General features: G+C 41.7%; 3 protein-coding genes across 6 annotated transcripts; 1 reads left to right on the top strand and 2 right to left on the bottom strand.

The window, feature by feature from the left end:
- Window positions 1–21977: 21977 nt before the first annotated feature.
- Window positions 21978–26453, bottom strand: BAMBI (BMP and activin membrane bound inhibitor). Its single transcript, XM_083879398.1, has 3 exons — window positions 26337–26453; window positions 23213–23503; window positions 21978–22765 (listed from the first exon to the last, which is right to left on the bottom strand). The coding sequence occupies exons 1-3, from the start codon at window positions 26410–26412 to the stop codon at window positions 22347–22349; spliced, it is 786 nt and encodes a 261-aa protein (XP_083735524.1). The 5' UTR covers window positions 26413–26453; the 3' UTR covers window positions 21978–22346.
- A 29259-nt stretch (window positions 26454–55712) lies between these two features.
- On the bottom strand, window positions 55713–111677 carry WAC (WW domain containing adaptor with coiled-coil). 3 transcript variants are annotated; one of them, XM_083875926.1, is made up of 14 exons: window positions 111081–111677; window positions 110913–110949; window positions 109311–109506; window positions 91236–91342; window positions 90360–90475; window positions 89671–89783; window positions 87939–88247; window positions 73386–73631; window positions 71342–71464; window positions 70375–70523; window positions 66890–67008; window positions 61894–62077; window positions 58643–58770; window positions 55713–56271 (listed from the first exon to the last, which is right to left on the bottom strand). In XM_083875926.1, the coding sequence occupies exons 1-14, from the start codon at window positions 111119–111121 to the stop codon at window positions 56202–56204; spliced, it is 1938 nt and encodes a 645-aa protein (XP_083732052.1). In that variant the 5' UTR covers window positions 111122–111677; the 3' UTR covers window positions 55713–56201. The 3 variants fall into 3 exon arrangements, with proteins under 3 accessions (XP_083732052.1, XP_083732051.1, XP_083732053.1); XM_083875925.1 differs by having other exon boundaries at window positions 61894–62080; window positions 111081–111676; XM_083875927.1 differs by lacking the exon at window positions 73386–73631 and having other exon boundaries at window positions 61894–62080; window positions 111081–111675.
- A 103-nt stretch (window positions 111678–111780) lies between these two features.
- On the top strand, window positions 111781–118526 carry LOC310917864 (microtubule nucleation factor SSNA1-like). 2 transcript variants are annotated; one of them, XM_083876463.1, is made up of 2 exons: window positions 111781–111898; window positions 112856–118526. In XM_083876463.1, the coding sequence occupies exon 2, from the start codon at window positions 112897–112899 to the stop codon at window positions 113239–113241; it is 345 nt and encodes a 114-aa protein (XP_083732589.1). In that variant the 5' UTR covers window positions 111781–111898; window positions 112856–112896; the 3' UTR covers window positions 113242–118526. The 2 variants fall into 2 exon arrangements, with proteins under 2 accessions (XP_083732589.1, XP_083732590.1); XM_083876464.1 differs by having other exon boundaries at window positions 111785–111894.
- The last annotated feature ends 16092 nt before the right edge of the window (window positions 118527–134618 follow it).

Below are 134618 nucleotides of genomic sequence, written 5' to 3' on the forward strand. Positions count from 1 at the left end.
CCCAGACTTGCCAAAGTTGCCGCACAGTGGGCTTTGCACACGTCTGTCCGTGGGGGTTGTGTATCTACAGGTGCATGTGTCTATAGGCATGTTTGTATAGGCTCCTGTGTCTGTAGGGGTGTGTGCATAGGCACATGCATTTATTGCCAGCCCTCCCTGGCCCTCTCTACAAGGTGTGAATTTCACCTCAGGTGAATTATTTCTCGGGGGATTACATAACAAAGTGATTGTGAAAATACCATCATCTGTGTTGTAGAAACTTAACAGAGCCCCTGGAGTCTTTAAATTAAAACATTGCACTCAAGTGCTTTTTTTGCCATGTATCTCCTCCTACACACAGCTCATTCTAGTCTGAAAAATAAAAAGGCAGGACAGCTTCCTACAGGCTTTCAAAGAGAAGATCCTACCCTAATTAACTATAATCTTGTTCAGACGGCATTTTGCTTCAAGATTCAAAGACTAGCAGGGGGCTGGGGCTAGGCAGAAAAGGAGATTATTAAAACTTTAATAACATGAGCCTTTGAACCTTTCAAATTCTTTACAATTTTCTCACATCTCTAACCCAGATGTCTGCATTTAAAAACTGTGCCAACAAACATGAACTTTTTGTTTATACTTTTATATCTTTCAATGAACAGCCCCTTTTAAAATGATAGGAGACATCATGCCTGCAGTTCACAAAGCCGGATGACAGGGCTGAAGATTAAAAAAAAAAAAAAAAAAAAAAGGAAAAAAAGAGGGTTTCACAGGCGCTGTTTCCAGAAGGTGAAGTTGTTCCAGGAGGCACAGGCAATGCCTCCACAGAGCTCCAGGCAGAGTTGGAACTGGGTAAGAAATGGTTTTCCTGTTCAGTAAACAATTCTAAGAGTTCAAAAATGTTCTCATGGAGCATCAGAGCATAGCTAAAACCTTGGGAATTTTTTTTTTTTAAAGGGAAAAAACCAAACCAAAACAACAAGAACAAAAAAAACCACAGAAACTAAACTTCTACACATGCCTGTAAAAAAGGTGCACATAGATGTTAGCCCAGTGCAATGAGGGCTGCAGTGACTGAGATACTTCTCCAGAGTAACGATAAGGTCTGAGACGTGATACGAGCAAGTTTCCTTTTCTGGGAGATTTTTATTGCTTATTAAGGGAAGAACAGCCTCAATGTCAGAGCCATGGAAAGGCACCTCCAGCAGCCCTGGCAAGAAGGACCAGGGTTGCAGCCCCATTCCACCAGGAAGCCATCAGACCCACCCGATCAGCAGCGTTTCTGCAGCGTGCCTTTGGCATGCTGCCATCCAAAAGCCTCTGATAAAAGGAATAAAAAGGCTCTTCTGTCCAATGCTCCCTGACAGCTCCAATTGCAGTTCAAGGGAAGGACCAAAACCTCACTAGCTATAAGGTCCTAAACATGACCTAACCCTGCAAGATCTCACCAAACAGGAGAGCAAAAATGGCAACTATCCTGACATGTACTGAACTGCCAGCTTCTCCAGAATCCTAAGAGCGAAAAAAAAAAAAAAATTTCCTTTTTACAGTGATGGCCCTGGGATCCACTAGTCAACAACTTCAAATCATCACAATTGCTCCAGCTTTTGAAAACAAGAGGTTGTTCAAACACAGGTATTTGTTATGACTTGCTTCCTGATCCCACAGTAAGAGCCAGGGAATGAGCTATTCACCAGTCAAAAGCTCAAGTAAGCCTCTTAAAACTGCTAGAGCCCTGCTGTCAGTACCAGCTGCTGGTCTGGCTTCAGGTGGGCAGGGTCTGCAGAGGGCTTTGCTGAAAATGTAGCTAACAACCTCAGACCTGGAAAGTGCCTTTTCTTTGGGCCAGGGATCAGAAATTCACGTGAGGATCCTGAAACAGGCTCTTAGAACACATCAGGCTGTAAATCCTTCCTGGTTAGCCAGGCCTGCAGTGGGAGGAGCACAGACAGGCACCCAAACTCCCAACTGGTCACCATGCTGCTTCTGTCAGAAACACTTACTGCTTCACATTTGATTTCTGTTTCTTCTTGCTTAAGGAACAATGATTTTAAAATTCAATTAGTCCCTGAGAAAAGGGTTCTTTGCAAAGCACATGTCCTGTAGTCACAGGGCAGTTTGGAAACTGCCAGGGAAAGCTGGAAATGGCAGAAGTCATCAATGTCCCCAAGTAAAAGAATCTCCAAATAGGTTTCAAAAAGGCCACGCTCACATCCAGACAAACTGTTCATGTGTCTCCAATTTGATGGTATTTAATCTTTCCTCCCTAGTGATCATTTTCCAGTTGTGTCTCTAAGCTTAAATAATAATAATAATAAATTATTTAACTGTTTCTTTCAGAATATGATTGGTAAAATACACTGGCCAGTTATGTGAAAAAATACTCTTTTGTGGTTTCTGTGCAGATAAACCAAACCTGCTCAGGTTAATCAATGAGCACAAGCAGACTGAAAAGGGGAGTAGAGGCTGAGGTGCATGTTCCCTAAGCAAGTGCTCTTGAAATTCACACATATCAGCATCCAGTGCTGCAGCAGCGTTTTAAAAAAATATGTTGTGACTTACATCTCTATGTTTGGAGTTTTCTGAGTTCAAATTCCTACCTGCAATGGAGTAACTCACAGTTGCTCCCACCCTTTCCTTTTCACCCACCCTACAGCTCCACCTAAGCCAAAGGAAGGAGAAAATACCTCTTTGCTTGGATCAGGGATTCCTGGTCCTGCTGTCAGCAAGAGAGCAGATGGGCTGGGAAAGTCACAAGAGGATGTGACTGAGAGCAGGAGCAGAGTGATGCAGCAGCTCCTTGTGAAACCCATCTAGCGACACATCATGGGTGATCCAACAGCCCAGGAACCTGTGAGCACCCTCTGGACCCTCATCCCACAGGGCAGGAAAGACAGAATTGGGCAAAACCCTGCAGAGGAGTGAGAGCTTCTCATGCACTCATTCAGACTGCAGAAGCACTGACAGGCCTTAAAGTATGTGGATTTTATTCTGGATTTACTGAAGACAAGCAACTGCCCAGAAAGCATTGCTCAAAACATGTCACTTGGCTCCTCAGCCAGGTTCTTAAACCAGAGAATGGTCAAATGCTGGAACAGGCTCCCCTGGGAAGTGGTCACAGCACCAAGCCTGACAGCATTCAAGAAGTCTTTGGACAGTGGTCTCAGGCACATGGTGTGATTCTTGGGGTTGTCCTGTGCTGGGCCAGGAGCTGGAGTTGGTGATCCTTGTGGGTCCTTTCCAACTCAGGATATTCATGGCTGATGGAGAAAGAAAAGTTGGGGGGTTTGGAGGTGTTTTGGGTTTTTTTAATATGTTGCTATTGGATATTACATATCTTGGTCTTGAATTCCTTGGGCTTTCACTTTAAGTGGCTCTTTCAGGCAACTTCCCAGAAAAAGGAAAGCTCATTTCTCAGATAAAATGCATGACACGCTCACACCAGCCTACCCCATTTCATACCATAACCCCCTAAGTGCAAGACATTAAGGCAGGGACAGGCAATCCAGTCCAAGATTTATTCTGCTCTAATCAGCTCAGGCTTTGAGAATCTCCTTGTGGATTTGAGCTTGTGTTCAGTAGCTCATTGACTGCTGTTTTAATACTGAAGCCTTTCCAACTCAGCTGCAGTAATTACCCCCACGGAGAATGAGGAATCTCAGTTATAAGCTAGCTGGCAGTCTTGCAAGAATATGTCTCCTAGAGGACTTCAGGATATTTCTCTCCGAAGTTAACCCTGTTAAATCATTCCTAAGCTGTCTTCAAATAAAGAATGAACCTTCAGAATAACCCTTGCTTTGGTTTTAAATACTCTCTTTTCCCTTTGTAAGTCAGCTGATCTTCGAAGCCCTCAAATCCATTAAAGCTATTTCAGTTAAATAATCCCTATTTCTCCTGAAATGGTGCAAACATTCAACAGAAAAGCTTAGGAGAGACATTAAGAGCTGTTAGACTCTAAGTCAAAGCTTAACACAGCTTGTGCAGAGAATATGTCCAGTTACACTCAGCCAGACAGGATACTTTCACTAAGTTCATATCAGAGGAGTTTTTTTGCAGAGCAAACATCACATCAAAGCCTTGGCCAGCAGATCCAAATTCAGCTCTTGGTGTTCATGTTCTGCTAAACTTTGTGCAGATCTGAGCAGAAATGGCACTGGACTGTGGAGCTTCTCTTCTTCACCCTCATAAATCCAGTCTGGCTCAGACATGACTGTGACCCATTTCATGACACCCCCAAAGTAGCTATGGAAAAGTGTGATGCCTAAAGAGCAAGCAGCCAGGGGGCTAAAGCCATGATAATGCTAAAGCTAATACCCTTCTTGTCCCTCAGAGGGGAGAAGAGATGGGTGAGAAAGACAAACCTGTGATAATCCAAGTCCTGCAGTCCTAGAGGCAGCTCTGCTCAGGTAAGCTCTGAAACCTCCCTGGCTAGCAAGAGGTGATGCCACCCAAACCCGTGTTGTGGTTTCTTCACAGAAGCAGAGCTCTTGGAGCAAGTAGTATCTCATTTCTGAGGTACTACTCAGAAATGTTCACCTGGCCAATTTGCTGAGGAGATGCAGATCATGAAAGGCAGCTAGTGCAGACATTCCTTATGCAATGATACATACTAATGACTTTTAAAAGCCTTTTAGCTTTGAACAAGTAACTGAAAATTAAACAGTGTGTCACCTAATCCCCTTGCTAGGTCCTTGGGTGTATGAACTTGACTAGGCTGGGAAAGACCCCTAAGCACTCTGGGCAGCCTTCACCTGGAAACATTGGGGACTCCAGAAATACCCAGGGAGAGGAAGGCCGCACAACAGAGGGTTTCACTCCCACAGGTGCCCATTAAGAAAGAGTTGGAGATAAAATGGCTTCTTACTTCTCAGGCTGCTTTTAAATCCAGTCATGATGAGTTTGACCATTATGTTCTCAGATCGCCATACAAAAAAATAGAAACAATTTTAAATTGTTCTTTTCATATTTCTTTGAGTGGAAAAAAAATTTCAAAACATATTGTTTAGTCACTGCTAGGGCAAATTCAGTAATATTTAGGCCAGGTAACTTTACTGTGTAATGGGGAGATAATGCTATTTTCTTTCCCAACACACTTTCTCAAGCTCAGTCCCACAGCATCCTCCACAGCTGCCCTCTCTGAATTTGGGCACTCTTGTACAGACTTGTTTGTTTTTCCCACCAGTGGACTCCACAGGGAGCCAAGGATGGGATGAGCAAGCAACTGGGGCATTTGCACTACTTGTGGGGCAGCTCAGGGATGAGGGGCCTCAGGGCCACCCATGCTTTTCATAGACTAAATTCAGACCTGTCAGGAAGTCTGAAGACTTTTCCAAAGCAACAAAACTTATCAAACTGCAGAGAAGTGGTTGATAGAAAAACTTCCTGAAAGACAATTGAACTCCTGCTTTGTGGGGCGTCCAGCAGCAGTTATCAAAGCTCTGTAGCAGGCAGTGCTCCTGAGACTGAACTAGGGAGATAAGTCACCAAATCAGCCCCTGTTAATTATCTTGGCCCTGCAGTTGCTCTTTGCCGAAGTCAGGAAGGTTTAATTCAACATGCCAAAATACCCTTTCTATTTCTAACAACATCTATCCTGACCTGAAGGGATGGTCGGAAGAGAAAGATATTCTTCAATTAAAAAAAAAAAAAAATCATATACACAAAGCAAAATACCTTCTGCATGAATCGAGCAGTTCCTAAGAGACATCTTGGAGTAGCAAAGGAGCTGGGCAAACTTCAATAAGGGAATTCTTCAGAGACTAGAACTTTGCTTTAGTTGCTGGCTGCCTCCTGAGAAGAGACAACACTACAGAAATTAAATATGACCTTGCACCGTTGTGGCAGAGCATTTCCAGTTCCTTCCCTTCCTATGTGAGTAACCGTTCCTTGTGTAAGGAATTGCATTTCATGGTTACCTGCATGGCAGTGCTTCACCACAGGTGACATTGCTGCGCTATTTTACCGAGCATGCAGCACTTGGAAGCTCTAATCAAACTACTTATTCTTACCTAAGATTTGAAGGATGTAACTAACTCGCAGCACTTGCTCATGGCATTAGAAATTTCATGTAAGTCTGAGTTTTGAGACAAGGCTCTGCACCCTCTCCCTGCTCACAGGTGTGCTTTGCAGGCACTCCTGCATGGCATGTCCTCCCAGAGCCAGCATGCACCAGGAGAAGGGTGTCACCCCAGCCAGCCCAGGCCCATGCAGAGCTCCCCCATCAATGCAGACTGTTCCTGCCTGTCCCCTGCCAGGGCAGAACTGGGACCAAAGCACCCAGCCATGAGGAACAGCTTGGTGTGGATAGAAATCCCCACCAGCCCATCTCCCCCAGCCTTCCTCCTGAAACAGTAATCTCCAGCAATCTGGCTTTCTTTTTTACTTTTTTAATCATCTTGTCTAAAATAATTAAAGGGGAAAAGCATTCCCCAAATAAAAATATCAACATCCGAGCTTCCCCGCTTTAATCTGTGCTCCTCTGACAGCTGTGACCCTCCTATTTACACTGTGCCAGTGTGTGATTTCGTTACCTGAGTAGCTGATTATAGAGTAATTACAACCTTCCCTGCGCTAATGACTTTTTCTGTTTGTTTCAATTTCAACTTCCACAAATGGTGGGAAGCCCCTTTTTTTTGCTCCTGCCTTACTCTGCTGTGGTCTGTATGTTCCCAATCTCAGATTTTTCCCCCCGGTGAAGGGAGGGCTGGATAACACTTATGTGTAATTCCTGCCCCCATCACATGTAATTTTGTACTGAATGAGTAAATGTTCCTGTAATTTCACCGAGCAGCTGTCTCCCGTCTGGATGGCGGCACCGTGATACCGTTACCTGTTTATCTCCTGGAGGTAGAAGCACTGCTGGCAAGCCCCTGCCCATCGCTGTTTGTGTGCAAGGAGTTAATACCCCAGCACTGCAGTGCCCCTTGGTGAAACTATAATTAGGCAACGGTTTTATTTTACTGCCTGCAAACACTCCCTGACAGCACAGCCACTGGGTGCTTTCCAAACTGCTGTAGTTTCAGGTCCCAACCTGAAGTTCTCATTTAGAGGAGGACTTTTACTGCAGCTAATCCCTCAAGTACCTCTCCGAGGCCCTAAATTGCATGAAGGTGCTGGGGCGTGGGGCTGGACTGGGAAGGGTTGACAAACAGCAGGGTGAGCTTCCTGCTCTGTCCTTTGTAATGGCAGGACAAAGCACTGGAGGGACACGGTGATGCTGCTGGGCTGAACAGGCAGGGCAGGGGCTGCAGTGCCCCAGCAGCAGAGGTCTGAGCAGGCCCTGGGAGTCAGAAGGCTGTCTGTGAGTGTTGATATGCACACAGCAGCTCCATGACCAGCAGCACTGCTGCCCACAGGAGCAAAGGAGGAGCAGCTGAACAGCAATGCTCTTTTTGTCAGGGGAGCTATTTTAAACCATCTGCTTTGTGGGTAGCCCTTTTGGCTCCCAAGTCTGTCTGAGGCAGAGGTGTAGAACATGTTGGAGGGCAGAACATCAGAGCAGCACTACAGGAGGACAAAGACAGTCTGTCTGCTAAAGCACAGGCTTGCACAGGACTGAAAGGCACACACACACTGGCTCATCTGGGACTAAGGGAACAAACACACCCAAGGCTTCCGTAGTTACCTCAGAGCTACTGTTATTAAGGCACTTATTTGGGGTTTTTCTTCTCCTTCCAACTCCAAATACCCCTCTTCTTCCACAATCTCCACGCAAACCATGGAAACATGCATGACCCTGGAGGACACCAGCTCACAAGGACCTAATAAAACAAAAACTTCAAACCACTGCTTTTAGGACTACTCATGATAGGCAAAGGAGCAGAGTATAAGCAACTAGGGCAAAGATTCATTGGCAAGAAGAGTCACTAAATCTTTTGTCTACAGTGATAGAGAAGAGGAAAGCCAAGAACAAGGCAGGGACAGACCATGAACTGCAGGCAACCCTGTAGTCACAAGAGTTGCCCAACCTTGTTGAAGCACCTCAACCTCCTTAGTGGGAGTCATGTCACCAGCTAGGCACCTACTAGCCCCTGGCCAAGGCCTGGAAGTCTGTCATGGCAGGGAACAATGGCTGGAAAGTTTGAGGGGAAGGGTGGAAGTGAGCCCCTGAGTGCCGGGTGGCTGCTGTGCCACAGCACTGCCTGAAGAGCCCAGTAGCCTCTGCCAGGGGATGCCCATGCTGTGGGACATCTGCTTTCTCAGGGCACACTGGGCACTGTAAGTCCTGCCATACATGGCAGGTGGCTTGGAACTAGATGATCCTTAAAGCCTCTTCCCAAACCATTCTACAATTCTTTTGCAGACAAGCTTCAGATACATCAAGCAATTAGAGAGTGTCCAAAGGAGGGCAACCAGGACAGTGAAGGGCCTTGAGGGGAAGCCGTGAGAGAAGTGCTTGAGGTCACTTGGTTTGTTCAGTTCAGAGAAGAGGAGACTGAGCAGAGACCTCACTGCAGTTACAACTTCTTTGTGAAGGAAAGAGGAGGGGCAAGCACTGATCTCTTCTCTGGGGTGACCAGTGACAGGACAAGAAGGAATGGCCTGAAGATGTGTCAGGGAAGGTTTAGGTTGGTTATTAGGAAAAGATCCTTCACCAATCAGAGGGTGATTTGGGCACTAGAACAGACTCTCCAGGGAAGTGGCCACAGCACCAAACCTGACAGAGTTTAAGAAGCTTTTGGACAATGCTCTCAGGCACAAGGTGTGACTCTTGGGGCTGTCCTGTGCAGGGCTGGGAGCTGGACTCGATGGTCATTGTGGGCCCCTTCCAACTCAGCTTATTCTGTGATTCTGTGACCTCATGGCAAGCAAATTCCCAGCTTTCAAAAGCCTCTCATATTGTGTTTCCTTCACACATTCTCTCACAGCAGTGACTTATATTTCTGACACATGGACAACATGCTTGCCCGTCCCAATAAAAGTATGTCTATGCCTTCCCATCTTCAGCAGAGACTGCAGGCATTTTCAGTGCAAGGCAGAGCTGCAGCAACTTCTGCCTAAACTAACATTTCATTTCCTTGCTACAGCTCACTTCTATTGTCATCACTTCCATGCCTCCAATTAACTTGCATCTGTTTCGTGTTTGAAGTTTGTAACACTTGCCCACTTTGGCTACAGTAGTTTATAACCCAATGCTAAACATATGTTTATGTTTACTGCACACTAGCTCTGAATCCTTTGACTGAGCGTTGTATCAGTTCATTATACCACTAATGGAGAACCTCTAAGACAGGGCTGAGGCTTAAGTGGCAATATATCAGGGAATCATTTGGAGGTGGTTGAAGAGAGGTGGCCAGTGAGGACATGCCTGGCCTGACATCCAAAAATGTTGAGCACTTGCCACCCACACTGTAACCACTGGGATTTTTAGCACCTCCAAACATGAAACCACAACAGCTTTCAGCAAAACTGTCATCTGGATCTTAAAGAAAAGACTAAAATCCTTTGTCATCTTTGTTACAGAGGCCTTCAGCACATCCCAACTACCTATAATCTACATGCCCATTGTCGTTGCAATAGGGCTAATGTGATCTTCAAAAGAATTTCAGAAGGTCGGGAGGTAGAGGAGGCTGTATAGCGTACCATATTACACATATAATATATAGCATATTGCTAAGTGGTACTTATCACCTGCCCTAGCTGTTAGGTGAAAGGTTGGTGTTCTGGCACTGGCTGAGGAGAATACTAAGGTCAAGTTGGCCATTCAGACCAGTTTTACATCCATTAGCATCAGTGAAGCTTCTTCTGTTTTCCATTAGACATGGTAATGATGCCAACATCTGGGTGAAGTAAGCACACCACCTCTCATAGTCAGAGCCATGGTGGTGGTGCCTAGATAAGTGTGGTGCTTAGATAAATGTGTTTATTTTTCATACAGATAACAGGATGCTCCTTAGGGCTAATAAGTATTTACTTTTCCTTGCATTACTATTATTCCCCTCATTGAGAACTGTAATTAACATCATTGATCATTTGTGTAGTTTGCCTTCTAATCTTTTCCTTTTTTGGGCTATGGTGGAACTGAAACTGCAATGTGCATTATGTCAATACAGAAAAAGTTATGTTTGATCTCTGCCTTTACACTGGTCTGATCTATCTGGGAGCTGCACTGCTCCTGTGATGCACCACAATATTTTACACGGTACCTCCAATTTAAAAGGGAAAACCATGTATTTTCCATGCAACAAAAGTACCCTTGCTCATAACACTATCACCAAACACTTCAGTTAGTTGCTTCCACTTTGCTCATTGCTTCTTGATGGGGATGGACAGCCAAACCCTGAGGTTCTTCTTGGAGCAAGTTTCTATACCAAACCACAGAGCACATGGCATGCAAATACTACTGGGGACCCAGAGGTAGGACCTTCTCTTGCGCAGGAACCACTCTCAAGAGGTTGTTTCAGACAGGACATTTTCTGCAAGAATGTGATCCCCATCTGACAATTGAAAATGTCAAGAGTCTTCCTGTTATTGACTGCATACAGTGAGGATTAAATAAAGCCACAGCCATGATGTATACAGACATGCTCTCTCATAGAGCCTGAGATGCAGAAATCAGTGCTGTCTTGCTGGTCAATGCCACAAAGCTGGTTTGCAGCAACAGATATCTGCCCAAGCATCTCCAGGGCTGCTGTTCTTCCTGTTCAGGAGAAAGCATCAGCTAACAGCCATCTATGGCCATTTGTTTCATTCAGACAGCAAGAGCTACACAAATAATAGATTAACAATCATAAAATTTGTGCAGTAAATTGGCCTGGAAAGTAAAATCTTCTGCACAGCTTTTTAATTTTTTTTTTCTGACTTCCATATACTCACATAAGTGTGACCACACACTGAGAGGCACACTCTGAAGAACCTCTGCTTTCCAAAGAGTCTCTGAGGAGAAAAGCCACCCCAGGCATGAGAACCATTGCAGGACCTCAGCACCTTGGAAGTGTGGCTGGAAAGGGTGTTACCTCCCTCAACATCCCCCTGCAGAAAGGGCCATCATTAGAGTCCAGCCAAGCCACCCACGGCATCACCTAATCAAGGACAATTCATCCTAAAGCCACTAAGCTTTGCTTCCCCCTGGTACCTGCTGTATGTTCCTTACACCTGGGCTGTTTTCCAGTAAAAAGCAAGCTAGAAGAGAGTCATCCCAGTTTCTATTACATTGACCTGCATTGCTTCCTAACCTGTTAGAAATCTGGACGGGGGAAAATTCTTATTTCTTTTGGTTTGCTTTTCTCTCATCTTGTTGTCTAGGAAATGCCCAGACTCTTCCCTAATTTGGCATAAATTCAATGCACCTATTCTCAAACCTTCAGAGCAGAGAAGAATCCATTAAGCACATTTCCATTTGTTCTAGCAACAAATCAGTATATGGAGACATGAAGAAAATAATTTTAAACTACTTTTTCCATTATCTAGCTCTCACTTCCTGCCATTTCCCGCTTGCCTCGCCTGGCTTCTTTATTCTCCTTGCGTCTAGCCCATAGCAATTATCTCAATATCTAGGAAAAAGCATTAGGTTTTAAGATCTCAGGCTCCCTTTTGACAAAGGCTTTACAATCCAGAGACACTAAGGGGAGAGGATTAAACTTCCATCTGTTTGCCTTGAGGGGGCAAAGCAGAGAAATCAGAGAGAGGTTTCAAGAGATGCTTGTGTGATAACATTTCACACTCACTAGGCAGGAAAGTCTCAGGTAAGACTATTTGCTTGGAGTCATCCCAGTCACCAACAGGAACAGGTTCTTAAAAATTTGCTTTATGCATGGCAGATTAGAAAGATCCTTCTGGTCCCTTCTCCAGAATGTCTGATTGCCTCTCTAGTCCTGTGCCATCTGCAGCTGCAATTTTCTGAACAGCAGGGAGGAAGTGGTTTGTTCCTGCACTCTGCTGAAGCTGGAACAGAAACACCAGTGTGACTACACCCAGAGGGTGCAGAGAAATCCCACAGAGGAGCTGCAATCCTGTCCCTTTGTAGGGGTGATAATCCCTGGCACAGATAGGGCAGTAGGTCCTAGCTGTCTCTGCAGCACCCCAATCCTGGGGTCACTGCCCTTAAGGAAAGAGGGTGCAGGAGCCATTGCAGTCTGGCTCCTCCACCCTGAGCTGACCTTTCTGGGGAGAGAGTTGATTGTGGCTGTGACTCAGCAGCATCCTCTCCCTCACCAGTGGCTGGTGACTAATTGTGTTTAGTCCCATTCTTCATTCTTGTTTTGGGGAGAACAAACATAAACAGACTCAGCAGTAATTGTTGCTATGTCTCTACTCTTTCCTCCTCTGGCTGAGTCGGGGTTTTCCCACACATAATTTTAGAGCAGCATTTTAAGTACTTTTTCTTATTTTTAAGAAATAGCGTGAACATTTCTTGACTGATGGGAAAAGAAGGATGGAAACTTCAAAGAATAATTTACAATTTTGTGCAGACTCTGGGGGGAAAGTTTCTCTAACCTGTCTACAGAAGAGGGCTGGTCTGCTCTGGGCAGAGAGTTTTGCCACAACACAAACAGACTGCTTACCAGCACACAGGAGAAGTCTACATCAGCCCTGGAAAGATCAGTTGTAAGGACAACTTCTCTAAGGACATGGCCCGGAAACATGGTGCCCCTGGAAGCAGGTCTCCTGGGAGGAACACTGATCATCCCAAAGGCTGATCTGAAGAATTGTGGCTGCTGCCACACATCCTAGCCTGGGAAGGTCATACTTGCAGACCTATGGCTTCTCACACATCCTTGCGCATATACAGGTATCACTGTACATGGTGATCCTATATTTGGGATCCCATTCCCACATCCCATATTTGGTGGGAATCTGTAGCTCATTTCTGGAATGGACCTGAAAAGTTCCTGAGAGCTGAAGTCTTCTTCCTAGCTGGAGAACATATAGATTGGCCAGAGGAAGTAGGGAGAAGAGCAAAGAATGAGTGTGTGGTCAGCTGGACAGGGCACTCCACTCAGGTTCTATTGGATATGTTGTTAATTATACAAAAACCTTACACAATTATAAAATCATTTGTTTACTAACAATATAAAGATTAATTACATAATCCTCATCCTCAGCCAGAAGACTAAGATGATTTTATGTATAAATTTCATAAACACAATTTTTAATGTATTTTAGAATATGTTTAACCCAAAGCTCACTGAGTCAGACACTTTCCTGAGAGACAGGAGAGCTTTGGTCCAGGTTCACTTATGCAATACCCAGAGGACTGTTAAGTGACAGCAATGGCAGTGACAGTGACGGTGCCCCTGCAAGGCAATCCAACCCAGGCTGGCCCCAGCCACAGTCTGCCAGACTTTGCAGCCTGCAGTTAGGTGTTAAATTCAAGGTATGGGGTTATATCTGTGCTCTCTCTGCAAGCTAACCTGTTTAAGGAGCTGATATCTTAATGCCAGACACCTGCCTGTGCTGTGCACCCAACAGCTCCCACTGCTGCTGGCTCTGCTGAAGGATTTACCCCTCTCTGGGAGTTGTGAGCTTTGGGGACAATGCCTGGTGCAATGTCCAGGAAACACAGCACCCCAAGGCCCAAATTCACCTGATCCACATGCTGTGTAATACAGGATCAGCAAAGCGTTGTATGCAATTGAGTTCAACCCCATATGCTTCCTCATGATGGCTGCAGCCATCCCATCAGATCCTTGCCCAGTGCAGTCATCCACAGGCTGCAAAAGCCTCCATATGCCATGGCAGCACTGAAGGCTAAAAGCCAACTCGTTCATGTTGTATTACAGTGCTGAGATACGTTCATTTGTTGCTATTTCTGTTAATTTTTTTATAGCATACATGGATAATTTCAGGGGAGGAAATAGGTTTTTGCATGTTCTGATCTTCTCTTTGTGCCAAATTCTTCTACCTTGGTCTAGGCAAAAACTCTGTACTCCACCATCCTGTTCTGAAACCCCATATTTCACTGCTGCTTCTGCTGTTCAACTGTACCAAACTTATAGAAAGTTGTTGGCAAAACACTAGCAAAAATCAAGGAAAAATGGATTTCGTACCTGTGAGTCCAGGTGGGCAACTGAGGAAAATGTCTGGCTGTGGAAGAAACCAGTGAGATAAGACACTCAAGTGAACACTGAAAATTACAGCTATATATTGTACTTCTGATTAATTTTCACTCAAAAATATATGTAGCAGATCCCTGTAATCTTGCTGTTGAGTGTTTTTATCCACTGTGACAGAAAACCACTGACAGCATCCCCAGCTGTGATCAAGCAGATACCAATCCATCTGTCCTGCAGCAGCACTTTCCTCAGGAGCAGACAACTCAGGAATCTCAATACTGGCAACTACATACTTACAAATTTGTCATATGTAATGAAATACTCTGGAAACTATTTGTGAGCAAACAGTTCCCAGGATATTTCATTACTCATTACAAATTTGCAAATTGCTCATGAATGATCAAATATTAATATGTAGATAGGGTGCAGTCCCAGCAGGGATCCACCGCTTTGATAAGAGATTAGCCGAGTTCAGCTCACTGCTGTACTCAGGACTCCTGTAGACTCATCGATTGCCACTGTAAAACAGGGAATGTCACTGAATGTTTGGCCATGTACTGAAGATTACTGAGGCACTATAACCTGCTTGCTCAGACACTCATAGGGAGAAAGTCGAATGCTTCCCACGTGTGGATTCACTCCTACAATACAAAGGGCTGCTGGAGTCCACGGGTCGGCGGGTGCGCTGGCTCCAGCACGTGTGCAGCCCCGAGGTGGAGCAGACTGTTTTTCTGATACCATGTACATAACACTCCACCCAAGCCTCACTGTGTAAATAAAAAATAAAGTCAAATTATGCTAGTAAAGAGTGGATTACTCTGGTCACTGGGAGTGCTTGTGTATGCTCAGTCATAACCTATGATAAGATGCTTGCCATAAAATTCCTCCTGGAGCCTGCAGCTCTCCTGGAAGCTGCAAGATGCCAGCAGAACCACCAGTGTTTTGGTTCACACAGTGGGGGCAGCAAGGGGGGCACTGAGGATTGGGTCAGAGACACAGAAGGCTGCACAAGTCCCTGGGGCCATGGGGGTCCCTCTCCCTTGCAGGAAAAAGACAGGAGTGCCAACTGCTACCAGCAGATATAGGGAGACAAAGTTCAGTTCAAAGAGCTAAAGGGTGACAACCTTTCTACAGACAAAATTATCCCGCAGTCAGTAAAGCACAGCAGCAATGGGGACAGATAACAGAGCAAGTAATGAAGGCAGAGATTACAAAACTCCACAACCAATTCATCCCATAGCAAAAAGCTGCTGCAAAGCAATTTTAACCCAGCCTACAAACACAAATAGAAATGTTATGCTTCGGTACAAGATTAAAAAAAAAAAAGGCAAGTTTTATTTGCATTATGATAAAATGAACGTCCAAGCAGATCCAAAATTTGGTGCATTTTTTATAACAACAACAAAAAAATATTTCTGTCATCTGTTGATACAGAAAAAAGAAGCGTTTCCAGCTTGATATAAAAGTTTCACTGAAAACAATCACTACAAGAGAGTGTTTTGTATTTTTTATTATGAAGAGGAGGACCCCCACATTTGGGCCTGTCCCATTCCAAGGAGAGACTGCTAGTCAGTGGAGGCTGGCAGAGCCTGGCTCTGCTCACCCACCTGGGAGTCTGTCATGAGGGAAACACTCTCCTTTCTGCTCTCCCACTGCTGAATAGTCAGGTGGAATTGGGTTGGAAGAAACATAATTGTGGCTGTCCCCTAGAGTCCCCCAGGGAAAAAAAAAAATCAAATAAGGGAAAGGTTATTGCGGACTGATAACAGCTAGGGAGGCTGGGAACAGTACCTGTTGCCAGGGAGAGTTTGCTCCAGAGCAGGCAGGGCACCCTGCACCCCTGGCTCTTTGAGAAGAGCAGAGAAAGGCATCCAGGGGAGGGAGAGCCAGAGCAAGGACGTGAGATGAAGAGCTGCAGAGAGATTGCAGCCAGACAGACCAGGACCCAGATGGTTGGGAGGGAGATTCAATAAGGAGTTTTTAGTGAAAAAATCATTGCATACATTCACATAATTAAAACCCTGACCATCACACACTGTGTGACAGAGGCAGATGATGGCTGAGAGCACAGCTTTGGGCACTGGGTAGACGTAGAGAGCTGATCTTCCGCAGGCTCGGCAGCCGTGATTTCTTGTGTGCAAAAGCATAAAAGGTTTTAGGCCATGGAACCTGTCAGGGTGCTCCTCCCTACACTGCCTGCAAAAAATGCCAGCTGCAGCCTAGGACAAGGCTCTCAAGCCAGGTGAGATGCTGCCCTGACAAACACACATCCACACTAATTTGGCCCCTGACTTGTATCCAGCATGGGCTTTTGCTCTCCCATCACCAGCCACAGCCAAGGCAGCCAGGTCACTGCTCAAAGGAAAACATGGACTCGATGGCCACCAGTGGTGTGACTGTGACAGAATGCTGGCATTAACTCTCAATTCCCCTCCATGCTTTAATAAAGAAAATGTCATGGCCAGCAAGGACTCTCCCAGAGCCTGCTGCAGCTCCTCAACAACGAGAGAGAGCAGGTACCCAGCATAGAGCTCAGCAAAGCCCTGCCAGCAGCAGGGACAAAACAGCCCCTGGGACCAGAATGAATTATGTACATCCTTAAGTATTTGTAGGATAGAGGCCTTAGCTCACTGGGTTAAAATGCCAGAGCAATATAAAACACCTCTACCTCTGGAACCCACTGCACTTCATAAAAATGCCTGGGACCCTGCTGGAGCTAAGCCATTGTCGATAGCCATAAAAAATTGGTTAATAAATCTTCCACTGATGAAATAGCTACTTCACAGCCAGAACTCAACAAATTGAGCATTTCAAAGCAACCTGCCTGACACAAGCCCTGATTTGCACACCAATACAAGCATCCTCAGCCTGCGCAGGAGCCTGAGCCTGTACTGTTCCTCCCTCTCCATTGTCGCAGCCAAGTGCCAAGAGGAGATTTAGTGCACCAATATTTTCCTTCCGAGTAACAAGAAGGGGATTTACATCTGCAACCCGCAGGCCTTTGGAGTGAAAAGATCCCAAAAACAGACTAGCCTGGCACTCAGCAGCCACACTGGCTACACCACAGGCACTGCCAGGGTGATTGTCCCCAGCCCCCCAGAGTCTCTCCCAGACAGATGCTAGTTCATCACAGTGCCACTTCTACCTTTTTTTTGGCTGGAAAACAGGTAAAAAATAACCTTAAGAGAAAGGAAAATGCTCATCACCTTGCTGCTCCACAGACACTGTCCTGAAATTTTAATCTAATAGGTAAAAAAGCAATTACAGGAAAGGCTCCATTCTTAACACGCTGTCACAAGTCAGTACTTTTAAAACACAGCCCACAGCCAAGGGGAGTGAAACAATACATTTCACTCACTTCTCTCAACTGCATGGCCGTTGATATATTTAAGTAGTGTGATAACTAGAAAGAGAAAAACATTCTAATATTTCAGTTTTAATAAAAAACTTCTTTAAAAACCGAGTCACCCTATATTCATGCCAGTGTGTTTTTTTTATGAAGTCTGGGCTGACTTGTTCTCTTCCTTTCTGCCTAAAGGGAAAAGATCAGGCCTCAGCTGGGAGGCAGGAGCCGCTTCCAGGCAGAAATATTTATTCAGTGAAAAGTTGTATTTAAATATTGATGTTTCAACAGAACTTACTATTTGCTTAACCAAATGTTATAGATTTGCCTAGATAATCACAATGGGGAATAAAAAGCACATTTTTAGGCCATTTTAGCAACACTGGATTATTTAGAAACAGTGATGAGCAATTCCTAAATTTTTCAAATCCATGCGATTTGTGGCTCAAATTTCATGATAAGTTGTTAGGATTTGGGTTTGCAAGACAGGTGTTTGGCATTTCTAACTCCCTGCTCCCTTTAGGAGACATCAAACCGAGCACTAAACTCCTGCGGTCTTGAAAGTTCAAGTCAAGGTGGTTTTTGTTTTGCTTTTCCCCCTCAAGGTCAGTTCAGGATTGAATCCTTTTGTCAAGGTTGGCTGGAGAGCAGAAAGCTCTGTTAATCTACAGGCACTGTGGCTCCCTCCTGGCTTCCTTCCCTTGCAGTTTGTTTTACTTCAGGATTCACCCCCTGGGATTGCAAAGGATGCAGATGAGGGGTTAGAGGTGAAACAAAGAAAATGAGGTTGGGTGTTTATTTAGAGGGAGACAGAATTTATAATGTTGGAGACACCGGGCCCCTCCCAAGAGATAATCATACTTTACCAGCACCTTTCTACGACTTGTTTTTCACCAGAAATAAAACACAGTGACAGATCCAAAATACTACTTCCCCAAGGAGCTGCTAGAACCAAAACAAGGAAGTATTTTTTTCTGCCAAGTGACCAGACACTGGAACAATACAAATATGCTTCCAGTGATCTCCATGTGGGAAACTAACTGAAAAAAGACATAAAGGAAACTTTGCCTCCTTCAGAGACTTCCTTTTTTTATTCACTCAACTTGTGCCTTCTTATGGTAGGGTTGGCTTTTTTTTGACCATAGATTCTTTTTCTTGGTAGACTGCCTTCTTATCCCTCTCCCTTTTCAAAGAGAAGGCCAAATTTTGCTTTCATTTATTCACTGTGGAACCCCACTGACTGGTAGCTAAGAGGCACATCCCATCTCACACAGGCAGCCTGGCGATATATTTTCCCTTCTTCATACCTTGTTTTATTTATGCCAAGAGCAGCAAGTGAAGGTGCAGATGCATCCATTACACCTAAGAAAAAGCCTTGCTCTTTTCCCAGGCTTTTTTTTTTTGGTGTTTGGCCTCTAGGGCATCATCCATTTGCAATGAGATCCCTGGATTTACAACAGAGCGAGTGGTTGTACAACAAAAACTGGATTCCGGGGTTCTGATAAGAGAAGACAAGCGTCCTGCGACCAGAGCCTGACCAGTCTCCCCACCGCTAATCGGCTGAATCAGCTGACGTCAGTGGTTTTATGCTAAACACACACCGGGGTGAAAAATGAGAGCGGCGCTCAGCCCCGGCAGCCCAGCTCCGCGCTCTGCTACCAGAAGTGGCTGCTTACTTTCAAGCTCTCCACACAGCCTGTAATCACTCAATATTGAAACCAGATTTACAAGCTCTTTAGAGGAGAAGTTTGTGATTTCCAAAGCAGACGCATTTGGTATTTCAGAAAAAGGTCAAGCCCCCTGTGGAGTAAGGGGTTTTTAATAGAATCAGTTCAGCAGGAGTTAAGAGGAGACATACCAACCCAGCGGCTCGCAAAGCCAGCAGCGGCAGGGACGTAAGAAAAGCTACAACCATTATTGTTTTGAGGAAAGAATCAGAGAGAGGCACGGGGTATGCTAAATTAAATCTTGGACATTTGATTTCATTTATTACAATCCGAGAGACTTTCTCGGTTGGAAATAGACGGCTGTCCTTTTTACGCTCCCAGGCTTGCAGGGGTTTCAAAGAAAGGAGTGTTTGTTATTGTCTGCAGGGGAAACCTGAGAGTGCTTAGCACAATGGCAAATCCAGGCTCTTAACTCAGATGCATTTAAAAGGATAGCCTTCGATTACTGTCTCACCTCTTCAGCCTCCAGCCAGGCTCTTCAGCTATTAATATGTGTTGCCTGCCTCAGTAGGTTGGGTGAAGTGGTTGTCTAGGACCGCTTTGTTTCACGCTGGTACAGCACCCAGCAGCCGGGAACCCCAGGGAACATCACAAGGACCCTCCTTGTCACAGGAGTAAGTTTTCTAAATAGCGCCGAGGCCTGCAGGCTATATAAGCAGCCACTACAGAAATCCTAGCGATGAAGCCGGCTACTGCTCACTCCAACGCCCTTTGGACTCTGCAGTCAGTGGCTTCAGTGAAAAGATTTTGGGCTCATTCCATAACTCACATAGCTGCTGCCAGACAGACACCAGAGCTCGTAACACCATTTCCTGAATATAAAGGCTTTAAAATAAATTGGAAATCCAGATTTCATACCGTCCTGATTTTGGCTGGGATAGAGTTAATTTTCTTCTTAGAGGACTCATAGCCCAGAAACTCCTAGGCCATATCAGCTGCCACACCTAAACTCTAAGTACCACACCAGGTAACAGAAGCCCAGGAGATGGCAGCTGCTAACCCAAGCCCCAGCGCTCGGTAGCCCTGCTGCCCTGACTGCAGGGGATGGCAAACAAGCTCTTTTCTTCTTTAGAACATCCCCACAGCAAGGGGCCAATTAGAGCATCCTGGTCTTACTAGCCTTTTAATGGCAAGCATAAATAGGCCCTTATGTATTCAAATCAGTGGCAAATGAGTGGTGAAGGTCACAGGATGCTTAAATGACTATACAGCATACTCGCTCTGATTGCCGGAGAAGACACTTAAAAGGTTTAGCCATCAGATTTTCTAACTCGTCTAGTCACGGTAACTACTGGTGCAGCTACAGACGGTATTTCAGGTTTGTCTCTTTCAGCATCAAGTTTTTAATCAGCCATTCCCAAAAAATAATATACTTGGCAGAGCAGACAACTGCCCTAGATTTTCAGATCAGTGCAAAGGAAGGGCAGAGCTTTTATAGGAAAGCAGCACTTTGAAAGGTCAGCCAGAAGACCATAGGCCAGATTCCAAGAGAAGCCGTGGCCACGTAATTTCTTAAACTTCAGCAGCAGAAAGAGGTGGAAATCAGATATAACTATCTGCATTAAAAGCAACTCTCCAGGCACATTGAAGTAGTAAGAATGGTCAGCAGCTTAAAGTAGCGATGAAACTAATCTTTCTAAACTGCACTTTAATATTGGAAACATGGGCATAGTGGGACCCTTGCATTCCCAAGGCTCTCACTGCACTCGGCCCAGATGACCGTAGGGCTAAGTTTGCAATATCAGTCCCTCTGTTTGCACAGCCAATGACCAACTTAATCTCCAACAACAACCCTAGCACATGGTTTAAGTGTACTTTCAGGAACGTGAGCCTGTGGACTTAGAGGGGCGGGTTTTCTTTGCTTACAGCCCTTTGCATTTCAGCCTGCACATCCCAAAGCAATCTACCACAGCAAACAGCACACGGGATCAGAGCATTGCTGCAAGGCTGTTGTAACCCTGTGTGTGCCATCCCCTTCTCACTGTTGGCAACAGTAGGACCTCAGCTTCACTGCCAAAACAGGGGGCAGAAGCACTTCTAAAGCTTAAAACATAGACGAATACTAGACTCTTGCCAGGTCTTATCTTCTGAAGCAGCATTTTGGATGCTTCTTTCACCATGATGTGGCTTCAGCCTTTTAAGCAAGTATACTTTAATTATTGCACAGTCTAATATAGCAAGAAAAATAAATACATTAAATTCCTTGAATAGTCCAGAGGCTGGTTGTTTTTAGCAACTAAGCATTGAATAAATGAAATGATCAAGTGCAGCCAACTAGCAGGAGTAAGAAACAACTAAGTGCACAAATACTGGCCAGGAAGAAAAGCTACTTATGCAAGAATAGCATAAAGGAGGAGGCAGAGATTAAAGTACAATGTTGTTTCTTCTGTCCCACAAAAACCTAGGAGCATATGATACTTAGTTACATGATAGAAGAGCAAGGCAGATGCTTTCCACTGTGCCCAGAGGGGTTATAAACAGAAAAAAAAAAAACCAACCAAACTTAACAGGCAGTGTGGTTTTGGGGTTTCCCTCTCCTCTCCCAAAAAAACATCTGGGTGTAAAAGGAAAAGAAGGAAAATCAGAAGATCATAGAAACAAGAATTGTGAAACAAGGGAGGAAAACATTTTGCACAAAGTCTTTCTTCATTAACAGAAGAAAAAGTGATCACATAAAGCTTTGGAAGAGTTCATTGAGGTTACAAAATTTGCTACAGCCAAGAATCGAGGATGTGGGTTCGCTGCTACTTGAAGTGTAAGAAAAAGCTGCCACCTTCGTTCTCAAATAACCACCTAAATTTCTTTGCAGAGTAGGAAAAGAGCCTGCTTTCAGAATCTGTTACGCATGGCATTACCATGCACACCTTGATTTGTTTTCCACTATCACCCACAAGAAAATCCACTTTCCAAAACAAAAGTCACAAGCAAGTTTCAGACAAAATATATATATATTTAAAAATCTTTACAATACGTCAGGAAACATAGGAGCTTGCATACAGTTTATTATAATAACTCACTTCTCAGCTCCCTACAGTTCAGATAACCCTGGTGACAGTGTTTACAACTTCTAACTTTTGCTTTCACAACTCTGAAGCAAACAATACATTTGAGTGTATTTTACTCTGTGCAAATAAGACAACTTTTGGAATCCTTCAGAAGAAATATCCAAGATTCTGTTTGCAGAGGTCCTTTGTTTCTCAAAGATGATTTATGAGAGTTTTTAAGATAAAGTGCTCCTGTCCAGTAGAACCCAAAGGCCTTCAAGAGTTCAGAGAGTAAGTTTAGCTCAAATTAAAAAATAATTGGTCATACAAATTCCAGCTTCCCATGTCCGCTGTACATTCCCCAGTGGACTAGTGAAAGAATTTTATCATTGCTGAGGTCTGAATGTCTCATTTTATCACAGGTCATGCAGCAGTTCTCGTGACCAGTCACAGGCACCATGCATTCCAAGTCCAATTTTGCCACCTGCCCTTTTTTTGAATGATGTCCATGAAAACTGTAGTGCAAACGAGAGAGCATTTGCTGTCGCTGATCTTGCAGTCTCTTGTTTTCACTCCTGAGCATCCTCAAGGCCAGCATGATAAGGAGCACCAAGATTAGCCCACCAGCTATTGGAACAGCAATTACAGCTGCCCTGAACCATAATTCTTTCGAAGAAGTCAATTCTTGCACTTTGGTGATGAGATTCCTGCTGCTGTCATGTTGATATCTGCTCCCTTGTCCTGCAAAGGGGAAAGATGTGAAGCTTATTTCAGGATTTATATATACACTGATTTACACATAAGCAAATCCTTTAAGTCCCACACTGACAAGTTTAAGGAGCAACTGCTACACTCTGAAGTATCTACAGACAATACCCCTGTAAAGAAAAAAGTTAGTTTCTAAGTCTGCTTATAACATGGAATTTCTTACCCCAGTAGCCAGTTTAACTAGGAACACCACTGCCACTGATTCTTAGAAGTCAAGATGGCAAGAGAAACTTCCAATATTAAAGTAGACAAAAAAGCTAATTGGCTAAGATGTTTCCCTGCATCCAGCCACCCACTTCTCCCTCTGGTGTCTCCACTTACATTAACAACTAAATCAATAACAGCAGATACACAAGGTTTTAACTGCTGCTGGTCTGATGGCTAGAACAGGGGTTTCACTGAAGCTTTTTATTGCCCTACCTGAAGCATCGCCCCTAGAAGGAGACAAAACATCATGTAGTCCTCTATAATTGCACATATCTTCATGACAGCATTCCAATGTGGACATGGTAGTGGTGCCAGAGTGGTTTTGTGCTTGTTTGGCTTGGCAGATCTCAGCTGTGCTTGCAATAGAGTCCAAGCAGCCGTGAGTAAGTGGGGAATGTGTATTCTGAGGATCCAGCAGTCTGGAGAAGCAGGCACTAAGCTCAGATTTGCACATGTAGCCAGTTGCAACACAGTGTGCAGCATCACAGTAGCATCTGATTTCACCTAAAAAACAAAAATCGTGCAAGAAAGGTAAGATTTTGGTCCTCTAAGGACACCTCACCATACATCCTTATTAGCCACACGGATCACACAACCAAACGTGGTGCCAGATTTGATGTACTTCCTTGGACTGTAGAGCCACAAGAGCTGGGGTTGTTTCCTTCCCATCACTGTACAGCACCCACCTCGCTGTAACCCCAATCCCTGTAAAGGCCCTGGAGCACTTGCTTTAATGACCAGTACTGTAGTCCTTTGAAATAAAGCAAGAGCATTTCGCTATAACAGGGACTGGGGGAGGAAGATCACAGTGGCTTTTTTTTCCCCAAGGTAAATAACTAACAAGACCATTTTATAGCTACTTCCACTCGCTGTCAGCAGTTGCATTTAACCACCTTTAAAGTGAAATACCAGTTCTAAAAGCAAGACACTTTCAGTCCTAGAAGAAAGTCACATCTATGTTTTAACCATTACTCCAGGAACAGCATTCTATTTTCATAAAAGTAATATTTCTTTTAACTGCACATAAGCACACAACAAAAATACCAGGCTTAAGTATTTATGTGACAAATGAAAGAGGAAAAAATGGAACTGTTGAATTGTTTATTACCTCTCAATACTGCGCCAAAATTTAAAAGGTTTAACTAACACCTTATAAAGCTATTAGCTAGAACCATTACCATCTAAGTCTCTCAGTCAGGAAGGTTTTATTGTGTGAAACTGAGCAACTATTTTTAATTTCTACAGAAAGAGAAAATCTAACTAGTTATTCATTCAAAAAGACTTTTTAATCAATATTATAAAACAAAAAGAGCTCCAGTTTATAATTATTCTGTTCACCAGAGACAATGACTCTCAATTCAAATGTGAAGTTTTTTAATGGAGTGAAACTGCACGGCTAAAGGCTCCCCCTTGTCTCTCCCCAGTTTCACATGCAATCCAACGTGCAGGAGAGAAAAGAGGAAACACTTAAGATTGAAAATCCTCTACCGGCTCTATGAAAAATCTCAGGAAACCTCAAAAATTTCTGAAGGAAGCGATAAAAAAGTTCCCTTCATAAAATTCTTCATCTTGGGCTCTCTAAACTGCTCTGGTATGAATTAAACATGTCCTGTGCTGTAGTGAAAACTTACTCTTTCTAGGCAAGCTGCAACTCAAACATAACTCAAAGTGCCCATCGAGCCAAGGTTTAAGAGGAAGCCAGATTTTGGAGACATCCTCGGAAGAATGGACTTAAAACTACCTCTGGTGTGCCTACTGTACTTGCCACCACAGCAGCACCAAGGTTTTCGAAGCTGACTGAATAGTCGGATGTCTTCCTCCGACAGTCTGAGCTTCAAAAATCAATCTACTGGCTTCCCTGCTGCCATCCCCTCTTATGATGTTACCTACTACCTATAGCTAAAAAAACTGTTCTGCAAGACGTTAAAAATCATCCCAAACAAGTTAGCTTCCCCCTGTCGGGCTACCTTAATACTTTCCCTAAAATGCTACTGCAGGCTCCAGGCCTTGAAGTTCCCGCTGCTCTTTAATAACTCTGCTTAATAGAAGCCAAATGATGGAGTGTCTCACTGTCTCCAGTCCAATTCCCTTGGGCTTTCAGACCAAGTAATCTAATTTTTCATTAATTCACACTCACTGTCATCCAGCATGTTACAGAAAAACGACTCAATCGTTTTCTAAGCATTTTATATGAGGTCTCCCCCTAACCCCCTGAAAAAAAATAGCTTTCATAATTTTTGCACTGTTAAATATAAGACGCAAACATGGCACACATTATCAGAGCTGACAGTTCTTTCAGGAGTCTCAGCACACTACAGGAATGAAGTGAAACAATACACATACTTTCATTTTAACTGCTTATACATTAACGTTCAAAAATCTAAGTTTTATTGCTCTAAGACAATCTTACAAACAAAATTTCCCAGGCTAGTCATCAGGTTAATTCAACTGCTTTTTAATTAAAGCCACGTTTTCAGTGAAACAGAATGGACTTTGTATTACTGTATTTCTGTCAATTCATAAAGTTTCTTCCTGTGCTATGCAAAAGGCCAGAAAGGGTATTTAGTATTTTGAAACACTGAACAATGCCCTTCTGTTCCCTCCTCTTTCTTGTTACTGTATGTAGCTATTAAAGAAAAATGTCTGCTTTTAGTCAAGATGGCTACAGGAGAGACTGCAGGCTTCTCTTAAAGCTTTTGAAGTCAACAGCAGCCAGAAGTCTGTGATCCCCTAATTATATCATTATCAGGCACATAGTTTCAGTATCTGCGACTTCACATCACTCAGTCACTCCCTGTTCTGCCCGCTTTGATGGGGCCAGCAGGCTCCCCCCTGCACGCTGCAAGGCTGTTATTTAGGGTTAATTACAGCCTTCCTTCCAAAATAAATAAATACCGTCGCACATCACCCCCACGCTAACTTATACTTTACCCTCCTCCCCGGAGCAGGACGATTACGGGCAGCCAGCGGGTCGCCTCTGCCCCGGAGGGCGCTCCCCGGGCGGCCAGACCACGGCCCACGGCCCACAGCCCATGGCCCAGAGCCCCCACAGACCATGGCCCCAAGGCCCCCACAGCCCCAGAGCCCCCACCGGGCAGGGACAGGCCGCCCCCGCCCGGACACCCGCGAGGCCAGGCCCGGCACCGGCGGCCAGGTGTGAGGGGAGGGACGGAGGGGCGGGAGGCACAGAGCAGGCGGCCCGGCCGCCAACGCCGCGGGGCGCGGGGCCGAGACAGCGCCGGGCCCGGCTGCCCTGGAGCGGCAGCGCGGACACTCCGCTCCCGCCGGCGCGGCCCCGCAGACCGCGATCCCTCAGTGTCCCGCCGCGGCCCCTCACCTTTGGTGAGCAGGACGGCCATGGCGCACAGCTCCAGTTGCAGCCAGATGAAGATGTAGCTGGAATGGCGATCCATTTACCCGGCGCCGCTCGCCACAGCCCGCAGCGCAGGCACGGCCGAGCCGCCGCCGCCCGCCCGCCCCCGCCCCGCCGGAGCGCCCAAGAGCCGCTCGCCCGCGGGCAGAGCCGTGGTGTGGCCACCGCTGCGCCGGGGAGACGGCCGCGGCTCTCTGCCTTTCCCTCGCTGCTCCGCCGCGGCCGCAGGAGCGGCACCGAGAACGGCAGCGGCGCAGTACTGGGCCCCGGCGAGCGCCGCCTCACTGACACAACCCCGCCGCCGCCCGCCCTGTAAATACGGCCGGCGCCGGGCGCGGACCGCACCGCCCCGGCCGCCCCCTGCCCTGCCCCGCCCCTTCCCCGCCCCGCCTCTCCATTGGCTGTGCCTGCCGAGGGTGGGCGGGGACTCGTTCCGCCCCGCCCCTCCCGGCCCCGCGGCGCGACCCGAGCCCCGCCCGCGGCGCCCCCGGGCGGTGACGGCGGCGCCGGGCGGGCGGGAACGCGCCCGGTTCGGCCGCGGGCTCTGAGCGCCGGGACGGAGTGCCGCCCGCAGCCCGGAGTGCCGCCCGCAGCCCCGAGTGCCGCCCGCAGCCCCGGAGTGCTCTCCGCAGCCCGGAGTGCCGCCCGCAGCCCCGAGTGCCCTCCGCAGCCCCGAGTGCCCTCCGCAGCCCCGGAGTGCCGCCCGCAGCCCCGAGTGCCCTCCGCAGCCCCGGAGTGCCGCCCGCAGCCCCGAGTGCCGCCCGCAGCCCCGAGTGCCGCCCGCAGCCCCGAGTGCCGCCGGGAGAGCGGCCGCTGGCGGCACCGAGCGCCCTCGGTCGCTGCCTGAGGTTCGGGGCTCTCCGGGGACGGGGGAACGGGTTTTGCCGGCTCCCCGAGATAATTCCCTACGGAGGCAGCAGCGCGGGTTTCCACTAAAAAACATCATGTTCTGACTGCGAGTTCGGTGGACCCTGGATGGATGGATGGATGGATGGATGGATGGATGGATGGATGGGTGGATGGATGGATGGATGGGTGGATGGATGGACGGATGGATGGGTGGATGGATGGATGGATGGGTGGATGGATGGACGGACGGACGGACGGACCAGCCCCGGGTGGCGGTGACGGGCAGGGCCGGAGCGGAACGAGCCCTCCCGCCGGCGGGCGCTGTCCCGGCCCGTGTGTCCGGGGCTGCGCGGGGGTGCAGAGGTGTTGCCCCAGCGGGAGCAGCGGCAGTTTCACTCAGCCGGGGCTTTCCCCGAGGTTATGGGAATCCTGCGCTCCGGCCGGAGCCGCGGGTGCCCATCCCCGCCCCATCCCGTGTCCCGGCCCGGGGTCCCCCCGCCGCTCGGGGCTCTGCTCCCCGCACTCGGCCCCGCAGGGTCTCACCCGCTGCTGTCACATCCTCGCAGCAAGGGCAGCCCGTGGTACAGAGCTAGCATCAAATATATCCTGCAGGAACTATTCTCCTTCCAATATTTCCTTTCCCAGAGCAGCTGTCGGGGATGGAAGCACAAGCTGCTGTTCCAGCACTGAGCTCCGATACACCTTCTGTGGGTCCTCTTTAGCTTGGACAGTTTTCCTTCACGTGTTCGTCCTGAAAAAAAAGTGCTCCTTAATTAACATTTCTTTGCTAACTTAAGTTTTCTTCTTTCTTTGCTCATTACATTTTATAAGCCTTGATTTCTACAGCACAGACTGTTACCCATTTATGGGCAAAATGCTTTACATATTTGGGTCCACTACTAGTATTAAAGCTGATGGATGCTGTGTAGATAATAATAAAAAAATTACTTGAGAATTTTAATTTGAATTTTTTTTGTGAGTCTTTAAAGACATTTTCAATAGGGGACATAGTACCTCATGTCAGAGACATTCCTCCTGAAAGAGAAAGGAGGAAATATGAAATCTGAGATTGAGATAACTCCAGTTTACTTTGGCACAGAGGAACAGACTGGATCTCCGGCTAATTAGTGCTGATGCCATCACATGTTATAATGGTTTTACTGTGAGTCTTGTTATTTGCATATGTATAAGACAGGTACACGTGTGCTGTGCCGCAGTCTTTACACTTATGTTAGCTATATTTGCACTCCACCACAAAGTAATTTTCTAATTCTTGTTTCTGTTTAGAAATTACAAAAACAGCAAGAACAGCCAAGTCATATCTCCCAGTCTGGCACCAGCTATCACATACTCATTTGCAAACACACGAAATATCATTCATTATAACTTAGAATCATTACAGCAACATGTGCAATTCTGCTTCTCCTGTTCCTATCAAAGGTGACAAGCGCATTTAGCAGATCTCATTTGTTACATGCAGTAGCGACAGACTGGAAATGGCTTTTATTCATGGAGCCACATTACTGCACTAAGTAACATGAGAGACTCCCTGAGTATTATAAACATCCTGGCCAAGGGAGCACAGACAGACTAACCAGAGGGCAATGTGCTTGAGATCAGTTTTGAACAGCAAATTTCATTGACAGATGTCAAATTTGAATTGTGAGGTACACTTTACTGTAAAAAAAATTCTAATTCTGTATGCTACAAGCATGCGTGAAATACTGAAACTGAGGGAGGGACAGCTTGGATCACTGCCAAGCCTTAGTTTCCCCAAAGCATCTCAAGATCCTTTTGGAAACCTGTGGATCGAGTCAGTCTCAGGAAGGTTTGACCGACTTATTGTGTCTCTTCACTCTCTGGTGCACTGCTCAGAGAGACATGGAACAATTGTGTGGGGTCCTCTGACAGACTATAACATAAACAAGATAATTCAGCTTCTGCAGTGCTAATTTGCTTTTGTTTTAGAGACAGGAGCTAACAGGGCCAGATTGGCCTCAAAAAAAGGGACAGGAGACAGATCCAGCACAAAGCAATAATAACAACATGTTCTGCAACCAGAAGGAATGTGGGGTAATGACTACGAGGAACCATCAAGGAAAGCGTCAGGAGCCTGGGGCCGCATTACATGTCTCCAGCAGCCATGGGAGAGCAGCCTAAAGCCTCCACTTGCAGGGACTACAGAGCCTGCAGTGAGAGCCTGCAGAGCACAGAGCTGCTCCCTCCCACCAGATACGTGAAAGCCTTTGAAGCCAACATGAACAGAAGGACCTGGTTGCAAAATCAGCCTCTGGGCACCTCAGAGAAAGGGACTGCTTTGGGCAGCATCTACAGGAGTACATCCTCTGCATCAGCTGAAACTCTGTCACAGATGCAAAATCTTGTCTTTAAGAAGAAATTGCCAACTAAAACAAGAGATCCATCCAACGAGTCTTTGCAGGCCACACAAATGCTGGTTTGACTCTTTTACTTCATTTCACAAGCCAATAGTTGCAGTGCCAAGTTTCTGGCAGGAGGACTTTAGAACTGACAAGTCCTTCTAAAAGACCAATTCAGATGAGCACCCAGTGCCTGAACTGTTCCAGACCAGGATTTCTCCTATCAGGCAAGAAACAGCTCAGGACAGTACCTGCTCTCCTCTACAATCACAATCCGAAAGAGGCTCACTATTTTCCACCAGGAGTGAGCAGTGCAGCCATCCAAGAGTCTTCTTCCAAATGTCAGGGTGAAATCACTCCAATAAGATGCCAAATCACATCCATCACCTTCTCCAGAATCTCCACTGCCTGAGAGTCCCAGCATAGGCATGAGATGATGGCTGCCATGAGGGGTTTAGGCCTTTCCTGTGTCAAGGAAGGAAATAAAACAAGCCAAGACAGAAGCCAACCATGCAGCAATTTCTAAGTACAGAACTTTGAACAAGAGAAAAGCTCTTCTCTACTTATAGGAGCACAGCTTCAGAAAATTCAACTTCCTCCCATTGTTTTGCTTCTTTCAAAACCTCTCTTTCTCTTTTTCACATGAATTGGCATTAATACCTGTCCCTGCTGCTACTGTGTACTGTTTATGTGCCACCACACCAGCCTGTCCGCAAAACAAAGTTAGAACTTCAGCCTGCAGACGCCCCTGATTTAGGTAACTCACCCCAGAAAAACAGTTTGGAATCAAAAGTAATTCTTTCATCTGGCAGCTTTGAACACTATCATGAATTCCCCACCCTTCTATAAATTTTCATGCATGCTGGCAACTCACCACCATTTCCCCCAAATGATTGGATGTAACCCTTCTGTCGATTTCTAGCAAAAACCCCTGTGTTTTCACAGTATTTTTCACTTGTTTGAACCTTCAAAAACGAATGCATCCCTGCCCCCTCCCCCCCCAAAAAAATTAAGCAAAAATAAAAATTGTTTAGAGCTGCAATTTGGAAATACTTTTTGCAATCACCTCTCTAGTCGAGGCATTACTGCAGCCATGTCCTGGGGAGACCCACATTCCTCAGGGAGATGAGGATTTGCATACTGCTGGATCTGCATGCACACCCCAGCAATTGTCAGTACTGCCACATCAGATGCTCATTGCACTAGCAAGGAAAGGTTAGTACTGCTGCTTTGGAGTAATTTCAAATTGGTGTCAAGAGCAACATTTGCACACATATCCATTCCTTTTTGCACCTTGCAATTATGATTCAGCTGGGAATTTCTCATTTGGAAATTATGTGAAGTTAAAAGCATCAGGACTGTTTAAAGCATCTTTGGAGCAACATTAATCAGGGTGGTTTGGGGTTTTTTTGTTAACTGCTTAACACTAGCCAACAAACAACCATTGTTTTTTGAGTTACTTTGCTAGCATTCGGGATATGAGACACACAAGCTAATTCTACTGAATTACATTTATTTATGCTGATTATTGCCTTTAAAAAATAATTAAGGCTTAAGCTAGCTTAGATTGGCATAAAGCCCAGGGGACAGGGAACATAATGTGACTGTGCAATTCTTCTGGCTTCCCACTTCTGGGTCTGTCCATGGATTTATTGAAGCAAGTAGCCATTTCAGGATCTAAGGCTATGCAGAGCCCAAAGGCTGGCTCCTCCAGCCGCTCCCCTGTGACAGACAGGCTGCTGAGCAGGTTCCCTCAAGGTTAATAACTCCCAAGGAGCTTTATCCCTGTAACTGCGGCAGTTCAAGGAGGTGCACATTAATCCCTGCTCATTTTCAGCAGCAATTAGTGTGTCCCCAGTGAAACCCAGTTACCTTCAAACTGGAGGAGGGGAGCCGCGTTCCAGGGATGATCAGTGATACACGTTCACCTAAAGTAAGTGGGAAACCAGACTAGTGTCTGTGTCGCAGGATCCACCTCTCCATGCACATGATACATTATCCAGATGGCACGAATCTGCATCCCCCTCAGACACAGGACATGATAAAGAGGCACTACTTAAGAGGCCCAGAAAGTAAAGCATTTCCTGCCATGCTCATCACTTTACTTTTTTTTTTTTTTTTTTTTTTTTTTTTTTTTTTTTTTTTTTTTTTTTTTTCATTTAAAACTAATCCTCCCTCCTCCAAACGAGCTGCACTCCTACTCCTCCCAATCAATAGGGCGATTTGCATTTATCCTCCTGGAGGCATCGCTCCTGGAATCGGGGCCAGAGCGATCCAATCGATAGGAGAAAGCTGGAGCAAGTCTGGAAAAGAAGCAGCAGAGAGATTTCCCCCAGGGAGAAATGCAAAACACTGGAGAGAGGCAACAATTATTGTAATTGAAGGTAATGAGGCCGAGGCGCCAGCTCCAGCCCTGCTTAGCATCATTCAATACCGAGTGAGACACGCACGGAGGAGGCGGCCCAGCCCGGCCCCCCCCGGCACAGCTCCGTGCCCCCGACAGGCCTGTCTCCTGTGCTGGGGCACAGCGGGGAGTCACCCCGGATCTGACTGCTGCCAGGGTCCCAGAGGCTTCCTTTCCCTTTCCCTGGGAGCCTCCCGTGTCTGTGAAATTCCCGGTGTGTTCGTTGTCGCGGTGCGCTGAGCCCCAGGTCCCTCGGGCAGGGCAAACGCCGTCCTGTCCCGAGGCAGGACAAGCTCAGCCCCAGACCCTCGGCCTTCCGCCCACCCCTGCCGACACCCCCTCCCCGCAGCCTGTTCCCCGCAGCCTGTTCCCCGGTGCGGGGGCGACTCCCCGGGGGGAGAGAGGGGATGCTGGGGAGGAGCTCCCCCTGCCCTGGGGCTCTGCCGGGGCTCTGCCGGGGCACGGTGCAGGTGGTTGGGTATCTCTGTCCTGTGCCCGGCCGGCACGTTCGCTGATCCCGGAGCAGAGCCCACACCGGCTTGAGGCGAGGGGTCTGCACTGGACCCGCTCAGCTGCGCCTTCGCCTTGGGTTCCTTGGGCACAGAGCCCCCCTCGGCCGCCGGGGGGTCAGGGAGCCACCAGCACCGGGGCTGGTTTATTGAGCCCTCCCTCAGCTCAGGGCAGCTCAGGGCGCGGGGCGGGAGCCGCAGAGGCGGCCGCAGCCCCGGCGGGGACGGGCGGGCGGCGCTCCCCGGGCCGGCGGCTCAGCGCGGGCACCTCTTGCCCTCTGCCGGCAGAGCCGGCCCTAGCAGGGACAGCGAGGAACCTGCCCCCTGCCCCGTCAGGGCGAAGGAGGTACGGGGAGATGCGGCTGCCTGCAGGCGTAGGGATGAGTAGTAATCCCATCCCCAGAGCGGTGCGGGTACACCGGGGCTCGCATCAGCATCTACCCCCAGCCACATCCTGCACGCAGGAATTAGCATCCAGTATTCAGCCATCACCTTCTGAAACATCCATGTAAAGGTGTTACGTGTCAGAATTTATAAACGGTACCTTAAAAGTCAAGCACCACCTATCAGATCTGAGTTATCAGGTGTCTAGAGACAAGGTATGGCAAATATTAGGAATTTGCTTTTGATCCCAAGCAGGAGAAACCATTAGATACACCCTGTCACAGCAAAATGTGCTCATGGGGGAGGAAAGCTGACACTGGACGTGGCCAAAAAGCCCTGAAATAGAGCATCACTGCAGGAGGACAGAACATACAGATCAAGTAACATTTCTTACAGAAAGCTATAGTTTGGATGTAGGACATGTAGCAAAACAGTCATGTTTGCTAGTGAAACCAGAGCCTTCTGAATAAGAGCTTATTGCCTAAGCAAGAGTCTCCGGCTTATATTTGCACATACAAGACAGACTGTCCTGAGTCTGAACACAAACACCCATTCCTTGGAGGACTCAGCCTAATCCTTGGAAGACTCACATCCAGCATCAGACCCTGGGTGCTCTGCAGGGCCTGAGGGCAATGCGAGACTGTTCTACACTCTTGCAAATCTATTGTCAACACCCCCTTCACAACAGCAGCTTTAAAACTTTTGATGCAGATAAAGAAACTCTCCAGAGATACATTACTTCATGTTAGTCAATATTTATTGCTCAAGCTCTATTTTCTGAGTCGCATATTTCAGAGCCAAGTACCAGAGACAAGGCAGTCAATGCAAGTCAGGAAAGCCTTTACACATTGTAACAGACTGGAGTCTCAGCTACTTAAGTAGGCAGCACTCTGCCAGACCACACCAAGCTCCAGTTTTGACAGACATTTGCAAATACAGTTGAAAAAACTGAAGGCAGAGCTAGATCTCAGAACAAGGACTAGCAGTTTCAAGAAGATGGATATGTATCTTAATAAGATTTTAATAGTTCAGCCCCACAAAGCTGCTGTTTGAAATAGAAGGGAGCAGGACATCTAAGTGCAGATGTGCAATAAGAACAAAACCTTAATTCTCACTTTACCATGAAAACGAGAAGGGAAAAAAGTATTTGTGAGAGGGGACATGAAGACCTAAGTCAATAAAGGCTGTGGACCCACTTAAATTCTAGCAGCATGTGATGGTGTGCTCCAAAGGGGGAGAGTGTGGACACTTCCCTGCTCTGACGGTAGGGCAGGATCAGTAAGTTCATCAGACACCGCTTGTAATTCTGATAACTCTGAGTCAGAATAGTTGTAAAAAGGACAAATCATAAGGCAAGGGGAGCTGCAGTGAGTTTTGGAGAACATGTAAGCAACTGAAGGCATTCAATATCTGGGAATGCCAGGCAGGGCTGCATCTGAAGACCCATGCCCACCACCTCTGGTGGGTTTAACCAGGAAAGGTGAAGGTAGTATACCCTCAGCTTTCTAGCTAGCCCTCCTTGAGGGACTCACACCCTTGTGAAAGGCACTGCAGATGGGATCACCCATCCCTATCATCTGCAGCCTGGTGCTGAAGCACCCAAGGAACAGGTTTGAGCACCCTCTGACTGAGAGCATAATCTCAGGCAGGGGAGGAGGATATGCAGCTTGTTGCCAGTAACACCTCAAGAAGCCGCAAGGGTTCATCTGTAGGAGCACTGTGAGATCAAAGGCAGATCAGGCAAAGGAAGGGATGGGTGGAGAGAGCAGTGTTGGCAGAAAGTAGATACCAAGTGCAACAGTCATTCAGATTATTCACAGTCCAGGCCTCAGAGGCAGTGAGGGGGCAAGAATACTGAGTTCAGAGAGCTGAGAGTTCTGGAAGGGGGCAGAAGTGTGGCCCCTATGTTTTCATAACCACAAGTGCAAGACATTAAAGTTACACAGGACTAGAACAAAATTAAGAAGCCTCAGAAAGAGAAAGCTGTCCTGACTATTCTCAAAGCACCTTTTGTAATGAAGAGTATTGTATAGCAGAGTAGGATATTAAACCAAGATCTTCTCCACAGGTTGCAAGGCAGTAGTGAAATATGAGTTGAACACACTGGAGGGAGCAGGACGGTGCTGCCCAGAGCCCCAGAGTCAGAGCTGCTGGGCAGCCACCCCCAAGCCTTGCCCCCAGCCCCCACATTCACGTCTCTGCACTGCAGAACAGAACTGGTTCTGCCTCCACCAGGCTGCCATCCTCTTCCTCTGCCATACCTCCAGCATGCTGCCCTTTACTTTTGTATGTTCAATACTGTTACATGTTTATGAAGGAATATTTTTCCTTCACTTTGACAGAAAGAAGTTAAAAAAGGAAGCAGTGAGTGTTGCTGTCTGAGACCCAAAGGGAGCTTCAGAGATGGAATATCAAAAGTAATGAAGGGACTAAATTATGGCCTTCAGCAAATACACCAGTCTGCCCATAGGCTGTGAACAGGCTGGCCAACTGCTTTGCCTTATCTTTGTTGCCTTTGATACTCATGGCAGCGCCGTGCTGCCTGTGGCTGCTGCAGCCCTGTCTGGCACAGCCCCCTCTCCCAACAGCCCATCTGTGACCACCTCCTCTTTTGATCAATTCAATAATAACGTAGTTTTCACTTTCATCTTCACTATTGAGTCCTAATGAAACAGAATTCTATCAATCTCTCTAAAGACACGTTCAGGACTGATATTAAGTGTGTCTCTTTAGGTCCCCATGGAGAGCCTGCCAGGAAGGTTGATGAAGCACAGAATATCCTTTTTCCTCCTAAGGGCAGATTTTAAACTCATCCTGTTCTAACCATGAGAATAACATAAGGGCTGACATTAGGAGCCCAATTAAGGGAAACTGCTGCTGAACACTTAACAACTGAATGGCTATTAGCATGATAGAAATCAGACACAGCAATCTGCATTAATTAGTATCCCTGTTGTTAACCATAGATACATGCATTTCTAAATAAATACAGGTAATATTCATCTGAATTGCATTCCCATGAATAAAGCTGGACTCAAGCTCTGTGCCAAAGAAAGGAGGACCCTGTGGGATGCTGTTTTCAGGGCAGGGCTGGCAGAGGGGGACACTGGCAGCAACTCTGTCCTTGTGCTGTGTCCAGCCAGGTCCATTTCATTTAACCAAATCTCTTTGCCTTTCCCGAAACCCTCAGGTTAAAACAACATTGGCTAATTCATGACACAAACGCCAACTGAAACACTTCTATTTCCAGTAGCAGGAGGTAACACTTGATTCAGCTCTGAGGAGGCTGGTGCAGGGTTTCTCTGTCTATCCACTGGCAGCTCTGGCTGTCCAAATGGCAAGGAGCTGAGAATAACCATCCACCAGCTTTGTAGGGCTGCTGGGCACCCATGGAAATCTCTGCTCTTCACATATGGTCAGAACCAAAGTTGCTCAAGGTCATCCCTACTGACATGCTCTTCAAGCCTCTCCCCAAAAACCTGAACTTCCTCTGCTGCTCACACTTCTTTTTTTCTGTTGTATTTACACGTGAAGCTAGAAAATAGCAACAGCAAGAACAACTAAGCTGTTGAACAAAGTGGAGTGAAAGCTGGCCAAAATGGAGAGGAGTCCAAAAAGCTAGCAGGGAAGAAGGATGAGGAATGAGCCACACGAGTGAAAAGCAGTGAGTGGATCTGAGCACAAACCCTGCAGTGAGAAAAGCTGGTCCTGGCACTCAGCTGGGGGAACAAGGGGTGATGTGCCAGGAAAAATGAATGTGGTAATGAAGGCTAAGGACATAATGACTGACAGGCACTGGCACTGCCAAACACTGATGTGTGAAAAATTGTCCTCACTGTCCCCTTTACTGGTTTGCAACTTGACAAACCTGGAGCCCAGCTGGCATTGAGGAGGTGCTTGGAAGGGCTGGGGACAAGGAGTAGGTACAGAGAGAGCACGGAGATGAGGTGCACCTGAAGTTTGAGGAGCAGATATTTGGCAGGAGGAGAGAAACATTCAGGGACACTGTGTAGGACAGTGCTGCCACGATCCCTCTCTCAGCTGAGAGGGCCCCTCTACATCCATCTTGGCAAATCTTTCATTCCTAAAATCTAGTACCATGCTTCAGAAACAGATCATTATTTCCAGCCTGCCAAGCTCAGAATTTTTCACTGTGCCCAGAAAACAAGCATTCCCATGGCCTACTCCATCCCTGATGGTCTTGCAGGAACACTTGGGTGAGGAATATCTCACCATGGCTGACTGAGTTTTTCCTTTCAGATTTCAGTGACATAATTAGGAAAGCACAAATGACGTGGCTTTTTGAGAAGGCACACTCCTTCCCTCTTTGCTGGCACATCTGTAGCAGTCCTTCTCACTACATTTGTGTCAGAGATTTACTTCATTTGTGTTGAAAGAAGGGGTTGTCAGAAATCTGAAAATGGAAACTGAGCCAGGGTCCTACCTTAATCCTTAAAACTACACAGCTGCCTCAGACTCCCTCACACAGATTGCTTAAAAATGTGGTGGTATGCAATGACTTACCATCATCAACCAGCAGGAACTGGCAGATAGTGTGTCAGGAGATACCTTCAGCTTATAAAGCATGTTTTTTCTAGAAGGTCCCTAAAGCCCAGTATTAAAAACAGTCAGCAAAAATGATTAATTCTCATGATATTTGATTAAAAGACCTGCGTTTTCTCAACTGTGGTACAGGTGATGATCCTAAATAAAAATGCACATGCCAATTCTGAAGCAAGAGAAATAAATGTTAATTGAGTCACTATAAATTGGGAAACATGTAATTCTGTCACCAGCCCCCATGGCTCTTATCACAATATTAAACTTCACTGGACCATTACCAAAAGCAATCCTGAATCCAAACAACCTGATTTAGAAAGCACAGTAACTCATTCAAGAGCTTCTTATTTCCTCCAAACTCAATGATTAAGAGTGGGATCCTTCAGGGGAATTTAAGGGTGCTGAGCTCCCATTTGGCACAGAAACACTCATACATTACCACAGTATGGTGGTTACAAACCAGGTCTGAATGTGGCGGACACAGGAAGCAGAGCAAGTTGTCAGTAAGAGCTGTGCAGCACCTACAGCCAGAATGAGTGGGTGAATTTGCACACTCAGCAGTAAACACCCATTCAAGTGTCCCCACTGGAAAACATCACACTTGCTTCAACAGATAGTTTTCCCTCAGCAGAAAGCAGTGTCCTGTATCCAGTCGACCTCCATACAAAAGACCTTCTCTTCACCTGGCTTTCCCTCCACCTAACTTTCCCTTGAACAGTGCCCTTACAGAAAAACTTTAGAAAATACTAGGCATATCCCAGCAGAAATCATCAGAGACCATCCTGCATGACCCTTTAAGAATAGATGAGAGGAACAGAAATGAACTATATTTCTCCGTTGATCAGCAGAAATAATTAAGTTATGCAAAGTGCTGCCCTACTCCATGCTCCAGTACATAAAATAATGTGTGAGATTTGTTCAGCATCCAAAATTGAAGTCATCAAGTTCTACAGATGTTGAAAATTCATCTACAATCATCCAGAAATGTCAAGGAAAGAGCTGCAAGCAGCTACAAAGTATCATGGCATACATAATCACTTCAGAACCAAAATAAAATAAAAGTAGCAGTTGACTAAAAAAAAAAATCCAACATAGTGCAGTCAGAGCTGCTTATTCCTTGTCCTACCTGCCAAGGACCAGAAAAACTTATGCTTCTTGCAGCAAGTTGTATATATTTGAAGATTTACATATTGCATTTTCGCCTCTTTCACACTTAGGCTCTCCCAGGCTGAGCTACCCGTGTTTATTCTGCCCTCTCTGTCATGTTGTGTTTTGGAGATCATTGTCCTCATTCTCATCCAGATTCTTTCCAAAGTGCAGTCTACAAATACAGACTCCACCCTACACCTCAGACCCTCCTTGCCTGATTTTGCAGACTAGAATATGGCATATACCTCTGAATTTGCTGCTTTTATGCAACAGCAACACACTGAGACATATGCTATACTGATCTCCAAAAGAAAGAAGTCAATCTCCCTGTTGCAAATTTTAAGTCTACTCCAGAGGATATTCCTGAAGAGTTGTCTAGCTAAGGCAGTCCAAATTTCAGTGTAGGAGGTAACTGCTGGCTAGTAAGGGAGTTTGGGAAAGCTGGCATCAGCCGAGGTGTGTCTGACAGCCAGTGCCACATTCAGCTTGTGAGACACAGATGGACTCTCAGACACCTCCCAAAGGGCTGCTCCCCAGCAGCAGCTGCTCCCCAGCCGTGTTCCTGTGGTGGGCTCTCCTCTGTGCACAGATCTCTTCACCAAGGAGTTTCATTCCATGTTATTTCAGAAAAAATACTTTTCACTTTTTGTACACTCCTACCTTGTGAAAGAAGAGATCACGTTGTAGCCAGTGTCAGCACTTACTGCTTTTTCTTTCCTTGGTCCATGCTGGAACAACTTCTTTTGGCATTCTTGGGACTAATATTTTAATTATTATTTAAAAGAATTGCCAGTTCTGGTTAACTCCCTTTTCCTTCAGGCTTCCTCCCTGAAATCACCTACTAATTCTGATTTTACTCAAGACTTTTGTCTATAGTTTGCTCTTCTCTCACTTTGTATTCCTGGACAGTAAATACGCTTTATCTTCATAGTTAACCTGTTTTGTTTTACTGGTTAGACTCAAACCTAGAATTTACCTTTTCTAATTACTTCTTATATATATAAAAAGGTGAAAAAAATAATTTTCCATCTCATTCATGTGTGTAGGAATAGGCACATATATTTATGAAACACATTATGGCAACAAGTGCTGGAATTTCTTGCCAGGCTGCATCCCACTCATCCTTTCCCAGCAGATGTGCAGATGATTATAGCCCTCCCTGACTGCCCACCACAGTCTGTGCTTTGGATGACATTGCTGGGTGCTGAAAAGCAGCCTGGTCCACCTGATTTTCCTACTACAGAAGCCTGCAGGAACATGTGCAGCCATAGTGCTCCTTCTTTCCTTGTCATCCTCACTGACAGAGCCAGTAACTCCTGTGAAAGCCTTCACATCTTCTCTGATGCAGCAGCCACAGATCTTGCAGCCATTGAGGCACATGGTGTTTCCTTCTGTACTGATGGTGTTCAGTCTCCACTTCGTGTTTGGGCAAGGATCTTTCCTGCTAAGGAACAAGTTCCGACTTCCCTTTGCAGAAAAGCATTTTCCCTCTCTCATTAACAATGCTGCTGCAAACCCTCAGCTTCCCAGCCACTGCATTTTCAGCATCCACTCTGTCTGGGTCTGTGGAATGATGATCTTTTCTCTACCTGACATTTTCTCACCCAGCTCTTGCAGTCTGCTCCTGCAGAAGTTTCCCCAGAACTATTCTCCACACTGGACAATGTTGATCTCTTCACCCTCACCAGGAGAAAAAAGTGGAGTTTGGTCCTTGGTAACTCAGCCCAGGATCCAGGCTGAAACACAGTGTGCTTGTGGTGACCATGTGGGCCTGGCCCTCAGAGAGTCAGTCAAGGTAGGTCTGAGCTCCAGCAGTGCTGTGCTCTACCATTCCTGCCTTTCAGGCTGTGTCCCAGCCCACCTGTTAGCCCTGTGAAATTCTCATTTGCTAACCCTATTCACTCACAGATGCTGGTGCTGGGGGTTCATAGGCTCTCTCCTAGCCCAGCTGCCTCCTGCTCTCTTATTAGGTTGCAAAAAGAGGGCAGAGATGCTCCTTCTCATTAAACTGATGTAGCTGGGGAAGCTGCACCAGATGGCTGTGGCTGGAGGGATTATGTGGCTGTGCTGGGATTCCCCATAATTCATCTCAGTCAGAACCAGTTTTCCCATAATCTGAAAAGGCTAAATGAGAGAGTCTCATAAAGCAGGAGGAGTAGGAGCAGCATTAGAGCCACAACAAATCCCCTTCATTAGCTTCTGAACAAGGGCATTGCTTCTGGCTGCCAGTGCAGCTTGTCTCACAACAGCAGAAATGGGGCTGGTTGCACCAATTCTAGACATCAGCTCTTTTCACTACAAGGTTACCTTGTTGGAAGGAGAGCCAAGATTCACTTAGGTGAGCTGCTGTCTCCTTTAAGTTGGTACCTGCATTATGTAAGAGAAACTTGTGACAGACCTGTTTTTTCCTCAGTGTGCAGAGGTACCATTCGCTTTGTTAGAGGTCAGTATGTGTGTTAGGCATTAAAAACCTAAATATTCAAAAGGAGTCATGTGAAAGTTTTCAGCTGTGTTATTTAACCTATTTTTTCTCACCATTTATCTTCAATATCTCTGAAAACATAATGAGGTTGGTTCTTTCTGTGTTGAACATTATGAAAGAGATGGTAACTGTCCCCCTACTGTTTTTTCTCAGTCTATTCTCTCAATAGGTTATGTTTTAACCTACTACAGGCCACCAAGTTTCTTCAGACTCAGAAGGATTGGGTTAAGATCAAGGTTATACCTCTCTAGCCCAAATGTGGACAGGTGGCTACCAAAACAGGGCCGTTTCCAAACTGTTCATGAGCTAATGCCTTCTATTCTTTTCCAAAGAATCAGGAATAAATAACTCAAGTTTGTGTCTCCTCTCAATGTTGAAAGAAGTGTTCCTATGTATTTAAGTCAAGAGATTTCTGCAAGCCTACGTATTTTTTGATGTCTCCAGAAACACTTAAGGGTTTGGATATTTTGGGGGGTTTTTTGACTCGTAACACTTTGCAGTGGGCATCTGCACCATGGTACCTTAACTACAGGATGTGGGAAAGGCTGAGCTCTCAGAGGCAGAGACTGCTGGGGAGTGGGGATGTGATAGGAAAGGGAAGCAAGCTTGTAGAGTTCTAACTGATGGATAACTTACATAAAGCAGTGTAGGAATGGGGGGATAATAATGCCTAGGTTAGAAAATCTATCCCAAAATTCATTACTTAGATGTGTGCAAGTGTTAGAGAGAATTTTAGACATGCTAATTCACCTAATATGCTAAACTGTTGCATATAGGGGTTCAGATTTACTAATAATCAAGCTAAGATATGCAGCTTCCTCTTTCTTTTCTCAGTACTTTTAGTGGCTGTCATTGCATCTTGTTTTAAAACCTACTGTCTGTGTAGTGTGAGGGTTATTTCCTAGTTTCTGAAATGCTCCAAATCCTTTTTGGGACTCAGAAGCAACTATTTCCTATCCTCAACTGAAATTATTAGGGCCATTCCCATAATTTCTCCCAAATCTAGGCAAGCTTCAAGTCAGCCTGAATACTGATCAACTATTGGCACAACCCAAACCCACAGAAGATATTGTGACCCTTTCAGTTGCAAGGCTACATTTGACCCATGAATGAGCAAGTAAGGGACAGGATCTCCACCCAGGTCACTCCCGGGAAATGTATTCTTAATCTGAGATATGGCTTTGTGGTACAAAGGAGGTATTTTGGCTGAGAAACCAGCCTGTGTCCAAGCATATTTGGGAAGTCAAATATACAGGAGCCAAGTCTCAGTTCTCACATTAAAATCAATCAATTAGGTTCGTAATCATGTCATTGCAACATTCTGTTTATGCTGCCAAGCTGGGCTGGTCAACAGAATTTGTTTTGTCTCCAGTATACCCCAGGAAGAGCATAACAGGCTAGAAAATCCCACATCTTGTGGGAGCTGCCAGGGCCTCTTCCTTTGTGAAAGCAGAAAGACGACAAATCAGGGCAGAGAGCAGAGCAAAGAGAAAGGGCAGTCACACCATTCCCAGTCTCTTGTCCAAATTGTCTGCCTCATAGATTGCAAAAGCCAGAAACAAAATGATTTTATAAGGACCATATAAGAAGCAAGGGACACTTAGGCGGAAATGCAGAGGAGAGCTGATGTCATGGAGCAACAAGCTGTGCTAAAAGAGAAGATGCATCTAGGAAAACAAAGCTGCCTGGCAAGGTCCAGGGGGATTTTCTTGCTTTGTACCAATATGGATATTAACAACAACAACAAAAAAAAAACTTTCAAATGCACATATTAACCTTCCTTCAAGAAAAAAGGAATCTCCACATAATGGCTCTCCTCCATGAACAGAAGCATCTGGTGAAAATGTGTCTGGGAGTCACAGCCTGAAGTCCTCCTCTCTCACCAGCTTTGCACTGGAAATGCACCTCCAGCAAGTGCCAGCAGGAGCCAGAGCCTCCCCATCAGAGGCTGAACACTGCCACACCCTGCTTCCAAGTTCTAGGTTCTAAGCACCTAAGAGTTCAAGTTCTGAATGCACAGAATGTTTTTGGCACAGGCTTTTTGTCAAGCCATAGCCTTAGTAAATGGAACTTTGATCAAAAACTATTCCTCTGTCTCTAGATACCCCCAATCCCCTGGTACATTCTCTCATGGTCAGAAACTATTAGCTTCACATCACAGATTTTTGGCGTGGCACCTCTGTAAAGAAACAGGCTGCAGCTGTGCCCAGGCATTTGGCTTAGCTCAGCACAGCAGGAGATGCTGGAAGCAGGGGGTTAACATGTTGGAGTAACCACAGCCCTTCAACTTCCCCTTGCAGCCAAACTCAGAACCTGCCAAGTGCTGCGTTCCAATAAAACGCAACTCACACAATCTGTAAGTGCAATAAAATAGCTGTTAACAATTCTGTAACTCTCTCTCTCTTAGCTTGTAAAAGCCTGAAGGTCAACTGGAAGTCAAGCTGCATTTCTTTGGAAAGAGGGCAGGCCAGTCCCGGGTGACCGGTTCCTGTCCTTTTGCCTCCTCCTCTGGGGTTTCTGAAGGGCAAGCCCCGTGCCTGGAGGGGTCTTCTGCCTTATTCCCACCACAGGGGAGCAAACAGAGCACAAGAGTGTGTGGCCAAAGGGGAGCAGGTACCAAAGGACCTTGCCCATTCCAGGTCAGCTCAGCACTACCTTTCATCAGCAGTGACTCAGAGTGAACATCTCAGTTTGGACATTTGTGGCAAACAAGCTGATGTTTCCCCTTCTCTAGACTTGACACTGCCAGGACCATAGAGTGAAAAGAGAAGCAATTTCAAACCCTGTCCCTCTAGGAAGGAGCAAGTCTTAAAATCACCTGGCGACTTCCAGGCTGACTGAGGGTTGAGGCCAGGTATACACACCCAAACATAGTGCTCCTGTATGTTGAAATTTAGCATCACCCATCAAGGGACTGAAGCAGCTCTGCTACGTATGAGAGTGGGGAAGTAGGATGGGTGCAAAGGGGAAGAACAAGGATAACAGAGGCAGAAAAACAAATGTCACCACTCCCTCGTCAGAAGACACTTCATTTCTAGTTTGGCAAATCAAGTGAATTTCATTGTCATCTCCAGGGTCAAAAGCCTCCTCATTTAATCACTGAGATTTGGAGGGACAGAATGTGCCAACACTAAGAATAAAAAACAACCAGCATGAAAGTAATGTTTTCTCCAGTAATTTCCCAGTTGTGTTCCCAAGCATATAAAATTCTTGAAAGAAAGAACATCCAGACAGGCCAGACAGAGGGCTGAGCCACACCACTGGAGCAGCCCTGGTGAAAGCTGCAGTTGTTGCAAAATGGCATAATCCATTTCAGTTAATTACCAGTTGAGAGAGCAAAGCCTTCATGGCTGGATCCTTTTATTGTTTTAGCAAATGCTATGTTAATAAACTTACATTTTACAATAAAACTCTGATGATTTCAGCTAGGAAAGGAGGGACTCAAAGGAGAAAACCAAAGAAGTGCACTAACCTGCAAAACCAGTTCAAACACAGGCTTTGAAATCAAGCATTTTTTTCCAGGATGACATAGGACTACTCAAACCCTGCTCTTCCTAACAGTCTTTTGCTTGCCATTACTTTACAGTAATGGCAAGCCAGAGTCTTCAGGGGCAGATTTGGATGAGCATTTTGAGGGAGGAGGACGGGTGAGGCTGAACACCATCAGCAGGCTGTGTATTGCCCTCCCCTCCAGGTGCTGCAAGCCCCTGTGCACAGAGGAGATCTCAAGGTTTAGACAGACCTGTAACACTCACACAGACCAAATGCCAGCCTTTAAAATTCTTTCTTTTCCTTTAGAATTTCCCTAACACCTTTGGCATAATGCTACAACGGCAGCTTAGGTAACAGTAAGATGCACCAAAATAACGATGAAACACCTTCTGTCTTTCACCCAGCCTTGTGTCTTCAGTTCATCTTTAATCTGGGAACCTTTTCTTTTTCTTTTAAGGGAAAAATCTGGGTCCCTTAGGGGTTTGATTACAGGAAACAAGCTGTAGCAGTGGAAGAAGGCAGAGCTTTTCCAGAGGGACCTGGTGGGATTTGGGCCTCGTGACGTACTACAAAAGTTCAGATTGGCTTCAAATGGAGCTCTGTTCTGCACTCTCTTCTGGGAAACACCACGGGACACGGTGAAGGTGTGGGTGGTCAAGAGCTGGGGAAATAGCACCTGAGTACGGAAAGCAGCCCCAGGATGTGCCACACGAGGCTGGCATCCCGTCACCTTCATCCGCCAGTGTGTGCCTCCCCTCCGCGCTGCTGCCGCCACTTTGGGGAAAACCGCTGGATGAGGCGAGTTTTGTCCCGAGCCCGGAGGGATCCCCGCAGCCCAATCTCGCCTTGCTGGGGCGGAGGGAAGCGGGGCGGGGGGTGGGAGCGATGGGGGCGACGGATGCGGTGGAGCCAGAGGAAAGCGATGGATGCGGTGGATGCAATTGATGTGATGGATGCGGTAGATGCAGTCGGTGCGATGGATGCAGTGGAAGCGGTGGATGAGATGGATACGATGGATGCGGGACGATGGATGCGATGGATACGGTGGATACGATGGATGCGATGGATACGGTGGATGCGGTGGATACAGTGGAAGCGGTGGATGCGATGGATGCGGGACGATGGATACGGTGGATGCGGTCGGTGGACCCGGGCGGGCGCGGACGGAGCCCGGGCACACAGCGCCACCAAGCGGCGGCGGGCGGGTCCGCGCACGGGGATGTCCCGGAGCGCTCCTGGGGATCGGCTCGCAGCTGCAGCCAAAGGAGTTCCCGGGTCTCCGCTGCGTGCGGGGCGAAACAAAGCCATGTTTGGGATGAGAAAAAGTCTGAGCTACTTAACGCCCTACTGGCGTGGGTTTCCATAGAGCAGTTGTTGTCTTGCTACTCAGCCCCTGAGATGGAAGACAAGGATGGGGAGCAGAATGAGGCCCTCATAATCCAAGAGGAAACTGACCTGTTGCACTATTTGGCCAAGAAGGCCAATGGCATTTTGGCTTGTACCAGCGATAGTGCAGCCAACAGGGCTCGGGCAGTGGTTGTCCCCTGCACTTGGCACTGGTGAGGTTGCACCTCCAGTACTGGGCTCGGTTTTGGGCTCCTCAGCATGAGAACAACAGTGCATGTCCAGAGAAGGACAATGAAGCTGAAGAAGGGTCCAGAGCATAAGGATGATGAGAAATGGTGGAAGGAGCTGAGGCTGTTTAGCCTGGAGTAAAGTAGGCTCGGGGAGACCTGACCCCTCTCTACAACTGCCTGAGAGGAGGCTGTGGCAAGGTGGAGGTCAGTCTCTCCTCACACACAGGAAATGACAGGATGAGAAGAAATCATGTCAGGTTGCACCAGGAGAGGTTTAGATTGGACATTAGGGGAAAAATTCTTCATGAAAAGGGTGGTCCAGCACTGGAACAGAAATCACCATCCTGAAAGTGTCCAAAAGATGGGTAGATGGGGCACCTGGGGACATGGTTCAGTGGCAAACATGGCAGTGCTCAGTTAACAGCTGGACGCAGTGATCCTGGAAGTCTTTTCCCTTATGATTCTGTATTTCTACATGTTCTGTCGACTGAGGATTCTGTGGGAGGGATAAGGGAATTGCCCTTTTGCAGTAGAAGATTGTCAAAAGGAGGTGAAGAGCAGCAGGAAGACTGAACTAGGCAGAGGAAGAAGAGGCCATGATAGTCAAAACTTCAGCATCAAGATCATAAAAATGCAATGGAGGATAAAATCCTACCTAGAAAAAGAGAAACTGCCTGACTGAAATATCCCAGAATATTTTGGTGCAGGCATGAAGAGGGAACACAATCCCTGACCAAAAATAAGATCACTGACAGAATGTAGCAAGCAATTTAAGAGACATAAAAATGTGCTGAGAAGAAAAACAAGCCTCAAATAATTAAAAGGAAGAGTAACATTTCAAATAAAATGGCCCTGATGGCTCAAAATGGAAAAAAAAATCAAGCTGATTTCTCTAAAGCCACTATAGCCTACTGCATTGATTAAAATGTATTAATAATCTCTGAGTTTTAGATTAATATTGAAAAGCAGATTCAGTTAAAAGTATTTCCCATAGTTCACAAAAGTCCTGTCACTCATCCCAGGAAATTCCACAAAACATAAAAGCACAAAGAAAAGGGATTTAATGATATTGAATACAACTTCACTGAAAATTTCCAATCTGTGCAGAACTCAAGTGTGTAACAAAATGAACAGGCAAATCTGATTTAACTTTTACCTTTTTCCTCCTCTTAGCAAAGTACTAGGCTGTCACAGCTTTTTTTTTTAAATTCAGAGTTTTTAGGGTACACTGTTTATGACAACACTTTTCATTTATGTACAATTTGCTTGGAAAAGAAATTATTAAGGTATTTTAAAAGCACATCAAAAGCATCACAACTCTGCTAGATTCCCAGGTAGAAATTCTGTCTCTTGAATAACTCTGTGTAAGTGAATTAATCCCTCCAGCTCTAAAGAGAAAATCTTATAAACTCTACTATGAAGAGGTACAAAATATGAGGTTATTTCAATATTTCTACTTGTCAACCTGGAATGCCATTGCTGAAAAAATGTGATGAACAAAATTTCCTTGTGAAAACTCTTGCAATAATCCAAATCCCACTGGATTTGAATAAGGCAGTAAAAAGAACAATGTCATTAGATATATGAGATTTTTTTTTTTAAACAACAATGTAAAAGTTAACAGCAGGTTTCTTTTAGGTGGTCCCCATCTAAAACTATATATCATCACAACAGCCTGAGGCAGCTCAATGTTTTCACACTAGATCTTACAAAATCTAATGCCCATGGGCCGGCACACAGGATGTGAGCAGAAGTTAATCTTGTGATAGGAGAAGCTTACCTAAAAATAGTAGCAGCTATTTGGGTCAATGCATGATAATGAAAATTTGTTTTCAGACTACTAAATGTTGAATAATCAATCTATAGCATGCCTGAAGGAAAGTCTCTTACTAAGTACTATCCAGGGATGATGTGTACCATTCCCACTCCCGACTGCAAAAGGCAGAGTCTTGTGAAACTCAGACCAATGTTATGTTTACCAATGCCATGGAGGGCAGTCACATGAAACTGCAAAAGCATGGAACAAATTCCCATGAACCACCTATCAAAATGTTGCCTCCTGATCAATAAACTATTCTAAATTGAACTTTTAATCTCAAGTAGCTTGAAACAATTGCTGACATTTCAGATTAAAATAAGGCAGTCACAAAACTACACCTTAACATAGAAACTCCACTTAATCTTATATTGATCAGGGACAATTAGTACTGACTCTGGGTACTAGAGAATGTAAACAAATTCAAATATATTAACAATTAGGAGAGAAAGCCACGAATATTATCTAGGAGAGAAATACAAAGATTATACCAAAGATTATTCTAGGAGAGGTATCAGACCCCCAAAATTGGCGACACTGATTTTTAAGCAAAAGGAAACCAGTTTCCAGAGGAACAGTGGTCTGGCCTAGCATTACCAAAATTAGATCTGAGTTGGCCATAATAGCTCAATGCAGTTCAGGCGAGTGCTGACCCTGATGTGGTTTTCTGAACCCTCATTTTGGTGGTTCTCCTGCTCCAACCCTCCAGAGTTGGATGCCTTGCATGTGCCAGATTCCCACACTTTGGAGTTTCCTGAGCTACTACTGCACTAAGAACTCCAGTTAGGTAAAGAAACGCCAGCTGAAGCAGAGGCTTTTTATCAGGCCATGCACTAGGTCTGTCTGTTGAGCCAGGGGCAGCACTGGACCAGCTCAGATACCTTGTTTTGCTCACCCCCTCACACCCCAACCTGGCACCAGTTTCATCTGCCACAGAAGTGAGGCAGATTGTCTGGAGAGTGAGAGAAAACACATGCAGAGACAGTGCCTGTGTCTCTCCAGGTAGCAGCACAAGGGCAGAGGTCTGCCAAGCACCCGAGCTGGGCCAGGCACCGTGGCAGATCCCCAGGCTGGGCTGGCTGCTCAGGACCTGCAGTCAGGGCACGTGCTTGCTCACAAGGCTCCCGCAGGGGAGTCTGCAAGATCCTCACACAACAACTAAGGAGTTCAGGAAATGCTCCAAACTCATCAGATGGCAGGTAAGGATAGCCAAGCAGATTTTCTCTCTCTTGAGAGAGGTTTGGTATCTGATGAGACAACCCAGGGCAAGAGTAGCAGTTCAGTGTAAGTTTAACAAGGAGTAGTAGTTGAAGATGAATAGCATTTCCTTGGAGACATTGCTCCCTTTATGTACCAAACCTATTGAAGATGCACTGTTTACTTTGGGATGGTTGCTTTGCTTAAAATGTATTAAGAACATGCTTGATAATTAGACCTTGATTTATGCTTACCTGAAAGCTCATATTAATAGAGCAGTTTGATTATTAGAACTTTGTTCAGATGCAGAGTAAGTACAAATTCAGGGATGAAATTTTCCAATAAAAGCATACACACATCCAAACCCCAGAAAAACATGCTTGACTTGGAACAGTCTCCATGTCCCAAGTCCCTGCTCTCTGCACATGTAGCTCAGAGTTTTAAGAGCATTTGCAATTTGAGCTTACAGCTGACTCCAAGCATTACTCTGACCTGCCCTTCAATGCCAGAAGGTGCCAGCCCTGCCCTTGCTTGGCTCCTTGGTGGGAGCCCTGTCAGCCTCTGAAGTCAGTGGCAGATTAACCAGGCAGATTTCTGCTGGGGCTTTACTACTTGGACCACTTCAGGCCTGGCAAAAAGGATTCCGCAGGAGCACATCACCAGGAGCAGGGAAGCAGTAAGCAAGAGTCTCTTCTTTCTGCAGGGAGCTGGGTGTCAGATGAGCTGTGTGAAAGCCTCACCCTCACTGAGCAATTCTTTCAGTGAAACAACCTGTGAGGCAAACCAGAGTCCTGAAAGATATTGTCCTATCAATGTGATACATATATTCCACTCTACACACACCCCCACACCCCTGTCTCTTAATTGCTCAGGTGAGGAGGTGCCAGGGGATGTAAGAATAAAATACACAACAAATTAACCCTCCTCTTTTAATTAAATGAAAATCAGACACCACCCTAGGTCAAAGTGAACTCTGGGAATTTTTACCGGAAAACCAGAGCAGTATCAAGAGGTTCAGTTATCCATGCTTCTACTGGAAACGTTACTGCAAGCAGAAAGAGTTTTTAGCAAGTGAAGACAGGGACATGCTGTTACTGGTTTAATAGCTTTTCCATTTAAAAAAAATATAGAAGACTTGCTGTGAAATTGAGTCTCCAGCATGAACAAAAAGTTTAATAAACCTTCCAAAACGTGGAAGAAAGCAAAAGCTTTTACTCTGAGGATGCAGAGCAGCAGCTAAAGAAACCTGTGTGGAACTGATGGACATCAGAGCCCCTTGGCACCATCATGTAGTCCAAACTTGCTGACATCACATTCACCTTCTGTAGCACCATCTGCCATGGGCTTTGGTCATTTTACCAAATACCTCTTCCCAGGACAAGTTTTCTGCTACTAACGAAGATGCAGCCAGCAGAACAGGAATCCCAACCTAATTCTGACAGCATCCCAATTACACTGAAAAAAAGAACCAATCATAGATTTTTCTCCAAAGAAGTATGTCAGTAAATCTGCCTGGCCAGGCAGAAAAAAGCTGTCAAGGCTGTTCAGAACTCTGAGGCAGGCAACACACTGACCTCCATGTGCCAACTTTAGAAATTTGGGAGAATGAGAAGAATCAATTTGTGACATGCACTTAAATTCTAGCTGCTGATACAGAGGACTGTAACAGTATTTTCCATGAATGGTTTTCCTGTAATATACAGTGAAAACAAAGATGAGCCTAACTAAACACTTTGAGCATCACTGTATTAACAGACTTAGCTCAGATTCTGAGATTTCAAACTGGAGCAGAGAGATTAGTCTTTGAGCAGGGTGCTGCATGCAGCAGTAGGTAGCATCCCTTTGCAAATGCTCTCTGGCACATGTGACTAACAGAAGGTGATAAAATACTGTCACACATACTGAGTAACTGCTGGAGAGATCGGGTTGTTCAAGCCATGTTTGCAAACCTGCTGTGCTCTGGTAAGTGGAGCTGTGCAGTACAGCTGCACACCCATCAGCTCCAGCTAGGACCCATCCAGGATGCAACATGACTTCCTAGGATGTTCTAGTTCCCAAGGGAGACAAAATCTGACAGTTCATTCTCTAGAAAGTGGGTTCATTCTCTAGATCAGGTGGGTTACGGCCTTTATTAGGGAGGAGAAAAGTGCTTTGTGACTTCCAGATTCTCAGTTAGTTGGAGCCCCAAGTGGTATCTGCATCACTCCTTTCCCTCAGACAGGCTCCCCAGACAAAAAAGCCATAGTTGGAAAATGCAGAAATCTGTATCAAGGAACATCTAGGAAACAGTTCCAGATGGGGTAGTACAGCAGCAGCATCCATGGAGCTTAGGATAAAGCTGATACCTACAGCTATGAAAGACTGAATCTTTTTGGGCATCTGTTGTAGACCAGAGGCAAAGATAAACTTAACAGATACCTAAGATGTTTAACTGGAATCCAAAACCAACAATGCTGAAAATATTTTCTTTGCAGCAGTCAACATCTATACGGATCTCAGTTGGAAATGAAAGCTTTCGCTCAACTGACTACAGGAAAACAACTGCCAAAAAAAAAAAAGGTGGGGTTTTTTTCCCTTTTGCTAGGCAACAAAAGAGATTCTTCCCACATCAAAAGCTCCAGTTCCTAAGAAATAATATAAAACAAATAAGAAAACCAGAACAAAAGAAAGCTCCACATATCATTAATCAGCAATGATGGGCAGAAGACCTTTGCTGATGTCAATGAGATGGCACTTTAACTCAGAACATTTCTCTACTGGAAACTTCCAAAAGTTAAGGCATTATTTTTAAAACATCCAGATTTGCCTCATTATCATCTTGTACCTGTAAATGAGACTGATTTGGTGAAGATAGAATATTATTTCAGGATCAGTAAGGATGATGTATTCACAGAAACATCCAGCTAATTCCAAGAATGGACTTGATATTTAACTATATATAAAACAGTTGTGTGTTAATAGAGTTGAAGTGATTGCCCCTTACACACAGCTGACTCACAAGTACCCTGAGGGACCATGGCAGTGATGCTCAGGGTACATCAATCCTTCCTCCTTGCAGCAGAATACATAGTACTGACCATGGCAGCCAAACTCACAGCAACAAAGAGCTCTGCTTTGCTAAGTGCTCAGGTTGTCATCACAGGCAAGGTGACACTGGAATAAAAGGGTGATAGTAAGATACAGCCTTCTTTGACTCACTGACTTAGGAGACACGGCACAACTAAACAGTATTTTCTCATGTATCTTTGGGGATAGTCCTGCAATGAGGCTGCTCCAAAGAACAGGTATTTTAAAAATCCTTCCAGGCATCCATTATATGCTATTTCTGAATGTATTTTTAATTGCAACAGTAAAGACAGCACCACTATCCACCAAAAGATAAGATGCTCCTACCAAAAGGGATGCAACTAATAGAATGATTCTGAAAAGAAACCTACAGATCAGTGTAGGCAGGGGAAGTTGATGCAAATTGAGCAGTTGACCACAGCACCTTCAGATCAGGGTCAGTGAAAAGAATACATTCACCTGCAGAATTATTAGAGTGCCTTAACGATAAAGTAAAAATATGATTTTACTATTTTACTTTTTTTTTCCTTTGATCAGTCATGTCATTTTATAATCATGTTAAGCTGCTCCTGCTGCAGTCCTTGAGCATCTGATAAAGTACTACCCCAATGGCACTGCTTGCAGTATGACTGTACCAGCTCAGACAATCTCCTATTCTAAAGGCTGTTTCTCTATTACACTAAATAGTTGCTTAGCAAATGCATAACAAGCAAATCAAGAGCAACATATGCAACAACAGTCCTTTCCCCAGTTTCTCATCACTTTTCCTTGACCATCTCTATTAAGTAATTAATACAGAAAACACATCCCACAGCTCCAACCAACACCTTCTGAACAGCTGCCTAGGAAAAATACAAGGTTTGATCCAGGGGAATTTCACTTGATTTGCCTTACAGGTGTAGAGCAATTCAATAAAGACCCTTTAATTAACCAGTGTGAAGGACAGCATCCATTTCAGGACAGATAATTAATGAAAAAGCTGCTAATCTAGTAATAGGTCTCAGCACACCTGCTCATTTTTGTCCAGCTTCAGATACAAGATCTGATAGGGAGGAGAAAAATTTGGTTTTTCCCCAAGGCGTGTACAGAATGCTGGCTTTGGCACACCACTACAGAAGCTGAAGAGGGTCTCCAGATCACACAGTAAGGCCAGGATCGTATTTGCATCTTAGTGAAGCCATTGTGAAGGACCTTAACCTAATCTACTCTTTGGTTAGTGCTGACTTTAAAGCAGTGCCTGCAATCCTCTTTCCCAGCTTGTCTAATACTACTCGACGTTTGGCAGGCTGCCCCTCCTCAGCTAACAGCTCCAGGTCATGGAAGGGTGTGGAGGATGGGGAGGAAAGCTATTGCATGGTGTGCAAATACAGAACCCAACAAGGTGAGGACATGCCATCAGATGGTGACAAAGCAGTCACCTTTATTGCAGTTAAGGAGGGCATCACCTGAAGAGCATGTCTCTGTGATGAGTACTGATGCAGGTGGTTTGAAGGGGTTAAAGTGGCACATTAATCTTTGTGACTCTCAAATTACCTGTGACCATTTGTACTTCATGCAAGTTTTCAAGTGATGAACAGACTAGCATTTTTTAGGCTGGAAAGGATACTATTCTGCAAAACTGCAAGATCAACAGGCAGTAGTTAAACATAAGAAAATTGATTCAAAACAGAGATATAAAAAAAATTATGCAAAGTAATTTTCTACAAAAAAATTAACTTCTGAAGCTCCTTGATACAGGATGTTATAGAGGGCAATATAACAAGCAAAAGGAAACAAAATAAGCTCATGGAAAATAGACCCAGCAGATCTATTAAGATAGAAGCCACCTTCATCTCAGCAAGTAACAAAACAGCAAAACACCTAAACTAAGGACACTGACTGGTGAGAGATCTCTTGTATACCCATGCACTTCATAGGTTATCTCCCTGCACTTGGGCAACTTCCAAAAATAGGATGCAAGGCAAATATGAAAGTCTCACGAAGAATTTTGTCACTCAGCCTTGGATCTCTAAAAATGCAGAAACAATGTATGATCCAAATAATTCATTCAAGATTACTCTGATTTTCTGAGAAAAATCAAACATTTGCATGATATGAAACACAACAAAACATACTGGGCTAAAAAGTGAGGAAAAATTACAAGTTCATCTGCCCCACATCCCCATTGTTGTTGTTAGTTAGGTACTTCAACTTGCTCCATCTGCAATGTTTTGTTATGTCAGAGCATTCAGCTTCACTGATGAAAACCTGGTTTTAAAAATCAGTCCAAGCTCACTCAACACAAAAATCAAGTACTATTTCTGGTGCTGAACGTATTTTTTAGGAAGAAAACACGAAACATCACATGTTCACATGTCAACACCTGTATCATTAAGTTCTTTTTTTTATTCATCTCCTACCATCTTTCCTACTTAACAGACTGCTGTGACATACACGCCTCTATAAATATTAAACTAGTACTGCCATCACGATTTCTGTCATTTTTAAGCAAAGAAAAAGTCACATTTATTTTGTAGTAGCAATAGTTTCTTTTTTATTTTTAATATACTTTAGGAAACAATATACAAAGCTGAGCTCTTCCACCATTTTCAAACGGTGAGTTGCTCCAATTACACAAATTCAGCGTTTTGTGATGGTTAAGAACAGCAGTCAGCACCAGACTTAAACAGTTAGCTACAACACAAACATCCTTCGAAATGAAATGTCATAATATCAAGACAGGTAAACCAGGAGTTAACATATGACAACTGTTGGGGAGGTGTCTTAAATCATCCTTGTTGAATTTTATATTTCCTTAAATATTTTATACATATTTTCCTGTTTACAAGTTTTAAACAAAACCTCCCTTGAGGAATTATTTAAGTACAAAAATGTTCAACAAGAACAGTTCTAATAAAGAATCCCCAGAAAGACCAAATTTTAATGTGTTGACCAAAGGAAATGAAAACCAGTGTTTCTTTGCTTTAACATGTTTATTACAACAGATACAATTCACATCTGACTAGCTTTTTTTTTTCCTCTTTCCCCTCCCACAACCATGTTAACATGTTCATTGGGCTATTTCCTTATATTTGAGCAAGTAATGTACTTTCAGCACACATGCCCAGCAGTACTCTAAGTCCATTCTTACAGGGTGCAAATGGAAATACGTTTCAATAATTTATACAAACAAGTGGGTTATGCTCAATCACTGCAATTTTAAGCTACTGTACACAGGAATGAAAAGATTATAGAAAAAGTGCCATAGCAACAGTGCCTTAAGAAAAGAGAAAATTAGAAGCATTAAAAAGCTGATAAAATCAGATTTAGGTTTTCACAGGGAAATGGAACACAGAAGATGAAAAACATTTCTCTGTAAAACAGAAATGGAGAAGCACTGCTCTCGACTCGGTGCAAGTGTGGAAACGGTTGTTTCGTGGTATTTTGTACATTGCCCAAACTGTTGCAGCCTTAGACACAAATCGCCTGGCGCTTGCATTGAATTTTAGGAAATGAAAATTTTCTGAATGATAAATTAACTAAAAAAAAAAAAAAGAAAAAAAAAAAGAGGGAAAAAAAAAGAAAAAAAAAGGAAGGAAGGAAAAAAAAAAAAAAAAAAGAAAAAAAGAAAGCTAATTTTGCAGACAGGTTTACATGTAAGAGGCTAGGTATTTAGCCACCTCAGCATTGATTAGTTTTGGATGTCTAAGCTCTGATACACATGGCTTCCCATGGCTTCACTCTACAAAATATATTTACAACGTGAAGAATACATCTACAAGAAATCTACATTTCAAGGGTTTTACAAATCATTCTTGTATCTTTCCCCTGAATTTGACTCCCTCCTGTCCCCTTCCCCATGTCAACTTTTTTTTCTGCCCAGCTCAACGGTCCAAAGTCTACTCAAATGCAGCTCAAAAGTGTTAAGACTGGGCATCAGTTTAATAGTTCTTGTACTCAAAACCATGTGCAATTGTTTAAAACTTTTCACACCATGAAGGAATTCTGATTCTTTAGCTTTTCAAGTTCTTTAATTTGTTGCCTCAAAAATAGTATCCTGCAAGAGAAAAGAAACAAATTAGTATAAACACTTCCATTATACAGACGTATTACATAAGTACATGAGTACTTCTACAATTTCAGACAAAGATACCAAGTTCCTTAGCCCCATTTAAAAATTCAGATATCAAGTTAATTCCCAATCTGCCCAATAACCTACAGCCATATGCAGATGCACAAAGGCTTGGTGTGATTGCCACTTTAGTTCAAAAAACCAAATTCCAAGTTGCTCTATTCCTATTATGCTTGATACACAGTCATGCTTAGGTCTGCTCTTCACTTGAATGTGGCTCCCAGAAAAAGCAGGACACTGGCAAGCAAGCCAAGTAACTGACTAATCTGGAGAACAGCATTATGTCTGTGTCACACAGTTTTCCAGACTGTAAAGCAACCTGAAGTGCTAATTTTTTTTTTTTTTAAAGGTGTGTTTCCTTCTCACTCACTTTAAGTATTTGGCTCTGTGGCTAGTGGTAGTCTCTAGTTATGGTAAGCTCCAACCTCAAAAACATTTAAGGCATCATTTAAGGGCATCTCAGAAAAAGAAGTTGGAACTATACCTTGCTTAGAAATAAATTATATTGCTCAAAACTTTTTTATACATTTTTTCTTCTTTTTCTGAACTGGCATAAGCAATTACTGTAACTAAAAAACATCACGGGACTGTTTCCCAGAATTTTTAATGAACATTCTGAAACCACTTCTCATGATGCTGAAGTGTAATGCAAACATGTCAGTGAAATACAAAAATACTCAGGGAGAGTTTAGGTTTTATATAAATAGTCTATGAAGTCTTAAGCAACTTTAATAAATGCAGAAAAAAGCATCAATTCAGCACTTTTGTGGAACACTTTACAAATATGTGCCCAGTTCATTAAAAATGAATGCTCTACTGAAAAGTAGATGGAAAATAATGTATTAATATAGACACACCAAAAAGGTAACATTTACCTTCAAGACACAGGCATATAAAATAAAATAAATAAATTGATAAAATAAATTGATAAAATATATCAGTCAATGAAAAGTGCCCTTTCACATGCTGTCAGTTATGATTCAAACAATGTATGCTTTGTCCAGTGATGAAGTTCCTTCTTAGAAGAAACTTAAGTAGTACTCTTCTGTGCAGAAGTACAGAAATAGTATTATCATTTAAATGTATTGATTTTCATAAACCCATCCTTTGCAAAAGCCTCCCCCATCAACTTGGTTACTTATGCCTTGTATTCCACATCTTTGGGATTGCAGCAAAAATAAAAGATACATGTTACTATACACTCAAAGTCATAATAGTAATTATCCATTGACAGTTTAAGGATACAAAGTGTACAAGAAAGAAGGTGCTATTTAATGAGCTGAACAATGACATTTGACATGTTATGTCAGATCAAATGTGCAGTCAGAGACAAATGACACCTTAGGAAATTAAAACTGTAAGAAACCAAGCAGTTCATTAAATATACTACAGAAAGCATAATTCATGTAGTCAAGTTATGAAATAAAGCTTCGGAAAGAATGGGTAATTTCAATTCTTTATCAGGAAAGTTTATAAATATATTATAGCTTGCTTCTAAAGGATTGTTTCACAAACTGCCAAAATGCAAGAGCTTCTAGTATAAATGGAGCTATTTTAACAGCATGCAACACAATTAGGGTGGCTTTAAACAGTAAATTAGAAGCACTGTATTCATTCTGTAGTGTGACTTAATAGCTGGGATAACATCATTGAAAGATGAAACTGAGTATGAAAACATAAACAAAATCATGACCACCAGTGAATATTTTGAGGATGTATTTTATGATTACAGTTTCCTATCTTGCACAAAAGTATTCAAAAGCCTGGTTGTGTATCATTTCAGTGATAGAGATGACACCTGCTACCACTGACTTGAGAAGCAAAATCTACTTTCCTATAAGCAAACATTATTTTTTCCTTAGCTTATGATGTATATTACACCTGTTGAAACTTGCTCTGGCTTTCGACCTATTGAACCTCTCACATAAACTGTAGTGTTTCAGATCAGGATAAACTGTGCAGATGTGTACCTATGTGATCTATGCATTATGTATGGGCTGATACTCCAGAAGCATGCTGCAATACTGTGAGCTTATCATTTTTTTGTAATGCACTAAGATTTCCACAAAGATATTTTCTTTTCTATCCAAGTAGTAATAGATATAGAAATAGCATACCTGGTTCTATTTAGTGTAGAGAGAAACAGGCAGAATGTACACAGGGAAGACAGCTTGCAAACATGGCAAGTACTGGTGTACTTACAAAGTCATCAGTAAACAGAACTCATGGAAAATGTCAGAATGGAAGTTCTAATAATACCCTGAGAACTGAAGATAAGTACAGAGCACACACTTACCTTTGCTCACGCAAAGTTGCTTGAATTTCACATACTCGAACTAAAGACCTTAAATTCTTTAATTCAGTACAAATTTCTGACATATGCACACTTCCCATGTTATGGGCTTCCTCACGTAATCTTGATGCCTGCAGTAGTTAAACATAAAGGTTAGGATTTTGAATCATGCATCGGAAACAACCGGTAATACTCAGAGAATTGCTGGATGAGTGTCTCTTGAAACAGCAAAGCACTCTGATTTCAAAAGGGAGTATTAAATCAGAAGCACATTAAGTTCTCTACAAAAGCTTATTCTGAATCACAAACAAACAATACTGCTGCCCAGAAACTGTCTAACCCATGCCTATGCTAAAGCAGGGATAATTTAGACTTTCTTGATCCTAACAAATGTTTACCCAACCATCTTGAAAGACAGTATGAGACAGGGCTTGCAGTTTCTAAAATGATTTTTTCAACTAGTTCAAAGTCTCCAAACAGTATTCCAATGGCAGACTTAAATTTCCCATCTAATTATGTCTTAGTGACAAAAATAACTGAATGCCATCTTCCTTCCAGCTACCTTCTACCTGACAAAAACACTTCACAACCCTCTTCAGGTGCTCTCAGAGCAACTCCATTACTTTAATATTCCCACTTAGTCAGCTGGAGACAAGCAGAAGAGTAAATTCAAAGAGTATGACCTCTCCAATTCCCAATTTGGGCATTTCTTGAAATGTCATCACTGAACTGAATATGACTCCAGAGAACTCCTCAACAGCACCAAGGGGACCAGTAGAATTACTTGGAGGCCCTGTGTACTACACTGCAATAAGGAACAGGACTTCTTTCAAGTGGCACATGGAAAAATTGGTTCAAAATACAGCCTTCCCTGCAACATTACTGTTTAGCAATGTTATCTTCCAATGTTATCCTCCATCCTCCAAACTGGGTCTGGCTGGGATGGAACTAATTCTCTTCACAGCAGTCCAGGTGGTGCCATGTTCTAAATCTGTGACCAAGCAGCACTGACAACACAATCACGTTTTAGCTATTTCTAAGCAGACCCTATACAGCATCAAGGGTTTCTCCCTTTCTCTCTCTGACCCCCTCACCACCCAGCAAATACACTGTGGGTGGGCAATAGGCAGAGAGAGAACAAAACTGGGACAGCTGACCCCAACTGACCTCAGAGATACTCCACACCATACAATGTGTCATGCTCAGCAGTAAAACTGGGGGACAGTGTTTCAGGGCTGCCCAGGCTCAGGGACTGGCTGTGCACTGGCTGGCTGGTAGTGACTGCTTTTGCATCACTTTCCTGCACCCTGTTCTACTCTTTAATCTGCTTTTACTTCAACTCCTGAGTTTTCTCACTTTTGCCTAATTGTTTCCCCTATCCAACTATGGCAGAGCAAGCAAGTGGCTGTGTGGTGCTTAGCTGCCAACTGGGATTCATCCACATCTGCTTCGGCACTCATATGCTTAATTTTCCTTCCCAAAATTAATGTTATTTAGCAGAGGTCTTCATCAACTTTTGGCATTTCTCCAGTTCAAAGCAGCATTTTGTGTTCTAATTCCCTACATTAAAAGTTTTCTATTCTGGAGTTTGTTAACATCCAGGAGTACCTGGTCTCCAGTAGGATACAACTGCCCATGTCTTCTCTGCACAACTCCAGTTACTGAATTGTTTTTCAGTTTTCCATGTTAAGTGTTTTCTATGAGTTCTGTGAGGTAACTGCTCTACTTCAAGAATGTTTTAACTATTAGCTACTGCACAGCACATTTCCTCCGGTCTAACTGCTTTAGCACATACCTATCCTGACTCTTCTAATTTATTATTTGTTTTTCAGTTTACTCTGGCATGTGCTCTTCTGCTCCAAGTTCAAATTACATCATCTATCTGGCAGCTATCTGAAGAAACCAAGCCACTGCATTTTTAGTCTCTCCACTTTGATGAATCATATCTTCTTCACTACGTACTGCACCTATACTTTCATTCACTTTTGTATCAAATATCTCATTTAAGTGCCTCAAGTGTCAGTATTCAAAACTGGTCCATAAAGAACACTACCATGTGAAATCATCTGAAATAGTGGACAGTACAACACAGCATGTAGCACAAAGGGACAAGTACCCAACTGAGTACATGACCGCCTGGCATTAGCTGAATTTTTTGATCTCTTTATTACCAACAAGGGAAAAAGACCCCAAAACCTATGCACTGCATAGGTCTGTTTTCTATATTAAGATACTCACTAATTCAGTACACAGTGAAAATAATACTTTCAAAACTAAAGACCAAGGCCATAGGTAAGCGCCTATGCTACAACACTTCCTTAAAGACACTCCACAGCAATGGCTCAGTGTCTGACTCAGTACAGGTTGGTAATGTCTTAAAACAGATTTAAAAAAAAAAATCAATGTGAAGAAGCAAGAATCCTAACAGGGTCTCAGTTTAGACTATACTTGTAAGAGTCATCTTGCAAGCTACTACCCAAAGGTCTCCAGTGCAGACTTGTGCCAGCATGCAACAACTCTTCAAAAGACCACAGTAAACTGGGCTAGGTAAGATTATTACCCCGAACAGACTGCATCAGAGAGGGCTGCCTGTGGAAAGAACTGAACTAGATTCGATAACCAATATGGTTCCTTTGAGAAATACATTCCAAGTGACTGACATGCATCCAGTTGCCCTGTATTACTACAACAGAACAGGTTTCATGCAATTAGCTTAAATATATGGATGGCAGTCCTACTGGATTTCCCATTATAAAAATAGCCCAAATTCAGTCTGAGTACTCCACATCAATTAAAAACAGGTAGAGTCTCTGTTTCACTGTGCAGAACTAACAAGTCAGTAACTAAAACTGTGGAGTAGTCTCAAATAGTTCAACTCTGTACCAAATTTATAACATTTTCCACATAACCAAATCATTACCATTATGAAAAAATATGTTGAACTCTATGTTCTCTGCAAATTTCAACAGAACTTCAGCAGTAAGAAAACAGTTGTAAGGATAGCTACTCATCTGAGGGAATTTCAAAAGCACTGACACTTCAAGTGAGACTGAAAATATCCAACCACTGAAAGGCAAACATATGTAAAACCTGTGTGTCTGGCCTACTCTCTTTCCTCTCCTCTATTCTGGCTAAGGACAAGCATAAGGGTTTTAATTCTTTTAATTTCTAGAAAAAGCAACCTGAGTAAGAACCCCAAATTTCAAGCTACACATTATGCACTCTCACAGGTAACAAAGCAAAGGAGTACTCACCTGCTTTTCTGCATGATCTGCAGGCCAGCCCTGAACATGCTTTATAAGGTTTTCATTGAAGTGTGCTGCTAGCGTAGGTGTTAATGAACATGTGGGTCGTACAGATGTATTTTGTGGTGCAGGTGTTGAGTTTGATGCACTACTGCTAGAGGTATGATTTGGACCTGGTGATGGACTTCTTTGACTACTAGAAGAAAGAAAAAAAAACAAGTGAGCATTTAAAAACATATGTGAATCTACAGAGAAATGAACACTGAAAATTCATTGCTTCCAGGCACAAAAATCCATTAAGTGTTCAAACCACAAGTAAATACTTCTGGTAGACCAAACCTGTCCCACCTTTCTACAAACATCTAACTTTTATTGGAACTTGAGTGCTACGATGTAACAGGAGGTTTTTGTTGTTTGGCAGGGTTTTATGTTTGTCTGGTTATTTAACTCTGAGAACTGTTCAAGAGATCTAAGCTGTGCCTAGATGGTGCTGGATAGAAAATATATACACGGATTTTCTTTCTTCAAACAGCTGCAAACTTAAGATTTTCAAAAATTATGTGTCAGATGGGAGTCAAACAGGTTTATTAATGGAGGTTTGCCACAATAATCATGAAGAATTGATGTCCTGATGTCCTGATCTGAAAATGAATCCATATGGGATTTGTGGAGTTTACTACTCATGTCAAAAAAACAACATACATGGTTTTGTGACATTGTACATCTTCATTTAGTGCACTCAGGATAACAGAAGTATCACAGGAGCAGTGTGTTTGTAGCCACCAAACTTGACTGCTTTACTGCAACATACTCAGCATATGAGCTGAGCATACTCAGTGATGGTACCTCACAGTTAAATGTTCTTTGGCACTATATATACTGAGAAATAGTAGCACTAATTATGTAAGTACAACTCTACCACTGGCAGAAGCTTTTCAACACATAATTTCAGTCTATTTCTTAAAACTTTACATCACTTGCAGGCAAGCAGAAAGTATTATGAAGGAGAACCAAATTTTGAAGGACTTTTGATCCATCACCTAACTTGTCAGTCCCCTTGAAGACTGAAAACATCATTACAAAACACAACTATCTTTCTAGTCCAATGCCCAGACATTTATCCTAATCAACACACACTTGCAAAGAATTACAGTATTAAGAATTACAGCCAACACATTGGATGTCTGACATGGACCTGCTGGAACAAAGCCAGAGAGTCACCAAGTCGACAAGAGGGATGAAGAACTTCCCCTATAAAAAAAGCAATTCCTCCCCTCTTCTCAGAGCTTATGACATTCATAGTATCTGGACCACTGTGTAGTGGGAAGCCTAAAACCAGACAAGACTTAAACTGTTATTATCAAAGGAATGTGGCAGAAGACCACACAGATGACTAAGGGGCTGAAACACACAATGTACCAGGAGAAGGTTAAAGTTCATTCAGTCTGGAAAACAGAAGGCTGGGGAGAAGGGGATTGAGGGATCTTTTTACAGATTTTTACTACTTTTGGGGAGAACAGACTCTCTTCAGAGATGCAGTGTGATAGCACAAGAGGCAGCGACAAGTTGCAACAAGGGAAATTCTAATTAGACATGAGAAAAAAAAAAATTGCCATAAGGGCAGTCAAACATCAGAAGAAGATATTCTGAGATATTAGAAATAATCACCTAAATAATGCCCTTAGCAATTTGAACTTGCCAGTCCTACTCTAAGTTGGGACCCAAGTAGATTGTGACTAGACTTCTGTTCCAAAGTAAATTATTTCAAGTTTCATTGTATTCATTTAGCATCAGCATAGTGATGGTGCAGAGAAAGGCTACTTTTATTAACTAAGTAGAATCAGGCATAACCTTCTTTAGTCCTAAGTTCTACCAGAATTGGAGCTCCCCTTATGACTTGCCTCCTCTTCATTCATCAGCTTGTCTTCTCCTACTCCTACTTCATCAGTAAAAATCACTCTAACACATCAGAAATTATTAAAGAAAATAAATAAATAAATTCATTTTATTATCTTATTTTTACTTATTTTATTATTTGTTTTATTTATTAATGTAGGCTTCTCAAAAATGAAGCTGCATCTTAATTATGAGTAAAACATACTGTCACAAAATATCCTAGGCACTGCTATGTTAGCAGCAGGGGGAGCTACGAATGCAGCAATGACTGTTCCAAACTACCAAAGTATTTTTAAATGCTTCACTAAAGGAAAATACTTGCCTTAGCTGAGTTAAAGACTGACTATGCCACAAGTAACAGAATGCCTCCAGAGAGGCAATAATATCTGTAACAAGGGTAAGCGAACATGATGGTTCTGAAATAGACCACTACGAACATCAGAATTTTACAATCTACAAAAAACTGAATGAAATATCTCCCTTCACAGCACTTTCCCAATGTAAAAGAAAAGTCTTCTCAGTTCTTTCTGAAAACAAAAAGAAACTACCAATCTGATGAAACTATTAATTATGGAAGCACTCATTTAGCTTCATTTTTAAAGCAGCCATAATTCACGCTGTGTCTTTGGAATAATCTCTAACAGACAGACTCACTGTATGCCTGCATTGCATTTATCTCCCAACTTAAATGGCTGAAATGTCCACTTCTTTAAAGTCAGTAACAGCTACTCATGTTTTCTTACACAGTGTTTCCACCACAAGAAAAAATAATTTTACCTCCATTCACTTAAAACTTCTAATAAGACAAGGAAATGTAGTTGTGATTAACTTCTGCTCAATTAATCAGTATTTAAGCTGGAGGAAAATTCAACCTTAATTCACAGAGCTAAAAAGATTTTGGACCATCTGTCCACAGTTCAGTTTGTTAAATTGTTGTTCACTCCTATAAAAGTAAAGGACATTAGCTCCCAAGAGCAATTCCCAATCCAACCAACTGTTTTCACCTACAAAGGAAATCATCTGCTCTGTATCAATTCAGACATACTGCCTGGATGCAGCATATCTTTTGCAGGTAAGTAAAGCAGTATCTGAGCTGGTCCATTTTCATTCAAGTCCACTGCACTCAACAGAAGAAAATACAGGTTTTTCCTGTATTTGGATTTGTGACTTGGAAAAACTACACAGGTTTTTCCAAGTCACCTATTCCTTAATCTTCCACTTGTTGTGAATGAGACACTTCCAAAGCAAACATGAATCACATGAAGTCACAATACACAATACAGCAGAATCACAAACGTGTATTAATGTGAGATACAGGACACTGAACTATACTAACACTGTCTCAGTATCCTTCATCCTGGCCTGCACATGCCTCCTGCACTGCCTCCCCCTCAACCCCAGGACTGCACTACCTGCACAATGCCCCTGCTTCAGCAGTGCTGGGGCAAACTCAGCTTCCTCCACCAAAACACTGATGCCAAATGGAGCAATGGTTTGCAGAGGGACAGCAGATCCTAAACTCACTGTAGGTAACGGTCATGCCAGAGTACAGTCATGTAACCCAAAGGGAGGGTGAGGTATGGACTAGCAGGCCGAATGCCCACCAGTATCAACTCACACACTCTCCAAGCCATGGTAAAGGTTCTCAAGAGTAAGACTATCTTTCTTAAGACTTCCTGTGGGGAAAGGATGATGAGCAAAGAACAGAAGGACCTGTGACTGAGAGCTGTCTCCTAGAACCTCATCAACTCCTCATAAAAAAGCTTAGCTTGCTGCAAAATGTAATTTTATCTTTGGTACTGTAATTCAAAAAGATTTAAATAGCACCAGTCATAATTACTAGGGACTGGAGCTGGACACTTTGCCTTTATTCTCCTGAAAGAGATAAATGAGTTACAGGCTTGTAATCTGACAAAGATTAGAATCAAGTGTCTGTAAAATACCCTACCACTGAAAATTCAAAATTTCTGTTTGTACCCTCACACTGGTCAATACTTCAGAGTCCCCAGTAAAGCTAGCTTCTGGGACAGGACTGCCAAGCACACACAGATAACCCAGTCCCCCAAAAAACCTCAAACCACAAAATAATCCCTTCTCCCCACAAAAACAGCCAAAACCAACAAAGGAAACAAAGGTCCCCTTTGTTATTAGTCTCAGAAGGGCAGATAACAGACCTCAGTATTTTATGATCTGGAAAGCACCAGGATGTGTAGTTTCAGGTATGCCGACAATGCAAGAGTACTGGGTTTTGGTTTTTTGCTTCTTTTTTTAATACCATACCATACCATACCATACCATACCATACCATACCATACCATACCATACCATACCATACCCATTATTCAACCACTCTAAAAATTCAGCTATTAAGAACTACAGATTTACAGAACTTCTAAAAAAGTCAACCTCTTCCTGCCACAGTTAAATGCCATGACTATATCACAAAAGGATCTCAGCTTTGAGAGTGAGACGACATCTTTGTTTATAGCCCCTGGAACCAATGCAGAGCATCTGACACTCTGAAGAGTCCATCTTCCCAAAAGAAAAACTTCAAACAAGATACACATTCTAAACCCACCTTGTAAATCAATGCAACATCTAAGTATGTTGCAGTGTTGACAAAGAAGTCTGGCGAAGGAAAGCTATTTGTGAAACTTACTTAATTTTTAATGTTTTTCATTACAGCAGCAAAATCACCCGACAAACCAAAAAAACATGCTAATTTCAAAACCAAATTACACTACAGCAAGACCCTACAAACATCTAACACTAAGCACATCACAGATTCCGTAACTGCACAGAGACAAAAACTCTGAACTTTGAAATAACAAAGTTCAAGGAACCACTTTTAAAAATGACTCCAGAGTGACAGAACACAACTACGAGTTCCATTTTGCTTCTGTGAGAATGGTCTAACGATTACCCCAAAAATGGAGAATCCACCACATTAACTATGTAACAAAGGTACAGCTGCATCATCTCAGTAGCAGCAGTTACATCTTATATTCAATAAATGCACCAAAGAAGAGTCCACAAACTGCAGCACATACAACACACACTGAATGCAGATAAAGAACTAATGACAGAACAGAGAAGCATTTCAATATACCTTGAGCGCTGAAGACTTCGTGGAGAGGCAGGTTCATGCCCAGCCTGCTTCTCAGCTATTACTGGCTGCTGAGGTGCTGCCTGGGAAGCTGGTCCTTGTTTAACACCTGGAGCAGCAACCTGGAAAATTCAAAATTTCATTAGAATTCCTCCACAGTAAAGAGCAAATGTAAGAAACAGAGAAAACCAAGGGAGTTACAATTTAAACACCTGTGGGGATTTTTTGACACAAGGCCTTTTGTTGACACAATTTTTATTCTCTTCACAAGGTGTTCTTTTTAAAAAAAATTCTAGTTCCACAGCTGTGTCAGAAAGATTATTTTTTTACTAAGAAGTGGTTATTAATAGACATAGCAGAAGCAAATTTAGAGCCATGTGACTTGTCAAAATATTGCAAGTTTATTAGGCAAAACAGTTCAACTTAGTATTATTTTTATATTAGTATCTTCCATCTGAGCACTGAGTTCATCTTCAACCTCAAAAGAATTGTTCATTATCCAAGTAAAATCTTCATGTTTCCCTACTTGAAAATACATTACACAGTGTCGAGAACATAATTACATCACAGCATATTAAAAACATCTCTATCAAAAATGGGAAAGAAAATCTAAAGCATATTTATCAGTTTGCTGCTCTTTTTTCTCTAAGTTCTAAACTCATGAGTGACTACGAAAATAGTCATCAGCACCTTCTTACTTTTCCTTTGTAGTATACATTCAATGCAAGGTATTAAGATACCAGCAGTAAGATACAGTCTTTTATGTGAATTTCTGAACTATGGCAGGATGAGAAGTTTGGGAATATAGTAATGTCTAATTTACAGGAAATAAAGTTCAAGATACTTAATCCTGCCCAATGCTTTGCATACCTCAGTCAATTTTAAAGTATGTACAAGAGAGGTTCAGCTTCTATATTTATCCTGCACTCTGCAAAATCAAGCTAACAATTTTAAGAGAAAAGGGAGAGAGGAAAGAAAAAATGGCTTCTAGGGATCCATAAAGACAAAACCACAAATTGTCTGGCCCATCTGGCATTTGCTGACTTCACATTAGTGTGAATTACTAACTAGTGGTCACCTGAACCTCCAGAAATTCTCTATGTCAGTAACAGACTTCTGTGAAACAAATCACAGATGCTAAGTCAGACACTATCTGCTAAAGAAAACTCAAGACATAACTTGATTCTTTTAAATATACGAGAGGGGGGGGGGGGGTGTTAATGCAAATTCCAGCTCTTATATGTCTAAGAGGAAAAGTCACCTTTTAAAATTATCATCAAAATGAAAATGTGCTCTTTCTGGTTTCTAGATTAATAGGCATTTGCTAAGAAGTCTCAGCAGCACATGAAAAGCCCATGGTACTAAAAGGAAAAAGCAAGATAATTTTAAGATCACTCTGCTGTTGAAATAAACAGAACTATATAGTTGAGGGGGCTGAAACAGTAGCAGTCTGTATACCGATTTATGAAAACAGACTCACAAGTACCTTTATGAAATGTATGACATGAAGAACTTTGCTATTAATGCCTGTAAGCAGACATTAAACCATCAAGGCCGTTCAAATAGAACAATTTCAAAAGGGAAGTTCACCAGCAATAATGGAATCACACTGTAGATCCAAACTGGTAAAGTAACCACCTCCTTGGCTGGTAAAAATAACTAAAGAAAAAGGACCGTGAGGAAGTCGGATTTTAAGATAAATGAACCACAAAACCTCTCAACTATTCCATGTTTTGCAAGTGTTTCCAAGACTGTAAATACATATACCAGAAACAGAAAAACAGTATGGGCTAAATAAATTCAAAAAACACACCAACCAACCAACAGCAATATTCTCACGGAGCTTGACAAGTCTGTGTAAAGTGCTTTACAAAGCTATTTTGCAGAAATTCAAAACAGTTTCTGATCACACAATACAGGCACAGGTAAAAGGCAAAAGGTGACACCCAGGCTCCTGGAGTCTGAGCCCCCTAAGCTGCCACAGGCACACAGCACATCTGCAGGCAGACACAGCAGCTTCAGTGTGAAAGCAGTACTGACATGTCCATGCAGCCCTAAGGAGAAGTACTGTGCAATGGCACTACTGTAGTCCCACAGCCAGCTCAAATGCCTGGGCCAGTGCAGCTTTGTCTGCCCTAAGCCCATGTGCTTTAAAACGAAGTGTCCTGGCACAGCACCACATCTTGATTAGGCATAATTTACCTCAAACTGTACAACTGGACAAGCTAGCCTGACTGACATATCTGACAGGCTACTAAAACAGACATGCTCACACTGGAGCTATCACCACCCAAGTTCCCATCTTGTGGAACTGAATACATAAATACAACAACTATCAAGACAGTTTTTCCCTACTGAACTGGAAAAGTATCTGCTGCTGAATCAAAATTTGTTACTTCTGGGACTACCAAACAATCTCTGGGTTGTAGAGATCAGAAGAGACCTACTTCCTGTTACTGACAGTACACAAGAAGATTCTTCTTCCCATCTCAGGATTTGGAAGTGCCAAATATCTCAACCCTGCTATTTGATAATTACTTGCCAGCTAGCTATGGGATGTGAAGACAGACTGAGGATGCAATCCAGGGGCATAAACCAAGGTAATAACCAGTACTGGTACACACATGAAGCTTTAGCAATTCATTTTGTCATTGCTGATCACAAGAAACTGGGAGAATCACTTGGTTTTCCTTGTACCCATGAAAAAAAAAACTGATAAAAGAGAGTGAGGCATTTTGAATACCAGGAGGAATGCAATGTGTTCTCCTGAAGAGAAAAGTATTCCTCAAAGGCATCCAAGATATTAAAGGTTCACTTGTGAGCAGAAAATTGAGAAAAAGACACCTTAGCAAAGCAGGGCTGGAGATAAAGAACACACAGATTTTAGGAAGGTGGGGGTGTCCCACCCCAAAGTCTACAGTCATGCTTCTCAGGAAGAACCTCAGGAGCTTATATGTTAGCTTCAGTTTACATTTCCTCATCACTGATCCAGTGAAGGAATTCTGAATAAATAGAGGTGAGGGGGAAGGAAGGGAAAGGGACATTAAGTTATTGATCTGTAAACACATAGAACATTTCTAAACCAAATCTGAGACTACATCAAGTTAATTTCTCCAAGAAGTTCTCTCCCATTCTAAGCATCTTTTATCAGGTAAGTCTAGAGAACTGTATCAGCTGTTGCCTTTGAATTATGTTTTTGCTTCGATTTAAATATGCTAACAGAGTGATGCCTTGGTAATATCTCCAGACAGCATCTGAAGCCAGCATAAGAACTTCTTCAAGAAAAGTGAACTAGATTTCATGCTGGAGCTGCACTGCCAAAGTGCAGTCAAGTAGCTGCTTCAAGTTGTTTGTTTCTATTGGGAAAGATAACATACATATTTTATCAACCTATATATACACAACTGTTAACACAGGATATATAGGAACAATACTTAGTATTATGTATAGTGGCTTACTACAATATGGCATAATCAGAAGGAGCTTACCTTCTGCTGGGATGATACTGGTGGCGTAGTCATCAAAGGTTTAAGTGGAACAGCGTTAGTCTGCGGCGTGCTTATCCTTGGAGACACGTATGATCTTGGCGATGAGGCATCCGATGTTAGAGACATTGGAGACTGATTAGATGGCTGAGCTGTAAAGGAAAAAAAATGCTTTTAATAAAACCATGTCCTGTCTTAAATGTGAATTAGATTTTCTTTTGGTACTTTGGAGTACGCTATATTAGATGATATACAAACACATTCTCTGAGAACAACTAGAATAATCAAAAGTTCAACAAAAATCCTAGCTAAGGAATTTTATTTCCCCCAAACTCCCCACTTCTAAAATTTTAGGCAAGAGGACAAGAGAAGAAGCTATTAGGAAATGCTTTTTACACATGAAGAGTGCTTTTTACACATAAATCATTTGTGACTCCTATTTTAGAGTGCTCAACTTGCTTTAACAAAAAAAAAAAAAAAAAGCATGAACAGAGAAACCTACTAACCCATTCTAGGCATATACCAACTGTTCCCCACCCATGGTTAAAAATTACATTAGTACTGCTTACCTACTCAGTAAGATGACTGCATTTATTGTTTTGGTTTAAGTTTCAAAATTTAAGTTCTGAAGTGTTTTTATTAAGTTATAAGCCAGAACATATTGAAAATACTTGAAAGAGTATCTTGTCTAGAAGACGAAAAAAAAAAGTTCCTCACCAGAGAGAGGAAACTTTCTTTTAAGAATTTAAAGCCTCCCCAAAGAGTTACAGTTGCACAGTACTACAAGATGGGCACTGAGGTAAGGATGAATTCAATAACAATTTTTTATCCCATCTTTGGAAAAAGAAGTCATTCAACATTCTCCACACTCTGTGGCCAAAGATACGACAAGAGACAGATTCTACAACTGTATCAGCCTTTTAAAAAAGTTGTGTAACAAATTTATGTAAGTGAAAAAAAGACTGAATACCTTGCGTAGACAGTTGTGCAGCTTGAGAAATTAGGGAGGTGATATTGAAAGCAGATGGTCCAGCAGTAAGAATTTTATGGAGTATAGACTGCAGAGAGGCTTGTGTCACAGCTGCTGTTAGAACTGAAAACAAACATTCTGTTTTACTGACAATTCTAGAACACCACTTGAAACTGTTCAAACTGGCTAATTGCATTTAAGGTACATTTTCTTTCAGATTTATTTCCCGTATCTACCATGACCAAAGATCCACCTGAACTGTTTTTAAGTTACTTGATTTCAAGTTGATTGGGAATGTCTAGCAAATCCTTTTTTTGGTAGTTTTAACTTTAAGACATACACTTAAAAAATCTTTAGAAAAATAACTTCAGGTCTTCCACTTGACCTTATGGATCAGTAATAATTCCTGTAAACAGCAAGAGAAAACTTGTTGAATTTGCTACTGTAGTAAGCAGAATGTGTGTGAAGTGTTTTTACACTACAATAATTTTTTAAAAAAGTGAAAGCAAAATCACTTAAACTCACTAAAAGAGATGAGAGGCAGACTTCATGTTCAAGAGGAAAACAACTATCTTTCAAGTTAAAAATCTGTGTTTCTTCTTGCTATTAAAAAAACCTCTTATCTATTCCTGGTTTAGCTGTCCCATGTCATCCCCTCCAGTAAAAAAACCAATCACTTTTAACCATTTTAAAACTGCACAATATAGGAAGAGGATCTTGCAGCATGAGATGACAAGACCCTGAACTATGAGCTTATGAATAACCTTTCCAAAAAAGTCTACAGGCTCTGTGGGATACTTCCTGAACATACATTCCACCCATGCACACTCCTGAAAAAACTGACTCACCAGCACAGGCACAGAATAACTGAATTGTGTGCACAGTAAGGGCAGCCCTGCTGAGCAAGGTGAAGTCACTGCCCACAGCCAGGCCCTCATGCCATCACAACAATTCTGAACGCTCTTGTTCCAAGACATACACAGCTGCTGCTCAGATATGGCAAGAGAAAATAACTAGAAATTTCACTAAGCAGCTTTTAAATTAAATACAATTGGAGTTGAGTGGACCTTTCATTTTTCAACACAACGATAACACTCCTCTTTTTAGTCCAACCTAGTGCACCGCAGTTTTAAAGGCATCTCCCTGCACAGGAAAAAGAAACCAGTGACCTACTCACCTATTAGGACTTAATGAAGACAGAATATTTGTTGATTAAAAAGAAGCAAATGACAGCTTTTTCTGACAAATAATTGCAAGGTACAGAGTATTTTTTACATATTTTCCCTTACTTGATTTGCACTTTCAGAAAGTTAGATAATTAACTCTCAGCACTACATGTAAATGTTTTACTTCCTATTTAAACTGGTCATCTGTGCACAAGAAGCAAACAAAAAATCCTACACTACTTTATCAGTAACCCATCACATGCAGACACGTTAGATAAAACTCTATCCAAAATGCATCAACTCTACCTGCTCTTGCAGCAAAAGGCACTATAAGTAAGTGATAAACTGACTTCTAACAAACTAGGCTAATGTGACAAAAATCTAAGGAACATGCTAATTAAATGTACAAAATTTCACTGGCTAGCTAAGTTACTGATACACTACCTGTATTCATAGAGGCTAACTTGTTATGCTGAAGTAAAAAGTTGTTAGGCAACAAGATTTAAGAACCCCTAGAAGTTTCACTATTTGTAACAAACATTAATAGAACAGCAGCACAAACTACAGAAAACAAAGAACAGTGCACGAAACAAAAGAACAAAGAGCTCTAACGAAATTTTGTGCAACAGACAAATGCTGATACAGCGATTAAGTCACCAGTCTCAATTAGACTGCTCATGTACATCAACAGTTATTTATTTGAAAACCTTAAATGTTGAGAAGGTTTAATGGAAAAAAAACCATAAAAATCTCCACTTTACCTAGGGATTCCTTTATTCACTTTTCATTTAAAATAAGGCTTTCATTTACTACAGCCTGGTATCCTGTATACTGATGCATGTAAATGAGAGATTACATGAACTTGAAAGAATCCTTACCTTCATTGATTTTGGATATATCTACGCTAGAATTATTAAGCTGCAAGGTGGCTTGCAGAGCAGGCAGCAGCTGTCGAAGGAGATTTGGGTCCTGAAGTAATGGAGGAATTGGTGATTGTGGGATAGGTGAAACAGGAACTGTAGGAGCAGATGAAGCAGGCGCAGAAGTTGGATTCAGTCCAGAAGCAGAAGATGTAGAAGGAGTTGTGCAAGAATGGGATACAGACTTGTCCACAGATGCAGACTCTGAACAGAAGATAGAGAGTATTTTTCATTTTCCCCAATATAACCTGACAACTCACTAGTACAACACTCAAATTCAGAAGATCAAATGCCTAACTACCATCTTAAGAAAAAAACTCACAATATTAATAGAACAAAAAATTGAAGATAAGTGATTTCTAACACAATTTATGCTACTGAACCTAGTATTTATTATGAGCACACACGCAACTTTTCCACTTCAAGATACTGGATGAAAAGCAGCCAGTATTAAGAAAGGGACATTTTTTCCCTTAGTTTTTACAGCAAATGTGGGGCAAAAATTCCTTACTGATTTTTTTTTTACTGTGCCTACACTCAAAGTCTACATTTTTACTTATGATTTCAATCTTTCTTTGGAAAATATACTATGAACAAAAAACCTTATAGCCCATGGATTTTGCATACAGGCTACTGTGTCGAATTTGAGGGGAGGGTATAAGCCATGCTTCATTTATGAAGAGACCAGTACAAGAAGCCACACATATAAAGTAAGTCTATCATACAAAACCCAGCTACATTGCTGACAATTTAGAAAGGATAATGAGCTGTACTAGAAATGTAAAAACAGTGCTGTTAACATCCCCACAGCAGAGTGGAAAAATATCTAAAAATCTATCTGCCCGTAATTAATTTTTAATTTGTCAGCTTCTTCTGAAGCATTAAGACCTATATCCTTCATTTTATTAATACAATTTTAGGAAATATTGCCACTTACTAGCCACAGATATACATAGTATTTAAATTCAATTGTACCATATGGCAATTTGCTCTTTTTGAGTTATTTAATTAATTTTAAATATGACTTCCACTTAACAGGAAGTTGCTCCTCCATTCCAATACCACGAGAAATCTCTGCAATGAAAGTATTTCAACTTACTCTAAGTGTACCATCAGTCACTTCAAATATCCTTCTTTTAAGAAACCTGGAACATTTTATTTCACTCTTAGCTCCCCCTTCTCTCATCCTCATTAAACCCTCAGAGATCCCTGCCTCCAAATTCAGTCAAGACTAACACCTCTATAGCACCAAAGAAGTTGGATGCAGAGCATAAAGCTATGGATCCAAAAATCTCATGCAGAATGTTTGCCCAAAGTAATGAAGGCCTGGATTTTAAACCCACCTCAAACTGGGCAGAGGTCAACTTGGGTATTTTACATTTCAAGCAAAAGTCTAAAAGAAATGGGCTGGAAGTTATTTTATTTGAAGGATGTGCTTGGTTTTTTTTTTAATTTGGAGAAACGGTCAAAGTAAAATGATGCTGACTTTATTAGTACAGTAGTGAAAAGGTCTCGTTTTGTTTTGGTACTCAAGACTAAAATGTTACAGAATTTCTAATAGCTTTAGTAGTCCAATAACCTTAACTGCAACTTCCAAGACTAATTTGGAGAAGAACCCTAAAAAAATAAACAAAAAAAATTACAGAAGAGAGTAACAATGTGTAAATCTTTTCGCTAAGATTTCTAATATCAGTGGGAAGAGGTTTTCTGCTTCCATGCTGTTACAGTATAAATAGCTTATGAAGGTCACAAATACTCCAGAAAACTTTTTCCAGACAAGTAGCTGAGAAATCTGAACCAGGAAAAAACCCACTGAAGAATACAAATTTCAAAGTTTGCAACGGCCAGGACACAAAGACATATTTTGGAGTTTCAGGCAAACTTCTGAAAAAGATGTGCCCATATCAAGTTACAGTCTCCTCAGGGTTGGTTGCAATGTATCTGTGAAGAGACCTGGTCACTTGGCCAGGAGCTTTCCTAAGAACAACTTTAAAAGGGACAAAAAGTGTTACAAAGATTGAAGATAGGGAAAAAAGAAAAACCAGTTACAAAATCTATGTATGGTTTTCAGTAAGGTGAACTAGGACAGCTGATGAGGTATTAGTTACCCGTAAAACATGAAGTCATTAGTAAACATTTTTGTTATTAAGTATTGCAAATATAATCTTATGTTATAGTGTTCAAAGTAAACATTAAGACAACTGCAGGTCAAGACAAATCTAACAAACAAGAATTTTATCATTCTAAACAAAAACATGTGAAGTTTAAATTGGACTTGGTTGTCGTAGTCCAAATAAGATCAAGATACACTGGCAGACAAAAGCAAGGGAAATAAGCACAGTGGGGCATGTTAGTACTTATATGTACAAGCCTGCCACCTACAGTTTTTCTTACCAGAAAAACAATCATTAAAAAACCCCCAAAACACAAAATACTCTCATTCCAGAAAGAAAAAAAGAATACTGAGCAACTGCCAGCACTAATTTCAAAACATATTTCATGTATTTAGGCTTGTCTTCACAGTTAAATATTTAGTTATTTTAAGTAAAGAAGCAATTCGCTACTGTACTATTTATTCATGTAAGCAAATACCTGACCCTGAAACGACACCACCATACCAAACAGCTGGAAGTGCTTTTCACCCATGCTGCAGTTCTGAACAGAAAACACACTGAATCAAAGCCAAACTCAAGCTAACAGTGCAGTTAAAATAAACCTTATACCCACCCAGACCTGGGCATTGACTTATTTCTTGAATAACAGAACTCAAAACATGTCACTCAAAACCACTGCATTCCATGAGGTCTGTAAAACTACTTGAGTCTTTATGCTATAAAAATGCACACTGAATTGCATTGACACAATACAGCCAAGTTACTTACTCAGACAATATGAAACAATATAGTTTCATAACTATATTACTGCAGGTATTTTAAGTATGTGCTAAAATGTATCTGTGAAAGGTATTTCTGTACAATCACCCTATTAAACCCAGAGAAAAGATACAAAGCAAGGATAACTCCTAATGCTAACATCCCAATCTTCTGAGATGCTTAACAACTCAAAAAAACCCCACTAAATGCTATAAGAGAATACATCTCTATGATTATGACTACCTACATGTACATCACATTTGAACTGGTATTTACCATCATAGAGAATGCAAAGTAAAATGACTGTTCAGAGCACCACTGCATTACACGAAAATTTAATTAAGTTATTACTGAAATTCAAGCTATAAACCTGTTTCTGCCTTAAAAAAAAAAAAAAAAAAAAAAATCACAACCCAAAAAACCCCCAAAACACCACTGTAAAAATATTGGTAGAAATTCAAGTATTTCTTGTTTCTAGCTGTGCTGGTTCTGGCCAGGACAAGGTTAATTTATGGAGTAGCCAGAAGGGTTGGTTATTCTATACTACCTCACTTCACTTTCAGGAGCAGGGGTAAGGGAGTTGTTTTCTAGCCAGTGTACTGTGAATTGCCTTTTTACACCCTTTTTAAAATATTATTGCTGTTAGTGTTCATTTCTTATTTCACTGGTGATCCAATGCTGGGGTATCATGGCCCATGATACAAAACTAGGTGTTACTGAAGTCAAGCAACTGGGATCCCTGCCCTGTGACATGGGCACTGAAAATGGAATTGGGAAGAAGACAAACTCTCAGCCTTTGGAGGTGACTGTCATGCAGGAGGGAAGGTATTGCCTCAAGGACAACCTAGTAGTGCACCCCAGCACTACTACTGAATGCCATGGAAAAATAGTATCCAATATATGAATCAGATGTGGTGGAGGTAATGTATAGAGATTCAAATAATGAGCAGTCTCCTGTATCAGATCAGGTCCAGTGCACACAATCCATGTGGCAGAAGTTTGTTCAGAGCATGGCACTCATCACACTCTGGCTGTGGAGACTGCCCAGGACTTTGAACAGACTTGAAAAAGTCAGTGAGGAAATGTCCCATGTCCTGCCAGCACAGACCAGAGTCTCTGCTATTGGGAGCAAGCACCCCCCTGCTTGAGAGAGAAGACACACATGACAAGGTAACCTGCGTTTCTTCTGTGAGCAAAACAGAGGATATGAGGAAGTGGGGTGGAAAATCCACCTCTGCCCTAGCAGTATGGGTATGTGAGGTGAATGTGAGGAAGAACAACCATGACAGGAAATTCTTCAAAGACAAATGCCACTCTAGTGGCAGGTCCTCAGACAAAAGAGCTGATGTTACTTCTGATCCTCTAGAAGGGACCTCCAGTTCATATTTACAAGGAGTGAGCAATGAGAACTATGACCAGGACTAAAGGGGCCCTGCTCCCAGCCAGATGCAGGAAAGGGATAATCAGATCTATTGGACTTTGTGGATCCAATGGCCTGGCATATCAGACCCACAAGAGTATGAGGCTTTACTTGTTACCAGCACACAAAGTACCTGATGCCATCAAGATACACAGGGCAGAATCCACCTGTATTTTCAGGGTGATATGGCAATCCCAACAGCTGACCGTACTGGAAGCTAAGTGAATCTGATCGGGAACGAACAGCAAAACTACCCCACTGTGACTGACCCAGAGCCACCATGCATCCTTGGCATAGATTAGAGAGGATTATTTCAAGGACCCAAAAAAGGCATTGTTGGGCATTTGGGATAGATGCTCTAGAGACAGAGGAAAATAGACAGGTGAATACCTTGACTGGTCTATCAGAGGACCCTTCTGTTCTGGGATTGCTGAGAGCTGAATAACAAACAGGTACCCAATTACAACAGTAACTCTCGACAATACCACACCAACTGGGACTCTCTAACCACCATCCATGAGATGATTTGTGAACTGGAGAGTGAGGGAATGTCAGCAAGACTCTAATCATACTTTAATGGCTCATATGGCCAGTGTGTAAGTTCAGTGGAGAGTGGAGACTGACAGTGGACTGTTGTGGCCTGAATGAAGTCACACCAACACTGAGTGCTGCTGTGACAGACATGCTTGAATTTCCATATGAACTGGAGACCAAAGCAGCAAAGTCGTGCCACCATTGACACTGCCAATACATTTTTCTCTATTCCCCTGGAAAGACAGCTGCAGGCCACAGCTTACTTTCACCTGAGGAGTGTGCAGTACACTTGCAACCACCTGTCCAAAGGGTGCAAACACAGCTCCACCATTTGCCATGGACTGATCCAGAATGCACTGGTAAAGGGTGAGGCTCCAGAACACCTGCAGTACATTGATAACATCACTGTATGGAGGAACACAGCAGAGGAAGTTCTTGAAAAAGGGAGAAGATAATTCAAATCCTCCAGAAGGCCAATTTTGCCATAAAGCAAAGTAGAGTCAAGGGACCTGTCCAGGAAATACAGTTTTTAGGAGTAAAATGGCAAGATGGACATCATCAGAGTCCAATGGATGTGGTCAACAAAATAGCAGCTATGTCTCCATCAATGAGCAAACAGTAAGCACAAGCTTTCCTAGGTGCTATGGGTTTTTTGAGAATGCATATTCCAGATTACAGCCAGACTGTCAGGCCTATCATGTGACATGGAAGAAGGATTTCAAGTGGGGTCCTGAACAACAAGCTTTTAAACAAAACAGGATTGTGCAGTAGCCCTTGGGCCAGACAAGACAGAAGATGTGCAAAATGTGCTCTACACTACAGTCAGGGAGAATGGTCCTTCCTGGGGTCTTTGGTAAAAAACATCTCATGAGACTCAAGGACAACCCTTGGAGTTCTGGAGGGTCTGGAGTTCTTGGAGTCAGGATACAAAAGATCTGAGGCCTGCTACATCCCAACTGAAAAAAAGACACTAGCAACTTATGAAGGGGTTTGAGCTGCTTCAGAAGTAATCAGCACCAAAGTACAGCTATCCCTGGCATCCTGACTGCCACTGCTGGGCTGAATGTGCAAGAGAGACGTCCCTTCCACACATGATGCCATTGATGCTATGTGGAGCGAGTGGGTCATGCTGGTTACACAGCAAACTCAAACAGGAAACCCCAATGGCCTTGGATCTTGGAAGTCACCACAAACTGCCCCAAAGATGAAAATTTTGAACTGTAATCATCATCAGAGGAAGAAAAGGTGACACCATACCATATTATCAGCTACTACCAAATGGAAAGTTAAAGTCTCTTCACTGATGGTTCCTGCTGTATTGTAGGGACACACTGAAAATGGAGAGCTGCTGTACGGAATCCTATTCTGAGGCAAGCCACGTAAGCTATTGAGGGACAAGGTGGATCAAGTCAGGCTGAACAGCTGAAAGCCATCCAACTGGCTTTAGGTATCACTAATGAGACAAAATGGCCAACACTCTACCTCTACAATGAGTCATGGACAGTAGCAAATGCTCTGTGGGGGTGGCTGGGCTGATGGGAAAAGACCAATTGGCACTGGAGAGGGAATACCATCTGAGCTGCTGTATTGTGGCAAAACATCACTGCTGGGGTAGGGAAGATTACTGTGAAAGTCTGTCGTTCATGTAGATGCTCTCTGCACCCGAGAGTTGGGCTACTGAAGAACATTGCAAAAATGAATGGGTGGACCAAGCTGCCCAGCTCAAAGTGTCTCAGATGCATCTGGACTGGCAACATAAAGGTGAATTATTTCTGGCTCAGTAGGCTTATAGCACCTCACATCATCAGGAAAGAGATGTAACATACTGACGAGCTCATGACTGAGGGCTGGATTTAACCATGGACAGTATCTCACAGGTTCCACAACTGTGAAACACACACTGCAATCAAGTGGACCAAGAGGGAAAAGCCCCTGTTATACAGTGCACAATGGTGAAAAGTAAGTACAGAGAAGCCTGGCAGATTGATTATATCACTTCAACAAACCCACCTTGGCAAGCTATACATGCTTACAATGATACGAACAACCAATGGATGGCTGGAGACACACCCTGTGCCTCACACCACTGCCTGGAACGCCACCTCAGGCCTTGAAAAGCAAGTCCTGTAGCTACATGGTACCCTAAAAGAACTGAATCAGACAATGGCACTCATTTCAAAAACAACCTCATAGATACCTGGCCACAGTATTGAGTGGGTATGTAACACTCCCTATCACACACCAGCCTCTGGGAAAACTGAGCTGGTACAACGGACTGTTAAAAACCACACTGAAAGCAGTAATGGTAGGACCTACAAACATTGGAAGATGCATTTAGCAAAGGCCACCTAGTTAGTTAACACCAGAAGCTCTACCAAGCAAGCTGGCCCTGTCCAAACAAAACTTCCATGTACCATAGAAGGGGATGAAGTCCCTCTGGTGCATATGAAGAATATGTTAGGGAAGACAGTTTGGATTAGTCCTTCCTCAAGCAAAGGCCAAACCTGTCCATGTTTTTGCTCAAGGACCTGGGTGGACTTGGTGGGTAATGCAGAGCGATGGGGAAATGCTGTGTACCTCAAGGGGATTTGACTCTTATGTGAGAACAGTCTGTAATGTTGAATTTTAAAAGACTGGCTGCTGCAGTGACACTGTCACTGTATGCTGTAACTACCATGGACAGTGAGTATGGACTTCTTCAGATATACCCATCAGGAGCTTCCGACACATCTTGCAATTAGCCAGGAGCACATCAGTTGGAAGGTGTAGGATCTGGCCATGATGTAGGTGGTATAGAATAAGGGGTGGGTAACATCCTGGTTCTGGCCAGCACAGGGTAAATTTCTGCAGCAGCCAGGAAGGGCAGTTATTTTGTACCACCTCACTTCACTGCCAGGGTTGGGGAAGGGAGTCTTTCTCCAGCTGGAGAAGGTGGCAGCAGTTCCCGTACTGCAGTTCCCCCGTGGTGAGCTTCTGTTCACATGTGAATTTTTCACCTCTCCTGTACACCCTTCTAACAATATTGCTGCTTTTACTGTTAACTTCTTATGTCATTGCTGTTTTCAGTAAATTGTTCTTATCTCAAGCTGTGATCTTTACCTCTTCTCCACAAAGAGAAACTCCTCTGTGATAAAAACTCACATGTTTAAAAAAAAGACTACAAATTAGTTGTATATAATCACAACTTTCTTTAGCTTAATTTACACTCATCTTACTGCATAGCTCAGACAGGATACTAAATCCTAGAAATACTACCAATAAAACAAAGCCTCCAAATACTTTCACATCCATTTTTGAATAATGTAACTACAGAGGTTAAAACCTAGTTTAATTTATGATGCTGTACAGAGTCTGCAAGTTTTGCCTTTTGAGGTTAATTTAACTAGTCAGAATTCCTCAAGATGAAATATTTGCCTGACAAAAACCCTCAGATATCAGTCACTGGGGTGTGTGCATTTCCCCTGCTTTTTCCACACATAGAAGCAGAAACTCCTCATTCCTTTCTTTTCCTCCCTAATTCCCTTTTTCTGAGAGACTGTTTCATTGTTTATTTTGCCACTAAATTAAGTTTACTTTCCAACTATTTTCTAGTTTATTAGAGTTTTTACAAATACTTATTAATAATACAATCCTGTAGTTTCAAGTGCACTTGAAACCCTCAAACATCATGAAACAAGTCACGATGAACATAGCATGCTGAGAAAAGTTAAATATCTCCACAAATTTAAATCCTGTGGTTTTACAATTCTGATTCACTGATCCCTACACCTATGTCAACATCAATACACATTCCTTAACAAGCAATCTACACTAGTATTGCAGAATAAGGATTTGGATTACGTGGCAGTCATTCATAAACCTAATCTGAATCATTATGCATCAGCCTAATTTTGAAATAACTGGAATTTTACCAACAGAAAATGCAAATTATCCCATGTTATAAAATTTTTTTTTGTAACAGGCTTTATAGCACAGACTATGGCTGAAGAAGTGAACAGGGCAAGGCTGCAGCCTCTTCATCATCAACATCAATTTCAAAACAAACATTATGCAAATGACTAATCTCACCTAAAACTTCACCTTTTATCATGGAAGTCCCAAGGAAAGCTTTCTTAATAATAAAAAAATGAAACAAAAACTAGAACTAGAACACAGCATGTTTTGAGCTCTTCAAGTTTTAAGAACTTCATTAAATAAAATTTGTTTTATCTCTTCCTCTGAATAACTAAAAAAAAAAAAAAGAGAGATTATTTATTAAAGTAGATTTTAAAAATATGACTTTGTAGATATTTTTCCATTATCAGCTATGCACAATAGTCTCAATATCTGGAGCTTTAAAAAAAAATTAAAAATCCATTTACTTTGAGGCAGTAACACGAAAATAGAGTTTGCTTTCTGAAAATTATGCAAACAAGTTTATTGGACACAGCCTACATAAAGAACTATATTAAGAACTAAACAACTTTCTGGACCATCAACTTTATTCACATGAAAAAAAAAAAGACCAAAACAAAAAGCCATCCAAAACAAACATACAAACTCCACCCCCCCACCCCCCCACCCCAAAAATTAAAAAAAAAAAAAAAAAAAAAAAAAAAAGGGGAGGAAAACAAAGTAAGTGGATGGCAAAAAGAAACACCATTAGATTTGGAGATTAACTTAATGGGAAGAACTTTAAATTGGTTTGACATTAAAATGGGGCTGGAAAAAACCTTTTTTTAATGAAAATAATTTTTGAAGACCACAATGATTAGGGAAGAGCTTTCTATTAATAACTCTCTCAGCTATGTGAGTATGACCCACAATCATATCTTTTGGACAAAAAGGAAAGAAATCCAAATTATCAGTCTGAATTTCATATGACAAGAACCTGTATGACACAAGATGAAGTTTAAGTGTTGTGAAGAGGTTTGCTGAAGTTTTTGGTTAAGTAGAAACACCAGGTGAAATCAGAATGGGAACATTCTGGTGTGATGCTTCCAAACAGTGGGAATTTTTAATAACAAGGCCAAACGATCCTTTCAGAAAAAAGATCATTTTCAGCAGTTGTTCCAAAATTATCTTCATTTTTTTCTAAGCACTCTTAGCTTCTCAGTTTGGTGATGGCAAAAGTCAGTAGCATGTTTATGCACTGACTCAAACTCTGCCCCTTATGACAAGAATTTTTGCTCCTAAGCAAGCAGCTGATCTGTCATGACTGCCATTCTGAAAGGCAACCCTGAGCCTACAAGCTGGAATGCAAGGGGGTGGAAATGAAGCCTCCTGACTGTTCAGCTCCTGGCTTCAATGAAGAGGTTTGACACTGACAGTCCCACACCTCTGCCACCCTGCTGTCTGCTGGAGTCCTGTGAGCACCCGTAACATGCTCACCCTCCTCCTGACCAGAGTGTGCTGAGCCCCTCAGGGAAATCAGCATGACAGAGAAGTGGATGGGGAAAAAAAAACAAAACTGGGAAGTGCCTTTTTCCTTCACAGCTTTTCTGACAGCTAACATGCAAGTACTTCCTGAATGACTAGGTTTAAATTAAGCATGCTCTTATTCTGATTTATAGCAACAAATATTTATTTTAATGACATAGAAATTCCCGACTGCTGTTGACTAGATGATTCCTAAATTATTAAAATGACCCTCTGAGTGTTCCAATAGCTTTTAGTACTGATGTAATTTTTATCCCATTTTAAACAAAACAAATGCACCTGAAGTCCTTTGGAGTCAACACTACCATATTACCCAACCACTCTGTTGTGAGCTTGAGCTGCTATCTTTGCCCTGCTAGCAACCATTAGGTATGTGTGCTCTCACAGTGTGCTCTCTGTGGGAGGAAAACTGCATTACAAAACTTTCAGAAATTTGTATCCTGTTGCCAAAAAGCTCATCTCTGCCGATTAAAAATCTACTACCCAGAACAGCTAACAGAACTGCTTCATCTTCTGGTGATGATTAAGAACCATAACACATTTTCTGTGCTGAAGCACCTGGAGGGTACAGTCCATCAACTAAGCTCTCTGAGCACTGATAGTCACATTTATCTGTTTTACATAGTTCAGTTCTGATCTACTAGGGGACCATAAGCCACAACAAAAATACATAAATACTAAAAGCAATGCATTCTGTAAACACATTTGACCAAATGAAACTATAGTAACAACAGCAACTAGATTTTCAAAAAATACTCAAATTTTCTAAAATACATAAAAAACGCTATTTCTCACATTTGGATTTCTCCAGTCCTAAAACTGAAATTTTTGTATTTTACCTCTGCTGTCAAAATAAATGTAACAGCAATGTTCAGCAAATAATTATAAGGTATTGGAAGACACTAACAGTCTCACGTGTAACTTTTTCTAACCGACATATGAATTGAGTAATATACTTGAAACTGTAAAACTCAGCCAAAGAAGATGCAACAATACCAGAAGCAATGTTAATAACTGACCACTAAAGACTAGTGAATGTTACAAGAAAACCACAGGGGTGAGAAAAGGAAAAGGAAAAGAAGCACCAGAGTCACAACCCACCCAGCATTGCACTGCCTAGCTTGCTGTGTTCCCATACAAGTTTTAGAGCACTGCTGCACTAGAAACAAAAGTGCTGCCTGATGAGACTTGGAGGAAAGGTGTGAGAAGCAGTATCCTACAGACAGACACACTGTTAAGATACAGACAATACAACATTTCATTCTGAATTAGAAATAGGAAAATGTGATGTGCCCTACAGATAAAGCAGCCAAAAAGTAGGAAAAGCAACCCCACACTTTACCTGCATAAAAGCACTCACAGTGAGCACAAACAGAAGCAGCAGATTCTGACTGGAACATTCAAACCAAAGAGTAGAGGTCAAATAGTTCCCCAGGAACTCTCCACTACTGCCAGCCATTGAGGGCAGAGGACTACTGCTAACAGCTGAGCTATAGTTCAGCCAGGGATTTTATTCAATCTCCTTGCGGGACTACAACATACCCCTGCAGCAAAAGAGATTGAGCTGAAAAAAGCATTGTTGTTGGGTTTTGTGTTTTTCTGTTGTTCTGCTGTTCAAAACTATTACTGCTTAAAAAAAACCCACAGTGAAATCAGAACTAATAAAACAGTGGTACATATATGCTGGCATAAGGCAGCCAGAAACACATTCACGAGAAGCAAGGATTCATTTAAGGAAGGACTGCTGCACACATTATTCAGTTATTTGGACCAACCAATTTTTATAGACAAAAAAATAGTTTTACCTCTTTTTAGAAAGAGAGAGGGATGGCACAGTCAGTGAACAGAAAAAGAAGATTAAAGGCTATCTGCTTTACTACTGTAAACATAAACCTCTCAAACTATTTTTCAGTTCTGCAAAGACACTTTCAGAAGACTGTTTGAACCAAGTGTCTCAGTACAATTACTGTATTTTCAATTTTTGTAACAGTACAAAAAATACTTTATATAAACTGCGTACTTCTAGTACTGCAGGTTCACAGTCACCTTTGAGAGAACGAGTAACAGTAAATAATCCAAAGGATTGCTTCTTCCCGTTTTTAAAATTTATATATGCAAAATGCTACAGAAAATTTACTAGTTTAATTTCCTTAAAAAGACAGCCTGACGTTCACCAGAAAAAGGAAAGTCAACAGAATGTACTCTTTGATGACCTTTTATCATGACAGCACTGGCACTGAATTTGTCTGTTTCTGTACAAGAGCTAAAGCAACATATAAAAACTCACATTTTCTAGAGTAAGAATTTCAAGCCAAACATTCACCTATTCTAATTCTTCAATTATTTACTAACTTTCTGTAATTCACCTTTTTTCTAAAGCTCAGTAAGTACAATATTTGCTCACAATCAAGTGCCATGAAACAAATCAATGAGGCATGATTATTACAGAGAATCTATTCATTTAACCCACATAAAATTAAAAAACCCCAACTATCTAAGAGTACAGAAATTCACTGAATTATTTAATATGGAACCATCTATGATAATACGGATTCTAGTGTAAGATTTACAGTATTAAGACTGCCCAGTGCAATTGTCTTCAATATTACACCCAGCTGTATGTTCTCAAATTAATGTTGTGTGTAAGAAGTATTAGAACTCTCTGCCAACATCTGTAGCAGTTGTCAGAATGGAAGTTCCTTCACTTGCTGAAGGAGTCAGCTGTTCAATTAATGAAGATGGGCAGTAAAGCAGCAAAAGAATAGCCAGTACGAAATCTGATCACACACCAAATGGGAATCAAGACCATGCCAGAACTGAATAATAAAAAAGAGGGGTTTTAAGTGTATTTTAAATACAGAAATGGAGTAGATGCACTAAAGGAAAGAACACCTGACATGGATGTTTTGTGCTGTAACGTGTACAAGTGCATCAAACTGCAATCAGAAAATAGAGGCTTAACTGAAGCAGGTAACTACTGCACACAGTACAAGAACCACACTTGAACTGCTACACCTGACTTTGTGCTTTACTGTGTTGAACAGGAAAAGGCTCACTGAAAATAACCTGTTCCTCTGTAGTTTACAGTCAGTATTCATGACCCAGGTGACGTAAAAATTGCACAAAGTATCAAGAAAAAACCTTAAATTCTTTCCTTACATGCACAATTATCTTACAGTATTTGTCAGTGTATGCTATTGTTTGAATATTTTGGGTGGCCAGCTGTTCTTAAGTCTGTGTAGAAGTTGGAACTCTTTAATAAACAAAATTGGAAGACTCACCAACAAACACAGAGTACAAGACCAGTGTCAGACCACAGTCTGTTTTGGTCTTCTCTTTAGAATTATTTAACCAGGTCTATTTGCAAGTAAAGTAAAGCAAAAAGACATCTTTCAAAAAAGAATTCAATTACATATTAATTATACAATATTTTAAATTAAAACACAACATGATTATCAAAAATTACTTTTCTCCCTCCCAAAACCCTCAAAATAGAATTTTCTTACACAATACAAGTCTCTTAAAACTCAGCTACACCAAAGTAACACACTATCATTAATGACACACATCTCATTCTCACAATCTTCTTGAGCTCTTCATCCCCAATAATGAAGTAAATCTAACTAAAAGACAAGTCTGAAAGGTCACAAACAATGCAGAGTCAAGTCCTGATCATCACTTGACTCTAACTGTATCTAACAGGTATTATCAGATAACAAATACACATACTATCAGCAGATTTAGAACTGAAGATCCAGTATTTCTCAAGATACAGATCAAAATAGATCAGCTCTTACAAACACGTAGAAAACTCTTGCTTTCTGTAAGAACTGTGCTCGTGTTGATTGAAAGGTTTGACACTGGCATTCCAAACAGTAACAGCAGTTCATAAAGCATAATGGTCCAAAATGACTTTCAAATTGTGTAACTACATTACAACTCAAATAAACGGCAAAGATCCAAAACAAGAGAGAAGACAAGAATTAAAATACGTTCTACAAAAATACATCTTTCAAATTATCATTTGAAATGTTAATTTGCAGAATAAGCCAGTAAATCGTAAATATCAGTGTCAATTTGAAGTTGTAAAAGATATAGCAAATGGGGTTTAGGGGAAAGTAAACACATAAAAACTGTAATCAGGCTCTAAGCACATACAATCAAACTGAAAAAAAAATCTTTAAATTCTAGTACTAACATACTTCAGACAAGCAATGTAATGCAAAGCATAATCTTGAATAGTAGAGGGAATTTCATCAGACATACCTTTTCTCTCTGTCTTCTGTGCAGGGATGGAAGATGTGGATGTAGACAGTTTTGATAAAGTAGATGCTCCATTAGCATCAAAGGATTTCTTTGGCTGGTGATCAGATTGTAGAGAAAATGGACTAGGAGGAACAGTGCTTGGGGTAGCAGTTGGATGAACCACTGGTTTGATGGGATGCTGTACTGGAGTAGAACTACTGTGAGTCTCTGCTCTTGGCAGTCTGTAGTCTCTGTCATTGTGCCTGCTCGTTTGAGATAAAATATTCTGTGGGAGCATACTGCTGGTGTCACTGGAATGCTTGTCTTCCACTTTTTTTCAGGATTCCCCAAGTAACGTTGCAATAAGAAAAAAAAGCATTAAATTAGAAACAAGTCTAAGATTGCAGTGACTGATTAATACAGCTGCACATCAACAACTAGAGCTGATTGAACTTATGATTAAAAAAAGCCTCAAGTAGATCAGCATAAAAAGAGCAAAATTTAATTCTACTCACTGACAAAATGCATCTTCTCTGACCTTTGCCTGATTTAGAGTTCTGGTTAAGCACTGTGTTTTGATGAAAGGCTGCTTTATAACGAGTGTTACAGTCAAGTTAACTTTTGAAGTCTCCTAAAAAGATCTAAATCAAGATCTATTATTTCCATCTTGTATTTAGTGTGAAGAGATAATTTGTGCCATTTTTCTTTTGTTCATCAAAAACCCTGAACATCAAGTATAATTTAATAGTTTCACATTCTAGTCTTCAAAGAATTCCTCTTCTTGTCACTTGAGTACTACTACAACAAACTTGCAGTTAATTCAAGACATTTATATATATTAAAGGAATGACTAATCTGCACTGGTCACCTGATCATAGACTTTAAAATATGCTACTCAGTGAACATACCAAGTAAACACAGAGTAGTTTTTTTATAGCTTGTTACATTTTCACCTGTCACAAAACAAATACTCACTGCATTATGCATGACTGCTATCTTTTTGCAGCATTCAGTATATTTTAGCATATGCTGTAAGTTTCAGTGTACACAGAAAAATAACCCTTTATACATCTCCACCTTGTCAAATCCAAAGAGTGGGTGAAGAATAATACTTTGGCTTCTACTTTTAAACTACCCTGAGAAATATGCTACAAGTTTACCCAAACTACATTAGCATACAGACAGAATCTCACAGTACAACTATTCTCCAGAAGAAAATTGCCAAAGACAAAAGCTAGGTATCAAGACAAAAATCTCCAAGTTACAGAAATTTACAGTCCAGAAAAAATTTTGCTAAGAGTATTGTTGAGGTAAAAATAAGCTCTCAATAACACACAAAAGCCTCTGAAAACCCTGGTATCAAAATACATTGAATTAGGTTATTATTTTTAGATGTGAAATCTTTATTTTTAAGGTCAGAATATGACATTAGCAGATCTCAATGATCACGACAATCCACCTAAACTACAGATCATGCAAGTTGTTTAAGTCACTACCCACAAAGATAATTAAACTCGACTGTAAAAGCCACAAAAAGGAGGGGCACCATGAAAAGCATTAACCAAGTGTCACACTAGTAAAGTTATTTAAAGAAACAACATCTGCGAGAGTTAACTGTGCTATCCACTTCAGCTTTTATATATGAAAAGGTGAGTAAAAGAGCTAAGGAAAGGGAGTCTTTTTTAATTTTTGAAGTTTGGAAAAGAAAACAGTAATGCAAACAAGAATGTATTGCTGTAAAAAAACCACATACTTCCACTGGCAAACCCACTGGCAGCTGTCGCCTGCATCACCTCTCTTCTGTAATCCCTATCTTTTGGAAAACTGTTAACTGACATTTTGCTTGCTTCTTTTTGTCTCTGCTCTCTGAAGAAAAGAAAACAAAAGTTAGGTAAGTACTTACATTATCTAATACTCTAACAGTTTCTATAAGTTATAGGAGATGAATTAAACTGTTAAGAGCTTGCTGCTACAGGTGGGGTTAGCAAACTCCAGCCACTGCTCCCTTATATCTGTGCTTGTTGAAGCCCACAATATACCAGTTTGGCTCACTAATCTTGAAGAAAAAAAAAAAAAAAAAAAACAACAAAAAACAACCACCACACCCACCCCAAAACAGAACATTAAAATCAACACTCACCAAAAAACCCAAAACAAAACCCCAACCAAAACAAGCAAACAAACCCCAGAACAAAACCAAAACCCCTCCAAACACCACAACCACCCAAAAAATCATCCTCACACAAACCAACCATACTTCCCTCTCAGACTCTGGACTGTCAAGGGATAAAAGAGGTGCCAGGGGTCATGGTAAGGGTAGGAACACAGCAGACTTAGAGCACAATCTTTTACAGTAATAATCTATTAGATAAGCTCTACTTCTCTGAAATGTGCTTAAGAATATTTGCTCTTTACACAATTAAAACAAATACAAACATATACCTTTCCAGCCACTCTTTTGGTTTTTCCCATTGTGAAACTTCTGTTCGGCAGTTGTAGTAGTATTTTTTGCCTGAAGAGCTGATGTGCTCAGACCAATCATCCGCAGAATCATAAGCCTTTAAAATACAAACAGTGTTGGACAAAAGACTACTTGAGAGTTTTAATATACAAATTTAACAGCTTTCACTGTTTTCAAAACTACATGGCACACTTTTAAATACCCATATCAATACTTTCCACCACCTCTAAATGCCCCTTTCATTGACAGCTTGAACACATGACCAGGATCCTCCTGTTGCATTCTGCAATAGTTTCCTCCAGTTTACTCCCATCAAACCCCTTTAAAAAAATCTAACAGCACATTTAGTGGGATACAAGTAAGGTCAATACTGGTAATGTTAGTTTCCTTCACCTTACAACACCCTCAAATTATTACCTTTTTAATATTTTTCTACTGATCACAAATTTACCAATTTTGGTTTGGGGCAATTTTTTACAAACACCACTCTGACTACTATATCTCTGATACTGAAGTGACTAAAACTCACAATATGTAATCTATTTCAAAATAAGTTAAATCATACTGTTTACTCTAGGGTTACCACAAATTAATGGAAAATATTTCTGTATCTATGTCATTTAAATAATCTAATATTTTAAAATGAATGACAGGTAACTAAAAGCTCTAATGATTACCAATTAAAATAGTTTTAAAACATATGACAACTGCATGTTGGGTTTACAGAGTGTTTATAAAATGAAGACTGATGTTGGAAAATTCAAACACAATGTACATGCTACCTTAGACAAAATTATGAAAATATGTTGTATATGAACAGGGCAACACATGGATGAAAATCAATCACAAATACTCACTGCATCAGAAGTTTTGCTTGGATTATTGCTGGGATTAGAAGAATGTGAATTTGAACTATGAAGAGCACTGTGGTTATGTGAATTTTCTTGTGGAGAGTAACTGGTCCCTGAAAGGAAAGAGAAAGACTATTCACCATGCATGCTTTCAAAGAAATCAACCATCTGCATTCTAAGGAGGTGGAAAAGGAAAGAAGAGGGAAGAAGAGAAGGTAAGTTGTCCAAAACCTGGATCACATCACAGGTCAGATGCAGAAATATTTCAAGAGACCAAATCCACATTTCTTTTTCGCATAACATAAAACTCACTTTGATTTTATAACTAGAGTAATGCAGTTTGTCCCTTCATTGGTCTAACTCTCAAAATTTATTCCATTACTAGCAAACAAATATCCTTTAAAATTTTGATGCTTTTAAGAGCCCTAACATGCCAATTCAGATATTTTCTCCTCAACATTAGGTCAGAAAATTTAAATAGGCTTATCAACAGCCTACATGGTTAGATGCATAAAATCAGGTTTTAAGTTTACTCAAGTAATGCTGTTTTCTTAAAACTGCTGTTTTCTTCTGACACTATTTGTTATTAGTTCTAGGTAACAATTTCTGTTTATGCATACCAAGCAGACTAAATTTTCCTGCACCTCAGTCTCTGCAATAAAGGTACTGACATCTAGAACACCAAAAGCAGCACTTCCCAAACCACCACTTGCTTTTGGCCTCCCTACCAACTACTCTTCAAGGCAACTTGGTTGCCTTGAAGGTTTTCCTCAATATGAAAACACTTGAACAGCTGAAATGAGAAAAGGAGATAACTCTCAACATCTTTTAGATCTGTATTTGTGTGTAAGCTCAAGTCACCTAAACAGTTCCATCTACAATTAAACAAGGACACAAATTCCACTGTGCAATCTTTTTTTAAATTTCCTGCTATTAAAGCCTCCTTTCTCTAAAATTTCTAAGCAAGTAAAAACTCTTGATTATTCTTGATGGGATTTTTTTTAAGTTTTAGATGTTCACATCACACCAAAATAAGAAAAATCATTTTCTTACAGATTTCAGGGAAAAACCTAGATATTGCAAAAATAACACTCTCCCAGCCTTTATTTTCCCTTTCCCTACTGAAAAATTTCTCAATACCCAGGGGTACTGCATGAAGTACCATTAGCTTCACAAGCTGTATAGCAATCTAAACATGAAGTCAAAGTGATTTCAAAATAGCAAAGACTTTATCTTATGGGCAATTACAGTACAGTAAAGGACTGATAGGTAGGAGTGAATGGAGTCATAAAAAAATAAAATAATTGTTTCAAAGTCTTCCGAGAGCTACACACAGAGAACATGACTAAATAACACAGCATGGTGCAAAATGAGAGCCATTATAATGCAAATTATGTCTTCTGAGCCTTGTAACTACAAAAGCAGTGAAAAAAAATTACTATTTCAAACCTCTTTTTGTCCATCTTTAACCCTGCAGGTTAGAAAAACAGTCCACCACAAAAGCGAAGAGGTACACCACCACCAAACTGTTTAGTACCCTACAAAGGTTAAAGGTCAATTTGCACAAACATGAGTTACTGCAACCTGAACCAGCACTACCTCAAAACCTTTCCCTACACTATGTTGGCTAAAACTGTAGGTTATTTTCTGTAGAGACAGAAGGGGGAAAAAATAAGGAAAACAGAATAAGTCTCGAATACAGTCTTTCAAAAGTTAGACCATAATCCTACACCAAAAGTATCTTGCATGCTCAGAGCTCAGCAGAATGACTTAGCACGTTGGCAAGTCAGACCTGTCAAAGCAACACTTAGAGCCGTCACACACTTGTGACGCACATGCATAACAACAAATACAAAAAGCCATTTACAGATGCATTTGATTCCCCTAATATAAGTAGTATATCATAATTACAAAACTATATGACTTAGTTACACCAACAGTCTCAAATGTTTTTTTGACACTGATTATGCAGTGAAATAGCTGTTTAATATTTTTGTATTAGCCATTCTTTTAGTCTGTATTTACTATATCCTCCTACTGAGATAAAAATCATTAACATTTCTTAATGTATTTCTGTAGGTTGTTCAACACAGACTTATTTTAATTAATTTCTGCTATGAGGTAAAAATCATCTCCCTTTTTCAAGGAAAAAAATGAGATGAAAATTTACCAGATGGCTTCGTTTTAACAGTCCCCTCAAAACATCAGAAAGCACCAATGCATTTAATTTACTGTAATCCTGTACCATGGATGCAGTATCACTACATTTTGTTCAGCATGCTCAAGATGTACATGGTGATTTTTAAATACTGTGGTGCCCTAAATACACCGCCACTGTGAATCTAATCTACCAGGTATTTTCCAAACATGAGAAAGAGCCAACAACATATCTATTATATCAATAAAATATTGTAAAGCCAATCCTATCCAATCCATAAACAAATCGCTCAAATTCACTGTGCAGACTTTTGAACCCCACATGGTATATGAGCTCAGCAGAATGCCCCCATTTCACACTGTGCCCAGCCCCAGTACTGACTCACCCAGCACTCTGCCAGAGTATCAGAGCAGCTGCAGCAAGTCACACCCACCTCCCGCTGGCCCCGATACGAGAACACCTATTATGCAGAGGTTTCTTCAGAGGCAGCCCCTGGGCCTCTCTGAGCTGCAGTCCTCCCAGACTGTCCACCCACACACTCCACCCATCAGGAATACTGACCTGCCAGAGCTGGCCTCACCTCAGCTGCAAAAAACCTGATCTTGGCTGCTCCAGCAATGCCGACTGCCTCGGGTCACCAGGACAAGCCATGTGGGCATTTACAGGGCCAGCCATAAATGCACACTGATGGTGCCTGGGACAGCTACACAGGTGTGGGTTCACCACCCCGTACCTCCATTCTATTTTACACATAATACCACTTTATGTTTGGATCTGTACCCAAACTTCGGGAACAAGCACACAAAAGGACTGCCGAACTGCCTGCTGTTAGAAAGCTTACAAGACCAAAGCAGATGATCCTCCGGAGAACAAGAATTTTAGGCACTTCAAACAAGGGCCTAAACACTGTATGTAAACATGACAACCATATTACCAAATTACCTTTTTATACTGAGGCAGCAAGGTTTTACTATGTGGTTAAATCCACGCACAGCAGTCATCTAGGAACCTGACAACCCAGCCAAGCAAGCAGTGCCAGCCCAAGTTGTCTGGGAAAGTTGCTGAAGATGTTTAAAAGACCAGAAAGCAACCTACAAGCAGAGATCTACCTCTGAAAACAAGGGGGTTCCCCTCACTTGAATGCCAATTAGCATAGCCTAAGCCAAGCCATTTTAAGGTGACTGTGACTTGTCACCAGCTCTGCATCTCCCAGCTGCCTGCCTGGCAAAGCAGATCACGAGAACAGGATCACCAAGACTAGTCCATATCCCAGGAACAGTCCTGATAAGGTAGAGAGTATATTACTGTCCCTTGAGACAGATCCTTGTGGCACTTCTCACCCTTTCCTCTTGCAGTTAGACCTCCTTAGTAGCTACATTTTCTTCAGGAAAGAGGAACAAGGACTTACAAGGACTTGTTTTTGCACCCCTTAATAGCATAATTTCAGATTTAGCAATTGCTAATATATATCTTCAATGCACCATAAGGAAATTTGTATCATGTTATAAATACCCCAATTCAGTTTCAGAACTCCCCATGGAAATGCTTACTGCACAATCACAGTGTGTTTCTTCAGTTTAATCATTATTTTGAAAGTAGTTGAAGCTGGAAAGAGCTACTCCTAACTGGAAGATGGCCAACAAGGGCATCAGCCCTACAGTTATATAAAACTGTAGTGGTGCAACTGTGTAAGCAAGTCTTCCCTAGTGATGAACAAGTCACAGGGCAGCTCAGAGTCAAGGTTAAAATATCACAGGTATCTCCTAGTCCTTCCAACAAAAATCACATCTTCCTTACCAATGCATGAAAATCACCAGAAAGCACAAAGAGTAAGGGTCTGGGAACCAATTCAAAATTGACTTAATGCCTACCACAGATTTGAGATTCTGTTACACTAGGACTCATTTTAATGTTTTTCTGAGTTGTTTCCATATCCCAAGTACTGAATCCAAGACACTTTGAACTGCAACAAGGGCTCAGAACTATGCTGGACTTGAAAAACAGATTAAACATATGATGAAGTAAGAATACTTCATTTTGCAATACAGTCAACTTTCTCTAGCAATTATCACATTTAATTGCCATCTTCATTAACTCCACTTCAATTCTGAAAGTATAAGAAGTTCAAATTTTGAGTTAACTAGGGATCAGACTGCTCTAATAAAGCACCCAGTTTCCCTCTCTTCTCCCCTGCCATCTTTCAAGACCAAACCAAAACTCCTTTACAAGACCTGTATTTACAACATCCACCTGAAACCATCTAAAATGTATTTTCTTGCCACTTGATTAAAATAATCTAATACACGACTGCATTCCCCACTGCCCTCTGGCATCCAAGTATCTTTGTCTCTTTTTGGTTCATAACATTGTACAGTATAAAAATCATAAAATCTCCAACTGAAATGCACAAGTTGGAACACAGAGACATTAGAGCTGCAGTATATATACGGTTAGATCACATGACAGTTAACTTTACACAGTTCACCACTGATAAGAGCATTTATGTTTTTCTTTTTAGCCACAAAAATACCTTGTTAATATCCTAACTCTTGTTTCGTCCATACTAAAAAGTGTCAGTGTCAATATAAAATAAAGGAAGTGCTCATATAAAGTGCATAAATAAAGTGCTCGCCAGCTGGAACTCAAAAACACTCTGCTCCTTCAGTCCCTCCAGAGGGAACTGGGATTCAGGAAGGGTTTTAGCAGAGTCACCATTTCTGTGCCCACATACCAGGGCTGTGGAAAGAAACACTGGGCAGCAGAAAAGCAAGGAAGATCATTTGTGACAACTCCGTCCATAGTTTCTATGGCTCCACGTTCTACCTCTCAGCTAACATGCCACCAAATTCATTAAACTACACACAATACCAGAATCTGAGCTTCCTCAAAAGAACAAACACAGCCAAATGACAGATACTAATTAGTTGTTAACAGAGAAAGCTTAACAGCAAGGTAGTTTATGGTGGTGATATTGTATGGGGATAACTAATTAAGAAGACTTCTTCAAACAGTAAAAATGATAGAAATTTATCTAGGACAAGCTTAAATTAAAAATGCCTAAAGTGTATTTCAACTAGTTTTGTTACTTCAGTGCAAACCTTCATGCAGAACACTTTCTAAAGTACTGCATATGGGAGGAAATAAAGCAACACAATAGAAACACAATACCCAACATGCCAGCAGTAACAGAACAGCCTACCATGGTCTTTTTGATTTGCCAAATATAAAAGTAGTAAGACAAAACAATTTTTCTTCACTGCATTTTTATGTGGCCTGGTGTATTGAAATAAACATGGCTGCCTTCCACATGCAACCAAAAGCATAAAAATTTGCAATTTTCCTAGCAGAGCAGTGGCCTCAGAGAATACACCAGCTGTGCAGTAACATTTTCCAGAAATTCATAACCTACTAAGTTGAATGCACAATGCTCTGCCAAAAAAAAGAAAATCTAGCCTGATCACTGTACTGCCCAACTACATACTCACTATGTCCCCCCCCCCCCCCCACAATAAATGTTTTATACCAGTCAACAAGTAGCTCTATTGAGCAAAAAAGCACACAAAGCCTTATTGCATTCCTTACCCTTCTCTCCTGCCACACTGCCAACCCAGGACAGCAAAGTCTGTACTGGTCTGCAATATCCAGTTCACAGGGTAATTACTCCAAAGTAAAGAAGCTCTCTTTTTTTCCAAGTTACCATTCACAGACATCAGCCAAAAACATTACTATAAACAGACCAGAGTCATACATACATGGTGTGGCACAAATGACCAATAGCGGATGAAAATGATACTGTAAACATATAGTTTTATTCATAATAGAATTTTTCTTCTAAAATGATATAAGAAATCCACTCCAGACACTGTGAGAAGGAAAAGTGAGAAGCAGTACACTAATCAAAGTCAAGGACTCATTTTACTAATGCAATACTTAGCAAAGGCATTACTGATTATTAAAATGAAAAAGATCAAGTTAAATCTTACACATTGCATAATGTACAGTAAATTTTATTTTGCTCTTTGCAGCTTACTTTTTTATTTTTAATTAGTCATACTCAATTTATTTCAGATTTTGAAGCTTGATTTTAGGGCAAACAGACTAAACTGCTCTAAAAAGAACACCAAGTTATTTCTGCCCACCAAAAAGGAAAGTAAAAGGTAATAAAATGCCTCAAACTAAACCCAAACTTTCAGTTTTCAAATAATAATTCAGGGTTTTACTACTCCAGCAGCTAACTGTTTTCCTAGGGTTGTGCTTCAGCCTAAATGAGTAACACAGCTTGGGTTCTCCTCACTGATGGAGCAGATAAACTTATTTTTGTGTAACCATCCTCTCATTTGCTCCTTTCCTTGTTACAGCTACAGCTTAATAATTAAGTAACTTTGGGGTTGTTTTCTTTCTCCCTTCAGTCCACTTCCCAGCAGCAATGAGAAATCCCTTTTGAACTTAAGACACAACTTTGAAACATTTATCAGGTTCACTAACAAGGTCCACTGAATGCAGTGAGCTTCCATATGATCCAGTACTCAAATGTCACAAATCATAGAGCTGAAAAAAGCCTAAGGGATGAAAAATGCATTTTCAACACACTCCAGACAGAATGCCTACCAATTTCTTCTTCAAAGAAAACCAGTACATCATCAGTTTCCTTGATACCTCAACTATTGAAATAACAATAAACAAAGACTAGACAAATAATTTTACCATCACCCATAAAGATGTTTATTCTTTACTTTGAAGTGGGGTAAACAGTATCATTTGAAAGAATTTGCCTGTTTCTCAATAATTAAGGCAAATTCCAAACAGCTTCTAAACATTTTTTGTAAGACTCAAAGGTTACTAAAGTAGATTAAACAAATTATGATCTACAAAATGAATTTATGTGAAATTAAGAACTATGAGCAGACAAGTTCTTCAGATTAAGATTTGCGATTTCCTCTCTATGGGGAACTTTAGGTTCAGGTCACCTAATAAAATAATAAAATGCTAGCAACATCCTCAACACTGCTGAGGATCTACTAAGACACACACTTCATTTGAGATCAATCATTTTGAAAAAAGCAGCTTAAGCATTTTCACTCATAGAAAATGTGAGTAAGCACCATGAATTTCAGCAACACATAGTCATATCCCTAACTCTCTGGCCCATGATACCAGAAGATTTCAGTGTGTTTAATAAAAAAAAAAATTCTTGTTCAACATCACTAATGACAGTTTGAAGTATTTTTAAGCTTGCAACACTAATTAACATTAGCATATTTGTACCAGGAGCGGGACATTGCTCCAAAAAGAAAGGAAGCAGGTTGAGAATAAAGCCAAACTCTGCCTTCATTCTGGACTGTGGCTCAAAGCATTTGCATCTCTAATACGGCATCAGAGACTGCTCAAGAGAGGTTCTTCTGACCTCAAGTAACAGCTTAATAGAGACTTTTTAATTATTATGACATGCAAAAACAGGTATGTTAAACTGACAGGTAGATCCCTTACCACAAGCTAAGAACCATGTTATCTGAACTCCACATGGATCAGCACAGCAAATGACAATGGACTGAATTTCCCCCTTCCAAGCCCTCCTTAGCAACACACCATGAAACCCAAATGAGCCTCCCATGAACACACTGTAATACAGCACTAAGAGAGTCAAATTCAGCGATGGAAGTCCAACAGCACCACAACACACTCCTACTTCCAGCAACAACACTTCCACAAAACCGATCAACTAGGAGTAAGCAGAATCTCTATTTCCAATTCATATTAACTGTCAGTAGATAATTCCAAATTTAGAAGTTTTTCCTTCTCAAAAGCCAAGAAAAACTAGAGAACTCTAGACATTTCTAAAAAAATATATTAGTCATCTGAGGCAAGAGGCACATACTCAAAATGCTTCATGAAAATTAGGCTCAAGGGATGATAAATTTCTTTAACATTGCAGGAGGGGGACGGGGCAAGCATCCTATATTTTACTTTTCATTCTAAGAGCTTCTCAAAGAATATAAGATATTAGAAGAAGCAGTGATGTTTCTCAACATCTCAACACACACCTCAGATGGGAGTTACTCAAATGCAGAAACTTTATAAAAACTGTGTATTTAAGTATTTTTAGATTACAAACAGCAGAGTAAGACTGTGAAAGACTGACATACCAGACCCCTGTCATCACAAACTGTAGTTTGATTAAAATCAGAGGTCATGCAAAACAATTTCTGCTTACAAAGGAGAAAAAAAAGTAGTTAACAAACACAGCTCTCAGACTATTTGCCCTCTTTCTATGTATCCACAGCACCAAATTAGGACTCCCACTCAGAAGCTCCAAACAATTAAGATATGACAACTTAATCTGCCTAACAAAATCCACTGAGCAAAAATAAGGTTAATTAACTACAAGGCCAGGTTGTTTAGCAACTCTCCAATTTCTTTTGATGTTTTGAGGATAGCTCCTTGAGGACAAAGAAGTTTAAGCAGAAGACCCTGTGAATGCAGTATTACTTACAAACGAACTTGCAATAAACGTTTCCATTACTAGGCTTAGAATATGGAAGGTGAAACTACAAGTTTTTATGCGTATAGGTAGTGCCATGCAACAACAAATGCTTTTCTTGTGAACTTCATCCCATCTCAAGTTTCATTCATCCCAACTGAGCATGCACCATTCAGAATCAGCAATTCAACAAGTACATGATGTTGCAGAAGTACTAGAAAAAAGGGAGTCTGTGTTATAAAACATTACTGCAATCCTGTAGGAAGGTCAGTCACACACGTAACAAACTTATATCCTTAATCAGAAACCTGTGGCAGAATCAATGTCTAACCACGTTAAAATAAGTCAAGAAAAAAAGGCTCCCTTCTTAAATGTGTCTTAAAAATAGTAGCTGTAAGTCAGATTATCTCAAATTCGTATCTTAACATATACCAAACACAACAGAAGAACCAACCTCTACTTCAATACCAGGTAATTCCTTGAGTGCTACTTATATTTGCTATTTGAAGAGAATTTCCTTTTTTTTTTACAACTACAGCAATGCCCATGACTCAATAAAACAGAGAAAGCATTATTTCACCTAAAATTTAGATATTGACTGATCTGCCTATAAACAATTCTGGAATAGTTCAGTTTTCAGAAAGATTACTCTTTTTTTTCCTGGACAGGTTATTTCTTCACCACAAATGAGCAACTTAACTTGAAAATATTTAGTATTAAAAGCAATTGGTCAGTACACTTTTATGTAACTTGAGAAATTATTCGGTTTAGACAAAATATATCTTCAGTTCTGGACATACTTTGCCACACATGTATTCATTACAGTATAAATATGCAACAAGCATAATTTTAATTTCACGTTTATTTAACTGTCAACCAAGAATTGTTTTTGAAAAAAAGAGATGCTAGTTATACTCAAAAAAATTACTTTATTACTTTCTTTCACATAGAAGTTCTTCACTAATAAAGGAATGCTGGCCCACAGCTCTGGGAGGAAACAAAGATGGCAAGCAAGGATTGACCTAAGAATTAATATATATAGTGTTGTGGTTTTAAAAAAAAACGGATTCACAGCTTTATTTCAGGCTGGCCCAGCTCAGCTTAACAAAGCTTAGCTCAGCTTAACAAAGGTATTGTGCAACAGGGCTTTCAAGCATCTAAAACACAATAGGTGACAAGACAATTTATCTCTCTTCCCACTAAGTAATTATTGAATACATACATAAAATTCAACTGGTCTTTCCTGGAACTACCTTACTAGAGTAAAACAAGCCTCTTCAAAAAAGCTGTAGTTATGTTTACTATCTCAAAATCTATTTTACAATTGTTTGACTGCCTAAGTGTCTCATTTTATTTCTCTAGTTAAGTAAGTACTCTCCAAAGGACAATACAAAAACTGCAATCACTATTATCAACAGGGTCCAGCCAGTATGAAGTGAACTTTATACTACTTGAATTTGAAGAGGATCACATTATTTCTTGTATTAAAGCAAGCAAAAATTGCATTCTTTCAAATGAATAGTTTTTTAAAATTAAGTCTGTGTTAATCTGTCAGCAGCAGGTGTCTGAATGAGGAATTTACTCAAACGACTTAACTAGATGAGGTCTAAACTCCTCCCTATGTTGTTCAAGGGGCACAGCTGGCACCAACATACCAGCATCCAGAAGAACATAATTATGTGAAATAAACATAACAGAAAAAAAAAAAAAAAGAGTGCATTACCTCACTTGTATTGTGGCATTTATGCACAAAGTGCATTACTTATTATAAATCTTAATTTAAAAAAAAAAAAAAATCTTTGTGGTTTTTCCACATTTTGGAGTGAATAGGTATGTTTGAAACATAAAAATGAGACGAGCAGGAAAGACCATAATTTCCTTTCCCTGTTTTTGCTACTGATAAAGATGAATAATTGATAACTCTGCTGCTCCAACAAACTCAGTAACAAACCTAGAAAAACACTGAGGAAGACTGCTGCTTTGGAGGACATAATAAAGCATAGCATTTAAGAAATCTGGAAAATCATCGCAGAGGAACTAACCTGTGTAGCTGGGATGGAACTGTAAATCTGCTTTGTAAAAGTATTTTCAGAAAGCCTGACATGCCTGAATATATACAGCAGGTCACAGAAATTAAAATGACAAGTATCAGAAAAGTAACAATAAAAGTTTAGACCAAAAAAAGACCTTTCCAAGATTTCTGCTGCCTCTCAGACATAGGGAATTTAGTTCATTTAGCTTATTGTTTGTATTTCTGGCTGCCTTTTCCTTGTCATGAAGCACTTGAAAACCGTTTTACATCTCTTTTTTTTGAGTGATAACAAAAGGAGGGTATTAGCATTTTTTGTCATACCTCTGCTGCAGAAACAAAACAAATTATGTTTTAATACTGCAACAGAAAAAATTCCATTTAACTTTGACAGACTGTTCCTTTGCAACTACAGTCACATTAAGGAACAGATGATTATCCCAAACTACTACACGGCCTAATCATAGGTCTCTAGGCCTCATTTTTCATTAATTTCAAACACAACATAACACTGCTGCACGCATGGAAAGGTAAATCGAGGCCACAAAAGCGCAACAGACATCTCTTAATGCATCTGGTAAAAAAAATGAAGTCTCTTGTCAAGTCACCTGCTCAAAAACTTATCTCCCTTTCCAGTGACCTGAAGGACAGAGTTTCCAAGTGGACATACCAAGGGGAACCTTCATCACTGTCTGCAAGTATCTGAATGGAGGGTGTCAGAGGATGGACCCAGGCTCTTCTCAGCAGAGCCAAAAAACAGGTCAAGAAGCAATGGGCACAGACTATGGTGCAGGAAGTTCCACCTGAATATGAATAAAGTTCCACTTTTTTTACTGTGTGAGTAACCAAGCACTGGAGCAGGCTGCCCGGGGCGGTTGTGGAGTCTCCCTCACTGGAGAGATTCAAGAACCATCCCGACACAATCCTGTGCCATGTGTTCTAGGATGACTCTGCTTGAGCAGGGAGTTTGGACCAGACCCACTGTGGCCCCTTCCAACCTGACCCACTCTTTGTGATTATTCTTTAATAGTACTCCATCATACTACTTCCAGTTAGCAGGCAAGTACAAATTTGTGCCTTAGAATACACATCTCACTTCACAAGCTCAAAAGTAGGGAGAAAAAGGGAAATAATCCTTATTGAAGAGCTACACAGGAGATGATCTCTCTGCACAGCAAGAGGTTTTTCCCTGAAAATGCCCATGAAATTGCATAAAAGCCTGACTTTGTAAACAAATGCAGTTACTATTGCAAGTTGAGTGCCATTAAATTACTATCATTCACAGTAAAGGTATTACAGCATCACCTCCCCTCGCAGCCAAAAGAGAGGTAGAGCATTCTCTTCCAAGTTCTGCACAGCTTCAGTGATACGTGGACACTGGACACTTTACACTGAATAGGCAGAAATGGCCAGGAAAACAAATATAAACTGTCAATAAAAAGTGTTTCTCTCAGAAAGCAGCCATGTCCCAAAACATGGTTAAGGAATAATTCTAATTGGGGGCCACTGGGGAATACAGGGCAAAATGCTACATAATTTACAAACTGCTATCCTGACTAGGGCCTAGTAGCAGGCCACTCATCAGAAACTAACAGTTTTCATTACTTCTTTTCATCTTCAGAAAAGCAGCCCTAAAGTAGCTTAGTAAACTGTATATTCCAGATCTGTTAAGTCAGAGGCAAGTGGCATATGTTAAAGCATGATGCTAAGTAAGTCATTCCCTTCTGATTAGCTTACATACCAAAACCAATGAAATTCAACGAATTTTGTATACTGTCAGTTATTTTCTCTTTTCCAAAACATATAATATGCTTCTGTACAGGAGCTTATGAGATCTAGCAGGCAGACTGACTTGAACATGCTACCTATGTTTACAACCCAAAGAATTCTTAAAACTAAGATATATATTTGCCTAAACAGAACAACTATAAATGGAAACCCTCAGAGCACCTATTTACAGATCTGAATTCTATACTCTCACATATAAAAGAATGTAAAAACAGTAAGTAAAAATTCCCAATGTCAAAGTCCTAATAGCAACAGAGTTTGGGAAGCAGCTGCATCAACAGGTTACTAACAAATAGCACTGCTTATTAACATTTGATGCAGCCTCCATTTCAGATCAAGTCTCCCATTAATACATCTTTTACTCTAGCAACCTACACCAGATAACTTGAACTTCATTAAGAGAAACAGAGAACTCCATCCACCTACATGAATAAAGACTTAGCATTTAATACCACCATATTAATATCACAATTCTTACCTAATATCAATAATATAAAATTAGGGGGTTTTATCTTCCATTCTGTGCTAGTTAAAAGCAAGCTTTGCAGGTATTTTTCAAAAGCAATTTTCAATGCTAACATTCTAAACCTCTGGATTTAAGAAATACAAACATAAGTCGTATCTTTTACTGTGATTCTATGAGCACACACTTCTCAATTTCTTTTCTATTAGAGATCCTCACAATAGACTAACACAAAGAAGTGGTTATATAACTGATTCTGCAAAAACTCACAGAAATACTGCCAAATCCACTGAGTAAATGGAAATCTATTTTATAGCTGAAAGTTCTAATCTTGAAAGCAAACTTAAAATTAAAACCCTGTCTGAAGGCAGTAGTAACACTTAAAAGAAAGCTTTTATAAATATCATAAAACAGAAACTTATTTTTCCAAATTTTTTTTTAAGTCCAAAGAAAAGCTTCTAAAAGATGAATGATCCTAGAAGAATCCCATTTGCCTTAAAAAACAAACCAGCCACCAACCTCTACCTCCTTTAAAGCATGCAAACAGCCATCATTCAAGGAACAGTGAAGTGAATCACTACATCTACACTTGGCTGTTAGGGGGTATTCAAAGCATGTTTCATGGAGAGCTCATTCTCTTTTGTGATCAGACTTCTCTCATCCCAGCTTTGACCATATAGGTACAGTCGGGAAATGGTTTTTATAGTAATGAATAATTACTTCAACATTAACAGCAGTTAGTAGTAACTACATAGACAGAATCTACTCCAGCTTCTTCCTGAAACCTTCACTATGTTCCATTACTCTCAGACTTGCCTCTTTCCACCGACACTGCAATTTCCTCTTTACAAGGCCCATTGCCTGAGCATCTTCCATTCTCTTGCAACTGCCCTAACACCCCGTTCATTGTTTGTTTCACTGGCCAATGATCACACTAATTTAATCAGCAGTTCCCCTCGACTGCCAGGGATGCCAACACAAGAACCTAACACAGTTCTCTGTTTAGGGCTGTTCACTATCCCTTTGCTATGAGGACTCTGAACTCCTTCAGGAACCAGTGGAAACAAAGCAAACCAACAAAGAATCACAGAACTCCACCACCACTTTGATAAAAACAGGAACTCATTATTTAAAATATTTCATTCAGCCTCTAACAGCAGTAAAGTTTTTAATCTTAGAATTGTATTAGTAACGGTCCTCACTGATAAATATTCTTAATTGCCAATTAAAAAAAAAAAAAAAAAACCAACTCATGTGCAAAAGAAACAGTCACAAAGTTTCAATTATACTTTGGAATTTAAATATCACAAGTTATAATCAAATTTCATTAAAAGAGCCTACACTGCACAACAGCACACAATTTAGCAGATTTCATGCTATGTACATTTACACTATCCAGTTGTTATTTTAAGCAATTCAGCAAGATCATGGCATGGAGCAAAGTTTCAAAGTCTCTTAAACACAAATGTAGTGAAACATGCAGTATTTTCTTCACAGTAAGAAGCAACTGAGTACAGGTGGCTTCACTGAACTAACCTTTCTTGCAGGAAGTTCTACTGTGTATCTTAGTGGGTCATTCTGCTCTGCATTGTTAAGGAGAAACACCCTTTGCCCTTTTTATAACAAGGGCTGCATCTCGCATGTTTACTCTTAAATTATACATATCTATATATCTCCCTTTCATTATTCTCAAAGCTACACAACCCACTGGCCTCTTTATTTTCTTTCCTGTACACCAGCATCTCGTCATTCAAACATTTTAAAAGACCTACAACAGCCTTCCATCCTCAAGCATGAGAGCCCTCAAATCTTTTATTTCCCCTTTTCTTTAATGGAAACATTTTTCCACATCCACAAGGCCCTTCACAGTTCTATTCCCCATAAACAATGCTGGCTTTAAGTCCCTATTTGTTACTGTTAAGAAACTTCACACTTGAGCTGGTCTCATAAGACCCCCTAATCTCTTCAAACCCCACACTTGCCTATAGCAGCTGACCTATAAATAAGAGATGCACTGAGGGGGGGAAGCTGTTCATTGTGTTTTAAACACTTGGGTACAGAGACAATGCCCACACGCACAGGGACCTGAAAGCAAGAACAAAGTTAAGGCAGTTTTTTGACATGCTGGATGTACAAGTGCTCTTAGGAAACCAGGGATGTGACAAAAAACATGCAATTACTCCACCGTGTTTAGTCCAAGATAAACTTGGAAGTCTCTCTCCAGAGAACGACTGTCTCTGTACACAGTCTCTTTCCACAGAAACCATGCAGTAAGCAACTTTGAAAAATGCTTTGTTTGCACTGTATCAGTATGGAGGGCTTACCCGTAACACATTTTAAAACCTTAATTGAATTTCTCACCATGGATTACAATTCTACAAAAGATTCTGCCATGAATAAGCTGTTACAAAAATAAGCTGTTACAAAAAATACCTTTATACACATACTAAGGATATTAATAGGAGGTGGTTCTACCATTCTTGACTAATTAATTTACAATCAATTCCAGCTCTTATATTTTAAACATGTACACTTTAATCTTGAAATGACATTTAAATGACATTCTGCATTTACCACAAAAACATGAACCAGTCATGACTGAATCAGCGTGCTACACCACTGAATCTTCCTGTTTCTCTTCAGAGCTAAAATTATTAAGAGATGTCTGGAAGTTCTTTCTAAACATTGAGCTGAGAGGGAAAGATCAGATTAAATCGGCTTTATTTTCAGTAGTAATACTCCAAATTTATGTCCTATTTTGTTTCCTAAGGTATGAGAGAAGAGATTGTTTGGAACTTTAATTCAGTTTAAAATAAATACTAGAAAATAAATACTAGAGATGTTTCAATGAGATTTGCTCTGTTAAGTTCAGCTAGATCACAGGAAGGCAGTAACACCTGCAGTAGTTTCAAATCAAGCAGCACCAATTTTAAAATAATGCACAGCAATTACAAAAATAAAAACCACTCAGCTTCTTTTCTCCTCTACAAAGAATGCAAAAAGAAAACACGACAGACAATTACAGTAGTATCAAAGCAAATTAATACTCTTCTATCATATAAAGGCTTAGATGAAAAATGTTAGCACTTTTGTAGTGTTTTTCTTTTTTCCACTGTATGTCTCTAATTGCAAAACTAAGGGAATGCCATAGCAATAGCAGCCCTTCAGTGTTTTTCAACAGACAGAGAAAAAGGTAAATAATTTTGTCTTTTGCATATTAGCAATATGCAAATGTCCATTACACTACAGCATTTCGTCTATATTTTAACACCTACCTTCAGTTCACACTGACAGAAATATTCAGTACATCCAAGACAAATTGATATCCTTCTGCCCACATCTGCTCAGCTTTGGTTTACTACATACAGTACACAGGATTTAACATAATTTTGGTTGTTTTGAATATATTTTCCAAAGGTGAAACTGCGGTCAAACTAGCCTTACTAATGACACACATACACAAAAAAAAAATCTGTTATTTGCATTAAACAGTACAAATGTTCAACTTTTAAAATTAGTAATTTCCCTCAGACTGTTGAAGACTACTTCCTTCTTCCAGTCTGTTAACACATAATGTGAAAACAACTGCTTTCAGAATAAATGAAACTTTCCACTGTCTTAACAACTAGGAGAAGGTACAGTGGAATGGTGTTCCTTTCATTTACAAAATTACAATTAATTCATTTTCCTTTATCCTGACTGCATGCATACATGCTTCCTACCACTCCCCACCTATTAAATGCAGCTGGACCCTGTAAGGACTTCAGAATGTCTTTCCTACCTTACAACACTTCCAACACACAAATAAGCAAATGCACTTCCCCACATAGAGCCTCATCCTCCAAATGTTTCCATATATGCATGATTCCACTAAATGCAGCTCCCTTCAAGCAAAAAAAAATACTAACTGTAGAAAAACTAAGTAGAATTGTGGGACTAATATCTTTGGACAGGTAAAGAGGAAATAAAAGAGGACACCTCTGTATCCTGAAAAATAGTACAGAATAGCAGCATATGGGCATTGTACATGCATTTAATTCTGAGATTACTACATTTTCAACAATGAAAATCAGTGTATTAACAAAAGAGGCATATTCTTATAATCCATCTACATACTTCTATGAAACTAACAGTGGTCTATGGAGCCTCAGCATTAAGTCAAAGAAGGGAAAACAAATAGGATTTATAAGAATAATTGGGTACCATGAACACATTTGTGGTGTGGAACTAGTATTTCCTAAAAAGGTACTTCAAAGATACTTATTTTATTTTATTGTAACGATTATATCAAGTAAAACTAGTGCAGCAATATATGTATATATGTACATCAGAATTTGTTAGCTTTATACAGAATAAAGAAGCACTGATTTAAAGCTCCAAATTCTCTACTTGAATACTTCACCTTGTACCTTGACACAAAGACCAACAAACAAAAGAACTTTTCCAAATTCAGACATTAACTGCAGTTTTCTGAACTCTGGCTGTTTGTTAACTAACACAATTTATTACCTGGAAAATCCTCCTCTTTTCCTAGGAAGCAGGGATACAAAATACGATCAGTTAAAAAATACTGGGGATATTACTACTGTTTATAAACCTGTAAAAACACAGGAGGCTGACTTGACTGTGAACACACTTCTTAAAGCTCCTGTCATGAAAGGGTCTAGTATGTGCTACCTTTGATCACCTATTAAGAGTTCCACATAGCAACTAAACACAAAGAAGCTTTTTTCATTTCTGATGCAGTTTAGTCTATGGAGCATGTACCTACACAGTACAGCATCACAATACACAAAGTTATTAAAAAGGATCCAAAACAGCCAATACTTATTGCTAATGAAAAATCAAAAAACACTATTTCGTGTTATCAAGTGTGGCAGTATGTCTAAATAAATGAGACATACTAGTTAAAATAATGAAAAAAAAGGGTTTATTTAATCTTTGGGACTATAAGGAAAACTACCATACCTGTAAAAACCAGAAAATTATTAAGTGTTACAATGCCTCAAAGATTACTTCCAATTAAATTCCCGTTTTGGGTTCACCACAGTCACCCTAGCTGAGTACAAGGCTCATTTAGTGTAAGGCATCCCCTAAGTGATAACGGCTAATTTTAATGAGAAATTAGTGATTGGTTAAGTAAAAGTTTGTTAAAGATAACTCACCACCATCCCTCTCTCTAACTCTGTGAGTATGCACACTTTTTGCTTTACTGTGCCCTGTGTTGTCACCGTATTTGTTTTCAGGGCTGTCAGAGCGCCGCAGCATTTTATTTGGTGGTGAAGGATCTGTGGTGTCTCGCATCTTGTCATGACGGTGATCACCACCACTGGGGTGACTCTTGGATGAGTACTTAAGAGCCTGGAACAGATCACAAGAAAACAGGCATTCACGTTAGATGGGAAATTTAGGGATTTTTTTCTTCTCTGTCAAACATACTTTTGAAAGTTAATTAGTTTTCCTTTCCTATTAAAAAAAAAAATCAGCATTAGTCTTCCTAGTTTTAATTACCTGCATTAAAGCAACAAGTTCTGTAATTAGAACTCAAACCACTTTCTCCCACTATTAAATCCAATGCAACACTTGCTGTTAGGAAGAACCTCATTTCTCTATCTTTTCACTGATGAACGACACACTTTCAGCAGTAAATGGGCCACAGTTCTTCCACACTTTTGGAAGAATTAGTCTTCACTGTTATTAGGAAAACAAACAAAAACAAAGTTACACTGAATCAGTGTAAACTTTGAGTATGTCCTCAATACTCTAGTCAAGACCATTTGGTTTCAACTACTTTAAACTTCTGTGACTTGTTTTCAGTACTAATATCCCTGTAACAGATGTAATTTAAAAAAAAAAAGTAATTCTAGGGGGCCAAAATATGTAATCTAATAACTCATTCTAAAGTCTTTATCGAAAATTACATGCTCAGTCTCACTTTGACCTGCTTGGTTTTGCAGTGTGGACTCCTGAATGGCAAGTGTTTACACTCACATGAACTGTCACTGACATCTGCCTTGGACTGCTGTACTGCACTTCAGCAATTCAAATACAACAAAATGCAGTAGAATAGTTGACTTCAGGGCCCACAGAGAGCAGTATCACAACATACAGCTTTCCACAGACTCAAATCTCAACAATTGGGTTTTAATAGACAGAGCAAAGAAGTGCAGTATCCACCTTGCAGGAATTGAGGCTACTGTCGGTAACTGAAGGATCTGATGGTTTCTGAACATGCCTAGCAGCTGGCAACTATAGATATTAAGCCTCGCATGCAACCCCAAGTTGTTGAGGGTCTAAACCCGTGCCCTGCTCAGGTTACAGCCCACAGCAGCAGTTTTGGAGAAAAGCAGTTTCTTTTCTTTCCAAATAAAGGACTTTGGAAAGGGGGTGAGGAGGTGAAAGAACAAAACTCCTTTTGTTTTTAGAAGAAAAACATTCACCTCTCCTGGGTCTCCACTCCACCGTGGGTGATCCCGGCTCCCTCTCCCGCCCCTCGCACCCTCCCCGACTCCCAGGCTCGAGCCCCGCACGGGTCGCACTAGGCCGCTCCTGCTCGCCCCGGCTCCCTAGGCCTCGGCCGAGCACCGGGGCCCCGTCTCCCGAGCCAGGCCCGCCGCCGCCTCTCCGCCGGGCGGCCCCGGGCCCGGAGCGCCGCCAGGGGCCGGACCGGGGCGGCCGCGACACCGCGGCCTGCGGCGGCCGCCGGAGCCTCCGCTGGAGTAGCACCCCCCCCGTCTCCCCTGCTCCTCCTCCCGGCCCGGCGGTACCTGGTAGGGCTGCGAGTCCCCCCTGCGGTCGTGACAGCTGAGGAGAGAGCGAGAGAAAGAGAGAGAGGCGTTAGCGAGCACCCGTTACCGGCCCCGCGGCCGGGCCGAACATGGCGGAGGGGGTGGGGGGGGGGACGGCCCCGCGGGGCCGGGGGGGGCTAAATTTACCCATCACTGAGTCTCTGCTGTTTCCTCGCATACATTACCATCAATGCCCGGCCTGTGTGTGTGAGGGTGAGGGGACCAGGAGGGCACGGCCGCGGCCGGGCCACAGGCGCCGAGGGGGGAGGCGGGGGCGGCAGCGCTCCGGGGGCAGGGGCGGGGGAAGGGGGCGGCTCGGACAGCTCGGCTGGAGCGGCGCTCACGGGCCCATCGCCTCGAGAGGGGAGACGCCGGCAGCTCGGCCCCGCGCGCGCTGAGACACACCGGGAGCACCGACTCGGCCACCGCCTCCCCCCGCCGCGCCCGCCGCCGCCGCTCCAACTACATCCGGGGAACTCGGGCGACGCCGCGCTCGGTCAACGTCGGCTCTTTCCGGCTCTTTCCGACGCGCTCCGTCCCCTCTGTCCCCTTTGCTCTCGGGCGACTCTGCCTTCGGTAAACATCGGCTGCCTCCGCCGAACCCGACGCCCCTCAGTCCCTCCCTTCGGCAAACATCGGCTGCCTCCGCCGAGCACGACGCCCTTCAGTCCCTCCCTTCGGCAAACATCGGCTCTTTCCGTAACGCTCGGCCCTCCCTGCCCCTCCCGCCTCGGCCCACTCTCGGAGCGCTACCTGTCTTCGGAAAACATCGCGTTTTTCCGGAGAGACGTTTCCGCGCGGCCGTCAGGGCGGCGCCGCGTTCGGAAGCGCTCGGGTGTTTCCGTGACCCCCGACGGGCCGGCGCGGCCGTTGGCGGGCGCACGGGGCCGGTTAGCCGAGGGCAGCGCGGCCTCCGTGGCAGAGCCGCTCCCTCGGTGGGGAGGAATCGCGATCCTGCCAGGCAGGTGGGGGCAACGGGGGGAATTGCGGGGAGGGGAAGATAGAAATGGGAAGGTCTCCTCTTACCTACCCCCTCCTCCCCTTCCGCCCGGGCACCCGCTGTACAGGCAGGAGCCATTTTGTGCGCGGCGCGTGTTCCGCGGGGCCGCGCTCGGCGGCGAGGAGGGCGTTAAAATGTCCCTGGGCCGGCGCCGCGCGGCTCGGCCTCGGCCCCGGGGGGTGTTCGGGGCTGTGAGCGGCGGGCGAAGGGGACCGTCGTGGCCCCGGCACAGGCGGTCCGGGTCACCGCAGTGTGCGGGCGGCTCCGGGCGCTCGCTGGGGTGGGATGACTCCCTGCTGTGGCCGGTGCCTGCTGAGACCCTCAGGTGGTGCCCGGTGACAAGACGAGGAGCGATGGCCATAAACTAAAACACAAGAAGCTTCACCTCAGCGTGAGGAAGAACTTCCTCATGTTGAGGGTGGAAGAGCACTGGAATGTGTTGCCCGGGAAGGGCGTGGAGTCTCATTCAGAACCCATTTGGATGCTCCAGGTGACCTTGTCTTGCCAGGGGCTTGGACTGGATGATCTCCAGAAGCCCTGCCAACCCTAACCATTCTGTGATTCTGTAATTGTTGCTTATTTCTGACCAGGCCCGTGAAGTTTGAGGTACGAAGCATCCTATATTCAGGACTGTATGACAGTTTTATAAAACATATTATAAATACTGTGATACCATTGCCATGACGGTGTCATGGGAGCTAGCAGTTTTCAGTACAAGTTTAAGAGCATATGCCAAATTTTGTGCTGTCCCCCTCCTGAAAAGGCAAGAGGTGTGGCATATCTCAGAGTGGGCATGTTAACATTAACCAGAGAACCTTGCCCCGTGGCTCTATCTGTGCTAGTGAAACATTATTTATGGCAACACTCTTACAGATTTTTTTCTGTTTCTTTGTTTGTTTGTTTTCCTTTAATTGGAGTGCAGAAGCTCGTTGCTGAAAGGAGACTTCAGGGAGTGAGTGCAGGATGACTCAGCAGGGAGCTGTTCTTCAGGGTTACAATAATGAACTGGTGAAATGCATTGAAGATTTATGCATGCAAAAAGAAGAACTGAACAAACAAATCCAGCAAGCAGAAGAGGAAAAGAATAAACTCCAGCATGAAATCCAAGTCCTCAGTGAACAGCTGGAGTGTGTATGTGAAAATCTGGCCCAAAAGGTGGCTTCACGAAACGAGCTTGATAAAATACTTGCTGAAACTGAAGCTGCTTACATGAAAATTTTGGATAGCTCTAGAACTTTACTTAATGTCCTGAAGAAGGAAGTGGGAAGCTTAAAGCATTCACCAGATCTGAAAACCAATGTAACGTGAAACAGTCAAATGTTTGGACTCTGCAGTGCTAAAATTCCACTAGGTGAGAAATGTGGTCAGCCACAGATCCTTAGAGCCACAGTGTAAGCAGAGAGGGGTTTTCTTCCAGTCTTTGTATGTTTTATTATTTTCAAATGCACTAGAAAATAGACTAAATAAAGTTGCCTTTTTGCTTTTAAAAAATCTACTTAATTGAACACTACAAAAATAAGCAAATAGGTAGTTGAGGCAGACGGGAGACTGTCAGTTTTGACATCATGATGCTTCAAGGCTTAGAAGAAAGGCATGTTCTGTGGCTCCCAGTAAATTATTCTTTGAAAACTAGTGGGTGCAAGTCAATTGGATACTACTTTTTTTCACTTTACAAATGCTTAGGCTTTACTATTGGGACTAAGTAGGAATGAGCTATTTAGCTTGCCCTGGGAGCTTGGACTTCTGTCTGGTGCATGCACAAAGACAGCCCCGTTTACAATAATTGCCTACTTGAATAATAGAGGGATAAGGTCAGAAATCAGGAGTAATGCAGGGCATGGAGGCTTAAAATTTAACACTCTGTGTGGTTCACGCATCTTCTGAAACTGTTCTCCAAAGCCTTGTTAAGAAAGACGTGCTGCAGGAAAGGTCAGGTTTGGTGCCAGTGCACACACAGCTACAGCATGAGCCAGGCTTGGACAAGTAGTTCACTTGGGGGTAAGAAAAATGTGTCAGTAGTGACTAGAAGTTCTGAGAAACCACTGGGGTCCAGTTAAAAGTACAGAGGTAAATACAAGATCAAAGAAGATAATTCTGGCTAAAAGCCAGTAATAGAATTTCTGGAAGCCTTTTTATTAGTGCCTTTTAGCTGTATACTGGTCTATTAAATAATTGTAATAAGATTGTGGAGAATAATGAACATCCTGAAATGATGTGAAAGAAATACAAATGAAAGGTGAAAGAAGAAAATGAGAAGTGGTTTGCAGTTATCAGCCATCCTTACAGAGGACATTAAAATAGAACTTAGTTTAGAGATCAGGGATACCATAACAGCATGGCATAAATTTTAATTTAATGCTGATTTTTGTTTCTGCTGAACCTCTCTGTTCAGCAGAAATCTCTCAGCAGTGTGTGTGTACATACACGTGCATTTTGTCCCACTTATTTGCGTATTACAACAGTAAGTTTTTAAGCTGTGTCTTGTAGTCAAATCTCCAGTCCCAGTTAATTGAATTGAAAGAAGTGCAGTTGAAGTCTCTGTACTTGGTAGTGGTGTGTCTCTCAGGTGCACATGTAGAGGGAATGGAGATGTGAATAGTTTTGGTAATAGCTCTTCATCAATATTAGGGAGCAAATTTTATGTTCTTCTGGTTGCCAAGCTACATCAGGGATGAGCGTGAGGGAGCTAATCACAGTTTACTTGTCTGGCACCTCCAGGGGCTTCCCTCTGGGGAATTCCCAGTGGGTAATTATCACCCAGAGGTGATAACATTACATCATCTCAGGGGTATTGGTTGCTCTTGTGGTACTGCAGCATGCAGGACCACCTTGTTTATATTGAAGTGAAACACAGAAATTTTGCTATTTTTAGTAGCAAAAAAGTGATTTATTTGACTGGACATTTTTATGACATTCTGTCTGCCCTTAGACTGGTAGCAGTAACTGATTTACAGCAAAATAGGAAGACTCAGGAAAAGTACTAACTAAAGAGCAAGAACTTTGAGTTGCAAGTGTAAGCTGCTGCTTCTTATTAGCTGCACTGGAACTCCAAACTGAAAATTTATATAATAGAAAACTCAATTATCAAGAACAGTACAGTTAGTTTCTAGTATTGGTCTCACACAATAATTACAGGTTTGTTTGCCTTAGAGTAATCATAAATAATGCCTCCTGTTCTACTGAAGCTGATAAAACTAAAGAAGCTTTAAGAGAAGCCTTATAAGTTTTTAAAGAAACCTACTTCACAGCTATTATGTCTAGTTGTAGCTATTAGAGTGTCAAAACCAAATAACTGGAGATGCTTGAATTTTTTTTTTTACAAAACTAAGGGAAAAATGTAACTGTTGGCTGGTACTTAGGCACATACTCAGGCCTCCCAACATTCAAGTCAAAAGTTGAAATGTTGCTAGAATTCCATTCAGTGATCCCAGTCTAAAATTTCCATTTAAATTCACATTTAAAAGTGGAGAGAAATAATATACCTCTAGGGCTTGCCTATTTTTAGAATAACTCCCAAGTGTGGCAGTCGTGCATCTGTAGAGTTGCTACTCGAAAATAGTGTTTAGCATTGTATTCTATGTTGACCCAAACGCACCCTTTTATTGAAGTGGTAACCTTTTCCACTGCTTTTTCAGACACTATAAATCTTGACATGAATAGCTTTTGTTAAACAACTTCACTTTGTTCAGAACACAGGCAGACTAAGTTGATCCAAAGTCTTGCTGGAAGAGAAATGATAATTTGCAGATGGCAGCAGCTCTGCAGGGATAGCCTGAAAAAGAAAGTCTACCTTGAATAAGGCAGGTCATAAGTTTATTCCTAACTTTATCTTTATATTGAATTTTATGACTGAGTTTGACCTGATGCTTTACTGGAGTGCTTACAGTCTAGGAGCTTTACTGACAAAAGTTGGGTTCCTAATCTAAACTGCTTTGTTGTTCTGTATCTTATTTAATATATGAGGAGACCGTTTTTGAAATTGCTACCTGTGTCTGATTCAGAGATTTAGTGAAATGTATCTAGAGCATTGGTCTAAACCCCTGAATTTATGAAAAGGCGCTTTTACCTGGTTTCCAGCTAACAGAACATAACTGGAAGAGATCAGAAGATTCCTTGCTTTTATAGCAATGCTTCTTGAAAATGTACCCAGCGCTTAAAAACACTAGTGATCAACAGTTTTTTCAAAACATTTGACTGTTGACTCCCTGCAAGTAAACTGAGGAGATTTTGGCAGTTGCCAAAGAAACTGCTTGTGGGTGGTGTGTTGGAGTAATTTTCTGTGTGAAAGTGATACAGGAGCCACTGGGTGAAGTGCTTATGCCAGCAGCTTTTCACACATTACTGTCTCTTTTCAGAGGTGCTTACCCTGCATTTCAGGTACCTCCCACCTGCAGTTTCTGTTAATCACTTTACAGAAATGGAGGTGAGTGGACTGGGGATTTGCCCTAATTTTAAGGGTAGGGCATAAAGAAGAGGTATGGATGTGAAGTCCTGGTTTGGGAAGACTGAAGCATGAGGGGGTATGATGGAGAGAGAGGTGGAGTTTCTCCTAATTTCTGTCTGCTCTAAGTGTACTTCTGCTGAGCTACTGCTTACAGTTCTTGCTGCCCAATAAATAAAATTTTAGAAATTATCTGAGCTTTATCTGAACTCTGGACTTTTCCCCCCTTCCTTTAAGCCCATTGACAGTCAGCAGAAGAGGCAACCTGTGTTTTGTTCTCTCTCTCTCTGTCTTTTATTTCTTTCTGTTCCAGCAGGAGGCTGTGGACTCCAAGCCTCCTGTTTGCTGGGTAAGTGTGTGCCAGGCTCACACAGGCTGCAGTGCTGTTGTTTCCTGTCCTGGTTGCTCTCCTATGAACAGTCCTCAGTGAACTGCTTGGGTTGTATAAAGAACTTCAAGTTCTGTGTGTGCTTAATGTACTCTCTATGTCAGATTGACTTTGGAGAGTTTAGGCAGAGGATTGGCAGGTTTTTGGCTCTCTGTGAATGCAAGAGATTTGTTTCCTTGGATTAGGAATTTTTCAAACTGGGAAGACTGGGCATCTTCAAATACCCAAAGAACTGTCCATTCAAACAATTAAGCAAGCTGTTGTCTAAACACAGGTGACTGGATCTTGGATTGATGTTTTAGTATTGAGGATCAGTTCCATCTACGTCTTGTGGTAGAAGTGTGTTCCACTCCAAATTAATTAAGTGGATTAAGCTAAACTGGAACAAGGTACTGGTGATTCTGTAAAAAAAAAAATTCAGAAGATTGTTAGCCAGAGGATCAATGTCTACAGTTAATTCATCATACAGATGAGTCCTGTGCAGAAGACCAGTATCTATTACTTCTTAGACGATTTTGCTTGTTAGGAGAGATGTGAGTGAGAAGGTGTAGCTTTTGGCAGTTGCCTTTACTTTGCATAGATCCTAGATTCTTGGGATTTTATGCAAATAGACAAAACAGTTATTTTAAAATAATTTATTTTCTTATTTAAATTTCTTCCTTTTCAGACGTGAGCAAAGAAGTATTAATAAATACTTTAGTGTTGATTTATTTGTGTGTGTTTTGGTGGTTTTTCTTAACAAATGAATAGGCAAGTTTTCCTAAAATCAGAGTTCTCTTTTAGCTTTCATGTATGTGTGTGTTTTTAAATATAGATGTCACTATTTTCTTTTTTCTCTTTTGGGTGAAGGACAGACTTTGATTTGATTTGTGCGCCAATTGTTTTGTCAGTGTCCGTTGTTTTACTGGGGAGGAGTCAGGCACCATGGTCACTTCTTGGGTGTCTGTTGTATGCCTTTTTTAAACTTGGGATGGGTTTTGTGGTTTTTGCCCCTTAACTACTTATAAATCTCTCAGGGATTTTATTAGATGCCTTCAGTAAGGTTCACTGAAGCAAGCTGAAAAAAAGAAAACCCAGCCCATGCTGTCAGTCACAAGGAATGTGATACTCGATTGCAGCCTGGTTATCTCTAAATGCGGGGCCTCAGGTGCAGCTGGAAGCAGGGGAGCAGCTGCAGAACTGGGCTCAGTGAGGGAGGGTTGTTTTGCCCTGTCAAGAAGCAGTTGGCCCTGTGGACACACTTAGGATATCTGATACACTCTGGAGTCACTGGACTTGTTAGAAAAGTGTGACCTCTTCCTGTTCTTGAAACTCAGGGAATTCTGCATCTTAGTGACAAGCGACTTAGTGGCATGACTCCATAAGAAGGATATTTATTTAAAATCCTGTACACTTTAGTGTTTTTTTTCTGAAGCCTAAAGTGTTCTTGCTTTAGATTCAGGTTGTTCAAGTTCAAATACCTGTGACCAAAAATACAGACATCCAAGTTCACTGAAACCCACAAGCCTGTAAGTTGTTGGTATTCACTGTGTAGTACACCAAGTTCTTGGTTAAATGCAGTCTTCAGTCAAGTTGCAAACTTTGCGGCCTCTCTTAGTTTAAATGATTTGCACCAAGTGTTGCTTGCTGGGCTTGGAATGTGCTTTCAGGTTTTTGTTTGTTTGTTTTTTATGAAGTATTCCATTGAGGCCTCCCGTGGCATTCTGCCATGCACATTCATGGTGTGCATGTGAGAATGTTTTCTTTGAGAATTTCAGAAGGAAACTACCTGTACAGCAGCAATTTAACTGAAACAAGATTTGGTTTTATGTTGTGCTGGTTTTGCTTTTAAAAGTGTTTAAAAATGATGCATATATAAATAGATATATTATATAGGATATATAAGCAAGTGCTTCCAGTGAACTGATCACATAGTACCTTACAGAGAATGTTAATATCTTTATCCCCTTGACTGACAGTGACACTCAGTAGTAATCTGCCCCAAATGAGGGACAGATCTGGGAATGGAGGCTTTGCTTTTGCAGCCTCAACTGAATGCTCTGACTTGGACCGGTTCCCAGGGATGCATGTCCTGTTTGGTGTTTTGACATAAATGGACAGGATTATGTATTTTTAACCTGTGTATTGGGGGAAGGGGTAAATATAACTGATTAGAGGCACACTTTTTTGCTGTTGGTTCTTCCACATTGCATGCAGCATGATGATGATGTTTAAATGTATTACTCCTTTCTCCATAGATAGACTCTGCATGACAAGGTATCCCAACTCCTGAGCACCCTCTCTCACTTTCCAGACCTGCTTTTTCCAAGCCTCTGCTTTGGGACCTGGCTGTAGGAGGTAAAGCAGAGGAACAGAAAGAACTTCTAATGATAGTTGCTAATTAATTACCTTTAAAAGCCTAACCTTTTTCAGATACCTTGGCTTTATAGATCTTATTGTTTTATCAGGCTGCTTATTACCTTATCCTAGTCCATGTAAGACCAGTTTTTTTAGGAATGGAGGCTCCTTGATGCATAAAGGTAGTGGGAGGTCTGAATTCTAGTCCAGTCTGTAACAGCACACAGAGTACATACAGCAGCAGCAGGCTGTGAGGCAACCGTATCCCACGGCTTGTTTTGGGTTAATGGATTGGAGTAGTAGGGCAAGTGAGGAACTCTAGATATCTGGATGGACGGGGCTCTTCTTTAGTGGAAAGAAGCTGGCTGTATGAATTCAGATTAAGAGCTACTTTAACTTAGGACAGGTGGCACCTGACAGCAGTATTTGTATATTCACATATCATATACACACATACATATATATATACATTAAAATGTATATATAAATATACTCAGCATTTTTATAAGTATAGAGAGCTCTTGTTTGGAAGCTGTCTAATACTTCAGTATTATCTGCCATTAGGAAAGACAGTTTAAACATGCTGGACATAAACAACCTGCATGACGGTGTGTACCCTGTTTTTTCAGTAGCCTTCACAGTCTTGCCATAATGACATAAGCCATCATTTGTAGCACCATCCTCATCTTCCTCCTGTAACAGCTTTTGTTGCCTCTACTTCCCAGCTCCTTGGTTACCACGTTTTTAATTATCCCAAGCTGCTGACCAGAAACATGCTGCTCTTGCATGTCTGCACTGACGTGGTGGGTCAGAGATGCTTCCAGTACCTTGATATTGTCCAGACCTGTTCTGCCACACTTGGGAAAATTGTTTGCAAAGATAAACAGATTACATTCAATTGGATAGTGCCCCGAAAGTTACGATTGGATGGGGTGATAATATATTCCAGAGAAACAACAGACACCTGATCTGAGTTTCATCCTAAAGAAAGGGTTTAGGTCAAAGCAATGGATGGATGGGAATTGATCTTGATATGCTATGGAGATTAAAGAACAGAATTTTATCTTGTTTGTCATTGAGGATAAATAATCTTTTGCAGATAAAGGTCTATATGAGACACTGTAATTTAATTAGTATTAAGGCTGTGTTCAAAGTGATGTGAGTTTGTTCCAGAAATGTTTGCTCTATGTTTGAGAAAAGATTATAACTTGAAATTGTAAATAGGAAAAGGAACAGAGTGCTGTATCTTGCAGATAATGATCTCGTTGAGGAAGCTGTTATAGGTCACCTGTGTCTTCTTCAAAGCTCTGAGTGTGACCTGTATTGCAAATTAATAAACACGTGCTAAGACAGAACAGAGTCTGGCACAGTAATGCTACTTAGAAAAAGTTATGTCAAGGCATTGAATGTATTCAGCAATTTTCTTTGCAATCTTGTTCTATTTTACAACCTAATCTATTCCTCACTAAGATGTGCTAGAGATAAACATTGCAGATGCCTTTGTGTGCAGAGAGGAACGAGAGGCAATTAAAAGTCTGCATGCTGTGAAGTCTCTGGGTACCAACAGTGTCTGCACAGACCTTTACAGTGTTTTAGGGAACAATTGGTTTTCCTGCTGTCTGGGGTGACCAAATGCAAACAGCTTTTGAACAAGGACAGTAACTCAGTTATTTTCATGCTGCCTAAAGTCCCGCTGGTTTGCATAAAGGTTTCCATTTTTATTTACTGATAGCAAAGTCTTGGTGACAAAGTGGCTCCTCCAGATCAGACCCTGTTTTATTAGAGCACATCATTTAATTTCTGACAAAGAAAGGGCAAACTTCTGATAATGTAGTGAAAGAACCTGGGGTAGGGCAGTATCTGGTATTGACCTTCATCAAAGACGAGGAAAAGCACAAAAGGACAAAACTGCTGGCCATGGTCTGAATCAAATGAGGTTGCCTGCAAGAGTACCAAGTGAGAGGGCTTTTCTTTCTTTTAACTTGCTCCCTCCTACATCATTACTGGGCTGAGTAAGAAAAGAATTTTCTTTTGAATAATAATAAATGGGATAATTTGCTTCAAGAAAAGCTAGTTCCACATACAAGGCAGCTAAAGCTGCTCCATGGGAGCTTTATTTATTTTTTTTCTTCAAAAAATTTTTATAATGCAAATTTTAAAAGCAAGCAGCCATTGTAAGGAAAAGAGAAACAACAAAATGTCGTGTTTGCTTGTCATTTCTGACCTTTTATACTTCAGTAACTACACTCCTATGTGCACTTTCTTGGCTGCAAGTACTGCTTGTCCAAAACATGGATTTTTGATCTCAGAACTGTTCAGTCTAAAATTCCTTTTCTTATTTTAGATAAGCTTAATAAAGCAGTGTACATTGTTACTTATATTGTATATATATTATATATACATATTATACATTACTTATATAAGTGTGTTGTTACTTAGATAGGTATAAAATTTACCTATAATTCTTAAGTAAGATTTTTCCTTGGCTTACTAAGCCATGTATTACTACATGTGTTATCACACTGATGTAGCTGGAGTGAGGCTTGGTTCTCAGACATTAAGATGACCTTTGAACTTAGATTAGCTGATCTAATTTTATAGTTTCAGGTGTTGGCAAAGTCAGTAGCAGCCAAACATTGAGAAGTGTAACTTGACTTCGCAGATATAAATTAAAACTTGCATGTTGCCTTACATGGAACTTGCCTTTGTTCCAAATAACTTCTGCGTGTGGTTGTGTGGTGGGACAGCACAGCCAAATGTTTTAAAGAGGTATCAAAAGCCATAGAACCATTTAAATTGAAAAGAACCTCCCAGATGGTAAAGTCCAACCATTAACCCAGACCTGCCAAGCCCACCACTATAAAGCATGTCCCTAAGTGCCACATCTATGTGTCCTTTAAATAAATAATAGCTGCTTCAGCTACTTGATGCTACCTCTGCTTTACTGGGATTGTTACATTGGGAAGCTATGATGTAACTTGTAGTTAAAATAATCTCATCAGCAGGAGCACAAATCCCCTTAAACTAAATAAAGTACAGTGTTACTGGATTTAAAAATGTAGACTTTTGATTCTTGTGCTGTGGCCTGTATAAGAGCAAATAAGGTAACAAAAAATAACTTTAAAATTCCAGAATGAGTTTTGAGCTATTACTTAGAATTTAATAGGTGGCAAGGATTTTATGCCGAAAGACTCATTGTAAGTTAATGGGTCTTGTGCTCTGCTTGCTGTCGCTCTGGTTTTTAAGATTCAGGATTCTGCATGCATTTCTCAAAGGGCTGGCTCCTGAAAGAAGGGCATTTTCTTTGTCTTTCTTCCCCCTACTCTCTGAAATTACATTTCTGTTTCCTGTACAGAAAAGGCTGAAAGTGCAAAAGCAAGTAGAAAGGCTCAGAAATGTAAATATAAATAATTCTAAATCTTTTTCATGATTTAACAGCAGTCTCAGTCTTTGTGCTTGGCCTGATGTGTGTCTTTTTCAGTGCCTGAAGCTGATTATGGTCAAAGTCCTATAGAAAATTTCACACCACATTATACTTCAGTCAAGTCAGATACAGTGATGGCTCTTAAGGAAGGCACCCATAATCTGTGGCTGTAGGACATAAGTGGCTTTCTGTGCATTTAAATTCCTGTGTATTTAAATTCCTCTCTTAGTACCTTTAGCAACTACACCCAGCTTCCACAGTCGTTATGGGTTACTCAGAGCTATCAGGGAAGCCCCTCTTAGTCCAGTCTCAATGTGGTCTGTGGGTGTCAGGGAACAAGATGTGGTTTGGAGATGGAATTCTGGAACTTCCAGGCCAGCAGAAGCTGGAAGCCCTGTGGGGTGGCAGGGGAGGGAGGGCTCCTCACTCCTGGGAGAGAGAGCATGCAGCAGCAATACAAGGCCTGTCTTGATGCTTCCCAGAAACAAGAATCTTAGAGGAAAAAGCAATTTCAGGGCTAAAAGAGGCTCCAAGGGATCTCCTGATATCACAATGTATTTATTCCCTGCAAGTGAATGCAGGAAAGGTAAATGGGAAGATGACTGGACAGAAGGGGTTTGTAGTACTGGCAGAAGTTGCTTTGGAATCTGAAGGGCCAAAACTATCATCACAACATCTGGCTGAAGACTGAAGATGTGATTTAGAAATGGAACAATTTATCAGACTGCAGCTAAAGATAGAAGTAAGTATGCTGTATAAAGGGCAGGATGAAAACATTTTAATAAAACTAACTCTGATCAAGAGAGAATAAGCAACTGACAACATCCAGAGGAATTTTTCTGAGAGGAGAACATCAGAAGAACTGCCAGAATTGTAATATTTTTCAGGTTTTTTTGTTAAAACATACAAATTTAGTATCTAACATGAAGAAAAATTTATCACAATAGAAAGAATTGAATTCTTGGCAAAATAAACATTAATTTTGATGCCATTCCACAATTATTTTTCATAAATGCTTTTGATTTGGCCCAAACAATAGCAAGGAGGCTTTGTGGGTGTCATAATATGCAATCTAGAACTGAATGATTTGTTTCAGTCATTTTAAAGAGAGGACAATAGAGGAAACATGACAAAAATATAGACAACAATGAGTAGAGCTGCACATCATTTTGCCTCTCCTATTTTTATGGAGATCTTTGTGGTTTGCTTAAAGCCTCAGCTCTCAGATTCATGTAGTAAATAATCTAAGATTTCATTACACAAAAATAAGTTTCTAATTTCTGCAATTGCAAAAAAAATATGCCTATATACAAAGCAAGAAGAGGAACCAAAATACATCTTTTTAAGATACAAAAAATAAAATCCACCTTTACTCTAAAAAAATCCAAAGGCATAAAAGACTTGATGCAGCTATTAGAGCTCAGGTCAGTATTTATAGTGCCTTGGTTGCTCAGACAGGCATTGCAAAGCCTTGTATCCCATCCTTTTTCTTTCCTTAGCAACATTCTCTAAGAGCCTGGAAAATAACATGTCTCTGCCCTCTGTTTTATGTGCTTTTTACTTCAGCAGATGCTGCCAAGCCCAGCGCCTGATTTCTGTCCTGATCTGGAATAACTCCAGGGGCATGCACGAAGCCATCTCCTTTTTCCCTCCAAATGGGGTGGTGGCAGGGAGGAGACTGAAGACTATTGTTCTCCCTCCCTGTGTCCCTCCTGCAGCAGCAGCCAACATTGTTCCTTTTTATTTACTTCCCCATCTCTGTAAACCAGCAGGGCTCGCAGCAGAGGGATGCAGCTCTCCTCATTAGAGTAATTAGGCTGATTTATGAGAGAGTGGCACAGTGGAGGAAAGCTTTCCTAATACAGTGTTCCCCATGGGAGGCTGGGCACCCACCCAGCTGCTGGCAGGGCACTGCTGGGCCTCCCTGCCAGCTTGGACTGGAGGGCCCCCATCTCTTCAGCCTTTAGTATCAGTGAAAATGGACTAACACATGCAATAAACACTTCTTTCCTTCACGTGATACTCTTCACAAGTTGTATGTTCCAAGTTAATATTACAAGTCTAATTAAAGCAATAGAGGAGAGGGATCCTTCCTTAGTGTTAACTGAGTATAAAGTTTGGCTCATAAAGGGCTCCTCATGCAAGTTGCTGTGTCACTGGAACAGCAAGAGCTGGTAGATTTGTTCCTCTCCTGCTCTGTGGAAGTTCTGCATTACATTTATGAAAGGCTTATTTATGATGAGCTAGGAAATTTCCTTCTTCCAGGGAAAATGTTATGAATATCCTTTGTTCATCACAATTCCTTGGTATCTTCATGGCAAGATACAGTGTGTGGAAAGTCCTGCTGCACTTTGGAAGTCCCATTTAAAATGTACATGGGCCTATTTACAAACACATTTAAGCTTTTAAAAATGTATTATACAAGCAAGCAAACAAAATACCATTAGCAATTTTGCCTGTTGTGTTTCTACCAGGCACCAGGATCAAACTTGCAAAACTTGCCAGCTGCCTGCACTTCCCAGTGCAATTATTTGTGGTCACCTTTATGAAAGCAATGTGCTCATCACTTGTCTTCACTGACAGGGTGGTATTTACAGTGCCTGAAGGGAAAGTAAATAATTTTGTAATCTTCCCCAAAGTCTATAAGAGTGTATTTTATTCAGGAGCATTTTGATGGTGCTAAAGGCATGTTCAATAGCCTCTCACATTGCAAACTCTCTGAAAATCCTCAATGAACCCAAGGAACTGCCAGTAGAACCAAGACAGAGAAGTGAAAGCAGTAAAAGAATGAAGTGTATGTTATAAACTGACATGAAAAATCTTAGTGCAATTGTAATCACCTCAAAATGCCTCATATCACCCACAGGAAAAAGCACGTAAACGTCCAATGTTTTCTGCCACCCTTATCTTGTCTCAAATGCTCTCAAATACACTTTGAACTGGAACATTGGCCTCTGTGTTTTGCATACACAGAAAAGCAGTGCAAACCCCAGTTTCATTCACCCTATTCCCTCATGCAAAGCATCAGTGTATTTTTGGCTGCCACAAAGTTGATCCATGAAGAAATATAGACTTGCATTCCTGAAACTGAGCAAGAACGTTCCTCTTCATTTTGTGAAATAAGAAAGAGGTGGGGAGGGCAAACCCTGAGACCTTTACAGATGGAAGAAAAACTTTGGTGCTTATTGATACCTCATCAGTCTGTGTTCACCACAAAACAGCATCTGAAAATGTATCCAAACCACAACTTTATTGCTCAGAGGTCACTGTTTTGATCGGTAAATATGCAACATGATTTTTTGTGCCTCCAGATACAGTTATTTCTCTGATGGATATGGAGCATTCCCGTGGGAGGAGCTCATGGTGTTGTTGTGTGCAAGGGCAATCTGTGGGGAAGTGAAACAGCTATAAAATGGAGAAATGGTTAAAACACTGTACAGTGTGCCTCTCTCCTAAACAATCATACTGTACTCACTTTCCTTCTCAGAATTGCTGCCTTGGGGAGGTAATGAATTACCATTGCCATAAACCGTAATCAAGATCAGATGTGCAAAGGGAAAGGCCTTGCTCAAATATCAAAGGGGTCTTAAACTGCCAAAACAGAGCAAGAGAGAGAAATCCTGAGGGAATCAGAGATGTAATTTATGACTGACCTTCATTTTAACTGGGAAATGTGTGCTCTTGAATGGCAATCCTCCCATGAATGTACATTTTATTTTGTTTCAGCTTATTGGGAATCTTTGTTGCAGCAGTATTGATTTAAGCTCACAAACAAAGAGCCAGGGACAAGGACTCACATATGCATTCCAGAAACATTTTTCTGCACTGAACCCATCTCAGCAGTGACAGTGCCTGGCTTTGTCATTCCCTCGGCCACGGCGCTGCCTTCCAGGCCTCGCTTCTTTGTGTTTGCATCATTGCTTGCCCAAATGACTCCACATTTTCTGCATTCTCATAACACAATTGTATGGGGAAAAAAGTGAAGTGACAACACTTCAAGGGGATTTTTGCTGCTACAGGAGCAGTTGATGCTTGGATGAGCTCTCAGTCATTCAGAGTCCAAGCAGTGCAAGAAAAAACAGACATGTTAAACCTTTGCAGTCAAATATAAATCACACCAGCATAGTGCCTCAGCTTCCCATGTGCTGCCTCCATTTTTGAATTTCACAGGGTAACATTTGGGGACTTATTATGCTTCAAAAGAGTTAGATTAAAATCTAGTTCCAAACTTGTCTTTGCAACAGACCCAAACTGCACACCAAACATTGGAGAAATTCAGATCCACATTTCCATCTGTGTTCTGTATTTCATGGCCCAATTCCAGCCATAGTTTAAAACAAAGATGTTTAGGTGCTGTCAGCTGAAGTACTGTAACTGGGTTCCCCTGGCTTCCCATCAGATAGGCTGTTTTAAAGCAAATACTCATTTACATCATCTCAGAATTATACTCTGAATTCTTTTTAAATTCCAGTTAAACATTTTAATTCAAAAGCCTATCTTTTAAATTCTCCTGTACACTGAACATGAACTGCAAGCAACAGAAGTGCTTAAAAGGGACAGTGAAAAGAACAGATTGTCAGGAAAGTGTGTACAGTTGTCCATTCTGAAGAATCCTCACCAAGGTGTTAGCTATTTGTAAGTTACACTTCTTGTCTGATAATCAGGAAAAGATAGCTGTCATAAATGTCGTAACTCCTTCACAGTTTTCCCTCTCAGCTTCCTCTGTGAACAGCTGTCAATATGTGACTGAAACTAACTTAAAAACCCCCAACAGATAGCTTTGATGGCTGATTTAAACAAAGTGATCTTTTAAATTGAGCTTTTTCAGGTAAATCCCCCTTTGGAGTTAATTGGATGGGAGTATTTGGGTTATTTTTCATCACTGCAAGATGTTGTTCTGCCACACAAAATATGTCCATTTTCAGTAAATATGGAGACGTCTGCAACAAATTAACTTTAGAGTTTTGGAAACACAGATGGTATTTGTTGCACTTCCCCAAAGGGCTACATTTACTCTAGAGAAAGCAGAGCTTTTAGCTATTCTGTTATTTTTAGGAGTTTGTTCATCTCCATAATTTCCACTTCACTGAGAAGAGATAAAATCAGATTTGCCGTTTATCTGCTACCAAGCAGGCAGATTAAACAATTCATTTTGTCACTCGCGCTGTGTTTCTGCCGCCTCAGGCATTTAATTCTAAAACTCAGTATGTCTGTAAGGGGAGCCATGGATATTCTGTGCTCGACAGGGAAGGCTCAGTTCGGTCCATCCCGGGCAGGCAGAAATCCCCCGGCGCTGTGTCTTTGTGCGCTTTGGCCCGGCCCGGGCAGCTCGCCCGGACCGCCAGGAGGGGGCGGTCCTGGATTTGGGAAAATAAGCGTGAAACATTTCATAGCAGCCTTTGCTGGAGCTCCTGTTTATGACTGTCTACATTTTCTGAATTTTCAGCTCCATCATGCTGTAAGAAATTTAACTTAGGACACTCTCGGGAGGGCAGAATTCCTCAGAAGTCAGAACGGGCAATGGAAGGGCAGAGCGCGCAGCAGGGCCCGCATCCGTCCCACCTGAACGCGGGCATCCAGGGGAGAGGGCTCACTGTGAAGCCAGTTTGTCTTTGCTTCCCTCTAGAGTCGATGGATAGACCTGGCTCCTGCGAAGAGCGTTTCAGCACATACAGCTGACAAAAGCAACGCTCCGTTCATCATCCCCTGCTCCCAGGGGAAAAATATTTAGATTTTGCAGGCAATAAAACACAACATGTTTTTTTGTAAATCCTTTATTGTGATGCTTAAGTCATTCAAAGTGAACACTGTGAAGTAATTACTACTTTTTCACTTACAATGTTGAAACACACACAAGATGGCTTAAAGATGTAACTTGGCAATGACAAGTTCTGTAAAGAAGTAAGAGAAATATTCTTGTGGCAGAACTGTCATTGATTGACTGGTAAAACATGCAGACGAATCCAGGGAGGAATTCAGACACCTCTCAAGTGACAAATTCTTATTGCAAGTAGATCAAATTCTTCTCTCCTGAATGACACATTTGACTGAACAGTGTTTATAATAAGCAAATGGTGAGTTTGAGATAAATATGAGGGCAGAGCAGCAAACTGCTCCTGCTTGGCAGAGCAGCACAACTTCCCTCTGCACCCTGCAGATTCCTTTGCCATCTGGGGTTCCTCTGGCCTTCCTGATCTGACACTTTCCTTGCTAGTTCTGGGATCAGGGAACACACATGTTAAATGTTAATCTTTTACAACTCAGTTCCTGTAGCACTGCATATGGCTTTAGGATCACTCATGGCCATAATCCTAAAGGTGTTCAGCAGCTCAGTGAAATTGGTTTCTACTGCACAGAAACTTGTAAAGTCCTGATGGGTGTCTACCTGCACGTGAAGGCACCTAAAATTCTTTCACAATCTGGTCCTTGCGTTGGCCACTAGCTATTTCAGTCCTCCAGCTGACTGATGACAGTGAAAAAGCAGGATTCAAATCAGGTTTTAAACCTGCAGAGAGCCTGATTGCAGTATCTTGTGTTGCTCCATTGATGGTCTTTTTCCTCAGGTCCGGGATTTTTTTTTTCATTTGAGATTTCTCTACCTGTGATAACTTGTCTTATTTTGTTATTTTTCCTACTGAACAAATAAACAAAACAGCTCTGCTAACTTAGAGTCATCTTTAGTGACATAATTAAAGATCTGTGTGGCATCCCTCAAATCCTTATCAACAACAACCAGTGGCTATGAGAATGGATGCAAGAACACAACCTACCCATTCCAGTCAGCATGAACAGGGGCAGATCATCAGAAGGCAAACACAATACTGACCCAGTTCAGAAATACTGTATTAGTGGAGCCTACACTGCAGATTTGGCTACAAGCACCTTTGGGGGATCACACCAGAGGACAGGAACTCATGGGTGAAGGGCCACTGCACAGAAACAGTCAGTCTGGACTCACATGCATGTCCCAACTTGCAGAGAATATTCCAGACTTGCTGCATCTGTCTTCTGGCTACCAAGATGGTGAGCTCATGGTTCCACATGATTGCTCTCGGGGTCTCTCAAGGGTTTGCACAGCAGCCTTCTTGTAGGTTCAGGCTTTTTTCCAACAAGCAGCACAGCTCCAGGGGGAAGGGGGACTTCCAAGGCATTCTCATGCCACCCTTGATCCCTTAGTGCCGTGGCTTCTTTGCAGTGATTGATGTTCACACAAAACAGCACAGCTGTCCTTTGTGGAGATGTAAATTGCATTGTTCACTTGCCAGAAAGCTCTTCCTTCATATTGCCTGTGACCCACAGTACCACATAGAGACAAACTTTCTTCCCAAGGCAACGGGCAAGCAGTACTATGTCCTCATCCTGTTCTCACTGACCTGTCCAGTTGTATCTTACACTTGTGAAACACCTTTACAGACGTTTGCATCCAAGCTACAAGCTTCCACCTCTGCTGTATCTCTCTTGCAAAACTGGATGGGTCTTCTGATGTGCTGATCAGCAGTGTGTGGTGTATCAGCTAACAGAGCGAACTGCTCAGCAGAAAGGGGCTGTGCACACTTCGACCCCAGGCAGCTCCCATAGCTCCCAGCTGTAGCACATGAATTCCCTGCCATGGAACCAAAGGCATCCCATGTCCCAAGGCCTCATCTCATTGTGTCCCATTGCAGAATAAACTGAAGCACTGCTGGTGTAGACATGACCCTTGAGGTGGGTGGTTTCCTGTCTGATACTCACCTAGTGGTTAAGGTAAGTGTGTGATTGCCACCAGAAGCAAGAAAGCAGCACTTGGGCAAAATGACAATGGGAATTTAAAGAGGAAGCAGTCAGTATTTGCTCATAACATCTGCAGAGCTTATTTTCTCTTTGTTGCCTAAATCAGGAAAATCTATTACAGTAGTTAGGAGAAGAAAATATTTCTTTCTGTTTCTAAGCGTGTGAATCACACTCCCCACAGGCAAAAGCTGTCCAGCACATTGTGTTCAGTGATGTGTAGAACCTGCAACTGTATACTGCACCAGAAGCAGTATGGCAGTACAGGAACCTGGGAAAGAGCCTAGCAGAACAGGAACCTGGGCTAGCTAAGCCCCAGGTAGATCCTGCTTTGGGTAAGCCTTTGTTTTCTTTTTAGAAAAGGTAAATTACACCTGTATTTAATTTCCTTTTTTACAAATTAGAAGTTTGGTGTTTCGAGGATGTGGCAAACTGCTGATGAATAATGCTTTGATGATGAGTGCAACCATTTGGGAACAGATAGAGATGGATAGAGAGAGGGGTATGTGTCTTCCAGTGGCAGGTATGGTGTCATGCCCTACTCCTTGCCAGGGAAGAAGGGGAATGTGGGTCTTGACAGAACAAAAATTTGCTTTAGTGACTTGTCAGAACTGCCTATGTTTCCTGGCTGGTTATGAAAGCTCTTGTAGCTTGTAGCTACCTTTGAATACCATTTGATGGAGCTCCAGCCTGTTCTTGTCAAATGAGCTCAAGATAAATGTCAGCTCATGACAAGTATGAGTCTTTAATTTACTTTTTAGCTTTAAAGCTAGTGGAAAAGACCTTCAAGGAATATTGGCAATTATCAAATTTCTGTTAAAAGCATTTGCTTTTAAAGCAGCATCTCTAAAGAAGCACCAATTGAAAGGAAGAAAGTTGTTGTTGGTTTTTTTTTTCTCTCTTTTCTCTTCTCCTGGTCACTTCTGAGCATTTATAATATTCTTTCAATTTCCACTGTTTCCTCCTTAACTTTATTTTTTTCTTTTTTTGTTCCTGTGGTATGAATCCGTGACAGTAAGTATAGAACATAGCTAAGGGAATCTAAGTTCACAGGGAATGCCAAATCAATTTCGTATTTCACATTGAAGTCCTCCTTTAGCACTTCCTTGCCAATGTTTTACAGCTATAAACCTGCCAGCCTCCACACTACAATAATCTCATCATATACCCTTAGGAATACTTTTGCCTACTGACCATAAGATAAAACATTCCTTGTGTGAGCCTTGATGTACATTGCCACAGGTCTAGAAAGGATAAGAAACTTCACAATTTCTCATTTGAAAAATTCCTTTTTCTGCCTGTCTGTAAAGAGCAAGTACACAAAAGCATAAAACCCTAGCCACCAGCATCTAGAGGACCCAGGGAAGTTTTGGATGCCAGAAAGCCTATACCAAGGTGGAGCCTTGCAATTATTTTCTATTCCCCTAAGGTACCTTCAGCTTTATCCTTTCAGGGAAAAAAAAAGCCTCTCTCAGTCCTTCTTCCTAGAAATTGTTCCAAGGAGAATGAATGTTTACACCTGTTTCTGACAAGTCTTCAAATCTGGTAGTTGGAAATGTGGAAAGAGCAGCTACTAGCAGCACTATCATCAGATGATCACAGCAGAGCAGGCTTCCAGCCCTGAGTGCTGGCATGCAGTAGAGGACAGCAGAGGGAAGTTGAAGCTAGAACTACCCAGTCTTGTTTGTAGTAGCAGAGAGGACTCTCAGGCTCACTACTTGGGTGGCAGGACAACCTTAGTGAGAGAAAAAAAGTTGGACATGCTTGAAGCAGACCCTGGGACAAATTGTAATACCTCAGCCCAACAGACTAATCACGAAACATCTGTTTATGTGCCTGAGTTTATGGGTACCTGAGCATCATTTTTATCCAAACTTCTATTACCACTCTTGTCCAAAGATGCAGCCAGCTTGCCAACTGAGAAGCTCCATGCTTTCTTCCCACCTAAGATAGCAGCAACTATGATAACTTTGATTTCAACCCACACAGGTTTGTCTAACAGCCTAAAGGCTGGGGCTCTTGCTCTGGAAATAAGCACCACTTTAATTCCCTTCTCAACTGAAAAAAAACTAAGTCAACAGCTCCAATGACTGTAAGTCAGTAGGCTACAACATTAGGTGGGAAGGGAACAAAGTCCATCTCTTTTTGAAACTATGTCAGTGCAAGCCCAAGAGTGACGTGGCTAGGAGGAGAGGAAATATAATGGAGCCAATCTCTAGTCCATAAATTAGGAATTTAGCTAAGTGTAATCTCAAAGCAAAAGAGGTGTGGCAATGACTGAGGTGGTAGTGTAATCTCAAGGCAAAAGAGGTATGGGAACTAGTCCCCTGAAAATATATAAAGTCTTCAGTGACCAGAGTTCACCAACTCTGGACCTGAGTTCATTTTTCACTGATTGCATCCCCCTCCTGTTGCTTGCGGGCTCTGCTCACAGTCCACTGTAGCCATTTCAAGAACAGCTAATGAAAATTTTCAGGTTACTAAAAACAAAGGCTGAAGCCAGATGTAAAATGAGCAAATAGATTTTCTAGGTTGCATCGATATTCATTTGCAACTCTCAAATCTTAATAAAATGCCTGAAAACTTATGTCAAAAAAACCATAATTAAGGAGGAAAAATCTAAACTACTTGTTATAGGGAAAATACTTAAAACCTCTTTTATGGAGCACTGTCATATCTCTGGAATTTGGATGGTGTATTTCTTGGAAAAAAAAAAACAAACAAACTTACTTTCTCAATTAGAAATCCTCTCCTGACCTGTACCTCTGTGGCAGCAACATTCTTTGAGCTGCTCCATTCGTTCTCATTCATGTGCTACTGATGAGTATGGAAAAGAGAAAAGGAGGCATAGCAGACTTTCATCTTTTTTAGTCCCTGCCTGACTTCAAAAAACGATGAGCCCTGTCAGACCTTATTCTTCCTGGGAGCCTCAGGGTAATTCTGAAAGACTTTACAGTCCTCTCTTTGAACTTCTGCAATCATTTATGCTTTGTTTTCTTTCAAAAACAGTGAGTGGGAAATGAGTTGTCCTGTTCTGATTTCCTCCTGCCTGTTGTTTCTGAGGGAGGAGGCCCCATTTCAGGGGGGTGCAAAGTGTGAGCTCCAAAACTGCCAGTGCCTCTAATGGAGTGGAAGGACTGAGAACCAGGGAACCCTTGGAACATGCAGAATGCTCTCTGTGAGCATTTAGTGCAACATTTAGTCCTCATACTGCTCAGAATATCAGGTCTGCTTTTCAAACACAGGGTTCTGAAGTACAAGGTTTACAGGTAATGTAGTAGTAACACTGCCTGCCTGTTACTTGCTCTGAAATTCTCAATTGCAGTTAGCATGTGTCTTGAAAAATTCATTTTAGCTGAGACTGGAGTGTCAGATAAGGGACATGTTGCTCCAGTGCTGTGAGCCAGAGCCTCTCTTATTCTTTTTCTGTGGCAGTGGGAGCACAGACAATGAAAGCTGTATCTATGACAGTTTCCGTATTGAAGTGCCAGGCTTATTGTATTGCCTGTAAAGTCATAGGAATGAAAGAAAGAAACTCCCCAGGTTTCTTTTTTCTTTTTCTTTTTTTTTTTTTTTTTTTTATATACAGACATGTTTGAACCAAGGCATTCCTGCTTCTCATAGCTGCCAGCTCCTGAGCATAAGATTCAATGTTTTTCTTTTACTTGCTATAAAATGCTTAATCAAAGCCTTCCCTGCTCTGGTATAGCTGTTTCATTATTTATTAATATAAAAATATGAATTACTGAACTTCAGCCTTGGCAGATAAGTGAAATTGGAATGAACTTTCAGCTCTTTGGTTTCAGAAGGTGAGTAAATCTCTGATGGAGTTTGCACACATGGTTGGAATAGTTCCCCTCGTTTACCCTGGCACAGCTCCACCAACTGCTGCTGCACTGCCCTGATTCACACTTCAACAGCAGGGAGTTAGAAACTCAGGGGCCTTGACAGCTGTAACTTTTTCATATTACTTGTCCAGCTTACCTTTTAGAACAGAAAATTTAAAATCATACATGAAGAGAATGGTTATTTTTCTCCTTGGCTATTAAGAGTGATTTGAGAAAGAGAGGAAGGAGCTGTAAGTGGCTCACTGAAGCTGACCCTGGAAGAAGAAATTAAATAACAGTACAAATTTCCTTTGCCACTTGAACCAAGTTACACACAGCATTTCTCATCTCTTTTATATAATGCCCTGGCAATAAGGAGTTCCTTTTAACCTGGTTTCCCTAGGAAATGTAGCATGTGTATTCACACTATCTGCCCATCACACCTCCCCAGCCTTCCTCCTGCCCCTGTCACTTGTCCACTTCCTGGTGTGTGACAGAGAA

Source organism: Zosterops lateralis (assembly GCF_965231275.1).
Source record: "Zosterops lateralis genome assembly, chromosome: 1".
In the NCBI taxonomy this organism is placed as follows: Eukaryota; Metazoa; Chordata; class Aves; order Passeriformes; family Zosteropidae; genus Zosterops; species Zosterops lateralis.

Coding starts and splice junctions, on each gene's coding strand:
- BAMBI (XM_083879398.1), bottom strand. CDS start 26,412: ATGGATCGCCATTCCAGCTACATCTTCATCTGGCTGCAACTGGAGCTG. Junction 23,504..26,336: donor GGCCGTCCTGCTCACCAAAG/GTGAGGGGCCGC, acceptor TTTGTTTTTTAG/GTGAAATCAGATGCTACTGT. Junction 22,766..23,212: donor TTCTAGGGGCGATGCTTCAG/GTAGGGCAATAA, acceptor TCCCCTTTGCAG/GACAAGGGAGCAGATATCAA.
- WAC (XM_083875925.1), bottom strand. CDS start 111,121: ATGGTAATGTATGCGAGGAAACAGCAGAGACTCAGTGATGG. Junction 90,476..91,235: donor CAAGCAAAACTTCTGATGCA/GTGAGTATTTGT, acceptor TGTATTTTAAAG/GCTTATGATTCTGCGGATGA. Junction 71,465..73,385: donor TATATCCAAAATCAATGAAG/GTAAGGATTCTT, acceptor GTTTGTTTTCAG/TTCTAACAGCAGCTGTGACA.
- LOC310917864 (XM_083876463.1), top strand. CDS start 112,897: ATGACTCAGCAGGGAGCTGTTCTTCAGGGTTACAATAATGAACTGGTG.